The sequence below is a fragment of the Symsagittifera roscoffensis genome, chromosome 9 (genome assembly GCF_963678635.1).
Source record: "Symsagittifera roscoffensis chromosome 9, txSymRosc1.1, whole genome shotgun sequence".
Classification (NCBI taxonomy): domain Eukaryota; kingdom Metazoa; phylum Xenacoelomorpha; order Acoela; family Convolutidae; genus Symsagittifera; species Symsagittifera roscoffensis.
Genome location: NC_087070.1, coordinates 27483202 through 27627380, shown reverse-complemented (window position 1 = coordinate 27627380; position 144179 = coordinate 27483202). Strand labels below are relative to the sequence as shown.

The 144179-nt window shown below is 34.7% G+C and overlaps 1 protein-coding gene across 4 annotated transcripts; it reads left to right on the top strand.

Annotated features, from left to right (window-relative positions):
* The first annotated feature begins 38555 nt into the window (after nucleotides 1-38555).
* On the top strand, nucleotides 38556-105515 carry LOC134854900 (roundabout homolog 2-like). Of its 4 annotated transcripts, none has more exons than XM_063871263.1 (17): nucleotides 38556-39464; nucleotides 45634-45849; nucleotides 70289-70483; nucleotides 77153-77440; nucleotides 78964-79108; nucleotides 80785-80909; nucleotides 87238-87377; nucleotides 88317-88485; nucleotides 90218-90395; nucleotides 96801-96824; nucleotides 97575-97702; nucleotides 98230-98547; nucleotides 99221-99691; nucleotides 99865-100496; nucleotides 101265-101637; nucleotides 102093-102131; nucleotides 104649-105515. In XM_063871263.1, exons 2-17 carry the CDS (start codon nucleotides 45636-45638, stop codon nucleotides 105023-105025), a joined length of 3816 nt encoding a protein of 1271 aa, XP_063727333.1. In that variant the 5' UTR covers nucleotides 38556-39464; nucleotides 45634-45635; the 3' UTR covers nucleotides 105026-105515. The 4 variants fall into 4 exon arrangements, with proteins under 4 accessions (XP_063727333.1, XP_063727335.1, XP_063727336.1 ...); XM_063871264.1 differs by lacking the exon at nucleotides 38556-39464 and adding an exon at nucleotides 42934-43243; XM_063871265.1 differs by lacking the exon at nucleotides 96801-96824.
* Nucleotides 105516-144179: the final 38664 nt, after the last annotated feature.

Here is a 144179-nt window from a genome sequence, read left to right as displayed (position 1 = left end):
TGAATACCGCAGAAGGCGAGGAACAATGATCGAAATGTTCAAAATTGTTTACAACCATTATGAGCTAAACTGATTACAACCATTACGACCATTATGATTACAACCATCATGATCAAAAGCTACAAAAGCTACATTATGATCTAAAAGCTGCAATGGTGACAAAAGACAATCGACAAGAAAGTGATAACGAATAAGGCCAACCTCGAATTGCGGAAAAACTTTTTTACCACTAGATCAGCTACAGATTGGAATATCTTGCAAGGAGAACTAATTGTCTCGAAGCTACAAGGAAAAATCAAACAATTTTTTTACCAATAGACCAGCTACAGATTCGAATATGTTGCCAGGAGAAGTGATTGACTCGAAGCTACAAGGAAGGGTTGAAGAAACTAGACCTACCGTCACTTGAATACCGCAGAAGGCGAGGAACAATGATCGAATTGTTCAAAATAGGTTACAACCATTATGATCCAGAATGATTACAACCTTTACGGCCATTATGATGATAACTATTATGATCCAAAAGCTGCAAAAGCTACATTATGATCCAAAAGCTACAATCGTGACACAAGGACAAACGAAAAGAAAGTGACAACGAAGAAGGCTAACCCCGAACCGCGAAAAAACATTTTTACGATTATATCCGCTACAGATTGGAATATGTTGCCAGGAGAAGTAATTGAATTGAAGCTACAAGGAAAGAATAAAGAAACTAGACCTATCGTCCCTTGAGTACCGCAGAAGGCGAGGAACAGTGATCGAAAACTTCAAAATAGGTTACAACCATTATGATCCAAAATGATTACATCCATTACGACCATTATGATGATAACTATTATGATCCAAAAGCTACAAAAGCTACATTATGATCCAAAAGCTACAATCGTGACACAAGGACAAACGACAAGAAAGTGACAACGAAGAAGGCCAACCCCGAACCGCGAAAAAACATTTTTACTATTATATCCGCTACAGATTGGAATATGTTGCCAGGAGAAGTAATTGAATTGAAGCTACAAGGAAAGAATAAAGAAACTAGACCTACCGTCCCTTGAGTACCGCAGAAGGCGAGGAACAGTGATCGAATTGTTCAAAATAGGTTACAACCATAATGATCCAAAATGATTACATCCATTACGACCATTATGATTAAAACCATTATGACCAAAAGCTACGAAAGCTACATTATGATCCAAAAGCTACATTCGTGACAAAAGGACAAACGACACGAAAATGATAACGAATAAGGCCAACTTCGAATTGTGGAAAAAAATTTTTTACCACAAGATCAAGTACAAAAAAGGTTATGTTGCAAGGAGAAGTAACAGAATCGAAGCTACAAGGAAAGGTTAAGTAGCTTCTTACCACTAAATCAGCTACAGATTGGAATATGTTGCCAAGAGAGGTAATCGACTCGAACCTTCAAAGAAAGGTTGCAGAAACTAGACTTACCGCCACTTGAATACCGCAGAAGCGACGAACAAGGCTCGAAATGTTCATAATAGGCTACAACTATTATGATCTAAAATGATTACAACCATTACGACCTTTTTGAGTACAACCATTCTGATCAAAAGCTACAAAAGCTAAATTTTGATCCAAAAGCTACAATCGTGACACAAGGACAAACGACAAGAAAATGATAGCGAATAAGGCTAATGTCGAATTGAGGAAAAAATATTTCACCACTAAATCAGCTACTGTTTGGAATATGTTGCCAGGAGAAGTAATTGACTCGAAGCTACAAGAAAAGGTTAAAGAAACTAGAGTTACCCTCACTTGAATACCGCAGAAGACGAGAAACAACGATCGAAATGTTCAAAATAGGTTACATTCGTTATGATCCAAAAGCTAGAAAAGCTACATTATGATCCAAAAGCTACATCCTTGACACAAAGACAAATGACAAAAAAGTGATAACGAAGAAGTTCAACCTCGCATTGCGAGAAAAGTTTTACCATTAGATTAGCTAGAGATTGGAATATGTTGCCAGGAAAAGTAATTGACTCGAAGACATTGAACACTTTCAAGAACAACCTGTTTAAAATTGAAAATAAAGCGGAATTAATAAATTTGAGACGAATCAATCGAAAGGGAGTACTTCATGAGCTGATGAGCTGATCGATAGAGGCGACAAAAACGCCTAGAGATCAGAAAATACCTGTACCAAACAACAAAATTGAACAGAGAAAATTGGCTGTTTTAGAAGATCAGTGGTGTTAATCGTACAACTGAACGAAATTGGATAGATTATTTTGGAGTGACCAAATAATTTTTACATATTCAATTGAAAATAAAGGCAGGTCACGACCTCGAAGTTGCAAAATACCGCGAAATTCAGAAGAACAATTATCGATAATCAGAGAAAAACACATAACGTTGAACCAAGCATAAAAAATTAGAAACAAGAGCGTGCAGAACTGAAAGCATTCCGGAAAGTAACGATTGTGCTGACACAATCGTTACCGTGCTGACTCTACCAATCGGGAAGGCCGAGAGCCCAGATTGCAACCCTTCCCAGGGCTGAAGAGAGAGCTTATTTGTTGAAGACCACAAATCGGGAAGGGTTTTGGAAAAAGACTAAATACTGAATTATAACAACATTTAGTTTCCAGGAATGACCTGAACTGAATTTAATAACCAGTGTAAAATTTGCCCGGAAGTACTTGTCTAATGATCTAGTTTTTCAGATAAAATTTAACTCGATTTTCCGATTGTCTTAACCAGTGAAATATATTGATTGCGAAAACTTTTCGTGTTTTTCGGTTGCTAAACTTAAGGTCATCAGTTTTTTCAAATGGTACTTCCTCACCCTCGATGAAATCTTTGCTAGCTGGAACATGTTGAAGAAAAACATTTACAAAAAAACCTAAGAGAAAACTAAAACATTTTGAATCAGCTCTTGTCAAAATTGATCTACAATGCTGACTATTGAGCATTTGCTTCAATATATATAATTCTTGAATTTTAACTTTCAAGAGATATGATGACTGCTTTCGAGGATGGTAAATAGAAAATGATTGGCGAGGGTGGAACTATGTTGACGAACAACCAAGAGTTTCTGAAGTTTTGGGACCCAAGTCTATCAACAAATGACCGAAGTTTTTTTTTCGTTGCCAATTTATACGCATGTTGGAGGAATTTAGCATTCTTCAATTGTCTGCCTGTAAAAACAAGTTGTTGAATGTTTCGAGCTGATTTGAACAAACTCAAGTGAGGTGTATTCAAAATTAATGTACGTGATTGTTTACTTTGCTGAAATATTTTATGCTTGACAAAAATAACATGAAAATTTTTATGTCGGCCTGCTGAGGCTAATTTAACAAAATCTTTTTCATTAAAAAATTCTTTGCAAGTATCATCAAAGACGATTATGAATTCCCGTAAGTTATTAACTATTTCAAAGCTAAACAATTGTATAAACTCAATATCGACTTTGTTGTGAGAAACAAAGGAAGGTTATTTGGGTTGATTTTGAAGTTTTCTTAAATTGTTATACGATGGATTGAAAGTACCACTGAGAACTATTTGAAAAATTAATATAGTTTTTACAGATCTCGAGGGACTGAAACGGAACTAAACAGGCGATGTTTGTTGAATTGATCTTATTCATTATTATAACTTGGGATTTGGTATTTTGTAACCAACTGTACTGGACAGTATCGAAAGGCAAATGGCAGTCTCGTCACAGCATAGTTGTAAAAAGACATTTTTGAAATAGATAAAGATAATAAAATGAAACTAAAACAGTCTTGTCAGAAAAATACAACTTCTGCAGACAGAAGAGAATTACAAAGTTTCCGGGACCTGTTTTCATCAGATAAAGACTGTTCGACACCACCAATATCTACAAAGTCGCAACCATTGTTCTCGACGGTGGTTCAATGTTTTCCATCTTTGCTAGAAAATTTTTTTTTGCTTTTTTGTATCAAGGTTGATAGTTACAACTGTATACCAATTGCCTTTTTTTAAATCTCTGACCGATTGCCATTTGGTTTGTATTTTATTATATATTTAGCTATGGTTTTGTCTCTCTTATATATCCGAACAATTTTTCTAGGTTTTTGGTTCTGATTTTGTGTAACAACTGTTTTAGTAAATTCTTACCAGTTTAATTAACATCTTGTGTTTTCTTTCGTCAAAAACTTTTTTTTTGAAAATTTGTTTTTTAAACACCACAATTTATCAAGTAGTAATCACACAAGATCAAATGAAAATGAAGACAATAGTAGTATATGTTCGGGCTGAAGTGGGGGAGGCGGTGAGTGGTGACTTCCATGTATTAAAATATGGAATAGATTTCCTATGTGTTAAGATGGTCAAGTTTCAGTGTGATGGTAAGTTTCAGAAAAAAAATTTTGGCGACCGAATTTTTTGGAGCTTGAGCTCAATTTTGCCTATAATTGCGTTTCTTAGCTAACTTCTACGATTTGTGATATGTATGGGCTATCTTGTCTTACAAAACTTCGGTATGGTAAGTTTCAGATGGTAAGGTTCAGAAAAATTTTTTGAAAGTTTTTTAGATTTTACTTGAAAATACTTTTTTATCTTGAAAAAACTTTTTATCTTGAAAAAAGGAAAAATAAATTTTTTGAATGGCAAGTTTCAGATGGTAAGTTTGGAGAAAAATTTTGGAAAGTTTTGTAAGTTTCACTTGCAAATATTTTTTGTCTTAAAAAATTTTTTATCCTAAAAAACTGAAAAAAAAGTTTTTGGATGGTAAATTTTAGATGGTAAGTTTCGGATGATTCTTTGCAAACTTTTGAAGTTTTACTTGCACATACATTTTCATTTTTAAAAAAACGCTTTATCTTTACAGAATAAACAGGCAATTTTCTGTTGAAATGATCTTAATCATTTTTATAACTTGGGATTTGGTATTTTGTAACCAACTGTACTGGACAGTATCGAAAGCCAAATGGCAGTCTCGTCACAGCATAGGTTGCAAAAAAAACAATTTTGAAATAGATAAAGATAGAAAATGAAATTAAAACAGAATTGTAAGAAAAATACAATTTCTGCAGACGGAAGAGAAACAGATTTACAAAGTTTCCAGGACCTGTTTTCATCAGATAAAGACTGTTCGACAGCATCAAAATCTACAAATTCGCAATCATTGTTCTCGACGGTGGTTTCATATTTTCCATGTTTGCTAGAAATTCGGTATGGTAAGTTTCAGATGGTAAGTTTCAAAAAAATTTTCGAAAGTTTTTTAGATTTTACTTGCAAAGAAATTTTTTGTCTTGAAAAAACCTATTTATCTTGATAAATCGAGAAAAATTTTTTTTTGGATGGTAACTTTCAGATTCTGAGTGTCAATTTAGAGCATGGGTTCATAAACTATTATATCACAGAGTAATTTCTTTTTTTTTTTTCAAAAAAAACTATTGAACACTTATTTCATCTTATCTATTTTCCCCCAGTTTATCTGGGAAAAATTGACAAGAGAGGGATTATCTCTGACAGGTTAATTATTCCACTCTACGGACATTAAGAGAATCTTGACAGCTCTTCACGAGCCCCATGACTTTTATGTCCCACTCAATCTTTTATTCCCCAGGATATCTGGAGTAAGGATGACAGCAATATATACTTATTAATTTTTTGACTTATTCTATCTTTTTTCACATAACTATCTCACAACTATATAACAGATGCATACTAGAACTTCCCCACAGAGTTAATGAAGAGTGAATTACTTTCTTGAGATGATAAAATTTTAAGTTTTCATAAAAAATTGAAATACAGCAAACCAAAACTGCAAGAAGTTTTCATTGGAATTAAGGTAAGAATATGCAAGAATTTTTACGTTTAGACCACTCAGATGTTTTTATCTAGTTCTCATTTTTACCTCAATATGTTTATTTATTGTGTCATTTTTCTTGCTACGATTAGTTTCAGTTCTCTTTTATCACTTTGTTTTTGTTCTGTTTTAAAAAATTTAAAAAAATTCTGAAAATTTGTCAATTGCTCTGCCCCGTTGAAAGTTTTACACTAAGAAAGATAAAGTATCATAATTTTTTGCGTCTGATCTTTTGTAGGAAAATTTTTTTATCTTTCTCGGAGAAAGTTTTTAAGAAGATTATGCAATTTACTAGAAGTTGGTTAAAGTTTTCGTAAACTTATCTATTCTATCGTTAATTCTTTCAATTGGGGGACTACAGCATCCATATTCCATCAACAAACCTTCGTGTTTTTCAACGAAAGGTTAGTTGCTAAGATGCTTTTTGAAAAAAAAATAAGAAGGATAAAGTGTTAAGTTACATAAATAAAAAAACAGTTCACTACATCGTATAGTAAGTTTACTGCAAAAAATTACACTTACAAATAAAAGATGTACCTTTACATAAAATTACTGATAAAATTCAAAACATGCACATTATATACATTATTCAAGTTCTTCTGGAAGAATTTAAAAAGAAAAAATGCTGAGTAAATTGCATAAAATCCACACAAACTATCAGTTTTATGTACCTTTCGCGGAATCATTCGTCGATACTTTTTTTTATCAAAAAGGGGTAAGTTGATCTGTTTCTACCCAAAGAATCAGCAAAATGGTAACTTTTATCCAGTCGAGCAATCACAATCCAGTGTTCTCCTCTATCTTGGCTTGGGGCTGAGTTATTAGTTGCAAAAGAGTTTTTTGTTGGTTGAGGTTTTGTATCAGAAGGGTAAGATCCCATGTACTTGAACTTGAGCTCAGGATTTTTTCAATAATTTGCAGAAGTGAAGAATTATCCATCTTTGCAATTGTAAGCTAATTTACATCTGAAAACAAAGAAACTGATAGTTTGATGATGAAATTTAGAATAAAAAAAGAAAGATTAATGACTTACACGCATGTAGGAATTGAATCAACAAAGTCACATACACAAGCTTTATATAGTGGGCTAAGGTTATTGAACATTCATTTACAGTCTAGGTTGAAGAAACGTCTCGGCTTTTTAACTAAACAGCATGCATTTTTCTAATTTTTCTAAGGTTCTAGCTCGTAAGAAAAACAAAATAGATAGTTCAGAGACAATAACGATGGAAAGTCCCAAAAAAGTTAAAAGGAACCTGAAAATTCAAAAAAATTAAACAGTTTTAGCAACTGTTTTGAGTTTGTCAAAAGAATATTTGATAGTCTTTCTCCCAAGAGAATCACATCCGTTACTTGCTCCAAGGGAAATTGGAAAAACTTTTCTAATCTCAAGCTTTCTCCACTAATTTCTGGATAATCCAATTGTTCAGCTGCATCCTGTAGTGAAGTCAAGTCGAAAACAATAACATAGATATTTTGAAAATCTTCCATAGGAAGAGCTGGAAAATTTTCGTTAAATTGCATTGCTTTGATTGTTGTAACATAGGGGCAACAAGGAGAAGTTGTATCTAATGAAATAACTGCTCTTCCACCCCCGAACAATTCTAAGCTCTCTCATATGAAATTGTTGATAATTGAAAGGATTTTCATGAAAAAAACCCGCAACAGCTGAATTTGTCTTCATTGCAACAGCTATTCTTCTGATTAAGGCATTATTGAAAGCTTTTTTTTATTAAACTGGTTTTGACGAGATGGAGTGATAAAGGTTGTTGCTATAGTTTCCATGTAATTGTAATGATCAGGTTCCCTCTCCAGATTCCAGTGCAAGTAATGATGATTAGGTTCAGCTACTAAAATTCGTCTAGTAAACAACGAACAATCAACAATTTTCAGACTAACAATTGGATTATCAGACAGCATGTAAAAGTTAGGTCAAGCTCGAATTAGTTTAATTCGAATTTTGGTTTTTGGTAGTAAAAATTTTTCACAAGTAAACAAATCAATGGCAAGTCTGCCTATAATTGAAAAAGTCATCCCTGATCCTGAAAATTTTGCTCTATCAGTGAACAGATTTGTATGAAATACTTCCGTAATTTCTTCAAAACTATATCCGTCACAAGCAAGTATTACTTTATTACTCAATGCCGATGAGTTGTTTTCGTTTGATATTTATGCTGTATGAGGACATAATCCATTGGCGATGTAAACCATTGTATTGTAAAAAAAACTTCACAATTGGAGAATAGAGAATGTTGTAGATTGTTTGCATAAGTTAAGTAGGTTGGTGGTTCCTCATCTGAATCATCCTCTGGTTTTCCTTTTTTGTTCTCCTTTTTCTCTTTTGAAAGCATCAAACAATCTTCCTTCGAATAAATGAAACTTTAAACTCATCGCGCATATCCAAGTAAAGATTAAGGTCCGTCTCAAACTCACACTCAATTTTGCTTTTATCTAGAGAAGTACTGGGAAATAATTTTTGTGTGTAAGATGAAATAATTAATTCCAAAACTGGGACTTTATCAAAAATCTCAAAAGAAGAATTTGTAAATGCTCCCTACCGAATTTGACTACCTTGATTTATACTCATTTTATTTTGCCAAAAACGTCTTTGCGCGAGCAAATGGTTTTCGAATTACTTTTTCGAGAAATGGCTCTTCTAGTTTTACGCTTGGATTTCTTTTTTCCACCTCCCAACTGTTTTCGAACTGTTTTTGTTCCAACATCTTTTGCAAACTTTTTTCTGTCCACTGACAACTTCTCCATTCTCTGGAGCAGCAATTTCAAGCAAATCTGTTCCGATTCCTTTTGCAGCTGGGACTATCTATTTTTTTATAAAGAGATTTGCAGTTCTCCCAAGAGTTTGAGCTAGAACACCAGAATCTCTTCCACGCTGTCTTGCCTGTCCACGCAAAATAGGAAATTAAGCTGAACTTTGAGCAACCACTTCATATGAAGTATAAATCAAAAATCATTATCCGAAATCTCGTGTAACTCCTACGGACACAAAAGGAATTTTTGCATCTGTAGTATCCCTTAGTTCTTTTTTTATGCTGTGGAAAGAGTTTTTTCGAAAATTTCTTAAATTGTAGATTTGTAAAGGATTGATAATTCATGTAATGTCCTGTTGATATGATATCACCAATTTTTGTTTGGAAATGATAGGGATACAACGAGTAAAGGAGTTTTTGTATCACTTACTTTATTATATTCTATAAAATCATTATAAAACATTAGGGAAAGTATTCTTATATTTCCGTAAGAATACTGAGGATAATATGGACCTTTTCCTTTCATCATGCCCAATGTCTGATTTTGTTTTAAATTACGACCAAAAATGTGATTTAAATCGGCACTTTGAACTATAAACACTGATTGATCCTCAGGTAAATTAATGGCATTTTTTTTGTAATTTTATCTACTGATACATAAATTCCGTTATATTCAAATTTTTGTGCACCTTTTTGTTTTTGAACTTCGCCATTCATGATAACAACTATATCAACAATACTTGTATACAATCCAGGTCCAATATGCATTGGTTGGATCGTTCTTTCTTTCTCTGAACTTTCTAGCCCATCTATGAAAGTAAAATTTCCCTCAGTAACGTTTTTGTACAAAAAAGGGTACGATATTTCTGAAATAGCAACCTGTTATTCCCCTTCAGGATGTATTTCTTCCGGTAAAAAATTTGTAAAAAAAACTAGGACTTCTATTCGGATAACAATTAAAAGGAGATTTAGAAACTAGCTCAATAGTAAAAGAATCCATGACAACTGATCGATAGATTTTCAATTTAAAAAATGACTTACCTTTAATCTGAACATTTTCTCAGCTCTTTCTCAAAATATTTTCTACAGATATTGCCGAGATTTCAATAATATATCATCTGTAAACTATGTAAACTAAACCTATCTAAACCTTTATAATTATAATTTTTTTGGTCTTCGCTCTAGCGGTTCAGCCGCAACTGTAACAGGGTTACACACCGACTCCCCATTAATCCTAATTGGGACTAGGAAGTCTACTACCGTTACATCCCACAAGAGTTGCTTACCAACAGTCCAATGGAATTAGCGTCAAACCGTCTGGTCGCTTCTGATCGGTCCTATAGAAATACCGTGGTTTTAATCAGAATAAATGTCAGAAGAACAACCATTCTGCATTATAAGGGCATATAGTCTGTCGGAATCTCAAAATCTAGCGGCTGAACTTTTATCTAAGTCTTTTTTGGTTATCTTTTTTTTCACTCTTCCGCTTGAGCGGCAGCCGTACCAGGGTTACAAGCTAACCCGGTACTAATCCTCCTGGGGGCTAGTGAGTCTACTACTGTTACATCCCCGAGACCTGGTTAGGAACAGCCCATGGAACTAGCGTCAGGCCGTCTGGTCACTTCTAATTGGTCTTGTTGAAGAGCCGTGGTTCTAAAGAGAGAGAATTGTGAGAAGATAAACTCTGCTCATAAGAGCATATAAGGTTTGAATGCCTAGAGAATCTCCCTTAATCTCATAAAAACTAGCGATTGAATACTTATCTAAGTCTTTATACTTATCATATTTTCGCTCTTGCGCTTCATAGGGAGCGGCCGCGAGCTGAATCTCAAAAACCAGCGGTTGAATAATTTTCCAAGTCTTAATGCTGATAATTTTGTCGCTCATCAGCTTCAGCGGGGCCGGCCACGCACTGAATCTAAGCCTTTATACTTTCATTTTTTTTTCCACTCTTCCCTATCAGCGGCAGCCGTAACAGGGTTATAAACCGACCCCGCACTAATCTTACTCGCGGCTATGGTGTCTTCTACTTTTACATCCCACAAGAACTTGTTACCACAGCCCGATAGAACTAACGTCAAACATCTGGCTCCCAATGAGAAACTATTTTAGAGCCTAATCGAAGTCCATTGAAAAATATAGGAGTTTTGGCATGCTAAAGCAATTTTTCAGGAGGTAAAAACAGTATTGGGCGTCTAGTTTGTCAACCATATCCGAGATTTTTTCGAGCACTTTAATTTTTTCGGCAAATATTTCTTTTCGACAAAGTTCGCCGATTCGTGATTCTAGTAAAAGAAGCTCTGTTTTTGTTTTAATTTTCATTTTGGGGCAAATTTTTTGAAATTGAGTTGAAATAGAATTGTGGTTGGTCCCAAAAAAGTTATAAAATTGTATTTTTCAGTGTTTAAGCTCAGGCCGGAAGTTTGTTCTGATTTCAGAATGCTTTTAAGGTCCCGGGTTATTCCTTTGAGTGGTCGGCTATTTTTCCATCAACTAAATGGCCGATGTTAATTTTTGTTTCTAGCTAATTGATTAGTGTCTGAATTGTTTCCGCTTCATGATCGCCTTGTTGGGCTCCATCGTTTGACTCTGTAAAGGGCTTTACGTAAAAAAAACTAGGTTAACTGTACGCGGAATAAGTGTATTTGTACAATTCTGGACGACGATTTGACAAAAACCTGACTCAGCACTGTTTCTTTTTTTAGTGAGTTAAATGCATCCTTAAAATCTAGTTTTAAAAGAAACTTTGATTTTTGCACAAGGTTACCTTAAGCCGTTGGTAGCCATAAAGATTTTGAACCTCTTTGAATCTTTTAACGTCCATTGGTTCGAGTCCTAAAATCAATTCTGTCCACTTTTTCGGGTTTCCGTTTCTGGAACTTTTCCAATTTTTCCAAGTTCAACCACCGTTTAAGCGCATCATTATAAGTTTCGTTCACATGCTCCAAACCGAAAATTTCGCTAAAGGTATTTTTCACTCCTTGAGGGTAAGAAAGTGGGTAAAACTAGTAGACGTGCCGAAGAGACGCACAAAAAAACAGTGCTTTTTGAATTTTCGTCGAGCTCAATTAGAATTCGAAACCAGCGTTCAGCTATTTCTACTCCTCATTTAAGGCCGCACCGGATCTTTGGGCTTCAAAAAAATTTGTGGCCCGGGTAGGGCATTGCTTGTTACGCATTTAGACGGGACACGTCTTAGCGTTTTGCTTATGGCATTTGTTCTTAACCCTCCATCTATCTTTATTAGGGCGATAAGCTTTGCGCGAAAAAAGAATTGTCTTAGTTATTAGTTTTTTGCCAGTTTGGGTGAGGTGTATCAGCGTAGTAAGAGATCTCAGAAAACTGAATTCTGCAGTGCCAATTGACTTATCAAAAAGATCTTTAAGATTTTGAGGAACTTTTTCATCCGGGCCTGCACCTGATTCGTTCGGAAAAGACAATATCACTTTGTATAGATCGAAATCGTTTACAAAAAAAATTATGCAAACTGTCTGGATTTGAAGATGCAAATTGGTTTGCTGAGGGTTCTTAGACAACAATTTTTGATAGTATTCACTTGAAAAAGGAGCGGTTTTGTCATCCGAAGCAGGAAGCCTTATCCCTCGCTTTATATATCCTTCATCAAGCTAACTAGTAATTAGCTTCATTCTCCACACAGGGTCACTCAGAGGCGGGTTGGAATCTGTGGATGGGGTTTTGGAAGTAAAGAAGAATTAGCTCGAGTTTTTTAAATACAGGCATTTCTAAAGTTTGTGTGCTCAAGAGAGTATCTAGGGACTCGCGTGATAGCTGGGCAGAAAGGCTTTTGGATAAAATGACTGATATTTTTAATGGCATTTGTTCTTAACCCTCCATCTATCTTTATTAGGGCGATAAGCTTTGCGCGAAAAAAGAATCGTCTTAGTTATTAGTTTTTTGCCTGTTTGGGTGAGGTGTATCAGCGTAGTAAGAGATCTCAGAAAACTGAATCCTGCACTGCCAATTGACTTATCAAAAAGATCTTTAAGATTTTGAGGATTTTTTTCATCCGGGCCTGCACCTGATTCGTTCGGAAAAGACAATATCACTTTGTATAGATCGAAATCGTTTACAAAAAAAATTATGCAAACTGTCTGGATTTGAAGATGCAAATTGGTTTGCTGAGGGTTCTTAGACAACAATTTTTGATAGTATTCACTTGAAAAAGGAGCGGTTTTGTCATCCGAAGCAGGAAGCCTTATCCCTCGCTTTATATATCCTTCATCAAGCTAACTAGTAATTAGCTTCATTCTCCACACAGGGTCACTCAGAGGCGGGTTGGAATCTGTGGATGGGGTTTTGGAAGTAAAGAAGAATTAGCTCGAGTTTTTTTATACAGGCATTTCTAATGTTTGTGTGCTCAAGAGAGTATCTAGGGACTCGCGTGATAGCTGGGCAGAAAGGCTTTTGGATAAAATGACTGATATTTTTTATGGCATTAGCTTCATTCTCCACACAGGGTCACTCAGAGGCGGGTTGGAATCTGTGGATGGGGTTTTGGAAGTAAAGAAGAATTAGCTCGAGTTTTTTAAATACAGGCATTTCTAAAGTTTGTGTGCTCAAGAGAGTATCTAGGGACTCGCGTGATAGCTGGGCAGAAAGGCTTTTGGATAAAATGACTGATATTTTTAATGGCATTTGTTCTTAACCCTCCATCTATCTTTATTAGGGCGATAAGCTTTGCGCGAAAAAAGAATCGTCTTAGTTATTAGTTTTTTGCCTGTTTGGGTGAGGTGTATCAGCGTAGTAAGAGATCTCAGAAAACTGAATCCTGCACTGCCAATTGACTTATCAAAAAGATCTTTAAGATTTTGAGGATTTTTTTCATCCGGGCCTGCACCTGATTCGTTCGGAAAAGACAATATCACTTTGTATAGATCGAAATCGTTTACAAAAAAAATTATGCAAACTGTCTGGATTTGAAGATGCAAATTGGTTTGCTGAGGGTGCTTAGACAACAATTTTTGATAGTATTCACTTGAAAAAGGAGCGGTTTTGTCATCCAAAGCAGGAAGCCTTATCCCTCGCTTTATATATCCTTCATCAAGCTAACTAGTAATTAGCTTCATTCTCCACACAGGGTCACTCAGAGGCGGGTTGGAATCTGTGGATGGGGTTTTGGAAGTAAAGAAGAATTAGCTCGAGTTTTTTTTAATCAAAGAATTCATGCTTCTGGTTTGTTTGCGCCAATTTTTTTGGCTGCTTTAAAAAAAAACCAGAAAGACGTTAAAAAAGAAATAGCCTCTTTGAGGCCTCTTCTACATCGTAGAGCCTGTAATTCATTTTGTCCATAGTCTTTCCGCCAAGGGAACACGCGAGTCTTTTGGTACTCTCTTGAGTACTCGGACGTTTGAGATGGCAGTATTGTCATAATTATCAGCACTAAATCGTTACCTATTGTTGCTTTATTAACGGATTTTACATCAACGCATAAAAGACATTGAAACCCTTGGAATTTCCTAGAGTCGCTAAGAGATCAATTCAGACAATTGATATGATACCAGCTAGAGCAACAGTCACATCTAATCCAATTTACCAACAATCCTTAAAATCAAAGCAATCTTCGCTGGTACATTTTATCCTCTTTTTCTTCATCTTGACGCAGCGTAAGTGTAAAAAAAGGATTTTGACTGGACTTTAGAGATGACTGAACTTCCAGTGATAAGTGGTCAGTGCAAGTTTTGTAACTCAACAAAGACAGCTAAATTGGTTTGACAGGCCTGTCTCGAAAATCGCTCAAAAAGCGCTTCACAAACGGGCAAAAACATCACATATAACATATCTAAATAATACGTTATCACAACATTGGCTAATTACGTTGAGCTTGTACATTAAATTTGTGCTTTTGCACATTCTTAGTGTATCTACAGGTTTAAAAACCTAACTTTTATATACAGATATACAAATATGAGAAAAAGTGTCGAAGAAAAAATATTGAAAGATGAATTTGAGCGGTTTATGTATGAAATATCTATATTTTAGTTTATTAAAATTGGATAAATTGATTTACAAACCTTGAAACATCATAAAAAACAGTTAAGCCTAATCCTTCTTTGCCCTAATATTGTGATAAACTTAATAAATAGATGTGATTTGTTTGATCTTTCTGCCTGTTTGTCGGGAGCCCTTTGAGGAAATTTAGAGGCAGGTTTATCAAGTAGCTCTTTGGTCTGGGGGAAGGAGCGGCTGACCTGAGGATTCTGGTGGTGCGCCGATGGACCTTCTGAGCTCGAGTGAGTTTGTTCCTTTTCAGCGACTTTATTTTGAATTTTTATATAAATTAAGTTTGTAACCTTTTTTTCAATTAGAAAATTAAAACCCCGTTTTTATGGGTTAGTTCAAACTCTTTTTACCAGTCAGATTTTTTTTATCCTTACGCGCGTCGTCAAGCTGATGAAAAAAAAACAAAGAGTGTGCAAGTAAAAGAATGTTTAAAATCTACAAGACTTTCAAACTGGTTTAGTTGAGAATGTTGTTCTGATTGGTATCATATCAAAGGTGTGATTATAACTCTTAGCGACTCTAAGAAGATCCGATGGTTTCAAGGTCCCATGTGTGTTTATGTGAAATATGTCAAAAATGCTTCATTTGTTGATGACTTAGTGCTAGATGATTATTTAAATACAGGCATTTCTAATGTTTGTGTGCTCAAGAGAGTATCTAGGGACTCGCGTGATAGCTGGGCAGAAAGGCGTTTGGATAAAATGACTGATATTTTTTACACGATGGAAAAATTCACTTTTTGGGTGGTTTTCTGACGCCTTTCTTGTTTTTTCTTGAACAATTCAAAGGATTTTGCCTAGACTTTTGTGGACTCAATTAACCCATGAGAAACGGTTGATGGGAATTTTATAAATTAACAAAGACAGTTAATTTCAATTATAATTTTAATGACGAAAAAAAAAAGAAACACTCTCACCCGAGCTAAGCAGGTCCAGCAGCGCACCGCCAGAGTTCCCAAGTCCGTTCCAGTTTCCCTACTTTACCCCCAGAAAGTCACTTGACAGACCTGTTTTCAAAAACTCTGAAAAAGCGCGTGACACACGTCTCAAACATCAAACATAACATATCTATTTAATAAGTTTATAACAACAATTTGGCTAATTACCTTGATATTTGATGAAAAACTTGTGGCAATTATGTTGAGCTTGTAACTTAGACGAAGTCTTTGTAAATTAAAAATGTAACTCAAACTAATTCGCACATTCTTAGTGTTTCTACAGGTTTGAAAACCTAACTTTTATATACAGAATGATCAAACATGATCAAAAAATGTCGAAGAAAAAACATTGAAAGATGAACTTGAGCGGTTCCTGAAATATCTAAAATTTCAGTTTATTACAATTGGATAAATTGATTTACAAACATTGAAACATCATAAAAGACAGTTAAATCTGATCCTTGTTTTAGCCTAATTATTGGGATAAACTTAATAAATAGATGTGATTGGTTTGATCTTTCTGCCTGTTTGTCGGAAGCCCTTTGAGGAATTCTAGAGACAGGTCTGTCAAGTAGCTCTTTGGTCTGGGGGAAGGAGTTCCTGACCTCAGGATTCTGGTGGTGCGCCACTGGGCCTTCTGAGCTCGAGTCAGTTGGTTTCTTTTCAGCGTGTTTATTTTGAGCTTTTCTTTAAATTAAATTTGTAACTTTTTTTTCTTCATTTAAAAACTTCAAATCCTGTTATTATGGGTTAGTTCAAACTCTTTTTGTTCAGTCAGCTTTTTTTTATCCTTACGCCGCGTCGTCAAGCTGATGAAAAAAGACCAAAGAGTGTGCAAGAAAAGAATGTTTAAAACCTTCAGGACTTTTAATTTGGTTTAATTGAGAATGTTCTTCTGATTGGCATCATATCAAAGATGTCATTATAACTCTTAGCGACTCTAAGAAGATCCCATGGTTTCAATGTCCCATATGTGTTTATGTGAAATATGTGAATAAAGCTTCATTTGTTGATGACTTAGTGCTAGATGATTATTTAAATACAGCCATTTCCAATGATTGTGTGCTCAAGGGGATACCTAGGGACTCGCGTGTTAGCTGGGCAGAAAATCTTTTGGATGAAATGGTTGACATTTTTTACACGATGGAAAATTTTACTTTTTGTCTGGTTTTTCTGACGCCTTTCTTGTTTTTTCTTGATCAACCCAAAGGATTTTGCCTAGACTCTATTGGACTCAACTAACCCATGAGAAAAGGTTGATAGGAATTTTATAAATTATCAAATACGGGTTAAATTAAACTACAATTTCAATGACGAAAAAATAGAAACAACCTCACCCGAGCTCAGCAGGTCCAGAAGCGCACCGCCAGACTTCCCAAATCAATTCCAGTTTCCTTCCTTCACCCCCAGAAAGCCACTTGACAGACCTGTCTCCAAATCTCTGAAAAAGCGCGTGACACACGTCACAAACATCAAACATAATATATCTATTTAATGAGTTTACAACAACAAGTTGGCTAATTACCTTGATATTTGATGAAAAACTTGTGGCAATTACGTTGAGCTTGTAACTTAAACGAAGTCTTTGTAAATTAAAAATGTAACTCAAACTAACGCCTTCGCACAATCTTAGTGTTTCTACAGAATTAAAAAATCTAACTTTTATATACAGAATGATCAAATATGATCAAAAATGTCAAAGAAAAAACATTGAAAGATAAATTTGAGCGGTTCTTGAAATATGCAAACTTTCAGTTTATTAAAATCGGATAAATTGATTTACAAACTTTTAAACACCTTAAAAGACAATTAAATCTGATCCTTGTTTTGGCCTAATTATTGTGATAAACTTAATAAATAGATGTGATTGGTTTGATCTTTCTGCCTGTTTGTCGGGAGCCCTTCGAGAAATTTTAGAGATAGGTCTGTCAAGTAGCTCTTTGGTCTGGGGGAAGGAGCGGCTGACCTGTGGATTCTGGTGGTGCGCCATTGGACCTTCTGAGCTTGAGTGAGTTTGTTCCTTTTCAGCGAGTTTATAATAACTTTTTCATTAAATTAAATTTGTAACATTTTTTAATAATTAGAAAACTCAAACCCTATTATTATGGGTTAGTTCAAACCCTTTTGGTCCAGTCGGATTCCTTTTTTATCCTTACGCCGCGTCGTGAAGCTGATGAAAAATAACAAAGAGTGTGCGAGTGAAGAATGTTTAAAACCTTCAGGACTTTTAAACTGGTCTAGATGAGATTGTTGTTCTGATTGATATCGTATCAAAGGTGTGATTATAACTCTTAGGGACTCTAAGAAGATTCGATGGTTTCAATGTCCCATGTGTGTTAATGTGAATTATGTCAACAATGCTCCATTTTTTGATGACTTAGTACTAGACGATTATGTAAATACAGCCATTTTTAATGTTTGTGTGCTCCAGAGATTACCTAGGGACTCGAATGTTAGCTGGGCAGAAAGTCTTTTGGACAAAATGATTGATATTTGTTACACGATGGGAAATTTTACTTTTTGGCTGTTTTTTTTACGCCTTTCTTGTTTTTTCTTAATCAATCGAAAGTATTTTGCCTAGACTTTATGGGACTCAACTAACACATGAGAAACGATTGATAGGAATTTTATAAATAGACGGGTTAAATTAAACTACAATTTTAATGACGAGAAAAAAAAAGAAACAACCTAACCCGAGCTCAGCAGGTCCAGCAGCGCACCGCCAGACTTCCCAAGTCACTTCCAGTTTCCTTCCTTCACCCCCAGAAAGTCACTTGACAGACTTGTCTCCAAAATCTCTGAAAAAGCGCGTGACGCTCGTCTCAAACATCATACATAAAATATCTATTAAATAAGTTTACAACAACAATTTGGCTAACAACCTTGAATTTTGATAAAAACTTGTGGCAATTTTGTTGAGCTTGTAACTTAAATGAAGTCCTTGTAAATTAAACTTGAAATTCAAACGAAGATTTCAAACTTTTAAAATCTAATTATCAGTTACAAAATTATCAATTGTTACAGAAGTGTCAAGGCAACATTGGGAATTTGAATGTTTTTCCAACTCCGTCATTCATCAGTTTAATAAAGTTGCATAAAATGATTTGCAGACTTCAAAACATCATAAGAGACAATTATGTTCTTCTCTTAGCCTAATTATTGTCATATGTTAAAAAAAAGATGTGATAAATTTGATGTTTGTTTTTTTTTTTCGTCAGGAGCCCTGAGCCCTTTGAGGGACTTATGAGACAGGTCTGTCAAGTAGCTCTTTGGTCTGGGGCAAGGAGTTTTTGACTTAGGGATTTTGGTGGTGCGCCACTGGATTTTCTGAGCCCGAGTGAGATTGTTCCTTTTCAGCGAGTTTATAAAAGCTTTTTCATTACTTTAAATTTGTAACATTTTTTCATTAATTAGAAAACTCAAACCCTATTATTATGGGTTACTTCAAACCCTTTTGGTCCAGTCAGATTCCTTCGTGAAGCTGATGAAAAATAACAAAGAGAGTGCAAGTGAAGAATGTTTAAAAGCTTCAGGACTTTCAGGTTTAGATGAATTTGTTGTTCTGATTGATATCGTATCAAAGGTGTGATTATAATTTTTAGCGACTCTAAGAAGATCCGATGGTTTCAATGTCCCAGGTGTGTTTATGTAAAATATGTCAATAATGCTTCATTTGTTGATTACCTACGGCTAGATGATTATGTAATTACAGCCATTTCAAATGTTTGCGTGCTCAAGAGTGTACCTAGGGACTCGCGTGTTAGCTGGGCAGAAAATCTTTTGGATGAAATGGTTGACATTTTACACGATGGACAATTTTACTTTTTGGCTGGTTTTTCTGACGCCTTTCTTGTTTTTTCTTGAACAACCCGAAAGATTTTGCCTGGACTCTTGTGGATTCAACTAACCCATGAGAAACGGTTGATGGGAATTTTATAAATTGGCAAAGACAGTTAAAATAAATTATCATTTTGATGACAAAAAAAAAACAAGAAACACTCTCACCCGAGCTCAGCAGGTCCAGCAGCGCACCGCCAGACTTCCCAAAACACTTCCAGTTTCGTTCCTTTACCCCCCAGAAAGTCACTTGACAGACCTGTTTTCAAAAACTCTGAAAAAAGCGCGTGACACACGTTATAAACATCAAACATAACATATCTATTTAATAAGTTTACAACAACAATTTGGCTAATTACCTTGATACTTGATAGAAAACTTGTGGCAATTACGTTGAGCTTGTAACTTAGACGAAGTCTTTGTAAATTAAAAAGGTAATTCAAACTAACGCCTTCGCACATTTTAATGTTTCTACAGGTTTAAAAACCTAACTTTTATATACAGAATGAACAATTATGATCGAAAAATGTCGAAGAAAAAATATTGAAAGATGAACTTGAGCGGTTCTTGAAATATCTAAACTTTCAGTTTATTACAATTGGATAAATTGATTTACAAACTTTGAAACATCATAAAAGACAGTTAAATCCTTGTTTTAGCCTAATAATTGTGATAAACTTAAAAAATAGATGTGATTGGTTTGATCTTTCTGCCTGTTTGTCGGGAGCCCTTTGAGGAATTTTAGAGACAGGTCTGTCAAGTAGCTCTTTGGTCTGTCAAGTAGCTCGACTGAGTTGGTTTCTTTTCAGCGTGTTTATTTTGAACTTTTCTTTAAATTAAATTTGTAAAATTTTTTTCTTCAATTGAAAAATTTAAATCTTGTTATTATGGGTTAGTTCAAACTCTTTTTGACCAGTCAGCTTTTTTTTATCCTTACGCCGCGTCGTCAACTTGATGAAAAAAAACAAAGAGTGTGCAAGTAAAGAATGTTTAAAACCTTCAGGACTTTTAATTGAGTTTAATTGAGAATGTTGTTCCGATTGGTATCACATCAAAGGTGTGATTATAACCCTTAGGGACTCTAAGAAGATCCGATGGTTTAAATGTCCCATATGTGTTTATAAGAAATAGGTCAAAAATGCTTCATTTGTTGATGACCTAGTGCTAGATGATTATGTAAAAACAGCCATTTCTAATGTTCGTGTGCTCAAGAAATTACCTAGGGAATCGCATCTTAGCTGGGCAGAAAGTCTTTTGGATAAAATGATTGATATTTTTACACGATGAAACATTTTACTTTTTGGCTGGTTTTTCTGACGCCTTTCTTGTTTTTTCTTGAACAATCCAAAGGATTTTGCCTAGACTCTATTGGACTCAACTAACCCATGAGAAACGGTTGATAAGAATTTTATAAATAGACGGGTTAAATTAAACTACAATTTTAATGACGAGAAAAAAAAGAAACAACCTAACCCGAGCTCAGCAGGTCCAGCAGCGCACCGCCAGACTTCCCAAATCACTTCCAGTTTCCTTCCTTTACCCCCAGAAAGCCACTTGACAGACCTGTCTCCAAAATCTCTGAAAAAGCGCGTGACGCACGTCTCAAACATGAAGCATAAAATATCTAATTCATAAGTTCACAACAACAATTTGGCTAACTACCTTGAACTTTGATAATAAATTTATGGCGATTACGTTGAGCTTGTAACTTAAACGAAGTCCTTGTAAATTAAACTTGAAATTCAAACGAAGATTTCAAACTTTTAAAATCTAATTATCAAACATTTAAGGCAAAAATGGGAATTTGGATGACAGAGTTTGAAAAACATTCAAATTCCCATTTTTGCCTTGACACTTCTGTAACAATTGATAATTTTGTAAATGATAATTAGATTTTAAAAGTTTGAAATCTTTGTTTGAATTTGAGCTCTGCAAATCCTTTTATGCACTTTTTGCAAACTGATGAATGACAGAGTTTGAAAAACATTCATCAGTTTGCAAAAAGTGCATAAAAGTATTTGCAGAATTCAAAACATCACAAGAGACAATTATGTTCTTCTCTTAGCCAAATCATTGTCATATATTATTAAAAAGATGTGATAAATTTGATGTTTGTTTTTTTTTTCGTCAGGAGCCCTTTGAGAGACTTTTGAGACAGGTCTGTCAAGTAGCTCTTTGGTCTGGGGGAAGGATTTTCTGATCTGGGGGTTCTGGTGGTGCGCCACTGGACCTTCTGAGCCCGAGTGAGGTTGTTCCTTTTCAGCGAGTTTATACTAAATTTTTCATTTATTTAAATTTGTAACATTTTTTCATTATTTAGAAAACTCAAACCCTATTATTATAGGTTAGTTCAAACCCTTTTTGTCTAGTCAGATCCCTTTTTTTACCCTTACGCCCCGTCGTGAAGGTGATGAAAAATAACAAAGAGTGTGCAAGTGAAGAATGTTTAAAACCTTCAGGACTTTTAAACCTGTTTAGATGAGATTGTTGTTCTGATTGATATCGTATCAAAGGTGTGATTATAACTTTTAGCGACTCCAAGAAGATCCGATTGTTTCAATGTCGCATGTGTGTTTATGTGAAATAAGTCCATAATGTTTCATTTATTGATTACTTACGGCTAGATGATTATGTAATTACAGCCATTTCTAAAGTTTGTGTGCTCAAGAGTGTACCTAGGGACTCGCGTGTTAGCTGGGCAGAACGTCTTTTGGATAAAATGATTGATAATTTTTACACGATGGAAAACTTTACTTTCTGGCAGGTTTTTTGACGCCCCAATCATATAAAAGATGTCATTATAACTCTTAGCGACTCTAAGAAGATCCCATGGTTTCAATGTCCCATATGTGTTTATGTGAAATATGTGAATAAAGCTTCATTTGTTGATGACTTAGTGCTAGATGATTATTTAAAAACAGCCATTTCCAATGATTGTGTGCTCAAGGGGGTACCTAGGGACTCGCGTGTTAGCTGGGCAGAAAATCTTTTGGATGAAATGGTTGACATTTTTTACACGATGGAAAATTTTACTTTTTGTCTGGTTTTTCTGACGCCTTTCTTGTTTTTTCTTGAACAATTTAAAGAATTTTGCCTGGACTCTTGTGAACTCAACTAACCCATGAGAAACGGTTGATGGGAATTTTACAAAAAAACAAAGACAGTTAAATAAATTAAAATTTTATAAACGAAATAAAAAAAAGAAGAAACAATCTAACCCGAGCTCAGCAGGTCCAGCAGCGCACCGCCAGACTCCCAAGTCACTTCCAGTTTCCTTCCTTCACCCCCAAAAAGTCATCTGACAGGCGTGTTTCCAAAATATCTGAGAAAGCGCGTGACACACGTCACAAACATCAAACAGAACATATCTGTTTAATAAGTTTACAAGAAAAATTTGAATAATTACCTTGAATTTTAATAAAGACGTGCGGCAATTACGTTGAGCTTGTAACATAAACAATTAATGGTAAATTAAACATGTAATTCAAACAAAGACTTCAAACTTTTAAATTCTAAATATAATTTACAAAATGATCAATTAGAACAAAAAATTTCATGGAAAAAATAGGAATTCGATTGTTTTTGAAATTCTGTTAGTCATCGGTTTAATAAAATTTGCAGACTTCGAAACTTCTCTTAGCCTTTTTATTGTGATATTTGTGTCTTTTTGTCAGGAGCCTTTTCAGGGACTTTTGAGACAGGTCTGTCAAGTAGCTCTTTGATCTGGGGGAAGGAGTTTCTGATCTGGAATTCTGGTGGTGCGCCACTGGACCTTCTGAGCTCCAGTGAGTTTGTTCCTTTTCAGCAAGTTCATATTAATTTTTTCATTAATTTAAGTTTGTAACATTTTTTTATTAATTAGAAAACTTAAACCCTATTATTATGGGTTAGTTCAAATCCTTTTGGTCCAGTCAGATTCCTTTTTTTATCCTTGGGCCGCGTCGTGAAGCTGATGAAAAATAACAAAGAGTGTGCAAGTGAAGAATGTTTAAAACCTTCAGGACCTTTCAACTGGTTTAGATGAGATTGTTGTTCTGATTGATATCGTATCAAAGGTGCGATTATGATTTTTAGCGACTCTAAGAAGATCCGATGGTTTCAATGTCTTATGTGTGTTAATGTGAATTATGTCAATAATGCTCCATTTTTTGATGACTTAGTGCTAGACGATTATGTAAATACAGCCATTTATAATGTTTGTGTGCTCCAGAGATTACCTAGGGAATCGCGTGTTAGCTGGGCAGAAAGTCTTTTAGACAAAATGATTGATATTTTTTACACGATGGGAAGTTTTACTTTTTGGCTGGTTTTTCTGACGCCTTTCTTGTTTTTCTCGAACAATCTAAAGGGTTTTGCCTGGAGTCTGATGGACTCAATTAACCCTTTTATAAATTACCAAAGACAGTTAGATTAAATTAAAGTTTTAATATTAAATTTAAAAAGTAAAAACAAGGAACAATCTCACCCGAGCTCAGCAGGTCCAGCGGCGCACCACCAGACTTCCCAAGCTACGTCCAGTTTCCTTCCTTCACCCCCAGAAAGCCACTTGACAGACTTGTCTCCAAAATCTCTGAAAAAGCGCGTGACACTTTACGTTGAGCTTGTAACTTAAACGAAGTTCTTGTAAATTAAATTTATGATTCAAAAAAAGATTTCAAATTTTTAAAATCTAATTATCTTTTACAAAATGAACATTTCTCACAAAAAAAGTCAGGGAAAAAATAGGAATTCGAATGTTTTTTGAAATTCTGTTAGTCGTCGGTTTAATAAAATTGCCTAAAATGATTTGCAGACTTCAAAACATCACAAAAAACGACTACGTTCTTCTCTTAGCCTTTTTATTGTGATATGTTTATTACATTGATGTGGTAAGTTTGATGTTTGTGTCTTTTTGTCAGGAGCCTTTTCAGGGGCTTTTGAGACAGGTCTGTCAAGTAGCTCTTTGATCTGGGGGAAGGAGTTTCTGATCTGGGATTCTGGTGGTGCGCCACTGGACCTTCTGAGCTCCAGTGAGTTTGTTCCTTTTCAGCAAGTTCATATTAAATTTTTCATTAATTTAAGTTTGTAACATTTTTTTATTAATTAGAAAATTTAAACCCTATTATTATGGGTTAGTTCAAACCCTTTTGGTCCAGTCAGATTCCTTTTTTTATCCTTAGGCCGCGTCGTGAAGCTGATGAGAAATAACAAAGAGTGTGCAAGTGAAGAATGTTTAAAACCTTCAGGACCTTTAAACTGGTTTAGATGAGATTGTTGTTCTGATTGATATCGTATCAAAGGTGTGACTATGATTTTTAGCGACTCTAAGAAGATCCGATGGTTTCAATGTCTCATGTCTGTTAATGTGAATTATGTCAATAATGCTCCATTTTTTGATGACTTAGTGCTAGACAATTATGTAAATACAGCCATTTATAATGTTTGTGTGCTCCAGAGATTACCTACGGACTCACGTGTTAGCTGGGCAGAAAGTCTTTTAGACAAAATGATTGATATTTTTTACACGATGGGAAGTTTTACTTTTTGGCTGGTTTTTCTGACGCCTTTCTTGTTTTTCTCGAACAATCTAAAGGGTTTTGCCTGGAGTCTGGTGGACTCAACTAACCCTTTCAAAAATTACCAAAGACAGTTAGAGTAAATTAAAGTTTTAATATTAAATTTAAAAAGTAAAAACAAGGAACAATCTCACCCGAGCTCAGCAGGTCCAGCGGCGCACCACCAGACTTCCCAAGCCACGTCCAGTTTCCTTCCTTCACCCCCAGAAAGCCACTTGACAGACTTGTCTCCAAAATCTCTGAAAAAGCGCGTGACACATTACGTTGAGCTTGTAACTTAAACAAAGTTCTTGTAAATTAACTTTATGATTATCATTAAAATCTAATTATCACTTGCAACATGAACATTTCTCACAAAAATTGTCAGGGAAAAAATAGGAATTCGAATGTTTTTGAAATTCGGTTAGTCAACGGTTTAATAAAATTGCCTAAAATGATTTGCAGACTTCAAAACATCACAAAAAACGACTACGTTCTTCTCTTAGCCTTTTTATTGTGATATGTTTATTACATTGATGTGGTAAGTTTGATGTTTGTGTCTTTTTGTCAGGAGCCTTTTCAGGGACTTTTGAGACAGGTCTGTCAAGTATCTCTTTGGTCTGGGGGAAGGAGTTTCTGATCTGGGGATTCTGGTGGTGCGCCACTGGATCTTCTGAGCTCCAGTGAGTTTGTTCCTTTTCAGCAAGTTTATATTGAATTTTTCTTTTATTCATATTCGTAACATTTTTTCTTGAATTAGAAACTCAAACCCTGTTATGGGTTAGTTCAAACTCATTTTGTCCAGTCAGATTCCTTTTTTTACCCTTACGCCGCGTCGAGAAGCTGATGAAAAATCATAAAAAGTGTGCAAGTAAAGAATGTTTAAAAGTTGCTGTTATAATTGGTATCATAACAAAGGTGTGATTATAACTCTTAGCGACTCTAAGAAGATCCGATGGTTTCAATGTCCCATGTGTGTTAATATGAATTATGTCAATAATGCTCCATTTTTTGATGACTTAGTGCTGGACAATTATGTAAATACAGCCATTTCTAATGTTTTTGTTCTCACGAGAGTACCTAGGGACTCGCGAGTTAGCTAGGCAGAAAGTAATTTGAATAAGTTGATTGATATTTTTTACACGATGGAAAATTATTTTTTTTGGCTTGTTTTTCTGACGCCTTTTTTTTCTGAACAATCCAAATGATTTTGCCTGCATTTTAGTGGAGTCAACTAACCCATGAGAAACGGTTGATGGAAATTTTCTAAATTAACAAAGACAATTAATTTAAAATAAAATTTTATTGACGAAATTAAAGAATAAAATCAAGGAACAAACGCACCCGAGCTCAGCAGGTCCAGCGGCGCACCACAAGACTTCCCAAGCCACTTCCAGTTTCCTTCCTTCACCCCCAGAAACCCACTTGACAGACGTGTCTTCAAAATTTCCGAAAAAGCGCGTGACACACGGTCACAAACATCAAACATAACATGTGTATTCAATAAGTTTAGTACAACTATTTGGCTAATTACGTTGAATTTTAATATTATTTTTGTAAATTAAACCTGTAAATTAAACAAAGGTTTCAAACTTTTAAAATATGTATATTATTCTTAGGATGATCACGTATCACAAAAAGGATCGAGGAAAAATAGATATTCGATTGTTTTAGAACTCTGTCAATTGTCAGCTTAATAAAATTGCATCTAATGAATTGCAGACTTCAAAAACAACATGAAAGACAATTATGAACATCTTTCAGCCTAATTATTGTAATAAGCTTATCAAATAGATGTGATAAAAATGATTTTTGTGTTTTTTTGTCGAGAATCATGTGAGGGATTTTAGAGACATGTCTGTCAAGTAGTTCTTTAGTCTGGAAGCAGGAACTCCTGACTCGGGGAGTCTGATGGTGCGTTGCTTGACCTTCTGAGCTCGGATGTGTTTGTTGCTTTTCAGTGAGTTTATTTTAACCTTTTCTTTTATTTAAAAATGTAACATTTGATCTTCATCTAGCAAATTCCAGCTGTTACTATTGGTTATATCAATCCCTTTTTGTCCAGTCAAAATCCTTTTTTACCCTTAAGCCACGCCATCAAGTTGAGGAAAAATAAATGAGAGAGTACCAGCAAAGAACGTTTAAAAATTTCAGGACCCTTAAGTTGGATTAGATATGATTGTTATTCTAAATTGTATCACATCGATTGTTTAATTAAAATTCTGAGCGACTCTAAGAAGATCTGACGGAACCAATGTCCTATGTGTCTTTATGTGAAATCTGTCAATACTAACTCAAATGCTTTTGACTGATTGCTAGATGATTATGTAAATATACCCATTTCTAACGTTTAAGTGCTCAAGAGAGTACCTAGGGACACGCGTGTTCGCTTAGCAGAAAATTTTTTTTGGATCAAATGATTGATGTTTTGTACAACAAGAAAAAACTTTCAGTTTTGCTTGGTTTTATTGACGCCTTTCTTTTTTTTCTTGAACAATCCAAAGGATTTTGCCTGGACTTTAATTGACTGAACTAACGCTGGTTAATAATTTGTGTTTTTTATATATCAAAGAAGACAGTTAAACTAATTTAAAACTTTTACATCGAACTAAAAAAATCAAAAACAAGGATCAATGTCGCCCGAGATCAACAAGTCGAGTAGCGTGTCACCAGGCTTCCATAGCCAGCTTCAGTTTCCTCCCTCCACCCCAGACACTTGTAAATTAAAGAAAGGCATTGTAAATTAAACTTGTAATTTAAACAAAGATTTCAACTTTTTAAAATCTATTCATTATTTACAGAATAACCAATTATCACAAAAAGTGTCAGGGAGAAAATGGGAATTTGAATGTTGTTGAAATTCTGTTAATTGTGAGTTTAAAAAAATTGTATAAAATGATATGCAGACTTCAAAACATCACAAAAGACGATTATGTTCTTCTTTTAGCCTAATTATTGTTATATGTTTATTAAATAGATGTGATAAATTTGATGTTTGTGTCTTCTTATCAGGAACCCTTTGAAAGACTTTTGAGACAGGTCTGTCAAGTAGCTCTTTGGTCTGGGGGAAGTAGTTTCTGATCTGGGGATTCTGGTGGTGCGCCACTGGACCTTCTGAGCTCGAGTGAGTTTGTTCCTTTTCAGCTAGTTTATAAAAAAAAAATTTTCATTTAAATTTGTAACATTTTTCCTTTAATTAGAAAAATCAAACCCTGTTATTATGGGTTTAGTTAAAATAAATTTTTTTCCAGTCAGATTTTTTGAGCCTTACGCCGCGTCGTCAAGCTGATGAAAAATAACAAAGAGTGTGCAAGAAAAGAATGTTTGAAACCTTCAAGACTTTTAAACAGGTTTAAATGAGATTGTTCTTCTGATTGATATCATATCAAAGGTGTGAATTTACTTCTTAGCGACTCTATGAAGATATTATGGGTTTGTTGGTTTCAATCAGATGGTTTCAAAGTCCCTTGTGTGTTAATGTGAAATATGTCAAAAATGCTTCATTTGTTGATGACTTAGTGCTAGTTGAATTTATAATTACAGCCATTTCTAATGTTTGTGTTCTCAAGAGAGTACCTAGGGACTCGCGTGTTAGCTAGGCAGAAAGTCTTTTGAATAAGTTGATTGATATTTTTACACAATGGAAAATTTTATTTTTTGGATGGTTTTTCTGACGCCTTTCTTGTTTTTTCTTGAACAATCCAAATATTTTTGCCTGCATTTTGGTGGATCAACTAAGCCATGAGAAATGGTTGATGGGAATTTTCCAAATTAACAAAGACAGTCAAATTAAATTAAAACCTTAATAACGAAATTAAAAAATAAAAACAAGGAACAATCTCACCCGAGCTCAGCAGGTCCAGTGGCGCACCACCAGATTTCCCAAGTCACTTCCAGTTTCCTTCCTCCACCCCCAGAAATTCACTTGACAGAACTGTTTTCAAAAGCTCTGAAAAAGCGTGTGACACACGGTCACAAACATCAAACATAACATATCTATTCAATAATTTTAGCACAATGATTTGGCTATTTTCGTTGAATTTTAATATTAATCTTGTAAACTAAACCTGTAGATTAAACAAAGGTGTCAGACTTTTAAAATCTATATATTATTCATACGATGATCAGTTATCACAAAAAGGTGTCGAGGAAAAAATAGATATTTGAATGTTTTAGAACTCTGTCAATCGTCAGCTTAGAAAAATTGCATCAAATGATTTGCAGAATTCAAATTAACATGTGAGACGGTTATGAACATGTTTTAGCCTAATTATTGTGATAAGTTTGTTAAATAGATGTGATAAAAATAATGTTTGTGTATTTATGTCGAGGGTCAAGTGAGGGATTTTAGAGTCTGGTGGTGCGTCGCTTGACCTTCTGACCTCGGATGAGTTTGTTGCTTTTCAGTGAGTTTAATTTAACTTTTTCTTTTATTTAAAACTGTAACATTTGATCTTCATCTAATGAATTCCAGCTGTTACTATTGGTTATTTCAATCCCTTTTTTTCCAGTCAAATTCCGTTTTTTACCCTTTTGCCGCGCCTTCAAAAGGAAAAATAAATGAAAGAGTACAAGCAAAGAAAGTTTAAAATCTTCAGGACCCTTAAGTTGGATAAGATGTGATTGTTATTTTAATTGATATCACATCGAATGTTTAATTAAATTTCTGAGCGACTGTAAGAAGTTCCTACAAATTCAATGTCCTATATGTGTTCACGTGAAATCTTTCAACACTGTTTCAATTGCTTTTGGTTGAGTGCTAGATGATTATGTAAATATACCCATTTCTAACGTTTGAGTGCTCAAGAGAGTACCTAGGGACTCGCGTGTTTGCTAAGCAGAAAGCTTTTTGGATAAAATGATTGATATTTTTTACACTAAGAAAAATTTTGGTTATTGCTTGGTTTTATTGACTCCTTTCTTTTTTTTCTTGAACAATCCAAAGGATTTTGTCTGGACTTTTTTGGGCTGAACTAACGCTGGTTAACAATTTTTGGGTTTTTTATAAGTCAACAAAGATAGTCAAACTAAAACCTTTAAATTGAACTAAAAAAGTCAAAAACAAGGATCAATGTCACCCGAGCGCAGCAGGCCCAGCAGCGTGCCACCAGACTTCCATAGCCAGTTTCAGTTTCCTCCCTCCACCCCAGACACTTGTAAATTAAAGGAAAGCCTTGTAAATTAAACTTGTAACTGAAACAAAGATTTCAACTTTTTAAAATCTATTTATTATTTACAGAATGATCAATTATCACAAAAAGGGTCGAGGAAAAATGGATATTCGAATGTTTTAGAACTCTGTCAATCGTCAGTTTACTAAAATTGTATCACATGATTTGCAGAATTCAATGCAGCATAGAAGACGATTATGTTCTTCTCTTAGCCTAATTATTGTGATATGTTTATTCAATAGATGTGATAAATTTGATGTTTTTTTTGTCAGGAGTTCATTGAGGGACCTTTGAGACAGGCCTGTCAAGTAGCTCTTTGGTCTGGGGGAAAGACTTTATGATCTGGGGATTCTTGTGGTGTGCCACTGGACCTTCTGAGCTCGAGTGAGTTTGTTCCTTTTCAGCTAGTTTATAGTAAATTTTTCTTTAATTTAAATTTGTAACACTTTTTCTTCAATTAGAAATTTCAAAACTTGTTAGTATGGGTTAATTCAAACTCTTTTTGTCCAGTCAGATTCCTTTTTTTTACCTTTAAGCCGCGCCGTCAAGTTGAGGAAAAACAATCGAGAGAGTACAAGCAAAGAAAGTATAAAAATTTTCAGGACCCTCAATTTGGATTAGTTGTGATTGTTGTTCTTATTGGTATCACATCGAATGTGTAATTGTAATTCTGAGTGACTCTAAGAAGATCCGACGAATTCAATGTCCTATGTGTGTTAAAGTGAAATCTGTCAATATTGCTTCGATTGGTTTTGACTGAGTGCTAGATGATTAGGTAAATATACCTATTTCTAATGTTTGAGTGCTCAAGAGAGTACCTAGGGACCCGCGTGTTAGCTTTGCAGAAATTTTTTCGGATAATTTGATTGATATTTTTTAGAATAAGAAAAATTTCATTTATTGCCTGGTTTTATTGACGTTTTTCTTCTTTTTCTTGAACAATCCAAAGGATTTTGCTTGGACTTTTGTAGGCTGAACTAACGCTGGTTAACAGTTTATGGGATTTTTATAAGTCAACAAAGACAGTTAAACTAAACTAAAACCTTTACATTGAACTAAAAAAGTCAAAACAAGGATCAATGTCACCCGAGATCAGCAGGCCCAGCAGCGTGCCACCAGACTTCCATAGCCAGTTTCAGTTTCCTCCCTCCAGCCCAGACACTTGTAAATTAAAGGAAGGCCTTGTAAATTAAACTTGTAATTTAAACAAAGATTTCAACTTTTTAAAATCTATTTATTATTTACAGAATGATCAATTATCACAAAAAGGGTGGAGGAAAAATGGATATTCGAATGTTTTAGAACTCTGTCAATCGTCAGTTTATTAAAATTGTATCACATGATTTGCAGAACTCAAAACAGCATAGAAGACGATTATGTTCTTCTCTTAGCCTAATTTTTGTGATATGTTTATTCATTAGATGTGATTAATTTGATGTTTTTTTTGTCAGGAGCTCATTGAGGGACTTTTGAGACAGGTCTGTCAAGTAGCTCTTTGGTCTGGGGGAAGGAGTTTCTGATCTGGGGATTCTTGTGGTGCGCCACTGGACCTTCTGAGCTCGAGTGAGTTTGTTCCTTTTCAGCTTGTTTATATTAAATTTTTCTTTAATTTAAAATTGTAACACTTTTTCTTCAATTAGAAAATTCAAACCCTGTTAGTATGGGTTAATTCAAACTCTTTTTGTCCAGTCAGATTCCTTTTTTTTACCTTTAAGCCGTGCCGTCAAGTTGAGGAAAAATAATCGAGAGAGTACAAGCAAAGAAAGTTTAAAATCTTCAGGACCCTCAATTTGGATTAGTTGTGATTGTTGTTCTTATTGGTATCACATCGAATGTGTAATTGAAATTCTGAGTGACTCTAAGAAGATCCGACGATATCAATGTCCTATGTGTGTTTATGTGAAATCTGTCAATATTGCTTCAATTGGTTTTGACTGAGTGCTAGATGATTATGTAAATATAGCCATTTCTAATATTTGGGTGCGCGAGAGAGTAGCTACGGACTCGCGTGATTGCTTGGCAAAAAATCTTTGCGACTCGCGTGTTTGCTTAGATCAGAATGTTTTAGAACTCTGTCAATCATCAGTTTAAAAAAATTGCATCAAATGATTTGCAGACTCCAACACAACATGAAAGACGATTATGAACATCTTTTAGCCTAATTATTTTGATAAGCTTATTAAATAGATGTGATAAAGTTGATGTTTGTGTCTTTTTGTCGAGAGTCATGTGAGGGATTTTAGAGGCAAATCTGTCAAGTAGTTCTTTAGTCTGGGAGAAGGAACTCCTGACTCGGGGAGTCTGGTGGTGCGTTGCTTGACCTTCTGAGCTCGGATGTGTTTGTTGTTTTTCAGTGAGTTTATTTTAACTTTTTACAAATTTAAAACTGTAACTTTTGATCTTCATCTATCAAATTCCAGCTGTTACTATTGGTTAGTTCAGTCCCTTTTTGTCCAGTCAAATTCCTTATTTTACTTTTATGTCGCGCCGTCAAGTTGAGAAAAAATAAATGAGAGAGTACAAGCAAAGAAAGTTTTATATCTTCAGGACCCTTAAGTTGGGTTAGATGAGATTGTTATTCTAATTGGTTCACATCGAATGTTTAATTAAAATTCTGAGCGACTCTATGAAGATCTGACGAATTCAATGTCCTGTCTGTGTTTTTGTGAAATCTGTCAAAACTGCTTCAACTAGTTTGGACTGAGTGCTAGATGATTATGTAAATATACCTATTTCTAATGTTTGAGTGCTCAAGAGAGTACCTAGAGACCCGCGTGTTAGCTTGGCAGAAAGTTTTTTGGATAATTTGATTGATATTTTTTTAGAATAAGAAAAATTTCATTTATTGCCTGGTTTTATTGACGCCTTTCTTTTTTTTCTTGAACAACCCAAAGAGTTTTGCCTGCACTTTAGTGGACTGAACTAACGCTGGTTAACAGTTTGTGGGATTTTTATCAATTAACAAAGACAGTTAATTTAAAATAAAACTTTTACAACGAACTAAAAAATCAAAAACAAGGATCAATGTCACCCGCGTACAGTAGGTCTAGCAACGTGCCACCAGACTTCCCTAGTCAGTTTCAGTTTACTCCCTCTACCATAGAAACTTGTAAAATAAACGACCGCCTTGTAAATTAAACAAAGATTTCAATCTTCCAAAATCTATTTTTTATTTACAGAATGATCAATTATCACAAAATTGTCGAGGAAAAAATGAATTTTCGAATGTTTTAGAACTCTGTCAATCGTCAGTTTACTAAAATTGTATCACATGATTTGCAGAATTCAATGCAGCATAGAAGACGATTATGTTCTTCTCTTAGCCTAATTATTGTGATATGTTTATTCAATAGATGTGATAAATTTGATGTTTTTTTGTCAGGAGTTCATTGAGGGACCTTTGAGACAGGCCTGTCAAGTAGCTCTTTGGTCTGGGGGAAAGACTTTATGATCTGGGGATTCTTGTGGTGCGCCACTGGACCTTCTGAGCTCGAGTGAGTTTGTTCCTTTTCAGCTAGTTAATAGGAAATTTTTCTTTAATTTAAATTTGTAACACTTTTTCTTCAATTAGAAATTTCAAAACTTGTTAGTATGGGTTAATTCAAACTCTTTTTGTCCAGTCAGATTCCTTTTTTTTACCTTTAAGCCGCGCCGTCAAGTTAAAATTGTATCAAATGATTTGCAGACTTCAAAACAACATAGAAGACGATTATGTTCTTTTTTAAGACTAATTATTGTGATAAGCTTATTAAGTAGATCTGATAAATTTGATGTTTGTGTTTTTTGTCGAGAGTCATGTGAGGGATGTTTGAGTGCTCAAGAGAGTACCTAGGGACCCGCGTGTTCGCTTGGCAGAAAAATTTTTAGATAAAATGATTGATATTTTCTACACTAAGGAAAGTTTTAGTTATTGCCTGGTTTTATTGACGCCTTTTTTCTTGAACAATCCAAAGGATGTTGCCTGGACTTTAGTGGACTGAACCAACGCTGGTTAACAAATTGTGGGATTTTTATAAATCAACACAGGCAGTTAAACTAAATTTAATCTTTTACATCGAACTAAAAAAAAATCAAAAGCAAAGATCAATGTCACCCGAGCTCAACAGGTCCAGCATCATGCCACAGCCAGTTTCAGTTTCCTCACTCCACCCCAGAAACTTGTTAATTAAAGGAAGGCCTTGTAACTTAAACTTGTAAAATAAACAAAGATTTCAACCTTTTAAAATATTTTAATTATTTACAGAATGGTCAAATATCACAAAAAGTGTCGAGGAAAAAATGGATATTCGAATGTTGTAGAACTCTGTCAATCGTCAGTTTTAAAAAAATTGTATCATGATTTGCAGACTTCAAAACAACATAGAAGACGATTAAGTTCTTCTTTTAGCCGAATTATTGTGATAATCTTTTTAAATAGATGTGATAAATTTGATGCTTGTGTCTTTTTGTCGAGAGTCATATGAGAGGTTTTAAAGACAGATCTGTCAAGTAGTTCTTTAGTCAGGGGGAAGGAACTCCTGACCCGGGGAGTCTGGTGATGCGCCGCTTGAACTTCTGAGTTCAGATGAGTTAGTTGCATTTCAACGAGTTAATTTAACTTTTTCTTTAAATTAAAACTATAACATTTGACTTTCACCTGGAAAACTCCAGCCGTGTTACTATTGGTTATTTCAGTCCCTTTTTGTCCAGTCAAATTCCTTTTTTTACCCTTAAGCCGTGCCGTCAAGTTGAGGGAAAAAAATGAGAGAGTACGAGCAAAAATTTTAAAAAGCTTCAGAGCTCTTAAGTTGAATTATCTATGATTGTTGTTCTAATTGGTATCATATCGAATGTGTAACTATAATTCTGAGCGACTCTTAGTAGAAACGTTGGTTTCAATGTCCTATGTGTGTTTATGTGAAATCTGTCAATAATGCTTCAACTGGTTTTGACTGATTGCTTGATGATTATGTAAAAATAGCCATTTCTAATATTTGAGTGCGCAAGAGAGTAGCTAGGGACTCGCGTGTTTGCTTGGCGGAAAGTCTTTTGGATAAAATTATTGATACTTTTTACACCATAGAAAAGTTAATTATTGGCTGGTTTCATTGACACTTCTCTTTTTTTTCTTGAACAATGCAAAGGATTTCGCCTGCACTTTAGTGAACTGAACCAATCGTAGTTAACGGTTTGTGGGAACTTTATAAATCAACAATGACAGTCAAATTAAAATAAAACTTTTACAACGAACTAAAAAAATCAAAAACAAGGATCAATCTCACCCGAGCTCAACAGGTCCAGAGGCGTGCCATCAGACTCATGCCAGTTTTAGTTTCCTTCCTTCACCCCCAGAAAGCCACTTGACAGACCTGTCTCTAAAATTTCTCAAAAAGCGCTTGACACACGAGCACAAACATCAAAGGTAAGATATCCATTTATCAGTTTATCACAACAGTTAGGCTAATTACGCTGAACTTCTACTTTAAACTTGTGGCTTTTACCTTAAGCTTGTAAATTAAAAGAACGTTTCTGCACGTTTTTAGTGCTTTTACAGGTTTAAAAATCTAATTACTATTTACAGAATGTTCCATTATCATGAAAAGTGACGAGGAAAAAATAGTAAAGAGGAAATTCGAACGTTTTTTGATTTATGTCAATCGTCAGTTTAATTTAATTGCATGAAATTTTTCACTGACTTCAAAACATCATAAAAAACGGTCAAGTTCTTCTTTTAGCCTAATTATTGTGATAAGCTATTAAAGAGATGTGATACGTTTAATGTTTGTGCCAGTTTGTCGAGAGCCTTTTTGAGGGGTTATAGAGACGGGTCTGTCAAGTAGTTCTTTAGGCTTGGGAAAAAGTTCCTGACCTGGGGAGTCTGGTGGTGCGCGGAGTTCCTGATTTGGGGAGTTTCTGACCTGGGAGTTCCTGACCTGAGAAGTCTGGTGGTGACCTTCTGAGCTCGGGTGAGTTTGTTCCTTTTCAGTGAGTTTTGTTTTATATAGTTTTCTTTAAGTTAAATTTGTAACATATTTTACTACATCTAGAAAAATCCACCCATGTTGTTATGGGTTAGTTTAGTCACTTTTTGTCCAGTCAGTTTCCTTTTTCTACCCTTACGCCAGCTCTTCAAGATGAGCAAAAATAACAAGGAGTGTACAAGCGAAGATTGTTTAAAACCTTCAGTGATTTGAAATTGGATTAGATGTGATTGTTGTTCTAATTAGTATCTAATCAAATGACTGAAAAGACCTCTAGGCGACTCTATGAAGATCCGAGATCACTTTTCTTTAAAATGATTGATATTTTCTACAATATGGAAAGATCGACTGATTGGCTGGTTTTCCTGACAACTTTCGTGTTTTTTTTTCACTTGAACAATCCAAAAGAAGTGGCCGTAAACAAACGACAGCTATGAGCTCTATAATAAATAAAAAAGTAAGTGCCAATTTTGTTTCTTATTTTAAACACCTTGCCCAAGGATCACACAGCTGAGAACAAAGCTAATCAGTAGCATGGTTTGGTGAGGGAAATATAAAAGAATTAATAGAATTGGCCGCATCAGATGACAAGATCTGATTTTTTCTACTCCTAGTATATGAAAGCCTCAAACCCGGAAAACGTCGATATTTTTTTTTCATAACTGAGTTGAAGGTGTACAAAACAATTATGTCTTTTCCAAATGGTTCGCGAGCCAGTCCGGACAAGGTTGTTCCCCAAGTTTTTAAAGATTTGATTAGTAACTCAAACAGAATTGCTGGGTTCAATTTTTTGAAATCGCTCGCTTACTAAACCTTATACCCGAACAGAAAGAAAAATTGGTTGCGGAGTCCACTGACAAACAGTGGAATCCATTGACAAAAACGTTAAATTGAACGCGGAATCCACTAACAGATGGTGGAATTCACCAAAACTTAATGGAATCCACTTCACCGTTCAAAACAGACAAGTCTGCGGAATCCACTGACAAAAAAAAACAACTTGTCGGCATTTTGTATAGGAGTCATTTGATTGTGGAATTCACTGAAAAAAGTCAATAAAACATGCGAAAGAAGTGTCCGTAGAATCCAGACGCGTGAAAATACAAATATCTGCTTAGTTCTGAAACCAATCTTGGCATATTTATGTAGAAAGCCCTCTGTTGTCTTCACTGTTCGTTCTATAAAAAAAAGATTTTTAAAAAGAAATGATCCATGATTTCTCGGAAGTTTTTGTAATTTCAACAAAAAAATCTTTCAAGAAGCGGTTATTGTTCTTAAGGTGGTTGAGCATAAATGTCACCAAAACGCCATTCTTGCATAACTTTGCTTTTTGGCCAACTCGTTTATCTTGAATAAAATATTCAGTTTTTTACGGTTGCTAATCCTCCTTGTACTTGGTGTATACTAGATCCAAAGTGTGTAGAAAAATTAAAGGGTCAGTCGGCTAAGCATATGATTTCACACAGGGGTGGATTTAGGATTTTCTCGAGGGGGGGGTTGGATTTTCAAAAAATTTTCAAAAATTTTGTCGACCTTTTATTTAAGTCGACCAAATTGATTTTTCGAGCTCTCCCAAAGCACTGTTTTGTCCCTACTTTGGCCAAATTGTCTGCACCGCAGGCAAAATTTTGAAAAAAAAATAGGTCAAAAAAGGCGTTTTTAGGCACTTTTTGGAAATTTTTGACCGAAAAACTGCGTTTTTTCGGCGCGCGCTCCCCCCTCAAAATTAGTATATATTGGCGCCGAAGGTGCCTTTAGAAAAATTTTAAGGTTGGTCGGCCAAAACTGGGTTGCTTAAAAGTACCAAAGGGGACCCTTTGGGTCGGCTGAGGATCGAAAAGAATAAGATATTTTACCCAAAAAAAATCTCGAATTAAATGAAAATATCGGAAAATATCTAAGCCATGGTTTTTTATTTTCAATCGTAACTCTTTATAAGCTAGAAATATTTTGAATTTTTTACTACAAATAATTCGAAACTTTGTCTCACTATCTATAATACGAGGTCGAAGCGCACCGTTCGGCTTTTAATCGCTTATTTTTTGCTTTTTGCTCCATGCCTTGCTACGGCGACTATTATGAGCACTATCTTGCAAGTTCAGTCAATTATTTGATTCACCCGATATGTCTCGATACGCAACGCAGATCGACACAATTGCAGGAGGAATTTTTAAGAATAAGTAAAAAAATATGGAATATTTGAAATTTTTCTAAATGACATAATCAGCTTTAAAAACGACCTATATTAATAATTCGTCTTGTTAATTGTTACAACAGGTATTATAGACATAATAACATATTTAACTCGGGCTGACCTAAGGCGATTATAGGTTCGGATTTAATAGCCCAATTAAAGATTTCCTTTGCCTGGGAAGGAGGCGGGCATGTAAAGGAATTAAACACGCACTCTTTCAGCGTCTATAATGAAAACAGGAATGGAAATATGGAAAGGAAAAGGACTGATTCCTGATTTTTGATTGGCCCCTTAAATACGGAACTTATAACTGCAAAATATATTTTCTTATGGCAATTTATGCTATTCTGAATCCAATGTTTTGTCAGACAATAAATAGACAACTTGCTTGTTTGTGTTCAATATTTTTTTATCGCATATTGCATTTCCTCGTTTGCAATATTTATCCAAAAATGACCTAATTTTTTTTTGCTATATTTGAATTTTATTCTTTTCTCTGAGCATAGATTGCTTTGTCGCATTTTTCGATTCCCAGATTCAGAGACCTCCAACAACCTTGTCATTATTGCATATAAACTCTCTGGCTTACGCAGAAGAAACTACATGCTTTGATAAGGGCCTTTATAAATCGCATTAATTGATGAACAGATCTAAAGAAGCCTTAGCGTGCTTGAGTTTCAGCTGATCTAGGAAGATTCATGTTCTCGGACTCGGATATAGATAGATAGATCTAGATAACAGAGGCATTCTCAAGTTAAGTCCAAACCCAACACCAAACATTTCTCTTGAGGAGGCCGTTTGTACACAGTCCGTCTCAGTAAACATTTCTTGAGAGCTATTATTATGATTTCATATTTATGATCTCTTCTTGCACCTTTAATTTGAGTTGAGAACAAAACAGTCAAGTAATTCTACGTTCTTTTATTACACACGTCTTAATCATAAAAACAAAAGTTAAACGCCATTTTGATACATTCTGTCAATCAGAACAAACACTGGAACGGCTCATAAAATTCAAAAACGAGATTGACTGGGCGACTGCAAAAAATCCAGATCCAAGTTGATAGACAATTCATTTATCGACTCATAGACTAGCAGCTGATCCAAGGAAGTGCGCTCATCTGTCGCAAGCTGGACGAGAGAAACCAGAAAATCGCCCAATACCTACGAATAAGAGGTGTCGCTGAATTGCATCAGCTCATCCACAACTGCTCAACTTGGACCCTTGACATCCTGAAAGTTAGTATATCGAACTAAGCCGAAGCAAATGACAAATTAATTTAAAAGTTCCATAAAATGATTTTTTACAGCCTTTTAAGGTACAAGTGTGATAGAGGGGTCCCACGAAACTGTCCTACATGTCATTCAGTGTGTCTCAAAGTTTTTCTTTTGGCTGCTTCGGTGATTGTCAGTCTTGCTTTTTACAGGGACCCCTCCATCACACTTATCATCAGAGCTCATAAGAAATTAGAAATAGCAAAAAAATTGTTTCAAAAACCTCATTTTGGGGAAACTCATGTGAGTGACAGGGTCAAGTTTATCAATGGATTTTAATTCTTGAACCGCCGAGATGCTGAAGCTTGAAAATTTTGGAACTTGTCTCTCCCGAAATCTAGTTTCATTTATGGTTATTAAGATGAGACGTGACTAAACATACATTAAAGTTGAGTCCTGAAGAGTGAAATCAAATGATAAGTCTATATTATGCTTCACATTTGTTGACGAAGGCCGAACAATTAACATGATAATAAACGTATATATAGTTTAGTTTTGAGCCCCAGACAGAATATGTTGATCATGTTCATCATCAGTTTCAAGACAAGGCTGAGCAGACGTTGTTTTCCCTTTAGTGTCTTTGTCTAGTCCACTGACATCTTCTGTTTAATGTTCACAGTCTGTTGTGCAAGTATAATCAGTCTTCTGTTAAGTATGAGAGTCAAACTCAGAGTGAAGTTCTGTGAAATTAATTCACACTTCACATCCCGCCTGTGTCATATATATCTAAGTATGACTTATGAAATCAAAATAACCAAGATTTCTTCCTCAAAAAATTACTAATTCAACAGCACAGTCTAAGGCCTCGTTTATGTTCCACGATTAATCTCTTTTAAGTAATTTTACTTATTTTAGACGCGGTACAAGTATGATAGTGGGGTCTTAAAAATAGTGATGGGTCCCTCAAGTAAAATTTATGCGCCTTGAATTGGAAACAGTTTTGCCTTATCAGCCTATTAATGAGCTTTACAAAAAAAAATTGTGAGCCGTCTTTCCAACTTGCATTTTCTAGGGACCAATTTATCATACTTGTGCTCATTTAGCTGGTCTCAAAAACCATAATGTGGAAAGTTTAGTTTTGGTTATTTTTTGCTTACGTTTCCAAGTAATTCCTTACTTTTATGCCGATGCAAACTTTAGCTTCCAATTTTCTTTGATGTGGTTAGTTAATAAAATAATTATCAACAATTGGCATCAACAAATTCTATCGATATCTCCAAAAAGCAAGAGAACAAATGCAGAAACAGTTTTTGAAAAGTTTATGGCGAAGTGATTTTTCTTCAGGGACCCATCAACATTTTGGGTCCACCTATCATACTTGTACCCACATTTCTTTCTACGATCATTTTGTGGAGTTGTTGTTTCTTATACCTTTTGCTTCAGAGCAGAATGCGTGTGGCGAATTTTAATTTGACTTCATTATTCATCTTGAGACTAACTTTTAATAGGTTTTAAGGTCTTGTCGATTCTAAACTATTCTAAGGTTTTATCAAGTTCATTTTCAAAGGAATATTTACAGCTGTCGCAAAACATCAAAGCCATTTTTAAATATTTTTCCTTTTTTTGAGTTTGGTTTATGCTTCATCCATCATAACTCAAAGAGTAACTGCTAATATTATTTGGTTGATTCATTTGGTTGATCGAAAGAAATTTGTAGGATACTATTATTGCTGAAAGTTGGACAGAAGGTGAGATTGACGCAGTTAATCATTGTAATAAAGCGCTCAAGTAGAAAAAAGGTGTCGAGCCTCCAAATAAACTGCCCAAAAGCAGGTAGCATAGGGTGTTAGTCCTCTTACATTGCAAGCTATAATTTTCCACGGATTTTTTTTACATGAATATAAAAGCTAAAAATGTGTTGTTGAGATGATTTTGCATGTAACCATTTAAAAGATCTGTTGGAATCTTGCATCCTTTTTTGTAGAAGTTTTAAGCTTAACGATCTAGCACTATAACAGTGATTTCATCTGAAAATGGCTGTGCCATTTTCTCCAAAATGGTTAATGGTAGAGAGGTTTTTAATATTGTTTCAAAACTTTCATGCCTCCGTAAATTTTGTTAGAAAATTTAACGCAGTCAGAGTTTGTTTTTGATTTGAAATCATGGTATCAATAGCTCTCAAGTAGTTTTAGAACCTTCCGTCAAAAGTTTTTATTTAGAAGGTAGAAAAGTCTGATCTGAAGGCACAAAACCGCGCCGTTTTTCCTTCAAAATTTGAAGCAAAATTGTGTTTGTTTTAGATTTTCTGAAGTCAATTTTTGCAATAATAAGTGTGCATTATAATTAGTATTATGAGCAGAAACACGATTGAAGAAGTCTTTGGAAGATGTGAAAATTAATCCGGGGCGGATCTAAAATTTTCTCGCGGGGGGCAGTTTTTCAAACAATTTTCAAAAATTTTGTCGACCATTTTTTAAGTCGACCATATTGATTTTCCGATATCTCCCAAAGCTCTAAAAGGCTCTGTTTTGGCCAAATGTTCTGCGCCGCAGGCATAATTTTGAAAAAAAACAGGCCAAAAAGGTTTTATTATGATTTATTATTTTTTCTCACTCCACCCTCTACGCCATCTTGTCTGGCACCTGAGTTTGCGTGGAAAAACACGCCACTTTCGTTGCGGTGTTCGGAACAATCAAATTGAATAACAAAATTAAGAAATCAACCGGCGCTAGTTAGGTGATGCAAGCGGCAAAAAATGATAGAAAATTCCCGAAAATTTACTTCCCGAAAAATTTTTCGGGAAAATTACTTCCCGAAAAAAAAACAGTTGTGCAGAAAATTTCGGCTCTTGAGAAGATTTTTTGTTTTCTGCATAACTTGTGAAATCATTACTGTTTGTAAAAATATCACGATTTTTTCAAACATTTCGTCAAAAAACCGCTGCCTGCAATCTTGCTCAAAAAGTCTGTAACAACAGTTTTTCTAAGAGTCTTTTATCAAAAAAAAACATCAAGAATATATTAAAGTTCATAGCTAAATTGTGGAATCATTTTTTTCGCCTCGTAGCATCTTCAAGAGTCTCAAACAATCACCCATAAGAAATGCAATAAAAAAAAATTCGGTTTGCGCTTATCGTCTACGTGTGACTATGTTTTTACCAGCCTAATTGGCTTATAAAATGGTAAGAGAGCTGTTATGCGCATTTATAATTTTGTCAAACTAACTTTTTTATTCGCTCCATTCACAAAAACAAAGACATCAAGCTGCGATATTTTGTAAACATTGTTTTCGCCCAAAGCATAATTTGAAGTGTTTGAGGCGAATGCTTTTCATCTATATAACATAAAATCATAAATCGTCAGATTAGTAAATGTTTTGTTTTTATCATGTTTATCGTTGTAATTTGTGCTAATCGGGACTAATCGCTCTGAGGCTCTGTAATCTGGCTGTTTGAGTTTCGAAGTGTCTTTACATTGTAGGCCAGTTGGTCCAGTACCTGAACACGGCTCAAATTATTGAATTAATTTGTTCAAGTATTTGGAGAGACTCAGTTTTTTGTCTTTTTTTATTAATAGTGCTTCTGGCAATAGTTTTACTTGTGTTACTGTTTCAGCCAGCTGATTTGGTGCATTTTGCATAGTTGGTGTTGATGAAAAATTGAGTACAAAAACATCTGATAATTCCATCTCAGTCTTCAGAAAATCATTTTAAAGCAAGTTTGATAAAAGTTATCCATTTTTGGGCTCATTCAGAATTGTCGCTGGATCAGTTCGCACAGCTGCAGTAGCTGGAACTACTAGACGGTAAATTTTCTCGTTGGAACAAGTTACATTAATTTTTTTCTGAGTGTCAATTACAGCCAGAAAGAGTTCGCCGTATGTTTAATCGATCCTTTTTCTATTGATGTAACATGTTTGGAAATAAGAAAAATCAATTTGCGCTGTTTTTTTTCTCTTTTAATCTTTTGTATCTTTCAGTATGTATTCTCTGTTATAAACTGGACAGTTTAGAAGGCGATCAAATCAATTGGGGGGGATTAGAGGTCCTTTCTCTCCTGATCCCAACTTCGTTGGCTACTTTGGGGGGCTAAGCTGGCTATTTGTTTTTATCCGGGACTCTGCTAGATCTTTTTCCAATCAATTCATTTCTTTGATTTGAAGTTTTACGAGGAAATCAGAGAAAAAATAAGCTCCAAATGGATATAAATGAGATGAAAAGAAAAGGCTCCCGGAGCACCAGTAGAGGAAACATGTGATCGGTTTTTTTCAGCAGACCTGAGGCTGTGCAAAAAGTAGAAAAATTCATTAGCGAAATAAGCTGCAAAATGCAGCTGAACGCTGGTTATAAAATAACTAATTATTTATTGCTTTTCAAGACTTCATTACCGATTGCAGAGTTGGAACCGTATCAATATCTGTAAATAGCACATATATGTAAATAGCACATAAAATAGCACATAATAGGTTTGAGAATGCATCAAACAATGCGAAGTGAATTTGGGCTGAAATTTTTTGACTAAGTCAAAGAAATTTATAAGAGTGCAAGTATGGTATCACATTCAAGCCATCTCAGCCGTGGTTCGGAGTCCAAAAAAATTAAAAAAAATCTAGCAGTTTTGAAAGAAATGATCTGAAAAAACTGGTGTCTATTTCATTTTTGTTATTTTATAATTAATTCAATGCAGGGGCGGATCTAGGATTTTCTCGAGGGAGGGGGCGTTTTTTCAAAAAATTTCGAAAATTTTGTCGACCTTTTTAAAAAGTCCCTGTTTTGGCCTAATTTTCTGCGCCGCAGGCAAAATTTTGAAAAAAATTGGCCAAAAAAGGCGTTTTTAAGCACTTTTTGGAAAATTTTGACCAAAAAATTGCTTTTTTTTCCGGCGCGCGCTCCCCACTCAAATTTAGTATATATTGGCGCCAAAGGCGCCTTAAGAAAAAGTTAAGAGTCCGTTACCAAAAATGGGTATCTTAAAATAGTACAAAGGGGGACCCTTTGATCGGCAGGGTTTCAAATTCCTGAGGGGGGGGGGGGGGGGGGGCGTCTGCCCACCCCCCCCCCCCCCCCCCCTAAATCCGCCCCTAACTCGATGACTTTTCACTAAAAAGAAGAAGCAGTGGGAAATTTAAAGACGAATCCTTTTTTGAAAAATTTGAAGTTGAAAAAATTTATTTCATTTTTAAGTTTTATGGCCAGAACATTATGTGCTACTTGCTCAGCAACCAGCTATCCTTGTTCCATTTTGATACTTCTTCACAATTCTGTTAATTGTCAAACAAACCAATGCAACTGATCGTATAGTGACACAGACACTGTCTTTTGCAATTGGGTCCAAGGGCGGTAGAAATGCCACTGGATTATTTTAGACAAGTTCAAACAAGGCTCCGTCTATGTAAATTTGCTAATCAGTCTCGTGCAAACTCAAAACGCAAACACTAATTAACCTGGTCTTTATTTATAACCCAACGCTAGATCAAAATCTTCTTGCTTTTCGGGACTTCGCTTTCTGGTAATGATCCACAATCTCTTATCCAAATATACCAGTTTGAAACACGATTTCGGCTCTTTTCCAGATTTAGTTTTATTAAATACTTACCGTTGTCTGTTTGGAATTGGTGGTTGGCGCCATTGTTTAATTTTGTTTATGAAAAAATGCTATTTAATGGTTTAAGGTGCCAATGATCTTGAAATAAAAATATGTTACTTCATCAAAACATGCAGGAAAAATGCAGATGTTACGCAGCTTAAACAAAAACCGCAATTGTTTTGCTTACGTAATAAAAAAACAAATTCCCATTTTTATCCCTGTCAATTTAGATTCTTAAAGTACTTCACTCAAATCCCTTGTTTTTCTTAGTCTATATTTACGTTTAAGTATTCAAGTATTTCCGTTCTGCATTTTTTGTTCATTTTTATTGCCATTTTACTTGCTCATTTAGCTTTACCAATTTTCCTGGCGCCTCTTTTCAAACTGAATTTTAATCAATTTTTCTCAAATTGCCACCATCTTTTCTAATAAGTTGAGACACTTTAGTAGCAGTTATTTTTCAATAGGCAAGCGCATATTTTACCCTACCTTATATTATTGTTTAATTTTTGTCAGCTCGATTTTTGTCTTATTGTGATTCAAACTCGGAACAATGTTATAGCCAACTATATGCTGCTTTGCGATTGGAATTTGTGATTATTGTTTCAGCCATGAAGATTAATCTCGCCAGAAGTGTAGTGTCAGCAATGTTAGTATTGTCCCTTTCTGGATTGACATCAGGGGCACCCTATTCCTCCTCTGGCAGTGACCTTCTCCTGTCTTGGCCCAAGAACCAGACTGTGAAGTTGGGGTCAAAAGTCACACTCAAGTGTGCGGCTGATGCGAGGGACACGGAAGTTGACTGGTTTCACAACGGAAACAAAAGTTAGTACTCATATGCGCAACTTATCTGCTAAAAGTAATCGGGAACTGTTTTTGGAAAAGTCAGAGTTTTCATCACTCAAATTATCAAACTATCACATCAAAAAACATGATATCTTTAAGAGAATAGAACACATTAATTATAGTTCATTGAAAAAGAGTATATTTGATTTAAAAAAAGCTCAGATGTTTCGATCTGGAAAACCATCCCGGGTTGACCTCCATAGACCGAAAATGCTTGTCATACAATTCCCTAAACTAAGTTTATGAAAAAATATTAATCATACAAAATTCATACATATTGCTAAAATGATGGAACCTGATCTAAACTACATTTTATGATTGGATAATTTAGATATTTTACCAATGTAAAGTATTTAATATTAACCAATCATGATCCATCTAACTAACAACCCACTTATTTGTAAGTGCTGAAGTTACTTGTAATTTCAGCACCAGAGAGATTTGAATTTAACTTAGAAATTAGTTGGACTCTCCCGAGCACTTCAGCAACCGCAATAAACCAGTATACCCTAGATCTATTGAGCCTAGCAGAGACTAGTTAAACAACCTGAGACTAGATAGTATAAGAGTAAGATTAGGATCGGTATTAGACTAAGAAGTTGCACGAATCTATCCGGCCGAAAATAAGATAGCGTGACGAGCAGACGGTGTACCCTATCCGAAATTACTCTATGAGTTATACACCCCAGTCCTAACTCATCTGGTGCGACCATAAGTCTCGAACAAGACCTTAATAGCTTAGAATTAACCAAAATAGATTAGAAATTAGACAAAAACATTTAAAAAATGTTATACGACAATAATTTAATCGAAATGTCTCTACGACTCAATAGATCAGAGCCAATATTCCGAACCATAACAGAACTACCCGGAATTGGAAGAAGACCTCGAACCAAAGACGACATACGACAAAGTAGAAACTTGCCGTATAGTTATATGATAGTTCGGCAAAAGCCAGAACAAACTTTTATATTTCGAATACTACTTGCAATGAATTTAGATTTCCATTTGCAAACATAAAACCTTGAAGTTACTCTTCAAAATCATTTCAGGCGCTAAACAAAATTATTAATATACAATAACGATTGATAAAAAGATCTAAGATCGTTTTCCTAAAACTCTGCAGTAATATACAATATGTTTGAAAAATATTTATTGAAAAATAAAAATAAAAATTAGTAGCATGACAATAAATGGTTAGTAATCATAAATCATCCTGTTGTTCCAGCTCCATCACCTAAAACATAACAGCAATCATAAACCCACTAATATCATCAAAACACTAAATCTTTCCTTTACACACATTTAAAATTTTATTAAAACTTAAATTCACTTAATTTTAAAACCAGATCATCAAGGCTTATCCTTGGATCTTAAATCATTTTCTACTTAATTAAATTTCAAATTTGATCATCAAGGCTTATCCTTGGATCAAACAGAACAACTTTGTTCTCCCCCACCCACTTAATTAGTGTCTAACGACCTCAAACGTCGATTCACTACCCAACCCTTTCTAAAGACCCAAGACTAATAGAAATTTTTAAACAAAACTAATCATTCAAATTAGGATAAACAGTGAAGAACTTCGGTTATTCATCCTTCACTTGACCCCCCCTCTTACCAGACCCAGGATAAATCTTAGACTTAGTAAGTTTAAAATAGTATCTAACGAACTACTCGCGTTCTAATTATACCTGAACCTTGTGGATCGATTTACTATTCTCCAACCCTTGAACACAATCACTACCCCTAAGTAAGATTAAGTAAGTTAACACCTTAACTTATACTAGCCACGAGAAAGTAAAAAATCATTCTTCGGAATCGATATACTTTTCTCTCCAACCCTGAACAAACAGACCCAGGTTAAGCTAACCAAAAAATCGTAAGAACTAACAGTTTAGGAAAATAGAAATCATTTAACAACCTTTTGCATCCGTCATTCTAAACCTTATGTCATTTAAAAACCTAGGAAATAAACAAACAATCGTTTTACACAATTGTGAAATAGATAACAAAAAATACGACCTTGTAATCACACCTCATACACAAACAGTTGGATACATTCGAACAAAACGACAAACACTAAAGAGAAAAATAATAACTAAACAAAGACAAATAACACGAAAAAGATTTTCAAAAAATCGAAACGCATTTTCAGAATCAGAAACCAACAGTTTAGACGAACTTTACAAACTAAAAGAATCAATAGATAAAAATTGCCCAATTCACGATCAATTATATTTCTCTGACTCAGAAACAACTTCAAATTCATCACAAAGAGGAAAAAGAAGAATAAAAAAGCAGTATAAACACAAACCAGTACATTTATACAATTGGAATCAACCAATTCGACACATTAATAATTACATATTAACAGTCATCGAACGAAAAAATGAGCTCAACGCACACTCCAGGTGAAGAAAGTCCAGATGATGATGAAATCTTTCCTTTTATAGTAGACGCAGATACTGATAGAGGACAACACATATTTTGTCAAAATTTACTCGTAAATTTATTTGAACCCGGAATCAGTCCATGTAAAACAGAGTTCCCCGATGTAAAAATCAAAAGACAAATCATAGATCACTACTTAAAAGATATATGCAACATAACACAACAGTATGGAATCTACTCCATAGAATTCACCTCACCAAACCATAATAATAGAACATATACAATTCAAACAGACGACCTTGATTTAGAATTTTCAAAAGTTTTTTCAGAATATATAAAAAGCATCCAATATCATAACTCACAAAGAGCAAACTCCATATTCACCAATGAAGTTTTCGCAATAATATATAGTTATATTTCGATATTAGAAAACGAAATCCCAATAACAAATGTCTCACCGACAGAAACATCTAAACATTTGAAAGTACGACATGAAATCACACTACTCTCTAGTTATTTAAACATCATTAAAGAAAATTTCACGAAAGACGACGTTTCACAACATACAAAACACGATCTACAAAAAATTTTGGCATGGTTCATAATAGATTATTTCACACACAATATTGATTTAATTGAACAAGCAAGAAAAAATTTTAGACCCCAAAACTCGAACGATGATACCGCTATCACAGAACAATCAGATTATGTTTGGGACCCCGAATGGTCTCATCCCGCATTTATAAGCTTTCCACAATCAATCTCAAGTCAAGCAATAGGTACAATATCTTACATAAGAGATTATGTAAGAGTAATACCATTAACAATTGATGCAACACCATTAAACTATAATACATTTTTACCCGATACACAAAATAATAGTTTAAACTCTACAGTTATACACAATGAAAACCTCAATGGAACTAGGAATCTTACTCAACAAGATATCCAGACACCATCACACTTCATAAATGAAGAAATTGTACACACAACAACTACACAACAAAGTATTTCACCAATACGCCCAAATTTAACAACACCAAGAAATACAAATCCTTCACAAACACAGGTAACCTTACAATCAACCGTTAAACCTTCGGTTGCCCCTAAATATTCACATATGGATTACCAAACATACAGACCCATGACAATACCATCAAAAACACGCAAAACATTCACTAGAAACAACTTTGCAGACCATAATTATAATTATACACATCCATCAAAAACATATAATCAACCACAAAGAAATTTTAACCAATATACAAGATCTCGAAATTGGGATAACCCAATGACCCAACCTAATTCAATAAATTTCCAAACAAATCCTCCACAGGATCACAGTGAAAATTACCCATTTTTTCAACAAAATAAAAATAAAAAACAGACATCTTATCAAATGGATTATTTATCCTCAGATGATGATTTCTTACAACCAGATATATTTGCACCAAATACTCAAGAATATCGTAGACAAGGAATACAGAGAACACGTACAAATCATAGAAATTTTTCTCCACAACCAATAGATGCACAACATCAACAACCAATTCAACAACAAAATCTAATTAATACACAATCTTTTCAACCAATTCAACAACAAAATCCAATGACTGCACACTCGTATCAACCATCACAAATGCAAAATGAAATACCACTCCCATATTATCTCCAACAACATGAAATAACAAGAAACCAACTTTCAAATTTTTCTCAAATGCCAAATGCAGCAGAATCATTACAAATGACAATGAATCCATACCTTATGGGTGGATCATCAATAACATCAAACAAACCTTTAATGGTTTTCACAGGAACAGACCCTGAATACTCTGTAGAAGATTATTTAAATGCAGTAACAGCAAACCTGATTTTAAATATTGGACCTGAACCAATTAATACGCCACTACATCAAAACTGGATACATCGACGCACAGCGTTAATACAAACAACCTTAGATGGCGCAGCCCAAAAATGGTTTTCAGTACTACCTCTAGAAATAAAATCAAACTGGAAAAGATTTACACAAGAATTTTCAAAAATGTTTGACTCCGAAAGAAACAAACAACAACAAAGAGTTTCATGTAATGAAATTCGCAGATTACCAAACGAAACCATCAAGCAAATAGCAGTACGAATCGAAACACTAGTTCGAAAAGCATATTCATTAAATACACATGACTATAAAAACACAAAGATGACAGAAATCTTAATGATGACCTTAACACCACAATTAAGGAAAATAGCAATAAAAAAGAGAGCATCCCATCCTTCTTCAATTCGAGAACCCGATTTAGATTTTCGAAAACTAGTAGACAAATTAGAACAAGCAGAAATCACGATGAAACTAGAAGAAACGGAAAATCTGAAATTACAATACGTTAACAGAATTGAAACGACTCCCACTAATATTAATAATATACAGGAATCAGAGACAGACCTCGTTGAAAAAATCACTGAAATACTCAATATCTACGAAAAGAACCCAAACTTTAAAGGCAAACCATCTTTCAAAAAATGGTGTAATTATTGCCGACGATACGGACATAGTATTTCCGAATGTAGACAAAAACAGCAAGACAATCAAAATAAACCTCAAAAATATAAAGAACCAAATAAATCATTCTATCAATACATGAAAAAAGATCAAAATCTACCGAACAAAACAGTCCACAGCAACAACAGTTCAGGAAAACCACTCCCGAACAATACAAATTATACAAAAAATCAATCACCATATAACTCAAGTTATAGAGGAAGATCGCCAGAACGAAGAAATACACAAAATTCATCACAAAATCACTACAATAGACCAAATAGTAGAAATAACTACTCCAGATCAAATTCAAATACACAACGATTTGTTTCTAGATCTAATTCCCAATCAAGAAATAACTACTATCCAAACAACCAATCACGAAATTCATCATACAATAGGAATAGAAACTACTCCTATAATCGAAATAGAAGTTATTCAAACAACCGAAACCAGAATTACTCGAACAATCAATCAAGGAATAACTCATATAATAGATCGAACTATAACAGACCAAACAATAATTACCAAAACAGATCGCGAAATAATTCACAAAATCGACACTCAAGTTATAATAATCGTTATAGAAATTATTCCCAATCACCACACCGGAATAATAATAACTATAATAATTCTAATAATCGCCACAGAAGTAGTACACCTAAACATCAAAGACAAATCAATCAAGTACAATCTAATCCAGAAACAACATCAGACCCTCCAGGTATTGATGACACAGTAACTGATACGTTACAACTCAATCAAATAAACTGTACATCATCAGATTCAGAAAGTGATACTGAAAACACTCTTTCTATCAATATGATAAAAGTCGAAAATGACTATGAATCTGTCATATATGAACAACCCTTTTCATCACACATATATGAAAATCAATCAGAATTTCTTCAAAATTATTACACTACACCCATAAATTCCACACCAACGACGCAAGAAACAAACGAGATTAACACTACAGATCAAACCAATAAAAATACCAAAACAAAATGCTTGAATACAAACCACATTTATCAAAATATACAAAAAGAACAACCCAAAGAAAAAATTTGGACAATACCATTTCTCTTAGAAAGCCAAAGAAATAAAGAATTTCAACCACCAGACCTTGAAATAGATTTTTTAATTGATTCAGGAGCAGAATCAAACATAATAAACATCCCCACATGGAATGAAATAAAAACTTTACACCCAAAACTAACACCTCTTGAAACCTCCAGTAAACTAGCAACAGCACAAGGATCAACATTGATAAACTACGGAAAAATCCAATTATTTCTCCTCCCCACCAGAACAATGGAACAAAGCAAAATTTTAAATAAGCCATTTAAACAAATATTCCATATCACTGACATTAAATATAATATCATTGGAATACCATTTATTTCGAAGTATATACCAACAATTAACATACTAAATAGTAAAATATTAATCAAAGATAAATATACAAAAACAAAAGAAACATCCTTAACATTTTTTCAAAGATTAAATAAACAACCACCATTCTTTTCAAAATTCTACCCGATATTTAACAAACAAAGAAAACACCTAAAACCACTATCAGGAAATATCTATAATTTTTCAATCAAACAAGTTCACCAATATGATAAAGAACAAAACAAACAAAAATTTTATATGTCAGAATTTGAATTCAAACCTATTCACAAATTTTTCAAAATCACAATCTCATCCATAAAATATTTGAAAAATTCGAATTCCGATATCATTTCCTTACATGTCTATAACAACACACCTTACCAAGTAACATTACCTTTAGGACTTTTAGGATATTGTGAAACCAACGCTACAATATCACCAATACACGAAAAAGCCTATCGCGTAAATAATATACTCCAATTACTAGATATTTGCCAATCTACAATTCTTAATGAAGAATTATCTATAAATAATATAATAAGTAACGAAAACAGAAATACGGATTATTTCACAAAAACTCCATATTTCAAACCTACATTCAACATAAGTAACTACACAGAGGACCAACAGAAATTTTTAACAATGTTTAATTTCCAACATTCACAAATAACACAAGACGAATTCGAAAAATTAGCCAAACAGCTAATTAAATATTCATCAGTCTATGCAACATCAAAATTCGATGTTGGGAAAATCAGTTCATCACTACATCTCCCGTTAAAACCAGACGCAGTTTTCAAAAAACAGAGAGCAAGTAAAGTACCAATTCACTTACATGATAAAGTGAACAGATTACTCGACATTTTAGAACAATACAACATTATATCACCAGTAAACAAAGAAGAACAACCAAAAGGCAACACATTTATCAACCCCGTTATCATTCTAGCTAAAGGAGAATCATTGAAAATCGTTCTCGACGCTAGATACCTCAATTCACTCATAGATGAATCAAAATGTAATTGGCCCATTGAACCAATACAAGTTATTTTAACAAAAATAAACGTCAAATACTTTACAACCGCCGATATGAATAGTGCATATAATCAAATGCCACTAGATGAACAATCACGACGTTTAACACAATTTGTTATCGGAAACCAACAATATGAATTCAACCGCTTATTCTATGGAATATCCATAGGACCAGCAGCATTTTCAGCTTTTATGAGCAAAATTTTTAGACCACTTATACTCAAGAAAAACGCAATCACCTATTTAGACGATGTTTTTATGCAATCACAAACAAAAGACGAGATGTTCAATGTTTTAGAAAAATATCACCAAATACTTCAGAACGAAAATCTGAAGGCCGCCCCCGATAAATCACACTTCTTTTTGACAAGAGTTAAATTCTTAGGACATAATATAGAAAGAAAAACAATCACTCCATTGAAATCACGCATTGACGCTATTCAAAAACTTCAACCACCAACAAATAAAAAGAAAATCCAAGAATTTCTTGGAATGTTAAACTTTTTAAGTAAATATGTTTATAAAATGCAATTATATCTACGACCATTTTATAACATCCTTAGACAACAAAATAATTTTGAATGGAACACAGAACATCAAACACGATTTGAAGAAGTAAAGAAACTTTTAACTGAACAAATTTCAAACACAATTCCAGATTCAAATCAACCATTTTATGCAATGTGCGATGCTTCGAACTTTGGCATCGGTGCAGCACTATTACAATCACATAATGGTACAAATAAAATGAACCTCATATCAGCAAATTCTCGATTATTCACTCAAGCAGAGCTACGACTCTCAACTCTAATGAGAGAATGTACAGCCATAATATATACACTGACAGAATATGAATTTCTGATACTTGGATCAAAACATCCAACAGTTCTATTCACAGACCATAAACCAATCATCTTTCTCTTTACACAAAAATCTAACCCAAACCACCGAGTTTACAGATTTCAACTAATTCTAATGAAATTTCCAAACTTACATATAGTTTGGACTGCAGGAAAAAATCTTGCATTACCAGACACCTTAAGTCGAAATACACCACCTGAATTACTTACACGAAAAACAACAGTTGAAATACCCAAAAACATAAAATTCTACCTTGCAGAAAACGAAACATCACCCCGATTGGAATGCAAATATGCAGTAAAAACTGATATTGAACAATCACAAATAAATAGTTTACAACATTTCCCACTTTATTTAGATTGTCAAAATAATCATTATGAAGTTGATTTACTTGGAACATCAACTTTCAAACCAATCCCATATTCTCAATGGATAAAAAATAACACCCAACAAAAACGAACAAAACAACACCCGCCTAAAAAAGACCATTTTCCACTAATTGAAAAAGAAGATTTAACTGATAAAATAAATTTATCAGGACCACAAACAAATGATTCAAAATACACAATAAATCAAGTTTTTGACCTTCACGACCCACTTGATACAATACCCTTATCTAAATTCGAAATTGAAAACATTTTTCTCCCTCCAACAGAAACGATTACAATTTCAACACTGAAACAATATCAAAATCTTGACCCGATAATTAGACAACTAAAATCATGGCACAAATATAGAACTAAACCTATCAAAGCAGATTCAACCATTCTAGGAAACAAAACACTCCTCCGATACTTTCGCAAATTTAACAACACAACAATTAACGAAAATACAGACCTTTTAGAGTATAACCTGAATGAATCTACAGTTCCATGTCTCCCTTTAAGTATGATTCTTATAGCTTTTAATATTTCACATACACAAAATATTAAAGGACACTCTGGATCAGAAAAAACATATTCAAATTTTATACAAAATTTTTACTTTCCAAATGCACCAATTTGGATAAAAGTACTATGCAATGACTGTATAGTATGTCAACTAAATAAACCTTACCCCAATCAAAAACAAATAGCACAAAAACAAGATTTTAAAGGACAAAGCTTGTACTTTAATCATCGTATCTCATTTGATACTAAAGGACCAATTTCACCCTCATCAGAAGGAAACTCCTACATTATGGTAATTGTTGACGCATTTACACATTATGTAGCACTTAACCCAGTACCACATTGTAACGCTTATTACGCTTACACAACACTCTATGAACACTGGATAGCAAAATTCGGACTACCAGAAATTTTAGTCACAGACAACGGTACAGAATTCATAAATAATGAAATTATCACACTATGTCATTTATATAACATTAAACACAAACCACGTACATCTCATGCACCTTGGACAAACGGCTTAGTCGAAGGTATGAACCGTTCATTACAAGAATATCTTAGATGTATCATCAACGGAAATGATACAAAATATACCGAATGGTCAGCAGATGTAAAATTATTTCCCTTAGCATATAATTCACAAATTACGACAACTCTAGGAATGTCACCATACGAAATGGTTTTTAACCAAAAGCCACGCAAACCAATAATGTTTACAGCAAATTCTCAGAAAAACGCACAAGGTTATTGTCAACCAAATAAAGACTCAATTTGTTATAACCTACCTTTACATACACACGATGAAGATCATTTTCATCACCCACAAATTCTTAAACTAGCCTCCGGTACACACACCGAATGGATTCTAAATAGAGATAAAAAACACAATGAAATTTATCAAAAAATAACAAAAAAGTTATTACAAAGACAAAACATTAATGAACAAATCAATTCACGTTTTACACCAGCCTCCGAATTAAAAATTGGAACATTTGTTTTAATACCTAATTTTAATACACAAAAAGGAATTTCTAAAAAATTACAACCCCTTCGAAAAGGACCATACCAAATAATTGCAAAACCCACTGATGTCACATATAAAATTACCGACTCAAACAAAAAAGAAATCGTTCAACATCGAAACAACCTATTACCTTATTACCCAAAAGAATACGCACTCCGCGAATTAACTCAATTATATTCTTTCACAGGATTAAAAATCATTCAAAATGAACCACATCTGAAAAACACAGAACAAAATGATAACCCCACCGAAAATCAAAACACAAAACCAATCGCCACCAAAAACAATACACAAAACCATAAAGAATCCCCAAAACAAAGAAAAAATAGAAAAATGACCGAACAAATAATACCCCAAGAACAAATCGACAAATCAGAAAATAGAAAAACAACAAGACTCCGAAATCAACCACGTAAAAACTATAAAATATTCATCCCCCAATCTAAAATTTTAAAGAAAGTAGAATTTCAAAAGTAATTTTAACATTTGCTTCACAATCTTGAAACCTCCGAAACATTTTTCATTTACATTTTTCAAAATAACATGCTGACAAGTACGTAATAATTCTAGTTCAAAATAGACCAATTGGATTCATCCAATCCGTCACTTTCTCTAACTCAAACTAAGACCAATTAGACGAATCATATAGAACTCCAGGCACATCTATAACTATAACTTTACGACCTCCAGGTCAAAAATAAGCAAACCACTCCAACTTGACAACTAAAATAAATATCACCATAATACCGTACCCCTCCCTAACCTAATAACCCAAAGATCAACAATATTTCCCCAACTCAGACCACGAATACCCCCAAAGCAAATTTGTTAACTTAGCCTAAAGTAACAAAATGAACATTTTAATTAGCCTAAAGTATAAAAATCTCACCATACCCCGGATCATTTGACAAACAAAAATAAAGAAAAAGACGACCTCCCAGTCACCATAAAAATTGCCCCCAACAATTTTTTACAAAACTCAACCCACTTGTCAAAAAAATAATAAATAATCCGACCACACTAGAAAATCGCCTCAAACAGCAAAAAATATTCGACCAAGAGATCATTTCTTAAATGCTCTTCTCTCAATCAGTTACTCAAATACTCATAAATCTTAAACATTTTTTTACAATACTTGAAACCTTTATAATATTTCTTTTTGATATACTTGAATCTTTTCTAATAATCCTAATCATTTTTTGTAACATTTTTTTAATTTTCTACACTATTCTCGAACTATTCCTCCAACTTTCCAAAACCCTTGATTATATCCACAGGTACGATTTATACAACTTGTCTAAATGATACGAACAATTTTCAGTAGAACCGATATTTTTTTATTGTTTGTAATTTTCATAACATTTTTATCATCCCTCATTTTGACCATCTGTAAATGTATAAAGAAAGCAATCCTCACATTTGCCCTAGCAACAATCCTTCTAATTCTTTTTTTGGAAGAATATTATAATAAACACAAAATTTCTCGCTAAAGTAATAATTCAAAAAACCATCAAAAATTGCTACCCAACAGTCACAGAATCAGTCTTCACCGACATCATCCCAAGATAACCAAACACCACCTTCAACTACTCAAAATCCTCAAACATCTACACGAATTTCTTTTCAAGACAATCCATACACTTTTGAAGAACGACATGCTCGTTTATCAGAACCACTAGAACCAGTTCAACGACAAGCACCTCTAAGCGAACCAACATATAACCTATACCCAACACTACCACAAGAACTAAGTAGAATAAGAAATTCTAGTCAAAACCAAAATACAGTCGAAATAAATAGACAAATTATACATCCTCGACGAAACAGAAATCTTCAAACTCCCCGAGTTCATTTTGATATACCTCAATCCCCATCACAAAACACTCCAGAAAACCCCATTGGTATATTACCAGAAACCCCTACGCTTCTTTCACAACGTAGCACCTCAAGCCTACCATCAGATTACTTAGGTTCAACACCAACATCTGAGCAAATACGTGAAAATCCTTTCAACCCCACAAACCAAACATCACGATTTCCATATTGGACTACACATTCATTTACACAAGGTGAACCAAATTTAGTCAATGACCCCATAGATATTTCTACGGATACAACAACATCCTCATCACTACCAGAAACATTATCACTACCATCAACACCATCAATAAGCCAGTTTTCACCACCACCCTTTAACTTAAATTTTCCAAATAATCTCGACGCCAGATATCGAGAACAATCATCAATAAATATTCCTTTAAGACTAGATTGGAATACATTTACAGCACCTCCACCACTATTTGGACAACATCAAGAAAGTAACCGCCTTCATAACTGGGCACTTAATAGATTACAATATCGCCAAGATATTCACAACGATATCCGTGATCACAATATTCAAATACTCCAACAAAACAGTTTACAATTAAAGTTTGAAATCACAGTTAAGTTAAATAATATTACCCAACATCCCTACCCATTAAATCCACCTAACATAACAGCTCAATCACTACCACCACCGTTTATAACTACTGAAGTAATATACAAATACGACAGATATACCAAAAACACAATTGGCTACATTACATTTTATAATCCATACTCAGGATTATCATACACATGTATATTCTAAAATTATTAATTTTTCTCCAACTCCTTTTTCTAGTAATCTCAAATCAAAACATAAACCCTTCTCCTCGTACAGGACCACAAGATTTATTAGTAACACATTACGATTGTGAAGAAAATGAACAAAAAACACTACATAAATATGCAATAAATCAAGTATCACAATGTGAAACAGAACCACAAGCTATAGAAACCACAGATGTAATAGCAACACTCTATTCAAAAGCCCGAGCAACAACAGTTACAGGTTATAAATTCACAGCAACATTTTCCGAAAAGAAAGTACATTGTTCACAAGTCTCGAACGGAAACAAAAACCGACTTGACCATGAATCATTCTATCAAAGTAATATAGAACGTCTTTTACATCTCAATCCCGACGATTGTAAAAATGAATTACTTAGACTAAACATCACACAAAATAAAAACTCCCAAAGAAAATTAGTTAATTTTCAAGTTTTTTCAGACTCTGTACATCAATCACAACTTGAAAGACACCAAGGACATATAAAACTAGACGAAAAATACCCGTATAACGGCGCACACGGACGATTAACCTATGACCTACACGATAAACATTGGATACCACACATGTATAAATGACCCATCAAACTGCAAAGCAGACACAAAAAATAAAGGATACCAAGAAATAATGTTTTTCGATTGGAAAATACAACTCGAAAAAATACAACTAACACGAGATTTATCAGATAATACAATGATCTATCAAGGAATCCGATTACCTTGTAAAAATGATCAAGGTTATTGCGACCCTACAACGAGAACACAAGCAACCATTGTTTGGTTCCCCGAAGATACATGTACAACATTTCAAGTAGCAAAAATACACGCTCGTATGATAAAATTTCACGAAAGATATTTTATACAATCAATTCCATATGAACAAGTCCATCCATCACGAAAACTAAGTTCAAATTTTAGAAACATAGACAATATAGAAAATAAATTGACACGTTTTCAAATATATCAAGAAACAGAACTTGCATGTAAATACAGGAATCCACTTCACAGAACACAATACTCTGAAATATTAGTTGAATACGAAAAAGGATTCGACATGACCACTGGAAAAATAAAAATCGACCCATATGCCACAGGTCATCCTTTAAACGAAGGAACATCCTATATACCAGTTAATTTTGAAAAAAGCAACGGACAACCTGGTGGACATTTAAAACCCCAGGACACCAGAAGCACACGCTTACAAGAATTATCACTAATGAATACTACATATTTCGGTAATATCCACTATGATATTCATTTAGATATGAAACTAGATTATACAATTAGCCGAATTTTTCAAGAAATGTCACTCTCCGAATTAGAAACACTACACCAACTATGCGAATTAGAACGAACACAAATATTACAATCACTTGCACTAGCAGTATTAAAAATACCCTATGCAGGATACTTATTATCTGGAAATAGATCAAATTTTTTAGACTATGAAGGAAACATCTTATGGTTTTATACTTGTACTAAAAAAGTATCACCACTATACGTTTTTGAAGATAAACGATGTTATAAAAGAATCCCTATCTTTTATAAGAATAAAGTACATTTCGTGGATACACTTTCACGAAGAACCTATTTCTGGGATACCGCAGTCCCATGTGGATCAGAAACAGCCACAATGTAGTACAACTAAACCCTGATGAAAATAAATATTATCTTCTCACTCCATATCCCACATTAATGCAATCACTCAAAAAATTTTCACCAGAAAGCATTCGCGCTATTGCTCGAAACCCAAATATAGACTTACAATCAATAGGAATCTATTCAAAATCAGATATTCAACATCACATTAGAACACAACAATTCCAAGAATTATTAACACAAATGGACACTATACAAAGACAATCAATAGACCAAAATTTACGCAAACTTGCAGAAACCGCAGGATTTGCCGATATCTACACGCAAGACTATAGCGGATATTTTAAAGACATTAAAGATTATATATATCTAAACGGTGAAAAATACCGTCCCCAAGATATATCACCAATTAACATTTTTAGCTTTGTTACACTCAAAAATGAGATCCTCGATTTTCTAGGATGGCCCTACTACATCTTAGAAAAATTGACTATTTTATACGCAATGTTTAACTTTATTGGATTTCTTTTCTCACTTTTAAAAGGAATCTACAACACATGTGCTATACACACACAAGTAAACAGACAAGCAAGCGTAGCACGCATACTCTTTGCAGGATTTTTTGGAATCTTTTCTACATCTATAAACAAAATTCTTTTAGACGCACAAATAAAAGAATATAACACAAAAATAGCAACACGACAAAATACATACGACGAAGAACATAACAATGTAGACATAACGCCAACGGCACCACAATTACCACCCCTACCAAATAACCATCCACTATCCCTAGTCCCACGAAATTTTCGAAATTTAGCCATCACACATAATCCAAATTTTCGACTCACCACATCACAAAGTCCCATTCAACATATAATGACACACCAGTCACAAGATGATAATACTTATGAACAAATTATTGAACAACCCCATACCACCGCTTTTCAGTCTCAAAATAATCATTTTTTTAGCCCACGATGAGCCGCCAACTTGGATCACTACACCGATCAAATTCCCACCCAACCAATCTTACCTCCACAATCCCAATAATACCACTTTTTGCTTTTCCGCCACCCGATTTTCCATCTAGTAATGTAACATCAGGCATGAATTCCGATACTAATTCACACATCTCAGTTTTATATTCCATCTCACAACTCAATAACCCGAATATTGAACCCCCGATGAATTTGCCGACTCAGAACCATCCCCATCCAATAATTTTCATAACTCTTCTAATTTTTCTCAACCCCCTTTTCAACCCATATTATCCAATAACCCTGACCCAATCACTCCCACACCCTCTTATGCTTCCCAAGTTACCCCAACCTACTCCTCATACCATTCTGACCAATCATCTCATTCTCCAGACACCCCCCGAATCTCCCCAGAGCTAGATAATTTTATTACCCTTCAACAACAACCCTACCACCTTAATACCCCAACCATAAACCAAATCTCCTCCACAATAAATTCATCCAACCCCCCTACCCCTACACCCTCTTCAAATTATACTGAATCATTAGCACCATCATCCACATCCACTGAATCTTCACTCAACACTAATAGAGCTTACCGCACTTTTAAAAGAAAGTTCCCCAACCATCCTTTCCCAGCAAAACCAGGAACAGCCCGTGAATACATCAACCACCCCAAGCATACTAACACAAAAGAATTTTTAGCCATCACCTTACCCTCATTCCCACAATACACATTAAACACCCCCCACAACACTAACGAAACACGCAACTTCGTAGATGAATACGTTTTAATGCCCACTCTCTCTTGGACCTCATATTATCATTTCACTAACCCTCTTTGCTTACCTTTATCTAACACTCACATTGATATAGAACGAAATACGGACATGCTATATCGACTCACTACACCACTAACACCTAGACAATTTACTTACGTTGGATATAAAAAATCACTAAAAACACACACTGCACCTAGAGCTAACGAATATACACTCGAATACTATGATCACAACATCATCAGAGCTAACCAAGATCAATTCTTAGACGACGATCGCTTCGCTAATCCACAAATTACCGAGAAATTTTTCATCAAGACACCATATACATTCACACTAAACATCTTCGACCGAAAGTTTGATCACATTATTTCAGAAGCACTAACAGACACACAAGCATACGAAAGTTTTAAAGAACGCTTCCAAATATTTTCACTAACCTTTCATTTCCTTGCACCACACGAAAGAGATTTACACTGCTCACACGATATTATGTTGCGCACTAAACAAACCCACACATATAGTTATTATCGCTTCATCCAAAATCACTTTGATCTACACACACCTTCTAGACAACCACACCATCGTTTTCAATTCATTAATTCCAAATACACTTCACCATTTTTCCTAAATTTCACATACTGTATTAAAGATACTAACCTTCATGGTATTCTTCGTAATTATGACCCCATAACCCAAATGTACATCTTCTGTCCCATCACCAAGACCTTCAACGCCGAAGAATCCCGACCCTTCCTTATCCCGCACGAGTTTGTACAACCCATAGAAATCCCAATTTTAGAATTCATCCACAACACTAAATTCAATCACAAATTATATAATCTAATCCAAAACATACCTTATGAGTTTGCAGTTGGCACTGAAGAACTAACCACTATTAAGGCACTTCAATTGCTTTGGCCACTGCTTCAGACTAAAAATATCATCCGCATCTTAGCTAAACTACTAACAACTTCAGAACTAATTCACGACATCTTCCCCCACGGTTTTTTCCCCGACGACTAACAGGTAAGTATGAATTAAATGAATATTACTAACTAATTAAAATATTAAAAAACTCACCATACTTTATTCATGTTTTCTTTAGATTTTTAGCCTTCATCCGACGATCACCTACAAAAACCACAAAAGACAAATAAAAATCGCAAATTTCATCAAACAGATTTCAAAACTTCTATTAATCTCTTACACTTATAAATTTATAAATTTAATACCAATGCAGTAAATTCATTTCTAAAATTTTCCCCCACAAGCAGTAAATCTAATTATGATGAAAATTTGTATCTTAATATTCCCCCATGACTAGCAGTAAATTTCTAAATTCTATGTAGTAAATTAAATAAATGCAAATGCAGTACTAACCTTTTGATATTTTCATTCATTCGCACAGAAATTCTATCCACACTCGCACAGCTCGCCCACGAAGAATTGTTTAAAATAATGAATTTCAGTTTCAAGTTTTCACACTCAACAACTCTAACATATAATAACATGTTTCAAACTTTCCTTTAACCCGGTTGGAAAGGAATCATATACTAAACAAAACTAACCAACGCAGCTTACTAAATACCACAAATCATAGAATAACAGCATGACTAAGAAAAGGAAACCAACGGTACCCAAACCGGATTAACCCAGTTTAAAACTGGATAATTTATTCTTTTGAAGACTATTATAAAGTCTAAGAAAGAAATAATAAAACACAAAAAAGTCGAAAGACAAACCCATACCACAAACAATTTGATTTTTGAAAAAAGGACACAACCAACAAAACATAAGAAAAACCACAACAAACCCAACATAAAACGTTGTCACATAACAGGACCCCTCACAAAAACCGCATGAAATCATACTCCCACTCCTGGCCTAACCCACCAGGAAGGACGTCCTGAGCATGCTCTATAGCCGGCCTAATCCACCGCGCTACATCCACGCTTTGTGACCACACCACTATTTTTAATAAGAGCTACTCAAGTGTGAGTAACTCTTCAAAATAACCGAACTAAAACAAAAAGCTTTTGTGAAAACAACTAACTAAAATCATAATTAAAAAATATTAAACTAATAAATGTTTTATAAAATGTAAATTACATTATGCAATACATAGATCAGAATACAACACCAAGGACGAACATCTAAAGACAAAACGACCCCACTACACTCGAGAGAGAATGACCAACCACAATCGATATGCCACTCACAATCACAACTCAAAGGATTTAGAGTACGACTTGACTTCGCAGAAAAGGACTTCATTGAACTAGACCAATGACCACCTCGATGTTCAAGTATACGTACAGATCCGAGTAACCAGGCATCCCCTCCACGCACAATCTCCACGCCATTCCCAAACTAGACCAGACACAAAAGAAGTTCTCCACGCAGAACAGAAAAACCTGACATAGCCAACCATTCTGAAATCAGATTTGAGTTTGTTGCGAAGACTTAGCCGTTATCACTAGAAGACACAACGTCTTATGTCTCTAACTCCAGCTTCCTGGAACTTCTTTAACAAAAAGGAAACAGAAGAAATAAGATGTTCGCCAAACACCAACTTCCATCATCCATCCTTCGAATTGCAAAAGAACTATTCTAAAAAACTCTGTAAAACCCGGATGGGTGGAACCTGATCTAAACTACATTTTATGATTGGATAATTTAGATATTTTACCAATGTAAAGTATTTAATATTAACCAATCATGATCCATCTAACTAACAACCCACTTATTTGTAAGTGCTGAAGTTACTTGTAATTTCAGCACCAGAGAGATTTGAATTTAACTTAGAAATTAGTTGGACTCTCCCGAGCACTTCAGCAACCGCAATAAACCAGTATACCCTAGATCTATTGAGCCTAGCAGAGACTAGTTAAACAACCTGAGACTAGATAGTATAAGAGTAAGATTAGGATCGGTATTAGACTAAGAAGTTGCACGAATCTATCCGGCCGAAAATAAGATAGCGTGACGAGCAGACGGTGTACCCTATCCGAAATTACTCTATGAGTTATACACCCCAGTCCTAACTCAATGAAGACCTCGAGTTTTCAAAGAAGTATTTTCTTGTTTTGACAAAAAAGTGTATCGTACTAAATAAAAAAGAAAAAGTTTTTCGTCAAAAATTGCTACTCATACAATTTCTATATAATGTAAATTATATGACTAGCATTTTTTTGATGGTAACAACAAAAATTTTTCCAAGTTATTTGAAATTGCCCCAAACAATTTTTTTTCCAACCACAAATCGAATTTTGTACTGAAACAAACATTTTCCAAAACTTTTTTTTTGCATGCAAAATTTAACGTCTGACATGAAGTTGAGGGCTAATATTCTTGTCCTAGATGTACATGATTGTGAAATGGAGGTCAGTTACAATCTTTCAGGTATTGGTAATCAATACTTATATGGAAACCCAGTAGCTTGCCAAGGGGGGGGGGAGGGGCAACCGCTCCCGCACCTCCTCCTCAATTCTGGTTGCCAATTTTTCCAAAGAATCCCCCTTTGGTATATTTTTACAACCTCCATTTTTAGCTGATCAACCTCAAAAATTTTCTAAAGGCGCCTTCGGCGCCAACATCACTAAATTTGATGGGAAAGCGCACACCAAAAAAAACGCAATTTTTTGGTCATTTTTTGTAAAAAAAAAAGTGCTCAAAAGTCATTTTTAGTCAAACAATTGCCTGCGGCACAGAAGATTTTTTTGACAAAATAGGTCATTTGAGAATTCGGAAAATCAAATTGCTCAACCTAAAATAAGGTAGACAAAATTTTCAAAATTTTCCGAAAAACCGCTTTCAACTAGAAAAGTTTCTGCGCAACCCACTGTAAAAAATGTAGTTTGAATATTCTTGTCGCATTTCAAGTGTGGAAAGTTTTCGAGGCTGTTCGCAAATTTTCAAAATCCTTTCAAATTTCCGATGGTTCAAAATAGACTTTAAGCAAGTTCGAAAAGTAAACATTACCCAGATGCAAATTTTTGTCTTTAGTTTAATTAATCATGCCCATAATCACATTTTTTTTATCAACCGTGTCCTTCTCAGCTTAAACTGCCACCATTTGATCCGCCCTACTTCGAGGTTGCACCTGAAGTCAATTTATCTTCCGTGAAAACTTTGCAAGCTCACGCACTGGAACCATTTCATTCACGCAGCGCACCAGGTTGTTTTTATGTAGAAGGAAGCTAATCGTGTCACATTTGGATAAAATTAGGCGCCTCTGGTCTCCGTTTTGGACAAACTTTAAGGTAACGTCTTCATTTATAGCATTTAAAGCAAGCTCTGGAAACCCTCCCCTTCCCTAATTTGAAGTTTTTTCGTTAAATTTGGAGTAAGCTTCAAAAGTTTCATTAGATGCGCTTTAAATTATAGCTGCAAAAATCCTGTTAACTTGAATAACAAACATGGTATCAATATTTGCTTCAAAAAGATAAATCACAAAAAAGGACTCAATCATTGTCATGATATTTATTCCAAATAAAAGGGGTTAAATTTTGTCTTTACAACTTTGTCGCAAGGAGATTAGATGGCATGTTTATACCTAGAAGGTGACGTTAATGCCATCATCAATCTTGAGGTCAGGTGATACTGATTCAGGCTATTAATTCCACTTCATGAAAACAAAAAACCTCTGTTATCCAAATGTTAGGAAATGATTTACGCATGATTGACTACTAGTGAAAAAAACAACACCTATAAAAGCACAGAAAAGGCCACTTTGAGTAATTTATTCATTTCAAAAATTTGCTGCTCATGCTCATCAAGCATTTCTTGAAATTAATTAAAAACTGATGGTACAATTTGAGCTGCGGCATAGATAACTGTTAAGTGTTGATTTACAGCTGTAATTCTCAAAAAGCAATTTAAATTGCTAAAACGCGTCTAAAGATGCAGAAATTATTCATTTCCCTTTTCCATCCCATCAGCCAAATGAGAAAAATGAGCCGATTTTGCTTTTTTAAAAGCAGTTGCCTTGAAGCAATATCGTGTTAAACAAAGAAAAGCACAAAATTGAGAAAAAGTTCGATTTTAATAAAGTGATATAAATTGTGTATTTATTGCTTCACATTCGCCCCTGATATTAATGCATTTAATTTTTTCAATAAGTTACAAATGTTCTAAACTTGATTTTGTGTGCTGTTCTAAATATCTCAAGTCCTTCAATTTTAGCAGGCAGTACACCATAACCGTTTCCTCAATTCTTAACATATGAGTAGTTTTTGAGTCCTTGAAATAACAGATGACTCATCTTTCTCCCATCCCCTCTGTCTGGTTGTGGCTTTAAAATCAACCAGTGGAAAAACAATTTAAAATTCTATCTGAAACTCTTTTATAATAAAAAACAGCATAAAATTCTCTTTAGGAAGTTCAAGTGCAAAATTTTAATTTTTAATACCTCCAACGGGGATTAAAATCTCAGTTTTATGTACGGTTGCTAATAAATGTCTAGGCATTCTTTATAATATGAGCTTTTTTCCATTCTCATGCAGTAAGAACTATTATTTTTTAGTCCGATTTCAAGTTGAGCCTGATAAATTTTTCCTCGGATGTGTAATATGGTTAATATGTCAATGTTAATGTAATATTTCATGTTAAGCTACTGCAAAAACTATGAAACTATGAGGAACTCAATATGGCAATCAGAATGTCTATTCTCCCTTGCGCGTGTAGTAAAGCTTTTTTCATACCATCGAAAAAATTGTTTTTGCCATGTTTATTTAAAATTGTTTGAAGATCTACGTCAGAATATTTTCCATCAGCTGTGAATTTTTTTTCTCAAAAATTAAGATAGGCAAGATAAAGGACCCACTAACGTTACTTATCAGACACAAATATTATCGCATATTACTTGATTTTAAAAAGGCTGTTTTGTTTTTTGAATATAAAAAAGACTGCTCGTATCAGGGCGAAGCGCTGAATGTTCCGAGTGCCTCATAAAGTCTAGGAAGTAGTAATAACTTGAAAAATTTAAATGTAATAAACAAAAATGTTTTTTTTTTATTTTGAGATTTTTTTTGTGAAAATCATCCCCCCACACCCCATATAAAGTACACAGTGATAAATTTAGCTCCTAGTAACAAATCGATTATGGCAAACAATACTGCTTGTATATCAGGGAAAAGTTCTGTATGTTCCGACTGTCCTTTAATTAAAATCAATTAGTTTTTGGGAAAAGAAAATATTGAAAACCTATACATTTTGTACATGTTGAGCGGGATAATTTGTCACGCAAAAACAATTCGCGTTACGCTCTCAGCATTATGAATAAACTCTTCAAAGCGCGCCTAATTTAGTCCAGAACATGGCCAATTTGGCAATTTTCAAACCCCTAAAATTTTACAAAAGCCAGAGGTAAAATATCTTTTTGAATTTGAACTCAGGAAGTCGATATGTTTACAGGGTTTAAAAAAATTTTTTGTTGAAAACTATTATTTCGATCGGCGAAAATTAACTGTTTAAAAAAAGCCACACCAAGCATAAATATTCCGTTTTCTTCGAAAGTTGGAACAACGAGCTTTCTCCAACCAATTTGGAACGTTTTCTAAGAAGGATTAAATCTACGCTTACGCATTAATAGCGCGAAATATATCGCGCGTTAATTGTCCCAAATTGGCAAAAATGGCAATTTTTAAACCCCCATTATTTTACGAAAAATGATCAAATTTTTCAAATTAAAGCTCAAGACAACAATACCGTTTGAATGATATTTAAAAAATTCCGTCAAAAATGGTTAGTTAAAAAGTCAAAATTTGTCTGAAGAAACCCACTCCGAGCACAAACATTCCGTTACTTTCGTTACGAAAGTCGGGACAATGATTTCTTTTTTGTTCCAATTTTTATCTGAACAACTTCTGAAGCTCTGAAGCTCTGAAAATCTGAAGCTCTGAACAATTTATCGACATATTCAGAGCTTCAACCTGAAACGAATTGATTTGTTGTCTTGTAAAAAAATTAAATTCGTTTCCTGCTTTGGAAAATTGCATTTTTGAGTTCCTCATACACAGTAGCTTTTGCAGTTCTAAGTTTTTTTTATAAATCAAAAAATTTTGTAATTGAAATTCAAATTACCTTGCAAAAACTTTTTCGGAAAAAAATTTGGGAATCTTGCGCGCTAATTGCACAGCAATTTGGTACTCTTTTGATCGTGTGAAGAAAAGCGTTATTTTTTCATTGTTCAATTTTGTCTTTTACTGCCGAACGTTTGCTTTATCTTCGGACATCAAAAAGATCTGTATCAATTAATCTATCATCCGCTTCAATTTCAAAATGGATACCTTCTCTTTGGAATCATCTCCCACGAGACCATAATGCACTCTGTTCTTTAGTTACGAATTGTTCACGCGAGATAACTGAATTCAATTATTTTTCATGTCTCTGAATAGAATTTTTGTTCTCATTTCATGCATCTGTTTGACATTGATGTCTTCAAAGAAAACTCAAGTTCAAAGCATTTTGCTGAATTTATTTTACACAAATTAAAATATATTTGCTTCCGTTTTTTATCAGTCATGTGCACTTGAACTCGCCGTTTAACAACTGAAGATGTCTCTATACACGAATATTAAATTCAAATCAAAATCATTGCGGATCTAGGAATTTCTCGAGGGGCGGATTTTCAAAAAAACTATAAAGACCGTAACTTGACCAAAAAAGGCCAAAAACTTAACCAAAACTTTTAAAAATTTTTTGACCAAAAAATTGCGTTTTTTTCGGCGCGCGCTCCCCTCTCAAAATTAGTATTTGTTGGTGCCAAAGGCGCCATTAGAAAAATTTAGGGGTCCGTCTGCCAAAAATGGATATCTCAAAATAGTTCAAAGGGGGACCCTTTGGGTCGGCATGGAGTCGTATCTCTGAGGGAAGGGCGTCCGCCCCCCCCCCCCCTAAATCGCTACTATATATATATATGATCTGACTTCAAGTCATTTTCAAACTTCATGACAGAAAATCATGCAAGCAAAAGTAAAATTCAGGTAGAGTTACAAATGAAAACTAAGAAACTAAGATTTTTGCAAAAAAAAAGTATATTATAAAAATCGATTAAAGGTTTTCTAATGTTTGCTTGAGATTTTCCAATTCGATCTGAAAAAACAACATTGACTGTAACGATAAAGACTTGTGAAGTTAAATGGTGAAAAAATGAAATGAGCCAAATGAAATGTAATGAGCATGTAGTGTCCTTGTCATCCGGTCTGATCAGCTGTGGATGTGATGAGTATGACTTGAATCATGATTAATTACTTTTGCTGTTCTAGTTGCCCATTGGGAGCAGGAGTGGCAGCAGGAGACTGTGATTGAGGCTGGGAAGAGTGTGAAGGCTGTGAGTGTGCACGTGCTCTCCTTCTCCGCCCAGGTGGAACCCATCAAGACCACTGGCATCTATGGCTGCACCCTCACCAATTCCAAGGGCACTCAGTGGAAGTCAGACAACTCCTCTGTCGACATATCAAGTTAGTATTTGTTCATTTACTACATTTGAGGCCGTCTCTTCCACATATTTCACTGCCAGATCCCCCAAGGTCTCTACCTGCAAAAATGACACAGACGGGCAACAACCAACTTCTCTATTTGATGCCTTTTTTATCTACTGTAACACTCCAAGTCATAAAACTTCGCAGTCAAGTTTTTTAGATGCAAGGATTTTTACTTGCTAAGAACAGGGTGAAACTAAATACCAGGTTCCCACGAGACTTTTTTAATTGTTGGGACAGTACTGAGAAGAAATCAGGTCATGCGAGGCTATGCGATAAGGAACAAATGCTTGTAAGCTCATTTTGGGACTCCTCATAATCAGTGAATAATCTTATCCAGAATCCAATGAATTTTTATACGTAATTTTTTTATTAGGGAGACTCTTTTTCCCGAAAAAAGTAAGAAGTGCCCTATTCATGAAGTGCAGTCTTGCGCATGAGAAATTTTCAACAAGGTTGTGATATTTATGCTAAAACCACTTACCCAAATCGGCAAACCGACTCAAGGTGCTAGGGCAAAACGATGGGTTCTTGTTAACTATTTCCCCCCTTTTGGACTTTGTTAACTGTTTCCATACCTATGCATGTTTTATTTTTGACAACCATTTCCGTATAAAACATGCATTTCAAAAATGTCATCAATTAAGTGGGTTTTCATTTTCGCGCGTTCGTGTTTGTATTACTCACTATTTGTATATTACCCACGTAAAAAATTTTAAATATATATATTTTCTGAAAATTGCTTTAAGCTATTGAAAATGTGGCCGCCCAAGTTGAATTTCTGAAAATCGAAATAGGGGGGGGGGGGATAGTTAACAAGATCCAAGCAATTCTTGTTTTAAGGGGCAATTCTTGTAAGCATAGAAAACTTCATATCTCAATTTAACTTCCTAAGCAGTTGTTTTTGTATATAAAGATATAGTGTTGCATTACATTGAGACTCTAATGCTTGCAACTTGGATTTCAAAAAAAAATTAAAATGTTTTCTCAGAATCAGTAGCGAGAAAACGCGTCTGAATTATCGTTTTCCTTACATTTATTTGCATGCAGGAATGGACTCTAGATTTACAGGATGAACTTCTTTTGTAGTTATATTGCAATTTCTTCGTTATTTTAGCAATATTCTAAATTTTGAAGTTTTTATTTTCTAATTCTATCACTTTCCAATAAAAAGCTACGGAAACTTGAGTTGCTTTTTGGGACCTATGATCGGAACATTCTGTGCTATACTTGCCGTCTTTTCATTTTATATATATGCTTTTAATCCTTCCTTATAATCTTGAGTGTAGATGATCCTTGGTTTTTAGCTAATATTTGTTCGGTTGGAAAGATTTGATATTTTATATAACCTTTATAAAATGTTGCGACCACTTTACTTTTTTGGAGTTTTGTTGACTAATAACTGGTAAAAACTGCACAGTGATATGGCCAAAAATATCCATTTCCCTTTTCGTCATTAATTCGTCTCTGTTGCGTCGTCTCAAATATCCCCAGAATGCATCAAACATAAACTTGCTCTCTTCTCTCTTTCTCTCTCTCTCTCTCCTCAGCAGTCTTGTACCTCAGGTGCACATTAATTGACAATGTGTGTTGCATTCTGACAACAAAGCCAGGCGCCACTAGTCCGTCACACACTCCTCTTCTTTTGTCCCTCAAATATTGTCCACCAGCTATTTATGATATTTGATCACGTCCCACTATTAATAGCAAAACCACCTAACCGAAAACGCACATGTCAGATTAATCTTTGTTATTACATGGCATGATACGTTTTTGAAATGTGTTACGCAAAACAAATCTGACATTTTTTGGACTTCCCCGGTTGCCGTTTCCCAGAAAAAAAAATGTTTGGCATTGATCATTCCTGTATATTATGGTTCTGTTTAATGGCCCTTAGGCTAGTAACCCAGGCGCCGTTTTTGTCATGGGGGACAATTGGAGGCCTCATAATATTAGCTGGAGCTTTGTAAGGAAACCAATAAATTGTATCCATCCTCTCTGCTCCATTTGAGAGACGCCCCAAAAGATTTTTTTTTTCATATGATGCAATGAACAGCTTAAAATTATATTGCGGAAATACTTTCGAATTTCCTTCTTTCCGGGACGAAGTTCCTGGTGTGTTTTTGAAAGCTTTTAATCAGTTTGAACTTAAATTCTTAATCAGGGTTAATAAGATGAATTTTTTTTGCTTGCAGAAGTGGGTATTTCATTGTGAAATTTATTCCGAAAATAGAATCAAAACAAATTCTCAGTTTCAGGACATAAGGATCAGCATAGATGTGGCCAGGGGCGGATCTATGATTTTCTTAAAGGGGCGTATTTTCAGAAATTTTTCGAAAATTTTGTCGACCTTTTTTAGGACGACCAAACTGATTTTCCGAGCGCTCCCAGAACACTATAAAGACCCTATTTTGACAATTTTTTTGCGCCACAGGCAAACTTAAAACAAAACAAGTCAAAAATGCAGTTTTTGGGCACTTTTTGGAAAATTTTGTCCAAAAAATAGTAATTTTTTGGTGCACGTTCCCCTTCAAAATTAGTACATATTGGCGCCAAAGGCGCCATTATAAAGTTTATTGGGTTAATTGGCCGAAAATAGATGTCATAAAATAATACCAAAGGGGGATAAAATAATACCAAAATAATACTTTGCGTGGTGAGGGGTGAGGGTGTCAAATCCCCTAGGAAGGCATCCCCCCTAAATCCGCTCCCTGGATGTGCCATAGAAATTTTGGCAAATTAGAGTTTTTATTGTGTCTTAAGAGAGCTCGGGAGATCAATTTGGTTGACCTAAAAAGGGATATCTGAGTCTCAGAATCTCATCCCAGCTTCTCTCGGCAACTTAGGTAACTTTCTGAATTATCTGTTCGGAAGCGGAATACTCACTAAAAAGGCTTTCCATGTGGTCATCATGTCGTCAAATTCCACTCCCCCCTTTATGTGAGAAATTCACGTAGACATTAAGTTCACCCTTGACTAAATAGGGTCTTTGTAAGGAGGCTCTTTAGTTCCTTCCCTTGGGCGAATATCAGACATTACCGGGGCTGATTACTTTTTGCTTCAATCAACATCAAAAATATCAAACAGGATGAAACAAGCTATAATAATTTCATCTTCCAGCAAAAATATGCAAGAGTAGCTTGAAAAAACTATTATAATTTGATGCTATAATGCGGATCGGAATTTGTGTAGCCATTTTACAGTAACAAATTAATCAGCAATTTTTTGCTCTCAAAATTCTATTTTTGATCATAAAATCAACTAAACACTCCATATATTCAATTGAATAGATATACACTGCTCTTAAAATGTTTTCACCCGAATTACTTGAATGAAATTGTTATTTTTTTATTCCATTTTTAAGCAGTAAGTTTTTCCTTCATTTTTGATTTAAGTGCCTCCTTTTATAGCGGTGTTTGCAACGTTTCTTTGTAGTTTTGTCAACCTGCAATTTCAATTTTTTAAAAACAATCTAATTTAATCAACATCGCGTGAAAATGACTCAGTTTTTAATGCATCGACGCTCTTATGTTGGGCTTTATCGGCATTTGTAAGTTCTTTTAATTTCCATTGTTTTCTTTCCAAAGGTATTTTTTTTGATGGGCGCTCTTCCGAATGGAAAAAAGTTCACTGACATTTTCATCTATTTGCCAAAGTATTGGCTATTAAAAATTTAAGAGAACTTCTTTTGTGGTCCAGTCACTTCACTCAAAATTTGTTCATTCAATTGGCGATGCATCAGTGCTGAACGAGTTTAATATGAAGACAGACTTTCACACACCGCGCAGGTTTCTCTAATGAAATCAAAGCTTCACTGATTAGCAGGGGTCATTGCATTGTACTTGCTGTGGAACAACTTTCCCCAAAATGTCTCACGGAATTATAGCAACTATTTTTTGCCAAATATTTTTTTGTGGTAAGAAATTTCCAATAGCAACCCCTTTAATTGTTCATTTTTTCCTCGAACACAAAATTTAGACATTATATATTAAAAAACCTTAAATTTACTGTTATCGTTAAAACAACGCTGTTTTGAGTAATTCACAACAGAATGTCAACCGCAATCGAATTATTGTCATTTGAGATATCGCCAGATTTCTGATACATTTTTAGAAGGTTTTGGGTATAAGTGGTGGACAGTATCCGCCTTTTAATCTTGAATTGGATAGTCGGACCCACTGACAGTCCGCCAGGATCATTTTTGTCAGAATGTGAGACAGAATGGAATTCTTTAACTATCTTCGCTCATTCTAAAAGGTGGACATGCAGACCAGTTTCAATATTTGCAATGCTTAATGGTTAGATTTGCTCCGTTTTAGTGTTATACACATGTTGTGGTGAGGGGGGAGGCAAGTATGTTAAGCAGATAAAAAAACACCTCTCAGTTTGCTCAATTATTTATTTTTCCCCGTAAATAATTGATGTTGGATACAAACAACAGGTATTTTGTCATCAGATACGGCGTTTCGAGTTCCATAAATTTTGATATATCTTTTATAGCTAGTTTACTTGGGACTTTGGATCGTTTTCATGAGTTCAAACGCTGCAGGTGTTGGGCAATTGTGTGACATTGGTATATCAGAAAGTGAAATCGGGCAGCCAATTTATCCAATCTCGCCAATCTCGGCCACCTGATCTAGAGTACATGCTGGCTAAAACCAGTTGGACGCTGGCTTAATAAATGTCTGGCTACTTTTTATTAAGTCGCCTCATATCAAAGTCGTCTGATATCTTGGCTCTATTTTTATCTCCCTGCTATATCAGGTTTCCATGTTAAACTCATACGGCTGCAATTAGTATATGTGATCAGTCACAATTTATGGCTAATTAAAAGTTGCTCGAAAGCGGAAACCAAAAGATTCCCAATAAAAATCCAATTTGAACTTTGCTAACTTCACTTCATTGTTACCTGCCTGCTTTAATATTGAAATTTTTTCATAGCACTAGCATCACTTTCCTCTATTCATTGGTATTTTTCAGCATGATTTTTTCTAACATTTTAAATGTTTAATCTGTTTATTTTTTATAAAGTAATGCAAATTTTTATCTGCCATTCGTTTTCTGAATTTTACAAAGAACAATGGTCACTTAATTGTAAGGTCTTAACTATCTCAGATTAGAGGCAGTTTTTCTAAATTGATTTTCTGACCCAACAAGCTAAGGGCTCTCTAAATGATTGTTGGCCATTAGCGCTCAGGTGATTAAGACGTTCTGTTCCACCCTGGCAGTCGAATACTTAATGCACGGAGTGCTAATGCATGCAAAATTGGAGGACTTAAACGAAGGATTCTTCAGTTTGACGTGAAATTTCAGCTCAAGTCCCAAATTAATTCTTGATCGAAAAAAAAGCTCGCAACGTTTTAAAAACAGTTTTAGACATTTTTCCCGCAATCAATAGATTATTTCAGAAACATTCAATCATGCGAATAATATTTGATTTCAAGAACTTAAAGTATCATAGCAAGCTTTCAGAACATATAGGTGTATATCTTTTCGGTTTGGTGGTCCGTTTGCCGCCGTTTGTTGGTCGATTAATATACCATGGGAATTGCCCTAGAGCAAGTACCGCCGCGTCTTAAATGCCCGCTGAATTATTTTCCACTTTTGCCCTGTCACATACACACTGATATAGTGACGTTTCTCTCAATACGGTGGGCTGGGTATAGTAGCTTAAGCAGGTAGCTCCTTCGTTAAGGCCGCAGGAAAATTGATTGGATGCTATTTGTGCTCGTGTCATTTGGACGCTCTTTGACGCGGGAGTTGAGATGATGGTTATTTCTTTATTTCACGGGAAAAGTAATATGAACCACCCCCTGGTGTCATTTTCATTGCCCCTCGTAGGGGGGTTAAATTAAGCAAGGGTCTATTACCATATTATGCCATGAATGGACCTGCTCATTTGTACCAGGTCAAGCTGCATATTTAACGTGCCAGTTAGGGGTAATAGGAAACGCCAATTTATTAAGAAATGGTCAATTTTGCCCTCCTAACTCGATATGTGATTCCAATTTTAAATGTTTGTTCTACCATTTTGTTCTATCAAGTTAATTTTTTTGCTAAGTTTTTAAAAAATAGTAACCTTTTGGGAGTTTTTGTAAACATTGAACTGAACTGGGTGACTCATATAAGTTCAAAAGTTTCAAACAAAATTTACTTCTTGATCATGATAGCATAATTTCCAGGAATCTTAATTTACGGCTCAGCCGAAAAGTGGCGAAAGTACTCCAGTTCGTCCCGAAAACAAAGATTGCCCAAATTTGGAAACAAAAATGCCTAGGAAGGACCCTTTCAGTTTCAAATGAAAATTACTAGCTGTAGTGTTGCCTCTATGGTTGCCTTGAAATCTAGGCTAGTTTTATGTTGTTTTTCAGGCGAAGGTTTTTGCCCTACATGACTTCATCTTGTAACTATACTTTGGGCCATCCCCATATTTAAGAGGAGAAAGTTAACCAAACTGATGTTGGAAAAGCATATTTTAGATTTAATCTAGCGCAAAACTGACAATTGCCGAAAAGTTTTCTTTTGTTGCCAAAAACTCAATTTTTCAGCCAATATTGGAGCCGAAAATAAGCTAAAAGATGTCGAAAGTTACTATTCCTGATAATTACTTATAATGTTTTCATTTTCATTTTGATTCCTTTGTTTCAGCCAATGAAAACTTTGTCAAAGTGCCAGAAGACAAAACAGTTCTGTGGGGTGAGATTGCGACTCTGTCCTGTCAGCTGAAAACTTCCTTTCAACGAGGAGGGAGCACTACTAGGTGGTTCCACAACGGAGTACAGATAGATGTGTCGGCAGACTCCAGAATAAGTTCGGATCAGTTCGGACTGCAGATAAGGAATGTGGAGCCGAGAGACGAGGGCTCCTACTTTTGCGTGGCTTCTAAGCCCGGCTCCGACAACTTCAACAGTTCAAATGGGTTCATTAAAGTCGTCTGTAAGTACATCAAACAGAAACTTTAAAGGAGCTTTTCCGGAAAAAAAATGGTTTGCTCAACTTTAGAAATTGGTCCTTACTTAATAAATGGAAACAAACTAAGCATGATTCATGAATATATTTACTCAAAATTCTCAGATTGGGTAATCAAAGAATGCATTCTTCGCATCTGAAGATATTTCAAATATTCATTAGGGTATCTATCAAACAATAACATGGTAATTCCTTGGATCGGACACTCTTAATTCTAATGTATTCATTTATTCAAAGCCTGAGAAATGAAACCCAGACTATTTCAATTGAGGAATGTCGGATCTCTCTTGGGTTTTAGAAGTAGAGCCTAATAATTGATTGCATCAAATTAGGGAGATACTTCAAAGCTTCTGTCGATCGATTCCGGCTTCTATTTTAGACTGAAAATTCGCTTTCATGTCATTAAATTTATAGATCTCAGTTGAAACTCAAGATTCTTTTCCTAGATATTTTCTTCTGAAGTTCAATAAAAAGTTCCAACTTGGAACTGGAACGCAAATTTCCGGCAGCTCATTAAGAACCCTAGAAAAACTATTGAAGTTGAAATAAGCTGAATGCTACGTTTCTTCTGAATTCTCAAATAAAAAAATGCCTGCTGTTGGAAGTTGATATTTTAAGAAGTCTTTTTTCATCAAAAAATACTCACTTCTCAAGAAAAAATGTTCACTTTTATTCATTCAGAAATTGTAAGCAGTTGAACCCGTTCAAGAATTCGTTCTCCGAAAAACAAGTAGCTTATCAAAGAATGTATTTAAAATTCAACTCGTATCTTGACTCTGAATGCATTTTGGACGACGACAACTACAATAAGTCTGCTATTTTTATGCTAATTGGTCTATTGTAATAAGCAAATGGATCGAGAGTGAATATGGCAATCAACTACCTGTACAATTACTCAACAGTCGGACTATAATTAACTCGGCAATACCTGCAATTACGAAGAGATTTTTATTTTATAATTAGAGACTTTTAGAGGATATGCCGCTGTTTTATGTAGAGAAGCTAATAATTATATTTTTATTACTCGGCACTTCAATTTATATCAATGTGCTATATTTTTGCAAGGCATTTGGTTACATGTGCTTGTTTTTACTTGAATGTTTTCGATTTTTTCATTGAAGAGAAAAAAGAACATTTTGACAAAATTGACATGTTGTTCAGGTGTTTTCAAGCACAGCAATGATTTATATAGGAGTCTCAGCAGCCAGCATGTCGAAACTAATTTTTTTTGGTCTAGGTATGATAGTTGGGCACCATAAAAAAGGCATATATGGAAAAATGATTCTGCTGTTTTTATGATTAGTTAACACAGTAAAAGTAGCGCAGGCAAATTTTTGTCCATAATATTTTCTTAAGGTCTGCCCCATCTTTCTGTTAGATTTATTCATTCTTCCATAGATAAGTATCATAAGTGTACCAAATTTTGGCCTATTATATAGAATGAATGAACGCCTGGAGAATGTGTATTGTTGTGTGTTGCGTTTGTTTAGACCCCCCTCGGGTGGACATGAATGGGGTGATGGTGCAGACTGGGTTCGTTTCGCAGAGTGTGGTGTTGAGTTGTCCCATGATTGGACAGCCCAGAGTGTCCTGCTACTGGAGCAGAGTAGGCGGCACTGAAATACCAGCCACCAGGTAACCAACGCATCAAAGCCAACCAGGTTCACTGGGCCCGTTTTAAAACACACCAAAGTCGAAACATCTATGCGCAGCCGAACAAAAAACTTTAGAAAAATGTCGATAATGTCAAAAGATATCGAATTTTGGCCGAGAAAGTCGAAACATATCTGAGCTGGGTGGATCAAAGTCTAACACTTTTTTTGTTAGATCGAGAAAGTCGCAATATGTGGTTGAGACGGTCGAAACATACCGATTTTGTCGAGAAAATCGAAATATAAATCGAGCACCTCGATCCGGGTTATAGGTGTTTGCTGGACCCTTTTCATAGATGTTTTTAAGGATCAACTTAGCAATCTCCACCCCTATAAATAAATATAGTAAATTAGGGGGAGAGATTGCTAAGTAGATCCGTTTCTAAGTTCTGCTATGTTCTCATATTATTTTTTTTCCCACGTGAACGTAAGCAACTCCGTGATTCCACTGTTTGGATTTTTGAAAGAAATTTCATAAATTTGTGGTTTTGCTATGTAATATGAGCCGTCAAAAAAATTTGAAAATGTTTTCACAACAAAATCATTTGGCCTACTAGCATGTGTGTCCATTAGCAGACCCATGTAAAAGACTGTGGTTTGACGATTTGCAATTTCACGTTTTTTTTATTCAAATTTGGCCATCAAGTGGTTTTCGAAATGATTTGAAATTTTAGGCTTATTTGTTTTTCGGCTGAAAGCGCACCCAGTTAAAGCAATTAACGCATGCTAATAGGCACACATGCTAATCGTTACGCCCATGCTGCAAAAGCTTAGCACAAAAAACAGTCCGACCGACCCCACTTTCAAGCCAAAAGCGGTTGTAAGGGCTTTGTTATTATGCCAAATTAAGTTCATATTTTAAGCAACACATGCTCGTAATAGTTTATGGTTCAAATTGGATTGCAAAAATTGCTAAATCATTTTGTAAAATGAAATGATAAAAATCATTCATTGGCCTCTTTGGTCTTGCTATTTTACATCCACAAGTGTTTAAAAGGCATCTTACAATTCTTTTTTTTTGCAAATAAATGGTTTTAGTACGCCATCTTGTCTACAATCGTCATAAATATGTGTACCGAAAATCACCTCTTTCAAAATTGCTCTCAAACAAGATTCTGAATATCATTAAACAATGTGTTTAATGCACCGCTATTTTTCATGCTTTGAAAGATTTATTGTGCCGTTATTATAATGGAAGATAAAAAAGAACCCCCTTGACATCAATTGAATTAGACTCCGTGTCTAGAAAAGTAAGGCGCCTTTTTGGCTTCTGTCGTTCAAATTGCGCAATTCAATTTCAAGTCTATCCTTTTTTGAATTCAATAAAAAATGGGAAGCGGCAACATTGAATGATCTTTGCACCCACACCACCGCGAATGCATCGCACTACCATATTTTCCCTGAGAACTGAACTGTTAAAGATGTTTTTTTTTGTGCTGTAGATTTAAAGCCATAATATTTATAAGGTGAAGTCAATAGCCTGATTTTGTCTTATATCTTAGCAGAGCTTTAATTATTTAATAGTTAAGAAGCTACAGACATGGTGGTACTTTAATGCTAAATTACCCTCTCGTGTCACGATTTCTGCAAAGTGTGTTTTATAATTTGACATAATGGCGACGTTGACTGAGAGAGTATGTATTTTGTATTTTGGCATAGGGCTATGCAGACTGACAACAGACTGGCGATTGGACATGTGCAGAGCAGTGACCAGGGCGAGTACATGTGTCAGTGTCACAATGAGTACGGGGAGAACAGAGTAGTGATCAAACTACAAGTGCCCAGTTAGTCATCTCAATACATATTAACAGTTAGCCATACGTACTCACTTCCCTCATCCTTGTCCTGTTGCTGGTAATAATCTAATCTCACTGACCACCTCTGCACAATCACTAACTATTGCAATGATAGTGTTTTTGTATCAAAATTTGAATGCGTTCCACATCTAATCGCGTCGATCAAGTTTTTTTTTGATGGAGTGCACACGTTTAAATGAGACTGGTTCTGCACACGCGGGACTGGGTCTGTCCTATGCTGTCAGCCCTTTCAGAGTTGAGGAGAAAAACCATGTTTATCGTCGTGAGAATTTTGCTTTCTAGACAAATTTAGAGCAGCGAACAAATTTAGCCGGTTGCTGCTCTAGTATTATAGACGCTTATGACCACATTAAATAAATACATTACAAACATCAATTTTGTAGCTTTTTTAAGCAAGTTACTCTAAAAAGAATTTTTGAGTATTTTTTTAGCGCTTCATTGGCAATGAAAACATATTGAAGTTAACTGTTCCCTATTATGTCTAACAAATAGCGTTCCAAGCTTATTTTTAATTCTCCTGATCCCACCTCTCTTAAAAACAAAAATTCAGAAAAAAAAATGTTTTTTTTTCATGTTTTTTTTATGAATATGGTCGGAACATTCTATGCTATTTGTTCAGCAACCGGTCACTGGTGTTATGCTTTGTGATCTTACTCTATCCTCCAGAATTGATATGTGCCCTAATCCGAAGAGAGTACGACTGACATTTAATTTTAGATGAAGGAGAGAGATAAATTTACTGTTGAAAAATAATGTTACGGGATCAACTATAGCATTAGATTGATCGACACTCATTGATCTGTTTAGTTTGAAGTTGTTCTTGAGTGAAGCAAAGACAACGATTTTGTAAAACTAATCTGAGCTCCGGGGTTGTTGAGGTACCCTTGCCCTTTTTGCCCTCGTGTAATTTCTGAGTACCCGATTTAATGATTAACTTTTCCTGCTTTTGAAATTGAAGATGTTCGAATTCCCTGATATGACCAAAAAGATATCAGATTACGGGTTTTCAAGCTATAAGTAGATGCGAAATTCCTTATTTTTGCTACATATTTTACTATAGTATCTTTAAATTATAGATGGAGTCAGCCTGAATTTTTTATATCTGCAATTTATTTTCCAGTTTTGCACTGAAAGAGCGCAGATGGCCCATGTTGATTTTTGCATTTCATTTCGGATTAAAAAGAAAGGAAAATTATAAATTTTTAATCTTTTCTTTTCTATTCCTCGCAGATGAAAGAGTATTTAAAAATGATTGCTTTGTTATTAAAATGCGCAATTTATATCATACTGACCTAGTGGTTTATAACAAAATTGTTCGTCACAGTCAACTTTAAAAAATGCATGTAATCCATTTTCCCGATGTTTGCTTTTTTAGCTGCAACAAGAAACTGAAACAAATGGCACTTCAAAGTGAGAAGGTACAAGACTGCTCGTATCAGGGTGAAGCTCTGAATGTTCTGACTACCTTTTAAAGTCTATAAAACAGTAATAACATGAAAAAATGAAATGTAATAAATCAAAATAATTTTTTTTTCTATATTTGAGATTTTTTTGTTAAAATCATCCACCACAAGCCATATGAAGTACAAAGTGTAACAAATCCTATTAACAAATCAATTACGAAAATAAACTTCTTTCAACCAATTTGGAACAATTTCTAAGACGGATGAAATCTCCGCTAACGCGTTAATAGCGCGAAATATATCGCGAGTTAATTGTCCCATGTTGGCCAAAATGGCAATCTTTAAACCCGCACAACTTTATGAAAAATGATCACGGGTGAAGTATCTTTTTAAATTTAAGCTCAAGACAACAATACATTTTGAATGATAAAAAAAATCTGTCAAAAAAAAGCTAGTTAAAAAGTCGAAATTTGTCTGAAGAAAAAAAATACCCCGAGCACAAATTTTCCGTTACGTTTGTTAGGAAAGTTGGAATAACAAGACTGCTCGTATATCAGGGCACAGCCCTGAATGTTCCGACTGCACTTGCGGCCAGTTGACAAGTTTTTTTGGTTCAATGATTGACAAAAAAAATTGAGAAAAGAAAGTTATGTAACGTTATGTAAAATACTAAGGATGTTGTTACCGTCTGGTCTTGTGATAATAGGATTAAATTACTGGCCTCAATTCAATTCGGAATGCAATAATTTGCTTCTTGCTCCTGTTATAAATGCGCAATATATCGCACTTAAAAAATCCCGAATTGGCCAAATTAGTAGTTTTCAAAAGCCCGTTTTCAAACTTGTGAAAAATGATCATAGGTGAAATTTGAGCTTAGGAAAAGAATATCTTGCAGATGGTATAAAAAAATTCTGTCAAAAACTTTTAGTTAACAAGTCGAAAATCGACTGAATAAAAAAACCACACCAAGCATGAATATATTGCACTTTCTCCGAAAGTCGGAACAAAAAATTCACCATTGCAAGAAAAATTACAAAAAGTTACGTAACACTGCAGTAAAGGGAAAAATACTTATCAGCTCAGGAGATATTCGAGCAACTAGTCTGTAATAAATTATGAATAAATTATCAAACAAGCTGAATCGAATCTTTTTTAAATCACCTGAGATGCGTTAGTTTATTGTTGCCGACAGCTGATCGGAGCTTACGAGTCGTATAAAAATGATTCAAGTAGGCATTTGAAGCCTTTATCTCTCATTTTATTCTTGTTTAGTGCTTCCGAGACAACTGGTTTAGGGACGGTCTCTTTTGTTTATAGCAACGGGGTATGAACAGCTGAAGCCCACTAGTCTGTAAACTATAATAGCATCTTTAATTTGAAGTTATGAGAGAAAAAATGAAAATATCAAACGAAATTGACGAGCGTGCGATTGTAATACTGGTTATTCAATACACAATGGCGCTCTGGTTTATGAGTTTTATGGCAAAAATTGGCGACATATAGGCATATACAGCTCCGATTTAAAAAACTCGAAGTTAAATTTAAAATATGACATGTTTATGAACCACCGATTCTTTTAACTGCTGTGTCTGATCTTTTCTTTTGGGGTTTAGGGAAACTAAGAAGACCCTGAGTTGTCGTTTGACTAGGTCCCGGATGGAAAAGGACAGCTCAGAGACACTGCTACGAATTTGCCGCAGTCCATACCTGATTGTGGCACTTGACAGTGAAATAATTTATCTAGATCATTGAAGTTGCTTGAGCAGCAACTTCTTAAGCCTTCTTGCTTATTCTGTCAACGGTTTTGTTATGAGAGTTCAATTTGCACTGACCCCAAGTTTGGTTTAGAATGCGCATCATAGACCAAACAACGCATGAAACAAAGTTCAGTCGCCGAGCGATCATAAATTGCGGCTAAATACTTGAGTAATCATAGACTTTTTGTATCTGTCATTTCATAGTAAGGTCGTCTCAGCTGTATTTGGTATTTCTAATCACTGTCTTTTGTTTCGTAATCTCAAAGATTACCGGCTTTTTGGCAATTTATTTGCCGACTGACTCTAAATGAAACCCAGGAGTCAATTTAATTTGAAAGCATATTATGCAAATTCAAGCTATTCATTTTGAGGTTAAAATCTTCTTTTCAAACGCAGTCGAGGATTCAATGCTCGATTTCAAAGCAGCTTTGTTTGAAACCTATTGTGTTTGGAATAAGCATTGTTCTTTTTATTTTTCCCTGATTAAGTCACAAGTCAATTGTTGGTTAATTCATGGAAAGTTTCGGGTTGTGACCTGGACGTACTAACTAAATCTCAATCCAGCTCAAGCATTTTCAGGCAAATGAAGAGTTCTGGGGAGGGGGAGGGGGAGGGGGAAGGGGTGTGTATCGTCGTTAGTAAAGCGCGAATGTCTAATTGAATAAATGGCAGGAAAAACAAGAGAAGACACAATTTAATGCTGTTATTTTTCCTTCTCTGAAGAACTAAGGTTGCTCTATCTCATTTCTCAAGGGAATCGAGTATGAAATAAAAGACACAGACAGAACAATGGACCTCAGAGCAGCTAAATCTCTTCACGTTGCCTTTTCTTTGCTTCAAAGTCAATAAAATTTTCATGATCACTTCATTTGAAATATCTATGAAAGCTTTTATTCCTAATTGCCCTCAATGATTTAATTTGGTTTTTGCGAGAAATAATTTGAGAGCAAACAAAAAGTAGAAAGGGCTGTCCGTATTCAATATATTGGTGTTCAAAGGTTATTTTTTAAAATGTTGATCTTTTTGAGTGAGCCTCGCGGTCAATTATGACACGAAATCAGTCGCCCCATAAAACTGATAACGTGTCCAAACTTTGAACGTTTTTGAAAGTTTTCTCTGTGTTTCTAACTATTCATAAACACCACCGCGGGTTATTTATAATGTTTAGTTGCCATACTTATGAAATCAAGCAGAGATTGTAATAATTATTTACTAAATTTTACGACCCCTGGTTGACAATTTTAGACGCTCATTAGGTATTTTCCATGTTTTAAGGGCTATTTGTTGCCCGTTCCAGCAGAGCTGTTTTTCTTATTAACTTGTCTTCTCTTCTGCCGGTAAACTAAGAAACATGCTTTTACTTGTTTTTATGGACATCTTGGTATACCGTTATTTGAAGAAGTAGCTTGGCAATTTGGATATCATGTAACTGCTAATCTATGTTGTCTTCTCTGGAACAAATCTTGTTCATTCTTTACAAGGTGCTCAAGATCTTCATGGAAATTTTTGGTCGTTTCTTCTAAGAGTGAAAAAAAATTAAAATTTATTATTCCAACTATTGCAAACTTTGTAGTTGGGTTTTTGTTTTTTGATCTGAACATTTGAAAAATGTGGAGTAAACTCGTATACGGGTATGTTTTAGTTTTTGTTCCGACTTTCGATACGAAAGTAACGGAATATTTGTGCTCGGGGTGGGTTTTTTTTTCTTCAGACAAATTTCGACTTTTTAACTAGCCATTTTTGACGGAGTTTTTTTATATCATTCAAATGGTATTGCTGTCCTGAGCTCAAACTTGAAAAGATATTTCACCTGTGATTATTTTTCGTAAAGTTATGGGGGTTTAAACATTGCCATTTTGGCCAATTTGGGACAATTAACGCGCGATATATTTCGCGCTATTAACGCGTAAGCGGAGATTTAATCCGTCTTAGAAATTGTTCCAAATTGGTTGAAAGAAGCTTATTTGCCATAATTGATTTGTTACAATGAGCGAAATCTATTCTTTTGTACTTTATATGGCGTGTGGGGGTGATGATTTCATAAAAAAAATTCAAATCTAAAAAAAAAATTTTTTTTTTCATTTTATTTTATTACATTTAAATTTTTTTATGTTACTACTGCTTCATAAACCTTAAAAAGCAGTCGGAACATTCAGGGCTTCGCATTGATACGAGCAGTCTTGTTCTTTTTGTTTTCCACGCAAAATCAGGTAGCACAAAAAATCATTGGAATGGGTCGAGTGATATATCATATTATAGCCCTTTCAGCCGTGATTTAAAAACATTTAAAAATTTCCAAAACCTTAGTTTTACTTGAGTTACGTTAGTTTTTGAGTTTTTAGCGCCAATTTGGGAATCAAAAACTTAAAAAACAAAACAACTTAAGCAAAAATATTTGAAACATTTTGAAAATTTTTGAGTTTTTTTAACGATTTTTTTTCGTTTTCTAGTCATCATTCCACAAAAACTATTTTCCATTTGGCCTGTTTTACTATGACTGTCGAATATGCCTAACTTCTAATTTTTCGTTCAGATCTTTTCATCGCCCCACGCAGAAAAATTGAAATTAATTTATAAAAACTATTCTCTTGAAAAAACTTTTTATAATTTTTAAGACTATGGTAACCGGCGTTCCTTGTTTTTCTTTTTTTTTGTTTTCCACGCAAAATCCGGTACAACAAAAAATCATCGGACTGGTTCGAGTGATATATCATATTAAAGCTCTTTCAGGCGTGACGTAAACAATTTAAAGTTTCCAACATTTTTTCGTGTCGAGAAAAACCGGTTCGTAATTTTTTATTTTTCTTTCAAAGTTTTGGGCGTGTAAAGCGAGGAGCAAGAAGTCTTTCTATAGAAAGATAGTCGCAAATTTGCAGTGAATAAGCCATGAATTTTAGATTCAAGGCTTGAATATTTTAGTTAAATAAATTTAAAAGCACTTTCGATCAATACAGATCATCATCGGTCTAAAAAGTTTTGTTTATTTGTTTTAATTATCCTTGTTTTAATTATGGAAAAGTAGCGACAAGGCAAAAAATATATTTTCGAGGTAAAATGATTCAAACAAAACTCACATACCAGCCAAAGACTTGATTGATAAAAGAATAATGTGACCTAAAAGATTAATTATTTCAGCAATTCTGGAGTTTGCCACTAAGCCAGTGGACACAGTGGCACTCATTGGGCACTCAGTGCATATACCCTGTTTGGTCAGCAGCACAGTCGGCCACGAGCACGGAGTCACTATTGTGTGGGAGAGGAAGGAACGACCATCTGTTAGTACAATTCATTCACCACTCCAATGTATCAAGTAACCGAACACCTAGTTTAGTATCAGTATCATATTTTGGATAATAAGTCTCAGAAAAACGTGGCTTGGAAAAAGTTGATCGAAAAGTAAAAAATATCTACTTTGCTTTAACCTTAAGCCATTTCTTGCAGTTTGAGTTTGGTGCAGAAAGTTTGCAAAATTCATTTATTTGAAGAAGCAGTATGATCAAAAGAAAGTTCACTTAAAATACTGCGAGCGTTAGAATCTATCAGATAAGGAAGTGCGACGTTAATCAATGGAATTTGCTAGAATGGAGAATGAAGGTGATATAGCTGAGAATGCATCTGTTTTCTGCCTCGGAGATTGCAGCTCATCTTTTGTTGCCAAGTTCAATTGGAAGTCAATACAAATCTCTTTTTGTTTGTCAACCACAGACTGCTGTCGCCCCCACAACAAAAAAAACAGAATTGGATTTTTTCTTGATTTACTCATTGTTTTTTGGAAAAGGGAGGAAAATTAGAAAAAGGAAATATTCTATCAGTCACTAATGCGTTCTTTTCTGCCGCTGCTTTTGTTTTTGTGATGTTTCCCTCACAACAACTTGTCAAGTCTTTCCACTTGTTACCTACGGCCAATGCCAACAGATGAATAAGGGTCATTCATACGAAAATGTGTCCTAAACAGCCTGCAGCAAATGTTTTTTTTTCTTAATGGCCATTTCTGTTTTTGTTTGCATTTGCTGAAATGTCTTTTCAAGTGACTTTTCTTAACTTTGAACAAAGTTCTCTGTTAATTTTTTTGAAGTTTGACTATTGATGGTTTCCTGATGCGTTTCTAATTAGTGTATTTAATGTTTCTACATCAGTTAAACTGTACGTTATTCAAGCAATGAATGTGGCAGTTATGATTAACTTTTGCGAAAGGTTGATTAATTATATTTCAGGACCTCATTTTTCAAGGGGAGACATTGGAAAACAAAGAGGTGTTGCAGAATGGGACTCTGATCTTGAGAAACGTCACTGCAGACGACAGGGGGTACTACATCTGCAAAGCACTGCAGCCAACTGCCAATGCACAACAGATAGACGAAACGATATTCGTCGAAGTCAGAAGTAAGCTCTCCTAAATTATTATCGTACTGTCCACACTCCTTCGGGCAACTATTACATACATGTCTTATTTTTGTTCTCACTCATCATTTTTACCAATTTTTGCTACGATGTTTGGCTGCATATACCCATTTCAAAGAAACTTTGTCTTCACACACAAATCTAGATAACCCATAATTAGTTAAGAAAACTAATACTTTTTCTGAATTCAGGAACTAGATAATCGAGTTTTATTCACCATAAATCTGGATTCAAATCCAACTGCAGCTGTTCGTCAATTTTTCATATCAGAATTTGACTTGTTTTTATCTAATTTCTGAATTTAATATAAGCTTTTAAAAATGAAAAAAGCAGATGTTACTTTTTGCAATTAGATTAAACTGTAAACAAAGATTTCCTTTCCACTAATTTGATCCAGACAATTTTGAGAAAGTCATCGTAGCGTATGAATCACAATTCTATCACATATGTTACTTTTGAGTCGCATTTGGGCGCATAAAGGTTACCTGATTTCACCCTCACGCATCTTAAATTTCCCTCCCAAGGGAAAAAATGGGAAGCAACATTTACTTTCGCTATAATAAAAACCCGTCTAAATTAACCAATGTCTGCATATTAAGTAACAGTTTATGAAACGGAGAATTTCAGAACGTGAATTTCAATTTTGCTTCAATAGTTCATTGAACAAATTAATTATTGATTTCGTTTTCAACCATTTTACGAAGTTTTCATGAGCAAAATTTTTGATTGACTCCTTCCGAATGCTACTTTCGAATGCTCCTTCCGGTATCTATCAAAATTGACTGACGAACTAAAAGCAACTGAAAACCCTTAGACGCGCTTTTCCAAACAAGCTGTCATTTCCGAGACAATGATTTTAATAACTGTCATTTTTTGTATATTTTTTTCAAAGGATTTGAAACAGTTTTATCCAAATTATTCACTTGAGAAAGTGTATACAGTAAAATTGGGCAAATGTTGTTGAGTTATTTTTGGTGCCAATGAGGTCAAGTAGTTAAAGGTCAGCTCATTACACAGTATTATGCAGGAAATGGTCTAAGGAACAAAACCAATTTTATTGCCTGGTTATTACTTGTTCGCACTTTTCTGAACAAAGGTCGGGGCTAAGAGCTCTTTTTCATTACAGATTTTATTAAATTTTCTCCGATTTTCCCGGGAAATGAAATTTATGCAAATCATACTACCATCCATATAAAAAAAAGAAAAAATGCCCAATTTTGTTTATCTTAGTTCATTCATATTTCGTTCGCGTGGTAAACCACTGTCAACTAAAAAACACAGACGTGATTAAAACCCATACTTTGTGATCAAAAATGCCGTCATTTTTGCACGTTAGTCTGAGATTATGGAAGTACTTTTACACCATTCAAACTGACATGTAATCTATAACCATTCCTGGAGGAATTGGAATGCCGTCATATGCACAAGAAGTAGCGCTGGTACTTTCCAATGCTTCCTTTGATACAAATATAAACGGCAGTTTCAGGTGAATTTCCAAGCATGATGTATCGAATATTTCATGGCTTAAAAAGAATACCTTTGAAGTTTTTTATGAATATTTTTCGTGGCAGAAGGCAAATTCATTGAAATTGAACTGCCCTGGTAAGATTTCGTTGCTGTATATTTCATCAGTGAGTAGTGGTATTGGACAACATACGCAAAGCATAATTGATTTGCTCTGTTTACCCGTAATGAAGTTGATTTATTTGTTCAGGCCACTCGAACCTGCGTCCTCCCATTATAACCATAGCACCCTTCAACCACTCTATGCAGGTGGGGGGCAGACTGCGACTGCCGTGTGCTGCTAGTAGTGAGAGTGCAGTCACCATAACCTGGCGATTCGTGAACGAGGCTTGGAATGCTATAGGCAACACCAGAACTAGAGACAACAGGTAAAAATGATAGCCGGTTGATGTGCAAGTAGCACGGAAAGTTCCGACAACAATAAGAAAAAAAACAGTTTCTGTTTTTTTTTTCAGACTGAGGCGTTTTATGTACGTAGCGCGATGAGAGGATCTGATAAAAACGCTTATAACTTTGGCATATTTGATAGTAGTAGTAAACAAGGATAACCCGTTGCTGCGCAAGTAGCTCAGAAAGTTCCGACCACATTCGTACAAATCTACAAAAAAAAAACATTTTTTTAATCTTCAAATTAGCGTCGTATCTTCTGCGTGGTATCATGATAGATCTATACTAACGCGTGGAACGTTAGTCAATTAGGCATGAATACTAAAACTATCGTCAATAATTAAATAAATAATGGAAAAAAAAAAGAAGAAATTTCGAAACTTTTTCCTAATTTTCTGCATTAAAAGTTTTAAATTTGTATGCAAATTTTAATGGCCAAGAAAACGCGTAATGAAGCTTCCAAAACCGGTTTTTTTTTAGTAAAAAAAAGTTTCTAACAGCTTAAAGGGCCAATATTTATATACACCTTATAACGAACGTTACACGATCAAATTACTCGCTCGAAATTGGACTAAGACTGAAAAATTTTAAACCAGTTTTTTCTCAAAACGGGGGAAAAAATTAGAAAAATTTTAATGTCCTTCGAATAACGACTGAACGCGCTTTAATATGATATATCAATCGACCCATTCCGATGATTATTTGTGGTTCCTGATTTTGCCTAGAAAACAAAAAGAATATAAAATAAAAAAACTGAAACAGACCCGAATACAAAGTTCCTCCACATTTTTTCAATTCTCAGAACAATTAAACATATTCGTTAACAGTTTTTATCCACAAATGAATAAAAACAAAAAGCTCAAATGAAGTTTACCAAAATTGTTCCATATTTTTTGCCGACTTTTTTATTTTAAAAAAAGTATTCCCAAGCAGGCTTTAGCAAATTTCCGTACTAAAACAAAGCTTTCACATTTAAATAAAACTATCCTCAGTTTAGAAGCCTGCTCGCTTGCTGCTTTAGTCACTCGAAGTTAGATAAAAGAACAACAATTAAAAGCCGGTTTTTCTTGACACTGAGAAAAATTTTCTGAAGTTTCTTAAACTCATTCGAATCACGACTGAAAGGGATTGCATTTGATCTATCAATCGATCTACTCGATTATAAGTTAAGTATTTGATTTTGCGTCGAAAAAAACTTGAAAGTAGAAAAAGAAGGAAAGACAGTTGCCCTGCAAAAAGCGCAGTAGAACACTTTAAAAGACATTTAGGTAGAGCGCTAAATTTTACTGGGAGCTAAGTTTTCATGGCTTAACTTGAATTATAAGAAAAGGACCTATTAAAAACCGACTACAAAGGGTTTTGCTCAAATTTAGACTAAAATCAAAAACTTTCTTGACCCAGACTTTTAAATATTCGAATCAAAACTGAAAGAACTATACTGGTATATATTATCGATGATACGTGATTTTTGGTAATGCGTTATCAACCTATTCCGATGATACGTGATTTTTGGTAATGCGTTATCAACCTATTCCGATGATACGTGATTTTTGGTAATGCGTTATCAACCTATTCCGATGATACGTGATTTTTGGTAATGCGTTATCAACCTATTCCGATGATACGTGATTTTTGGTAATGCGTTATCAACCTATTCCGATGATACGGGATTTTTGGTAATGCGTTATCAACCTATTCCGATGATACGTGATTTTTGGTAATGCGTTATCAACCTATTCCGATGATACGTGATTTTTGGTAATGCGTTATCAACCTATTCCGATGATACGTGATTTTTGGTAATGCGTTATCAACCTATTCCGATGATACGGGATTTTTGGTAATGCGTTATCAACCTATTCCGATGATACGTGATTTTTGGTAATGCGTTATCAACCTATTCCGATGATACGTGATTTTTGGTAATGCGTTATCAACCTATTCCGATGATACGTGATTTTTGGTAATGCGTTATCAACCTATTCCGATGATACGTGATTTTTGGTAATGCGTTATCAACCTATTCCGATGATACGGGATTTTTGGTAATGCGTTATCAACCTATTCCGATGATACGTGATTTTTGGTAATGCGTTATCAACCTATTCCGATGATACGTGATTTTTGGTAATGCGTTATCAACCTATTCCGATGATACGTGATTTTTGGTAATGCGTTATCAACCTATTCCGATGATACGTGATTTTTGGTAATGCGTTATCAACCTATTCCGATGATACGTGATTTTTGGTAATGCGTTATCAACCTATTCCGATGATACGGGATTTTTGGTAATGCGTTATCAACCTATTCCGATGATACGTGATTTTTGGTAATGCGTTATCAACCTATTCCGATGATACGTGATTTTTGGTAATGCGTTATCAACCTATTCCGATGATACGTGATTTTTGGTAATGCGTTATCAACCTATTCCGATGATACGGGATTTTTGGTAATGCGTTATCAACCTATTCCGATGATACGTGATTTTTGGTAATGCGTTATCAACCTATTCCGATGATACGTGATTTTTGGTAATGCGTTATCAACCTATTCCGATGATACGTGATTTTTGGTAATGCGTTATCAACCTATTCCGATGATACGTGATTTTTGGTAATGCGTTATCAACCTATTCCGATGATACGGGATTTTTGGTAATGCGTTATCAACCTATTCCGATGATACGTGATTTTTGGTAATGCGTTATCAACCTATTCCGATGATACGTGATTTTTGGTAATGCGTTATCAACCTATTCCGATGATACGTGATTTTTGGTAATGCGTTATCAACCTATTCCGATGATACGTGATTTTTGGTAATGCGTTATCAACCTATTCCGATGATACGTGATTTTTGGTAATGCGTTATCAACCTATTCCGATGATACGTGATTTTTGGTAATGCGTTATCAACCTATTCCGATGATACGTGATTTTTGGTAATGCGTTATCAACCTATTCCGATGATACGTGATTTTTGGTAATGCGTTATCAACCTATTCCGATGATACGGGATTTTTGGTAATGCGTTATCAACCTATTCCGATGATACGTGATTTTTGGTAATGCGTTATCAACCTATTCCGATGATACGTGATTTTTGGTAATGCGTTATCAACCTATTCCGATGATACGTGATTTTTGGTAATGCGTTATCAACCTATTCCGATGATACGTGATTTTTGGTAATGCGTTATCAACCTATTCCGATGATACGTGATTTTTGGTAATGCGTTATCAACCTATTCCGATGATACGTGATTTTTGGTAATGTGTTATCAACCTATTCCGATGATACGTGATTTTTGGTAATGCGTTATCAACCTATTCCGATGATACGGGATTTTTGGTAATGCGTTATCAACCTATTCCGATGATACGTGATTTTTGGTAATGCGTTATCAACCTATTCCGATGATACGTGATTTTTGGTAATGCGTTATCAACCTATTCCGATGATACGTGATTTTTGGTAATGCGTTATCAACCTATTCCGATGATACGTGATTTTTGGTAATGCGTTATCAACCTATTCCGATGATACGTGATTTTTGGTAATGCGTTATCAACCTATTCCGATGATACGTGATTTTTGGTAATGCGTTATCAACCTATTCCGATGATACGGGATTTTTGGTAATGCGTTATCAACCTATTCCGATGATACGTGATTTTTGGTAATGCGTTATCAACCTATTCCGATGATACGTGATTTTTGGTAATGCGTTATCAACCTATTCCGATGATACGGGATTTTTGGTAATGCGTTATCAACCTATTCCGATGATACGTGATTTTTGGTAATGCGTTATCAACCTATTCCGATGATACGTGATTTTTGGTAATGCGTTATCAACCTATTCCGATGATACGTGATTTTTGGTAATGCGTTATCAACCTATTCCGATGATACGTGATTTTTGGTAATGCGTTATCAACCTATTCCGATGATACGTGATTTTTGGTAATGCGTTATCAACCTATTCCGATGATACGTGATTTTTGGTAATGCGTTATCAACCTATTCCGATGATACGGGATTTTTGGTAATGCGTTATCAACCTATTCCGATGATACGTGATTTTTGGTAATGCGTTATCAACCTATTCCGATGATACGTGATTTTTGGTAATGCGTTATCAACCTATTCCGATGATACGTGATTTTTGGTAATGCGTTATCAACCTATTCCGATGATACGTGATTTTTGGTAATGCGTTATCAACCTATTCCGATGATACGTGATTTTTGGTAATGCGTTATCAACCTATTCCGATGATACGTGATTTTTGGTAATGCGTTATCAACCTATTCCGATGATACGGGATTTTTGGTAATGCGTTATCAACCTATTCCGATGATACGTGATTTTTGGTAATGCGTTATCAACCTATTCCGATGATACGTGATTTTTGGTAATGCGTTATCAACCTATTCCGATGATACGTGATTTTTGGTAATGCGTTATCAACCTATTCCGATGATACGTGATTTTTGGTAATGCGTTATCAACCTATTCCGATGATACGTGATTTTTGGTAATGCGTTATCAACCTATTCCGATGATACGTGATTTTTGGTAATGCGTTATCAACCTATTCCGATGATACGTGATTTTTGGTAATGCGTTATCAACCTATTCCGATGATACGTGATTTTTGGTAATGCGTTATCAACCTATTCCGATGATACGTGATTTTTGGTAATGCGTTATCAACCTATTCCGATGATACGTGATTTTTGGTAATGCGTTATCAACCTATTCCGATGATACGGGATTTTCGGTATTGCGTGGAGAACAAACAAATAAACTAAAACATCCGAAGACAAAGTTCCTTCCCATTTTCAATGCTTGGATCAAAAAGTTGTAAAAAACTAAAATACACCCAAAAACAGTTCTTCTCTGTTTTCAGTGAACAAAATAACTACGCGCACACTGTCTGTCTCACTACTCTCAATAGCCTAATATTCACAAAAAAGGAAAGAAAATAAGACGTGGTCAAATGCGTTGAAGAAACGACAGTCTTATCTTTAGCTTACTTCTTTGTAAAACTAATTCAGTTTTATTCTTTGCACTTGTATTTTTTCAAGGCAAGGATGTAAATACTAAATTACTTTTTCTAAGATCAGTCATTTTCTGAAAAATTGCATCACTAAAACGCAGTAGACGTTCATAAGCTATACAATTTTAGGTCAACATTTTTTTTGTTCTTAGAGGGAAACATAAATTTTGTAGACTCTCATTTGATTTCCAGTTACATTTTTAAGCTCATTTTTCTGTTTCCTTACCAAGAGGAAGTCAAAATTCACTCTCCAAGTCCAAAGTGGAAATGGTGGAAAGCGTGCTCTTATTTTCACAATTTGGGTTTAAATGCAATTTTTTCGTGTGTTAATTTTTTGTACTACCGGAAATTCAAAATGATTTAAAAACTGTTTTCTAAGCTGGTAGTCTAAGTCAGAGTTTGCTAACAAGAACGATTTTATTAAATATTAATCAAAAGAAAATTGTAAAATGAGCTTCTACAGTTTTTTGGTAAATTTTAAATGAGGAATTTTTTTAGGTAGTTAAAACTTAAAAGCCCGCTTACTAACAGCGTCATTGCACATTTCGTACATAAATTCAGCATTAGAGTCGAGCTTATTTGCATTTTTTGTCAGCAACTTTGCGTTGATGCTGCTCGTTAAAATGCCTGGTGTATTGAAACGGTTTATAATCAAAACCAAGCGAGGAAAAAGTTTGTCGAGTATGAGAAGGGAAGAACAATTTCGACAAGGCGTCACGATTAAGAATCATTTTCCTCGTTTGGCTGATGAAAAAAAAATAGTTTTTTTAGCTGAGAGACCACCTTTTGAACTGATATTTTGAACGTTGTTTGTTTTATGTTACTTTTTATACAGAAAATTAAAAAACTGTTGCAACTTAACTGAACACCTGTTAAAAACAATGGGACAGCCCTAATTTATAGTTTCCAGCTATGAATTTTGACAGAAGTAACCAATCTATGAAAACAATGACTATCTATTCCCTTGATTTAGTTCCGTTGTGACTATTATGCTAAGCTTGGGATAAAACTAACTCAAAGGGTATCCTCTTACAACTGGTGCGCTATCATTTTTTATCAGTGGCTCGCCTCTTGGTCCTTAATACACCCGGAATCTCTCCAAATCCGATTTTTATTTTCATTCAGATTGCGTTTTATTAGTGCATTAGTCGCTAGTTAAAACCCTGTTTTGACATTTGATAAGCACAAATCCCCAAACTCCAAAGATAGTTTTAGAGGGTTGTTTGGGGAACTGATTTTCCCTCTCCAAATGTGGTTTGAATCAATTTTGGCCAGACTGTAAAAATGTGTGAACAGGTTGTGTTTTCATTTTCAGCAGGCATTTTGAAATTAATCAAAGGTAAATTGAACCCACGGAACCAAATGACACATAACCCATAGAGAGTTTTCTAGTACACTTTTAATAACTTATTCTTTCTTACTTAACTTCTAAATTTAAAATCAAATGCTGAATACGACTTTCTTAACATTTCTAAGTGAGCTGAAACTAAGTTTGAAGTTTTTATGCTTACAAATTTGATTTGAATCCCTAGATAGATACTAAGACTACTTCTGCTTTTTTGAAACCATGTTTTTCAAGAATGGGTCACAAAACTGGACTTGTCTTGAAATCACCTTTCAAAATGCCATCAGCCTATATTCATGAGAGAATATGGGTGAAAAAATAAATTGGCTGCTTTTGCTTTGCTTCAGTAAACACGAACTTGGTAAAGCACATACCTGAATCTGTGTTTTGTATGATTCGTAATGAACGTTTGCGAAAAACGCATATCAAAAACGACTACGAGTTGTGCTGTTGATGTCGAACTATATGGTTGAACGAATTCATGCGATTCAGAAAAAATAGTTCTTTTAGAAAATAGTGAGTGATAGTTACTTACTGTGTTAATGTCGAAAGAAGTTTCTAAATGACAGAAGTTTTTGCAATTATTTATACGTAAACTAAAACTATATCTTTGGAAGTTTCAATGGTTTTGTGTAGTCTCACTTAATTGTGAATTTTTCCAATCACGTGTTGTTTAATTTATCTATTATATGTACTTATGTTTACTGTCTACTATGTGAATAATGAGGTTTGGTGTCGTGTTAGGATCAACACGGAGAACAATGGGGCGCTGGTAGTGAGTGATGTGAGACACGAGGACAGTGGCATGTACAAGTGCATAGCATCCACTAGTCAAGGCACCACCGAGAGATACGCCGTCATCACAGTCAAAAGTAAGACAACACCCCCCATCCCCCTCCCCACACACACACAAACAGACACACACACACACACACACACACACACACACACACACACACACAGACCCTGAAACGCACATACCTGCTGTTCCCAGGCCTTCCCCCACAGTTTTGAGCGAGAAAAAATTCAGTTGGTCTACCGCAGCAATCAGACACACTCACTCAACTATATCGTGTAGAAACTAAATCCTCCTCATTTTGGATTAACATAGTTTTCATTCCGACGTTTGTAAGCGGGTATCTTCATTACGAAAGTATAGTTGGTTTAGTGACTCTGTTCCTTTGAAGTTTAACGTTTGAAACTCCAGAGATGCGCGCTGAAATGAAAAAAAAACTAGCCTAAAAAGCTACTCAAAATTAAACAATATCAGAGTTTGGAGGTTTTTTTTCAAAGCTCAAATCCTGAATACTGACCTTATAAAATGCCATTCCACCAAAGTTCTCCAACAGCAAGTTTTGTTGGATCATATGTCTGATGTTTGTTAACTTTCCTCTTTCAGAAGACGGCCTGAAAGAATCTCCCAGTCCCAAAAAACTTCCTATGCCAGTGGGAAAGCCGATCATCACCCATGTCACACAGGATTCCGTCACCTTAGTTTGGTACCCTGGTGAGAACCAGAGTCCGGAGTATGCGGTGGAAATGTACAGCTACGAAACACATGTGTTCGCTTGGCACACTGTTGGTGATAGAGCAGTGTCGCCAAAATTGATGATCGGCCAGCTAGCCGCGCATGAAGACTATGAGTTTCTAGTTAGAGGAGTGAACAATCTGGGGTTCGGACTGCCCAGTCCAGTTTCAAGCCGAATTCGAACAGTTGGTAAGTTGGAAAAAAGTTGCTATGGTTGTTATTTTAAAATTAAGCTACTGAGCATATTGCTTTCATTTTCATTTTGATAGAAAAAAAACAGATCTGAACATTTAATAGAATTATTTAGCATTTATTCTACTTGTAAGTAATTTATGCAAAAATTATTTAAAGTTTCTGAGGGTGACCTAAAATAGTGACAAAGCTTAAAGTTATACGAAAAAAAAGTGTAACAAAATTGCATCAACTCAAGCAAAAACAAATCAAGTGATCAATTGGATTTGGAAAAGTTCAACTAAATTGGAATTGAATGATGATGTTATATATCTAATAAACACCGTAAGAATTGTTACAGAAGCGGAACTAAAATTTCTTCGAGAAGTGATTTTCCGAGGTCTCCCAACAGTTTATAAAGTTCCTATTTTGCCCTAAAATTTTTGCGCTAAGCAAATTTTCGAGAAAAGTAGTCCAAAATGACCTAAAAAATTGCGTGTTTTTTGCTCGTTTTCTCACCTAAAATTTAGTACGTCCTGGCGCCGAAAGTACCTTTAGAACAGATTTGGGGTCAATCGATCGAAAATGGATGTCGTAAAATAGTAGCAAAGGAGGGACACAAAAGAATGGTAAGGGGGTCGAATCCGTGAGGGGTGCCTCTTCTAAATCTACTTCTGCACTCCTTATTTAGAACGCAATACAGACGCTGCTATGACTGGAATCCGACCAGATGACATCAAGCCACAGATAGAATTGGTGGAAGTGGAGGCACTCGAAGGAACTGCAGTGAACTCGACTAGTGCGTGGATCCAGTGGAATGTCCTCCACAACTCATACTTTGTCCAGGGATTCACAATCAAGTACGCCGAGCACGATGGAGGCAACAACTTCCAGCCTCAGAACTACAAGGTCATAGAGGTTAATGACCCCTATGCTAGAGCGATGCTTGTGACTAGCCTTGACCCCTGGTCTTCTTACATGGCATCGATACAACCTTACTACGAGTCGGTGCCTGGACTGGATTCGGCTCCTATTTTCTTCACAACTCCCGAAGGCACGCCACGAGATGTAGTAGATAATATCATTTTGAAACTGATGTCAGGTGGCAGATATTTGGTCACGTGGTCTGAGCCAAAGAGACAGCGCGAAGGGCATGTTGTTGGTGAGTCATCCCACGGATATTCTTTTTTCGCAGTCTGATTTTCATAAAAAAATTTACAGAGCTATCAAAAAACCTACTCAAAGCTTTGAAATCATGGAAAAGCGAAAAGTAGAAAATAAAAAGAGGAAATTTCTTTTTGTAGTTTCTGATATGAAATGCGCTTTTTGCTCTAGGATACAGCGTCGCTCTTTATTTCGGCGACTCCGACACGCCTCTGCAGACTCTGAACACCAGCGAGACTCAGTGCACGTTCACTATAGTCGAACAACAGAACGATTTCCGAGTTTCAATCGCTGCCAGGACAAAAGCGGGTGTTGGAGTTTTCTCGCCTCTTGTAGCCCCGAAAGCCGGCGGCGGTACTACTGATGGTACTTCCTGGATTGTGGCCCATCCATGGGTGCTAGCTATTGCTGGTGCCATAGTGTGGATAGCTTTGGCCATAATTTCGGTACTTATCTGGAGAAGAAATAAAAAAGGTCATTACAAAAGTGTAAATGTGAAGCTAGAACAGTCACTGCAGCCTCCGAGTGAGTACGCGGGTGGTCAGTGGCAAGTCATTTTACCTGCCAGTGCCCAGAGAAATTTGACCCTGATGAATGGCTCATACATGGGCCCGGGACCTTCGGGCACTCTATGTCCACAACCGACCATGGCCACTTCACAAGGAATGGAGATGAATCACTTCATGGGTGGGACTATGGCCATGAATACGATGCCAATGAGTATGAAGAATGGGAATAGTTCCAACTACGCCGCCCAACCAGAATGTTACCAGCCACTTGTTGTGAACATCGCAGGACAAAAGGTAAACGTATCTAAAAATGTTTTTCTCAAGTAGTTAAAGAAATGAAATCATAATATAGACGTTTCAAAATATTTTACAAGGATTTTTAAATTGGAGGGAAACTAGTTTTAGCGATTTCCATTTTTTAAAAGAAATGCTACTTAAAAAACATCATAACCAATAAAATCAAGCAGGGGCGGATCTAGGATTTTCTCGAGGGGGGCGGTTTTTCAAAAAAAAAATTCAAAAATTTTGTCGACCTTTTTTAGGTCGACCAAATTGATTTTTCGAGCTCCCCCAAAGCACTAAAATGTCCCTGCTTTGGCCAAATTTTGAAAAAACAGGCGAAAAAAAAAGCGTTTTCAGGTTCTTTTTGGAAAATTTTAAACAAAAAGATTGCGTTTTTTGGCGCGCGCTCCCCCCTGAAAGTTAGTATATTTTGGCGCCAAAGGCACCTTTAGAAAAATTTTAGGGCCTGACTGCCAAAAATGGATATCTCAAGATAGTAGAAAAGGGGGACCCCTTAGGTCGGCAGGGTGTCGAATCCATGAAGAAAAAAAAATGCGTCCGCCCCACCCCCCCCCCCCCCCCCCTTAAATCCGCCCCTGAAGTCAAGATTCGATAAAAATCAGATGTTAACACTCCAGTTGAAATTTGAAGCTATCCTCTACTTAAGTGAGTATAATTTATGTGTTCTTGCGTTTTACAGATATTAGAAAACAGTTCAGGTTTGTTATTTTGCCACACTAATTAATTAGATAGATTTAACATTCTAACCTGCTGTTTTAGAACCCAAACGAGGGCGTATACCAGTGCGGAGACTGCTATGAGGAGTGCCAGTCCATGCCACAGTGCAATAACAACCCCCACTCGCATCATGGCCCCTCTCACCCTTCCTCACAAAACAATGAACCCCACCCTTCTAACAGTTGCACAGCCACACCATATACATGCAATCAGGGGGACCACCGCGACCCACCAACCCACTTAGGAATAGTTTATCACCCTAACTCATCGCCACCTGATTACCAACCCTACCAATCTCAGAGCAACCCGCCCGGCTGTAAATTTGCGACTAACCCCAACAGATATCAACCCACCCCTCCCCCCAGATCACCCGAACATTTGTACAACGAGCTGGACCAGCCCAAACAAATATCAGGTTGGTAGTGAGATTCATGGCGGCCAGAACAGTGGAGCTGACACATATACACTTTTGGACAACATGAATACTTAAACTTTTTGATAAATATCTACCTACTATTTACTGTAAACACTAAAATACCTGCGAGCAGTAGCGGATTTAGGGGGGATTTAGGGTGGAGCAGTCCCCCTTTTGTACTATTTTGAGATATCCATTTTTGGATGACTGCCCTTAAAATTTTTCCAAAGGCGCCTTTGGCGCCAATATATACTGATTTTGAAGGGGGAGCGCGCGCCGAAAATACGCGATTTTTTGGTCGACCTAAATTTTTTGCCCCCCCCCCCCCCCCTCTAGAAATTCCTAGTTCCGCGCCTGCCTGCGAGAGCTTATTAAACATGCTTAAGCCAATACTACTGTAGCATGTCAATAATTGCGTGAATTTCTTTCTCAACGAATTTTTTCTGTTTGTTTAGGTGCCCAGAGCCTCCATCATTACGAAGTCTACGATGCAGGTAACTAATTGTATTTCATATGATGATATTATAGTAAACAAGCAAAGAGCAAACAATTTTGGGAGTTCAACGCAGCGCTCTGCTGGAAGTTTTGAAATAGTTCACCAGATTTTTTCAAGGTTTTAAATTCCGCTTTTTGTTCCGACCATTGAAAATGTATAGGAACTTTGTATTCGGGTGTATTTTATTTTTTAAATTTGTTTTTAAGAGTAATGAACGTAGTGAAGACTCTTATATAAGTCTTGGTGACTATTTTTTTTTCAGGAAAAAGTCTTAAAATCCTCTTATAACTACAGATGCGCATTCATACATATTGATGCATTTATGAATATACCTAGGTATATATTCACTTCTTGAGTTCTGTTGAAATCCATTGGCTGAAAGTGACGTAAATAGCACTCTCCAAATAAGAACGTGCAAATGGTACGAAAAAACGTGAAAAATTTCTAGGTTTGAAAGTGGAATTTAATTTTTAGATTTCAAGCGGAATAAAAACTTTACCTGTTGATCAAGTTTCCTCAAGTTGCCTTAATGTTATCAAAAAAGCGCAAATCATAAATTGTAGTAGAAAGTAGAAAATCAAAAGGCATCTATTTTTTAAGTAAGTTATAAAACAAAATATTACTTCGTTGTACTCAAGGAAAAAGTTTTCTCGAAATTCTTATTAGTGCCTTCTTGGGAATGAATTTTTGAGAACAAATCAAAAGAAATTTGCAAAAAATTGACATAAATTTCATAAGTTCGTTGATTTTGTTTTGTGTTTTTTAGTTTTTCTATGTGATTTATGTGGAAAACTGTTCTCAAATCTAACTTATTTGTTTTAACTATCAAAGTTTTAGGCTTTCGCTTAGATCTTCTCAGCACACCAAAAACAAAAACTACGCAATTTGACAAAAAAAAATTTTGTGGTTATCAAAGAATATGGTCTCGGTCGGAACATTATGTGCTACTTGCACAGCAACCATTTATCCGTGTTTAAGTTGTGGATAAAGTCAAGTTTAGTTTGATGTATACTTTCAACAAACTGAAAACGACTATTTGTTATCCTGGGCTCACTGGTAAATCAAAATTTTCCGTACCAGGAAACCCTTCGCTACCATAATATAATGCAAGCTGAAAATTAAATTTTATTCCATAAACCACTCTCATACCCTCTAAAATGAAGGCAATGATTTTTCTAGGTTTGAAAGTGGAATTTAATTTTTAGATTTCAAGCGGAATAAAAACTTTACCTGTTGATCAAGTTTCCTCAAGTTGCCTTAATGTTATCAAAAAAGCGCAAATCATAAATTGTAGTAGAAAGTAGAAAATCAAAAGGCATCTATTTTTTAAGTAAGTTATAAAACAAAATATTACTTCGTTGTACTCAAGGAAAAAGTTTTCTCGAAATTCTTATTAGTGCCTTCTTGGGAATGAATTTTTGAGAACAAATCAAAAGAAATTTGCAAAAAATTGACATAAATTTCATAAGTTCGTTGATTTTGTTTTGTGTTTTTTAGTTTTTCTATGTGATTTATGTGGAAAACTGTTCTCAAATCTAACTTATTTGTTTTAACTATCAAAGTTTTAGGCTTTCGCTTAGATCTTCTCAGCACACCAAAAACAAAAACTACGCAATTTGACAAAAAAAAATTTTGTGGTTATCAAAGAATATGGTCTCGGTCGGAACATTATGTGCTACTTGCACAGCAACCATTTATCCGTGTTTAAGTTGTGGATAAAGTCAAGTTTAGTTTGATGTATACTTTCAACAAACTGAAAACGACTATTTGTTATCCTGGGCTCACTGGTAAATCAAAATTTTCCGTACCAGGAAACCCTTCGCTACCATAATATAATGCAAGCTGAAAATTAAATTTTATTCCATAAACCACTCTCATACCCTCTAAAATGAAGGCAATGATTTTCAAAGATACGCGTCTGAGCCCACTGCGCACAAAGTCGATTGCATTTAGGAAAACCGGAACATCACGTATTGAATATAATATAAATAAGGTACCGATTCTGCTTCTTGTTGCTGCTCAGTGTAATTGCCTCGCATCCAATTGGTTACATTGAAAACTCATAAATCTGAATCATACTTAGTGATGGGTTAGGGGGGGGGGGGGGGGGGGTGGTGGCAGAAACGCACACCCACTACTGGAATTTGACCCTAACTCCACCGAAATGTTCTCTCTGGTTGTATTTTACCGCATCCATAATTTCGAAAAATACTAATTATACTAATCTCGACAAATACGGCATTTTTGGCGCATTTAAAAACGCTTTTTTGAAACTTTTGATGCATTTTTCAAAAAGTACCAGAGAGTCTTGTGGGCACAGGAAAAGTTACCTCTTCGCCCTGATACGAGCAGTCTTGTATCAATCAAAAACGGACAATAGTTTTAGACGACTCGACCCAAAAATGAAACTAACATTAATATTCGTGAACATAGTTGGAACAAAGTTGGAAGCAATTGGGGGAGGGGGGATTTCGGCGGTGTTTTAGATCTTACTGAGAACAAGTTTGCTGTTTAGAGTTACTGCAACAGTCACTCGCCAATTCGCCATCGAACATGCAAGGATACCACCACACACAACAGAACCCTAACACGCCAAGTAGAAACAACCCCGCCCACCTGCATAGCATGATGAACATGCCTGCTCACCTTTCGACTAGCCAATTTAATGCAGGTCCGCAACAAGCACATCACCAGAGTTTGACGCAACAATCACCACCAACTCAGAATCGAGTATGTCCTCGAATGGGTTTGTCGGGTGTAAACAACAGGGCAAACAACCTAACCAACAACAACATCTGCAATGACAATTCAAACCAATACGTGAACACTGCTTTAAACCGAGCCTCAGGAGTGCCAATGTTGACTACGACAACAAATGTCAATTTGATTTGAGCAGAAATAAACAAAACTAGCGAAGAGACAAAATTGTGTCACAAAAATTGAAAGGGATTGTGAAATTAAATTTATCAGTCTGCCCATGAAGTCGAAGTTAAAAACTTAATAAACGACCTTTCAAATACGGTGCTGCTATAAAATTAGAATTACAAGTTCATATTAGAATGTGCAGATTAGAAATCATTCATTCAATTTTTAGCAAAAAATCCTTTTTATGATCTATCTGTACTTAACTAAGATAATTTGACGTTGGTAGCTAAAATTTCTAACTTAAAACGATGCCGTTGTTTATACCAACAAATTAACGTTGTTTGATTCTGCCTTAAAGTTTGCTATAGTTTTTATTTTGTTTATCTCATAACTTGCAATGCAGCTTGATTGAGCCTTATCTCGACAAAGTGTTTTTGTATATTGTACATTAAGCTCACCTTAATTAATTATCTAATGGAATTGCAAGTAGTTTGACAAATTCAGCTTGTTATACCAATGTTTTGTGTTCACATGTAATTTCACTTCATCAAATCCTCTCCGTGTAGCCCGGATCGACCAAAAACAGTTGAGATAGGGGGTTTGAGTCGAGCACAATTTCGAAACATACCCCAAGCACTGACGAAAAATAAATCGATCACGGTCGAAACTTTATCTCGACAAAGTGGTGCACTGTCGAACGAAATAACCAATGTAACGGTCAAAACTTGAAGTGAACAGATCGAGAAATGAAATTTTCCTAACTAATTTTTTGACCGCCGCGACTATTTTTTCGACCGTTGCGACTATTTTTTCGACCACCGCGACTATTTTCCTTCGGTCGCCCACACATTGCCTCGATCCGCAAAGTCTGGAAATACCAATCTTTGGTTGCGACGGTCTGGTCATAAAACCACAACATCGACCCGGGCACAGCAAAATTATTCAGTATAAACGTGATTTTTATGCACAGTTAGCTAGACCAGCAAATTTGCTGATCATATACAAAGCTGATTTAAATTATCCGGACAAAATAAACAAAACTTGAGTTTCAAACACGTTTTTCTCAAATTAGGTTAAGATTAGACAAAAAATGAAGGGAACAAAAGTTGCTTAGAATTTCATCAGAATTGGTGCAATTTTTCTCCGACCAAAATTTTTCTCTCAACCAAAATATTACCCCAAAAATTGGTCATTTTGGTTTTTTTTCAATTAATCAAAAAAATACGCTGAAACTACTTTTTTAATTGATAAGAAAATAATATCACAAGAAGCCTCTGACACAGCCTAACAAAGTTTCAGAAGGGTTAAATCTCCAGAAACTAGTATAAGAGAAAAAATTTATTTGATAGTCAATAAATGTGATTTTTACAATATAAAACCCAGAACCTCTGTCTAAAAACCGATTTTTTTAAAACAATTAGCACAAATTTTTGGAGAAGTAACCCTTGTTAAACTTTGTTGGGCTGTGTAAGAGGCTTCTTGTGATATAATTTTCTTATCAATTAAAACAGTGTTTCAGCGTATTTTTTGATTAATTAAAAAAAAAATGACCCATTTTTGGGGTGAAATTTTGGTTGAAAAATTCGGAGGAAAAATTGCACCATATTAATTCTGGTGAAATTCTAAGCAACTTTTGTTCAGTTCCTTTTTTGTCTAATCTTCACCCAATTTGAGAAAAACGCGTTTGAAAATTCAAGTTTTGTTCGTTTTGTCCGGATAATTTAAATCAGCACTGTACAAGACCGCCACCGAAGGCCATACGCATGTGAGTTATGACCTATTTGGTTTACTCATAGAGTAATTTCAGATAAGGTACACCGTCTGCTCGTCACGCTATCTTATTTTCGGGCGGATAGATTCGTGCAACTTCTTAGTCTAATACCGATCTCAACTTACTCTTGTATCTCCTAGTCTCAATAGATCGAGTGTATACTGGTTTATGCGAGTTAATTTCCAGAAGGAGAACAACTGTATTCTAAGTTTAAATCAAATTGCTCTGGTGCTGAAACTACAAGTAGTTTCAGCACTTACAAATAAGTGTAAATGTTAGAGATGGAATTTGATTGGTTAGTTGTGAATATTTTACAGAATAGAGAATTATATTTACAACCAATTATAAACTCTAGTTTAGATATGGTTCCACCCATCCGAGGCTTAGAGAGTTTTTAGTTTTTAAATTTTTAATGTAGTAAAGGACGGGTGATGTAGTTTCTTTTTTAAGTTGCGAGCATTGACTTCTTGGAGAAAGAAGAAGTGTGGCTGTTTGAGTTTGACTGAGGAAGATTGATATGTTCGTGTTTCTAGATGGGTCTCGTTGATCGTGGTGGTCTTGGGTGATTGTGTCACAAGACTTCTGATTGATGCAATGATGTATCGATTTCGTTAAATTTAGAGCGAGACTACGTGCAGGGTGAAGTTTGACGTTTCCATGTGAAGTGCCAAGTGACTAGGATTTGTACGTGTTGTCAACATCGAGATGGCCATTGGTCTGGTTCAATGGTTTTTCTTTGCTGCGATGTTGATTCCATACTTTAAATCCTTTGAGGGTAGTGACTTTAGACAGCATATCGAATAGATTAGCCATTCCGAAGTTGGATTGTCGTCTCCTTTCCTGCTCGTGTTTTAAGCTTTATGAAATCTATGCATACTGCATTTATCGTTCACATATGCCTCTCTTTTCATATGCCTCACTTTTCATATGCCTCACTCGTTTACATATGCCTCACTCTGGAGCCACTCTTTTCAAAAATAGGGTATCGGGGTGCAGTAGTGCATGGTGTGGGCATGTTTTTCGAGCGACGTCGTTCTGGTGGGTTAAGCCAGAAGTGGGTTAATTTTTTATGGTATCTTTGTGCAGAGTCTCTTTTTGTGTTCAACCTTTGGTTTCGTTTTTATTACTTGTTTTTCCCTATTTGTTTTGGTTGTGTCCTTTTCTCAAAAACCGAACGTATTGGTTTGGTTTTGTCTTTTGACTTTCAGTGTTTTATTCGGTTGTGGTATGACTTGAAAGTGGTCGTCAAAAGAATATTTTATCCAGTTTTAATCTGGTTTGGGTACCGTGGTTTTTTTCTTAGTCATGCTAATATTTTTGTGGTTTTGTGACGTCAGTAAGCTGCGTTGGTTATATAGTTCCTTCCAACCGGGTTAAAGGAAAATTTGAAACGTGTGAAAACTGGTTAGAGTTGTTATCAGTGAGAGTTAAAACTTAAAATTCATTATTTAAACAATTCTTCGTGGGCAAGCTGTGCAATTGTGGAAAGAGTTTTATGGGCGAGTGAATGATTCAAATCTATAAAAGAAGCGTCCTGTAAAAAAGCTAGTACTTTTTTTAATTTATCTGCAATTTTTTGTGAATTTACTGCCTTGAAATAATAATTTTACTGCTTTTTGGGAATTTAATTTATGAATATACTGCTTGGTAAAAAATTTTTATTGCAACGAGGGTTATTTTTTAATCTACTGCAAGTTGGGGAAATTTTTACTGCTTTTTAATTATACTACGATTTGCTTATACGAGTTTAGAATTTCAAGAAAGGCGTTTTCAGTTTTTTATTTGTTTTTTGTTTGTCTTAGACGATTGTGTGATGAGTTCTAAAAAAAAGTGAAACCTTTACAAAGAATGGTTAGTTGTGTTTTGAATTTGTTAGTGTAAGATACATAATTATACTTACTTAATCGTCAGCAAAAATCCATTTGGAAAAATATCGTGATTGACGATCGATGATGTTGAAAGTTTAGCAAGCAAGCGGGTGATATATTTGGTTTGCAGTAGAGGCCAAAGCAGTTCAAGTGCTTTGATGATATTGTGCTCTTCACTACTTGGTGAGAATTTAGGCGGTGTGTTTAGGATTAGACTATAAAGCTTACGATTATATTTAGTGTTGGGATTGTATTCTAGGACTGGGATTTCAACGGGCTGTAGATATTCGTGAGGGACAATTAGTGGAAGGGATTCATTAACGTTAAAAACTCTGGTTAGTGGGCGGAATATAAACTATTGTCGCATAGGGTCGTAGTTTCTAAGGATTCCTTGCATGTTAGTGTCTTTAATACAATATGTGAAGTTTAAAAAGAATGGTGAAGTGTATTTGGAGTTAATAAACTGAAATCGATGTTGTGGGTTTCGTGGTGGTGTATTAGTTGTGTAATGGTGTTGTATAAATTTATAATAAGTGTATGTGTGAGTTTGTTTTGTGCGTAACGATATTTGATGTGAGCAGTGTAAGTTACGTTCTTTTGTTGTTAGGAAACTAAAGGTTGATGAAAAATGGTTAAATTTATTTAAATAGTAGTCGTAGGCGTTTGTGTCGCGAAGTGCTGTGGATATAATATGATCATATTTTTTATTCATGCAGTTTTATAGTAAATGCTTATTTTGGTTTGATGAAAACTTTTTCAGTTAGTTGGGAGTTAGCGTTAGTTTCGTCACCTAAAAAGGTATCTTCATTGGATCGTGCAATGGCGTGATCATAATGGTTAATGGAAAATCAGTTAGTTTTTTGTGCAGTGAATCTATTTCATGTTTGGTTTAATCCGATAATTGTGAATTGTTTTTCATGAAGTGCTGTGGTTAGGTGAAAAAGTCTAGTTTGACAAAAATCATCGTCGTCTAAATTATTAAAAGTGGAAGTGATAATGGGTTACTGAAATGATATTGTGAGGTCCATGAAAGTGTAAGAAATAAAACATTTTCGTCAACGTAATTTGGTTGATCGTCGTTGGGATTTGAGCGATAGTAAGTATATTGTAGAAAGAATGGCAAGCACACTTGGAGAAATTCTTTTGTGTTAGTATGAAGTGGATGATTCCAAAATGTTTGGGCTGGTCGAGGGTTAGAAGGGAATGGGCTGTTGGGGAGATTTCGTTTAGATACTCGGTGGGCTCGGGTTTCTCCAGTAGTGAATGGGGGGTTGGAGGATTCTGAAGATGAAACGGTTTGTAAGAGGTGATGAATGGTTAGTGTGCTAGGGGGTTGTAGCTGTTGTTGAAGGGTTATGAAGTTGTCTAAATCGTTCCCGAGTTCTGCATCAACGGGACTAGAGTGGCCAGGTGGGTCGCTAGTCATTGGGGAGTAAATTGAATTTGCATCAGTGTAGGAAGAAGGGGCTGAGGAAGGTTCATCGGGAATTTGGGTATGGAGTGGTTGAAAGGGGGTTGGGAAAAAGTGGATGGGTTTAATATCAGAGGTGTTAATTTGTGAAATTGTGTGAAAAACTGTGTTTGTTGAAGTGTCATCGGAGTCCATGCTTGATGAATTATTAGTATATGATGGTTCAGGGTAGGGAGTGAAATCAAAAAGAGGTAAGATCTGAGAGTGACTTTGGAAGTTGGATGGGTAAGAAAGGGAACGGTTGAGGGATCCAATCTGGCGGCTCATCGTGGGCTAAAAAGATGGGTGTTCTGAGAACGGAAATTAGTGGTATGTTGCTATTCTATTGTTTGTTTGTACGTTTCTTCTTGTACGGTTGCTGTGCTATAATGTGGGTAACTGGACTCTGCGGATATCTATGAATTGTAAAGATGAGCTCTGTTAGAGCTATATTCCTGTAATTTCGTGGTACTAAAGATAATGGATGGTTATTATGTAAAGTGTGTAAATGTGGTGCAGTAGGTGTTGTATTTCTATTGTCTTGTGAATTATCATACGCATTAGGCGTGGTTGACATGTTTTTGTTATATTCATTTTTTTGAGCGTCTAAAAAAATTTTGTTAATTGAGGTTGAAAATTTTCCGAAAAATCCTGCGAAAATTATGCGCGCTACGATTGCTTGTTTGTTTACTTGTGTGCTCATTGCGCATGTATTATAGATTCCTTTCAAAAAAAGAAAAAGGAAAACCAAAAAAATTAAACATCGCATGTAATATCGTCAATCTTTCTAAGATGTAGTAGGGCCATCCTAGAAAGGCGAGTAGTTTACTTTTCAAATTTACAAAACTAAAGATATTGATGATTGATATATCTTGTGGACGGTTTTTTTCACCGTCCAAATAAATTTTATCTTTTATATCTTTAAAGTAACCACTGTAATTTTGTGTTTAGATGTCTGAAAACTCTGCGGTTTCTGCAAGTTTTCTTAAATTTTGGTCAAGGGATTTTCTTTGTATTGTATCCATTTTTGTAAGGAGTTCTTGAAAGTGTTGTATGCGGATGTTATGTTGTATATCTGATCTTGAGTATATACCTATTGATTGTAAACCTTCATTTGCGTTTCTAGCAATAGCTTTAATACTTCCTGGTGAAAATTTCTTTAATGGTGGCATAAGTGTAAGATATGGTGTGGGAAGATAATATTTATCTTCGTCGGGTTTTAACTGTACAACACTGTGGCTATTTGTAGATCCACATGGGGCAGCTGTATCCCAAAAATTTGTTCTTCTAGAAAGTGTATCAACAAATAACTTTCTTTTTGTACAATACGGGGATTCTTTTGTAACATCTTTTTTCTTCAAGTAGATATTATGGTGATACGTTTTCCGTACTTGTGTAATAATATAAAATATTTCCTTCGTAGTCGAAAACATTTGACCTATTTATTGACAACAAATATCCTGCATAAGATATGTTTAATAAGGCAAGTGCGAGTGATTTTAAAATTTGTGTTCGTATAAGTTCACATAAGTGATGAAGCGTTTCTAGTTCTGATAGTGACATTTATTGAATAATTCTACTTATTGCATAGTCTAATTTCGTGTCTAAGTGGATGTCATAGTGAATTGCATCAAAATAGGTATTGTTCTTATGTGATAGTTCTTGTAAGCGTGTACTGCTTTTGTCTTGTGGTCGAAGTTTTCCACCAGTTCTTCCTGTGTTTTTTAGAAATTTTACTGGGATGTATGAGTTTTCGTCACTATTTGAAATGTGATGTGTTGGATTTGGGTTATCTATTTGTTTTCCTGTGTTCATGTTGAAACTTTTTTTCGTATTCGACAAGAATTTCTGAGTATTGTGTGTTATAAAGTGGCAAGTTATATATGCAAGCGAGTTCTGTTTCTGGGTAGATTTGAAAATGTGTCAATTTGGCTTCTATTTTATTGATATTGTTGAAACGTTGATTGATTTGTCTGATTTTTTCAGGGTTCACTTTATCATAAGGAATAGATTCAAAAAAGTACTTTTTGATGAAATTTGATCTTTCTTGCGTGTATTCTTTCAACTTGAAATGTGGTACATGTGTCTTCGGGGAACCAAACCATTGTTGTTTGTTATCTTGTTGTTGGATTGCGATATCCTTGATCAATTTTACAAGGTAATCGTATTCCCTGATAAACTATAGTGTCGTCTTTTAAATCTCGTGCTAATTGTACTTTTTCTAATTGGATTTTGCAATCAAAAAAAATAATTTTTTGATATTCTTTGTTTTTGTGTCAGCTTTGCAATTAGAAGGGTTGCTTATTGCATTGCGTGGTATCCAATTTGTATCATGGAGATCATAAACTATTTGTCCATGTGCGCCGTGGAATGGGTATTTGTCATCTAATTTTATATAACCTTAGTATCTTTCAAGTTCCGCTTGATGTGCAGAGTCTGGGAAAATTTGAATTTTTACCAATTTTTGGTTTGTGCCTTTATTTTTGGTTAATTTCAACCGATTAAGTTCGTTTTTACAATCTTCAGGGCTAAGATGTTGAAGTTTTTCTATATTACTTTGATAGAAAGATTCGTGATCAAGTCTATTTTTGTTTCCGTTTGAGACTTGGGAACAATGTACTTGTTTCTCTGAGTATTGTGTTTTATAAAGTGGTAAGTTATATATGCAAGCGAGTTCTGTTTCTGGGTAGATTTAAAAATGTGTCAATTTTTCTTCTATACTATTGATATTGTTGAAACGTTGATTGTTTTGTCTGATTTTTTCAGGGTTTACTTTATCATTAGGAATAGATTCAAAAAAGTACTTTTGATGAAATTTGATCTTTCTTGCGTGTATTCTTGCAACTTGAAATGTGGTACATGTGTCTTCGGGGAACCAAACAATTGTTGCTTGTGTTCTTGTTGTTGGATTTCAATGGCCTTGATCAATTTTACAAGGTAATCGTATTCCCTGATAAACTATAGTGTCGTCTTTTAAATCTCGTGCTAATTGTATCTTTTCTAATTGGATTTCCAATCAAAAAACACAATTTCTTGATAACCTTTGATCTTTGTGTCAGCTTTGCAATAAGAAGGGTTGTTTATTCCATTGCGTGGTATCCAATTTGTATCATGGAGATCATGAATTATTCGTCCATGTGCGCCGTGGAATGGGTATTTGTCATCTAATTTTATAAAACCATAGTATCTTTCAAGTTCCGCTTGATGTGCAGAGTCTGGGAAAATTTGAATGTTTACCAATTTTTGGTTTGTGCCTTTATTTGTGGTTAATTTCAACCGATTAAGTTCGTATTTACAATCTTCAGGGCTAAGACGTTGAAGTGTTTTAATATTACTTTGATAGAAAGATTCGTGATCAAGTCTATTTTTGTTTCCGTTTGAGACTTGGAAACAATGTACTTTTTTCTCTGAGTATTGTGTTTTATAAAGTGGTGTGTTATATTTGCAAGCGAGTTCTGTTTCTGGGTAGATTTGAAAATATGTCAATTTTTCTTCTATATTATTGATATTGTTGAAACGTTGATTGTTTTGTCTGATTTTTTCAGGGTTTACTTTATCATTAGGAATAGATTCAAAAAAGTACTTTTTGATGAAATTTGATCTTTCTTGCGTGTATTCTTGCAACTTGAAATGTGGTACATGTGTCTTCGGGGAACAAAACAATTGTTGCTTGTGTTCTTCTTGTTGGATTGCAATATCCTTGATCAATTTTACAAGGTAATCGTATTCCCTGATAAACTATAGTGTCGTCTTTTAAGTCTCGTGCTAATTGTATCTTTTCTAATTGGATTTTCCAATCAAAAAACACAATTTCTTGATAACCTTTGTTTTTTGTGTCAGCTTTGCAATTAGAAGGGTTGTTTATTCCATTGCGTGGTATCCAGTTTGTATCATGGAGATCATAAATTATTCGTCCATGTGCGCCGTGGAATGGGTATTTGTCATCTAATTTTATATAACCTTAGTATCTTTCAAGTTCCGCTTGATGTGCAGAGTCTGGGAAAATTTGAATGTTTACCAATTTTTGGTTAGTGCCTTTATTTGTGGTTAATTTCAACCGATTAAGTTCGTTTTTACAATCTTCAGGGCTAAGATGTTGAAGTTTTTCTATATTACTTTGATAGAAAGATTCGTGATCAAGTCTATTTTTGTTTCCGTTTGAGACTTGGGAACAATGTACTTTTTTCTCTGAGTATTGTGTTTTATAAGGTGGTGTGTTATATTTGCAAGCAAGTTCTGTTTCTGGGTAGATTTGAAAATGTGTCAATTTTTCTTCTATATTATTGATATTGTTGAAACGTTGATTGTTTTGTCTGATTTTTTCAGGGTTTACTTTATCATTAGGAATAGATTCAAAAAAGTACTTTTTGATGAAATTTGATCTTTCTTGCGTGTATTCTTGCAATTTGAAATGTGGTACATGTGTCTTCGGGGAACCAAACAATTGTTGCTTGTGTTCTTGTTGTTGGATTGCAATATCCTTGATCAATTTTACAAGGTAATCGTATTCCCTGATAAACTATAGTGTCGTCTTTTAAATCTCGTGCTAATTGTATCTTTTCTAATTGGATTTTCCAATCAAAAAACACAATTTCTTGATAAACTTTGTTTTTTGTGACAGCTTTGCAATTAGAAGGGTTGTTTATTCCATTGCATGGTATCCAATTTGCATCATGGAGATCATAAATTATTCGTCCATGTGCGCCGTGGAATGGGTATTTGTCATCTATTTTTATATAACCTTAGTATCTTTCAAGTTCCGCTTGATGTGCAGAGTCTGGGAAAATTTGAATGTTTACCAATTTTTGGTTTGTGCCTTTATTTGTGGTTAATTTCAACCGATTAAGTTCGTTTTTACAATCTTCAGGGCTAAGATGTTGAAGTTTTTCTATATTACTTTGATAGAAAGATTCGTGATCAAGTCTATTTTTGGTTCCGTTTGAGACTTGGGAACAGTGTACTTTTTTTTCTGAGTATTTTGTTTTATAAAGTGGTAAGTTATATATGCAAGCGAGTTCTGTTTCCGGGTAGATTTAAAAATGTGTCAATTTTTCTTCTTTACCATTGATATTGTTGAAACGTTGATTGTTTTGTCTGATTTTTTCAGGGTTTACTTTATCATTAGGAATAGATTCAAAAAAGTACTTTTGATGAAATTTGATCTTTCTTGCGTGTATTCTTGCAACTTGAAATGTGGTACATGTGTCTTCGGGGAACCAAACAATTGTTGCTTGTGTTCTTGTTGTTGGATTTCAATGGCCTTGATCAATTTTACAAGGTAATCGTATTCCCTGATAAACTATAGTGTCGTCTTTTAAATCTCGTGCTAATTGTATCTTTTCTAATTGGATTTCCAATCAAAAAATACAATTTCTTGATAACCTTTGATTTTTGTGTCAGCTTTGCAATAAGAAGGGTTGTTTATTCCATTGCGTGGTATCCAATTTGTATCATGGAGATCATGAATTATTCGTCCATGTGCGCCGTGGAATGGGTATTTGTCATCTAATTTTATAAAACCATAGTATCTTTCAAGTTCCGCTTGATGTGCAGAGTCTGGGAAAATTTGAATGTTTACCAATTTTTGGTTTGTGCCTTTATTTGTGGTTAATTTCAACCGATTAAGTTCGTATTTACAATCTTCAGGGCTAAGACGTTGAAGTGTTTTAATATTACTTTGATAGAAAGATTCGTGATCAAGTCTATTTTTTTTTCCGTTTGAGACTTGGAAACAATGTACTTTTTTCTCTGAGTATTGTGTTTTATAAAGTGGTGTGTTATATTTGCAAGCGAGTTCTGTTTCTGGGTAGATTTGAAAATGTGTCAATTTTTCTTCTATATTATTGATATTGTTGAAACGTTGATTGTTTTGTCTGATTTTTTCAGGGTTTACTTTATCATTAGGAATAGATTCAAAAAAGTACTTTTTGATGAAATTTGATCTTTCTTGCGTGTATTCTTGCAACTTGAAATGTGGTACATGTGTCTTCGGGGAACAAAACAATTGTAGCTTGTGTTCTTCTTGTTGGATTGCAATATCCTTGATCAATTTTACAAGGTAATCGTATTCCCTGATAAACTATAGTGTCGTCTTTTAAGTCTCGTGCTAATTGTATCTTTTCTAATTGGATTTTCCAATCAAAAAACACAATTTCTTGATAACCTTTGTTTTTTGTGTCAGCTTTGCAATTAGAAGGGTTCTTTATTCCATAGCGTGGTATCCAGTTTGTATCATGGAGATCATAAATTATTCGTCCAGGTGCGCCGTGGAATGGGTATTTGTCATCTAATTTTATATAACCTTAGTATCTTTCAAGATCCGCTTGATGTGCAGAGTCTGGGAAAATTTGAATGTTTACCAATTTTTAGTTAGTGCCTTTATTTGTGGTTAACTTCAACCGATTAAGTTCGTTTTTACAATCTTCAGGGCTAAGATGTTGAAGTTTTTCTATATTACTTTGATAGAAAGATTCGTGATCAAGTCTATTTTTGTTTCCGTTTGAGACTTGGGAACAATGTACTTTTTTCTCTGAGTATTGTGTTTTATAAGGTGGTGTGTTATATTTGCAAGCAAGTTCTGTTTCTGGGTAGATTTGAAAATGTGTCAATTTTTCTTCTATATTATTGATATTGTTGAAACGTTGATTGTTTTGTCTGATTTTTTCAGGGTTTACTTTATCATTAGGAATAGATTCAAAAAAGTACTTTTTGATGAAATTTGATCTTTCTTGCGTGTATTCTTGCAACTTGAAATGTGGTACATGTGTCTTCGGGGAACCAAACAATTGTTGCTTGTGTTCTTCTTGTTGGATTGCAATATCCTTGATCAATTTTACAAGGTAATCGTATTCCCTGATAAACTATAGTGTCGTCTTTTAAGTCTCGTGCTAATTGTATCTTTTCTAATTGGATTTTCCAATCAAAAAACACAATTTCTTGATAACCTTTGTTTTTTGTGTCAGCTTTGCAATTAGAAGGGTTGTTTATTCCATTGCGTGGTATCCAGTTTGTATCATGGAGATCATAAATTATTCGTCCATGTGCGCCGTGGAATGGGTATTTGTCATCTAATTTTGTATAACCTTAGTATCTTTCAAGTTCCGCTTGATGTGCAGAGTCTGGGAAAATTTGAATGTTTACCAATTTTTGGTTAGTGCCTTTATTTGTGGTTAACTTCAACCGATTAATTTCGTTTTTACAATCTTCAGGGCTAAGATGTTGAAGTTTTTCTATATTACTTTGATAGAAAGATTCGTGATCAAGTCTATTTTTGTTTCCGTTTGAGACTTGGGAACAATGTACTTTTTTCTCTGAGTATTGTGTTTTATAAGGTGGTGTGTTATATTTGCAAGCAAGTTCTGTTTCTGGGTAGATTTGAAAATGTGTCAATTTTTCTTCTATATTATTGATATTGTTGAAACGTTGATTGTTTTGTCTGATTTTTTCAGGGTTTACTTTATCATTAGGAATAGATTCAAAAAAGTACTTTTTGATGAAATTTGATCTTTCTTGCGTGTATTCTTGCAACTTGAAATGTGGTACATGTGTCTTCGGGGAACCAAACAATTGTTGCTTGTGTTCTTGTTGTTGGATTGCAATATCCTTGATCAATTTTACAAGGTAATCGTATTCCCTGATCAACTATAGTGTCGTCTTTTAAATCTCGTGCTAATTATATCTTTTCTAATTGGATTTTCCAATCAAAAAACACAATTTCTTGATAAATTTGTTTTTTGTGTCAGCTTTGCAATTAGAAGGGTTGTTTATTCCATTGCGTGGTATCCAATTTGTATCATGGAGATCATAAATTATTCGTCCATGTGCGCCGTGGAATGGGTATTTGTCATCTAATTTTATATAACCTTAGTATCTTTCAAGTTCCGCTTGATGTGCAGAGTCTGGGAAAATTTGAATGTTTACCAATTTTTGGTTTGTGCCTTTATTTGTGGTTAATTTCAACCGATTAAGTTCGTATTTACAATCTTCAGGGCTGAGACGTTGAAGTTTTTTTATATTACTTTGATAGAAAGATTCGTGATCAAGTCTATTTTTATTTCCGTTTGAGACTTGGAAACAATGTACTTTTTTCTCTGAGTATTGTGTTTTATAAAGTGGTGTGTTATATTTGCAAGCGAGTTCTGTTTCTGGGTAGATTTGAAAATGTGTCAATTTTTCTTCTATATTATTGATATTGTTGAAACGTTGATTGTTTTGTCTGATTTTTTCAGGGTTTACTTTATCATTAGGAATAGATTCAAAAAAGTACTTATTGGTGAAATTTGATCTTTCTTGCGTGTATTCTTGCAACTTGAAATGTGGTACATGTGTCTTCGGGGAACGAAACAATTGTTGCTTGTGTTCTTGTTGTTGGATTGCAATATCCTTGATCAATTTTTCAAGGTAGTCGTATTTCCTGATAAACTATAGTGTCGTCTTTGAAATCTCGTGCTAATTGTATCTTTTCTAAATGGATTTTCCAATCAAAAAACACAATTTCTTGATAACCTTTGTTTTTTGTGTCAGCTTTGCAATTAGACGGGTTGTTTATTCCATTGCGTGGTATCCAGTTTGTATCATGGAGATCATAAATTATTCGTCTATGTGCGCCGTGGAATGGGTATTTGTCATCTAATTTTATATAACCTAAGTATCTTTCAAGTTCCGCTTGATGTGCAGAGTCTGAGAAAACTTAAAAATTTACCAATTTTTGCTTTGTGCCTTTATTTGTGGTTAATTTCAACCGATTAAGTTCGTTTTTACAATCTTCAGGGCTAAGATGTTGAAGTTTTTCTATATTAATTTGATAGAAAGATTCGTGATCAAGTCTATTTTTGGTTCCGTTTGAGACTTGGGAACAATGTACTTTTTTCTCTGAGTATTGTGTTTTATAAAATGGTGTGTTATATTTGCAAGCAAGTTCTGTTTCTGGGTAGATTTGAAAACGTGTCAATTTGTCTTCTATTTTATTGATATTGTTGAAACGTCGATTTTTTTGTTTGATTTTTTCAGGGTTTACTTTATCATAAGGAATAGATTCAAAAAAGTACTTTTTGATGAAAATTGATCTTTCTTGCGTGTATTCTTGCAACTTGAAATGTGGTACATGTGTCTTCGGGGAACCAAACAATTGTTGCTTGTGTTCTTGTTGTTGGATTGCATTATCCTTGATCACTTTTACAAGGTAATCGTATTCCTTGATAAACTATATTGTCGTCTTTTAAATCTTGTGCTAATTGTACTTTTTCTAATTGAATTTTCCGATCAAAAAACATAATTTCTTGATATTCTTTGTTTTTTGTGTCAGCTTTGCAACTAGAAGGGTTGCTTATTGCATTGCGTGGTATCCAATTTGTATCATGGAGATAATAAAATAATCGTCCATGTGCGCCGTGGAATGGGTATTTGTCATCTAATTTTATCTAACTTTACTATCTTTCAAGTTCTGCTTGATGTGCAGAATCTGGGAAAACTTAAAAATTTACCAATTTTTGCTTTGTGCCTTTATTTGTGGTTAATTTCAACCGATTAAGTTCGTTTTTACAATCTTCAGGGCTAAGATTTAAAAGTTTTTCTATATTACCTTGATAGAAAGATTCGTGATCAAGTCTCTTTTTGTTTCCGTTTGAGACTTGGGAACAATGTACTTGTTTCTCTGAGTATTGTGTTTTATAAAATGGTGTGTTAAATTTGCAAGCGAGTTCTGTTTCTGGGTAGATTTGAAAACGTGTCAATTTGTCTTCTATTTTTTTGATATTGTTGAAAGGTCGATTTTTTTGTTTGATTTTTTCAGGGTTTACTTTATCATAAGGAATAGATTCAAAAAAGTACTTTTTGATGAAAATTGATCTTTCTTGCGTGTATTCTTGCAACTTGAAATGTGGTACATGTGTCTTCGGGGAACCAAACAATTGTTGCTTGTGTTCTTGTTGTTGGATTGCATTATCCTTGATCAATTTTACAAGGTAATCGTATTCCCTGATAAACTATATTGTCGTCTTTTAAATCTCGTGCTAATTGTACTTTTTCTAATTGAATTTGCAATCAAAAAACATAATTTCTTGATATTCTTTGTTTTTGTGTCAGCTTTGCAACTAGAAGGGTTGCTTATTGCATTGTGTGGTATCCAAATTGTATCATGGAGATCATAAATTAATCGTCCATGTGCGCCGTGGAATGGGTATTTGTCATCTAATTTTATCTAACTTTAGTATCTTTCAAGTTCTGCTTGATGTGCAGAACCTGGGAAAACTTAAAAATTTACCAATTTTCGCTTTGTGCCTTTATTTGTGGTTAATTTCAACCGATTAAGTTCGTTTTTAAAATCTTCAGGGCTAAGATGTAGAAGTTTTTCTATATTACTTTGAGAGAAAGATTCGTGATCAAGTCTATTTTTGTTTCCGTTTGAGACTTGGGAACAATGTACTTTTTTCTCTGAGTATTGTGTTTTATAAAGTGGTGTGTTATATTTGCAAGCAAGTTTTGTTTCTGGGTAGATTTGAAAACGTGTCAATTTGTCTTCTATTTTATTGATAATGTTGAAACGTCGACTTTTTTGTTTGATTTTTTCAGGGTTTACTTTATCATAAGGAATAGATTCAAAAAAGTACTTTTTGATGAAGTTTGATCTTTCTTGCGTGTATTCTTGCAACTTGAAATGTGGTACATGTGTCTTCGGGGAACCAAACCATTGTTGCTTGTTTTCGTGTTGTTGGTTTGCAAAATCCTTGACCATTTTTACAAGATAATCGTATTTATTGATAAATTATAGTGTCGTCTTTTAAATCTCGTGCTAATTGTACTTTATCTAATTGGATTTTCCATTCAAAAAACACAATTTCTTGATATCCTTTGTTTTTTTGTCAGCTTTGCAATTGGAAGGGTTGTTTATTCCAATGCGTGGTATCCAATTTGTATCATGGAAATCACAAATTATTCGTCCATGTGCGCTGTGGAATGAGTATTTGTCATATAATTTTATATAACCTTAGTATCTTTCAAGTTCTGCTTGATGTGCAGACTCTGAGAAAATTTGAAAGTTTACCAATTTTTGGTTTGTGCCTTTATTTGTGGTTAATTTCAATCGATTAAGTTCTTTTTTACAATCTTCAGGGCAAAGATGTAAATGTCTTTCTATATTACTTTGATAGAAAGATTCGCTATCAAGTCGATTTTTGTTTCCATTTGAGACTTGGGAACAATAAACTTTTTTCTCTGAGAATGCTGCTGTATACTTGTATCCTGTTAATGTTGTAGCTCGAGCTTTTGAGTAAAGTGTGGCTATTTTATTTGTTGTTTCTTTTTCTTGTGGCTTGGATTCGCATTGAGTTACTTGGTTTATGGCTATTTATGTAGTGTTTTTTGTTCATTTTCTTCAGAATCACAGTGTGTCACTAGTAAATCTTGGGGTCCTGTTCGAGGGAAAGGGTTTTTATGATTTAATGGTTCTGAAAAAGTAAAAGGGAGTAGGGTTTGAAGGAGAAGTATTATTAAAAAATACGTGTGTAGGATAGTCCTGAATAGGGATTATAGAATGTGATGTATCCAAGTGTCTTTTTTGTATATCTATCGTATTTATAGATAATTTCTGTTGTGCTAAATGGAGGAAGTAATGATTGAGCTGTTATATTTGGGGGAGCTAAGGGGAGAGGATGATGTACTAAATTGTTTAATTTTACTGTTATTTCAAATTTAAGTGTCAGATTGTCTTGTGTAAGGATTTGCATGTTGTGTTCCTGTATGTCTTTGTGAATATCGTGTCGATATTGTAATCTGTTGAGTGCCCAATTACGTAGTCTGTTACTGTCGAGATGTTGACCAAATAATGGAGGGGGTGCTACGATTGTAATCCAATCTAACCGTAGTGGTATATTATTGGTTAAATGTTCCTTATATCTATCGCCTAAGTTTGTAGGAAAATTTGGAGTATGATGTTCAACAACAGTATGATGTTGTTGAAGTCTGACTTATTGAAGGGGTTGAAGGAAGTGAGAGGGCTTCTGGTAGTGACAAGGATGTATCTGTAGAGATATCTATTGGGTCGTTTACCAAGTTTGGTTCACCTTGAGTGAAAGCTTGTGTCCTCCAATGTGAGAGACGTTGTGTTGATTTTGGAGGGTTAAAGGGATTTTCACGAATTTGTTCGGATGTGAGGGTTAATTCTAAGTAATCCGAGGGTATTTTCGGAGTATTTTGCGAGGTAAATTGTAATGGTGGGGGGGGGGGGGGCTACTTTGAATTGTACTACTGGAAAGATCTAAAGGATTTGGGGTTGGTGATGAGGTTATGTTAAAATGAACCCTGGTAGTTGTAAAATTTCTATTTCGTCTTGGATGTATAATTTCTCCGTCTATTGCGGTTGTATTTTGGTTTTGACGTGGATGTCTTGTTCTATTAACGTCTTGATGAAGAGAAGGGTATATATTATATGTTGGTTCGTATTTTGGTTCGCTTAGGGGTGCGTGGTGAACTACAGGTTCTAAAGGTTCTGATAATAGTGAATGTCTTTCCTGAAGTGTATATGGGTTTTCTTGAAATGAAATACGTGTTGATGATTGAGGGTGATTTGTCTGACTGGATGTTGGTATTATTGGAGATTCCTGGGATGTCGTAGTCGATGGCGACTGTTGTGTGGGTTGTTGATTAGCAATTTTGAAAAGTTCTATAAAATGTTTACCTATGAAGAAAATTTATGTTGATTATAATATTCTTATATGAAAATGATTACAACTATCGTTGCTAAGGCGAAAATTATGTTTGCCATTTTTATACATTTGCATAATGTCAGAATTAGGGATATTAGAGATGTGAAAAATATTACTAAAAGAAGAAAAATGTCTTTGTTATTGAATAGTTGTCTTAACATGTAGATAGTTGTTCAAATATCGTACCTGAGGAGGTGGTCAAGAGTTTTTGCAAAGTTGAGGTAGGTTTTGTCTAGAGAACAGAAAATTATGAAAAAACGGCAAAAAATTATGAAGAGAAAGAGAAATAGTTCGGGAGTATCTATATTAAAAAACATGATGACTTGAAAAAAGATTGATAGGATTGAAAAACGTTTTGAAGTTATGATTTTGAGAAATTTGAATGAATTGGAAAGGAGCATCTAAAAATGATTCATTCTTGCCGAATTATTTTTTTCTTTTTGAGGCTAAATTTGAGTGTGGTCGGATTGTTTATTAATTTTTGACAAGTGGGTTGGATATAGGCAATTTTTGGTGAAGAGAAGTCTGAAGGTCTAAGAATGAGCTTCCTGATTTTGTTTTTTTTTATTATTGGATGATCGGGGATATTCAGGAGTTATCGTACTTTAGGCTAAATGATCAAGTCCTATTTTTTCTTTAGTCTAATTTAATATTTTTCCTTAAGGGAAACTTGGAGTGTAAGTTGGAACAATATTGTTCATTTTTGTACAATTTGATAGGGGAGGGTTGTAATATTTAGATTTTGTTTATTCCGGTTGTCAAATATGAGCTTGTTAGTTATAGTAGGTCTTTTAGTTATAGTAACATATTTGTTTGAAGTTTGTAAAGTGTCGGCTAAAGAAGTGGTGTCAGAATGAGGTGATGATTAGATAGTTTCTGATTGGCTAAAGTTGAACTGGTTGTTCAAGAGTGTAAGCATGAATATCAGAAAAAAGAAGAGAGTTTTATTATATTTCTGAAAGCTTAAAATGATAGTTAATTAGAAAGAGGTTTTTGGAGTTCAATTTTCTTAAATATTTTAGATTGTGGAATGAAGGTTTCGTAATTTTTTAGTGGTTGATTTCGAAGTGGCGATAATTGTCGTTGGTGAGATTTTTCATTCATTTCTTGTGGTAAAATTTTTTCTTCTAATTTTTGGTTTTTTCTTTGTTTTTGAGGTATTTGTTTACTGCTTATTTCTTGGGATTTTTGTCGGGTATTTTCTTTATTTTTTTTTCGAAAAACTGTGGCCAACATTTTATATCGTTATTTCGTTTTTGATTATCGTTTGAGTTGTCGTGGACAACTTTGAGTCCTGTAAAGGAGTATAATTGTGTTAGCTCGCGAAGAGCGTATTCTTTTGGGTAATATGGTAAAAGATTGTTTCTATGTTGAAAAGTTTTTTTTTATTTGAATCAATAAGTTTATATGTTACATCAGTGGGCTTGTCAATAACTTGAAATGGTCCTTTTTTGGTTGGTTGTAAATTTTTAAATATGCCTTTTGTATTACAAAATTTGGAATTAAGACAAAAGTTCCAATTTTCAAATTTGTAGCTGGTGTGAATCGTGAATTTTAGGGGAATGAACATTCTGTATTTGTAATAATTTTTAGGCTATTTTTCGATAAACTTCATTGCGTTTCTCATCTCTGTTTAAAATCTTTTCAGTATGTGTGCCGGAGGCTAATTTTAAAATTTGTGGGTGATGAAAACGATCTTCAACGATGTAATAGTAGATTATAACACATTGAGTCTTTTGTAGGTTGGCAATAACCGTGTGTGTTTTTTGAGGAGTTTGCTGTTAACATTATTGGTTTCCATTGCGTTTCTCATCTCTGTTTAAAATCTTTTCAGTATGTGTGCCGGAGGCTAATTTTAAAATTTGTGGGTGATGAAAACGATCTTCAACGATGTAATAGTAGATTATAACACATTGAGTCTTTTGTAGGTTGGCAATAACCGTGTGTGTTTTTTGAGGAGTTTGCTGTTAACATTATTGGTTTCCGTGGTTTTTGATTAAAAAACATTTCATAAGGTGATAGTCCTAAGGTTGTTGCTATTTGTGAATTGTAAGCCAAGGGGAAAAATTTTACATCTGTTGACCATTCAGTATATTTTGTATCGTTTCCATTTATGATACATCTGAGGTATTCTTGTAGTGAAAAGTTCATTCCTTCGACTAAACCATTAGTCCAAGGGGCATGAGATGTTCGTGTTTTGTGTTTAATGTTACATAGATGGCATAATGTATTATTTCATTATTATTTGTGACAAGGATTTCTGTTAAACCAAATTTCGCTATCCAGTCTTCATAAAGTGTTGGGTACTCATAATAGACATTACAATGAGGTACTGGGTTGAGTGCTACGTAGTGTGTTAATGTGTCAAATATGGCCATTATATATGAATTTCCTTCTGAAGAGGGTAATATTGGTCCTTTTGTATCAAATGAGATTCTCTGGTTAAAATATAAACCTTGTCCTTTAAAATCTTGTTTTACTGCTATTTGTTTTTGATTTGGGTATGATTTGATTAATTGGCATGTTCTGATCCTGCATGTCCACTAGTGTTTAAGGAATGTGAAGTGTGAAATGCTATGAGTATCATACTTAGTGGTGAACAGGGTACTTTTAAATCAGATGTTTGGTTCTTTAAAATCTTTGTGTTCTCATTTATGGATGTATTATTGAATTTTTAAAAGTATCTCAGAAGTGTTTTGTTTCCTAGAATTGTGATATCTGCTTTCATGGGTTTTGTTTTGTAAGTGTACCAAGACTTTAATTGTCTAATGACTGGGTCAAGGTTTTGATCTTTTTGTAGCAGTTCAAGTGTTAATTTCTCTGTATTTGGCAGGAAGATATTTTCAATTTCTTATTTTGAGAGAGGTATGTTATCTAGGGAGTCATGGAGGTTAAAATTTTGATTTATTGTGTTTTTTGAATCGGTATCTGGGGGTCCTGATAATTTTATCTTATCAGTTAGATTTTCTTTTTCTATTAAAGGGAAAAAGTCTGTCCTGTACATTTTTGATTGAGTGGTTTTTGTTCTATTTCTTGATCTATTTCTTGACAACAAATATCCTGCATAAGGTAAGTTTAATAAGGCAAGTGCAAGTGGTTGTAAAATTTGTGTTCGTATAAGTTCACATAAGTGATGAAGCGTTTCTAGTTCTGATAGTGACATTTCCTGAATAATTCTACTTATTGCATAGTCTAATTTCATGTCTAAGTGGATGTCACGTTGAATTGCATCAAAATAGGTATTGTTCATAAGTGATAGTTCTTGTAAGCGTGTACTGCTTTTGTCTTGTGGTCGAAGTTTTCCACCAGTTCTTCCTGTGTTTTTTAGAAACTTTACTGGAATGTATGAGTTTTCGTCACTATTTGAATAGTGATGTGTTGGATTTGGGTTATCGATTTGTTTTCCTGTGTTCTTGTTTTTTCGTATTCGACAAGAAATTCTGAGTATTGTGTTTTATAATGTGGTTTGTTATATATGCAAGCGAGTTCTGTTTCTGGGTAGATTTGAAAATGTGTCAATTTGTCTTCTATATTATTGATATTGTTGAAACGTTGATTGTTTTGTCTGGTTTTTTCAGGGTTTACTTTATCATAAGGTATAGATTCAAAAAAGTACTTTTTGATGAAATTTGATCTTTCTTGCGTGTATTTTTGCAACTTGAAATGTGGTACATGTGTCTTCGGGGAACCAAACAATTGTTGCTTGTGTTTTTGTTGTTGGATTGCAATATCCTTGATCAATTTTACAAGGTAATCGTTTTCCCTGATAAACTATATTGTCGTCTTTTAAATCTCGTGCTAATTGTACTTTTTGTAATTGGATTTTCTATTCAAAAAACATAATTTCTTGATATTTTTTGTTTTTTGTGTCAGCTTTGCAATTAGAAGGGTTGCTTATTGCATTGCGTGGTATCCAATTTGTATCATGGAGATCATAAAATAATCGTCCATGTGCGCCGTAGAATGGGTATTTGTCATCTAATTTTTAATAACTTTAGTGTCTTTCAAGTTCCGCTTGATGTGCAGAATCTGGGAAAACTTCAAAATTAACCAATTTTCGCTTTGTGCCTTTATTTGTGGTTAATTTCAACCGATTAAGTTCGTTTTTACAATCTTCAGGGCAAGGATGTAAAAGTCTTTCTATATTACTTTGATAGAAAGATTCGTGATCAAGTCTATTTTTGTTTCCATTCGAGACTTGGGAACAATGCTTTTTTTTCTCTGAGAATGTTGCTGTATACTTGTATCCTGTTAATGTTGTAGCTTGAACATTTGAATAAGTGTGGCTATTTTATTTGTTGTTTCTTTTTCTTGTGGCTCGGTTTCGCATTGAGTTACTTGGTTTATGGCGTATTTATGTTTTGTTTTTTGTTCATTTTCTTCAGAATCACAGTGTGTCACTAGTAAATCTTGGGGTCCTGTTCGAGGGAAAGGGTTTTTATGATTTGTTGGTTCTGAAAAAGTAAAAGGGAGTAGGGTTTGAAGGAGAAGTATTATTAAAAAATACATGTGTAGGATAGTCCTGAATAGGGATTATAGAATGTGATGTATCCAAGTGTCTTTTTTGTATATCTATCGTATTTATAGATAATTTCTGTTGTGCTAAATGGAGGAAGTATTGATTGAGCTGTTATATTTGGGGGAGCTAAGGGGAGAGGATGATGTACTAAATTGTTTAATTTTACTGTTATTTCAAATTTAAGTGTCAGATTGTCTTGTGTAAGGATTTGTATGTTGTGTTCCTGTATGTTTTTGTGAATATCGTGTCGATATTGTAATCTGTTGAGTGCCCAATTACGTAGTCTGTTACTGTCGAGATGTTGACCAAATAATGGAGGGGGTGCTACGATTGTAATCCAATCTAACCGTAGTGGTATATTATTGGTTAAATGTTCCTTATATCTATCGTCTAAGTTTGTAGAAAAATTTGGAGTATGATGTTCAACAACAGTATGATGTTGTTGAAGTCTGACTTATTGAAGGGGTTGAAGGAAGTGAGAAGGCTTCTGGTAGTGACAAGGATGTATCTGTAGAGATATCTATTGGGTCGTTTACCAAGTTTGGTTCACCTTGAGTGAAAGCTTGTGTCATCCAATGTGGGAGACGTTGTGTTGATTTTGGGGGGTTAAAGTGATTTTCACGAATTTGTTCGGATGTGAGGGTTGATCCTAAGTAATCCGAGGGTAGGTTCGGAGTATTTTGCGAGGTAGGTTGTAATGGTGGGGGGGGGGGGGCTACTTTGAATTGTACTACTGGAAAGATCTAAAGGATTTGGGGTTGGTGATGAGGTTATGTTAAAATGAACTCTGGTAGTTGTAAAATTTCTATTTCGTCTTGGATGTATAATTTCTCTGTTAATTGCGGTTGTATTTTGGTTTTGACGTGGATGTCTTGTTCTATTAACGTCCTGATGAAGAGAAGGGTATATATTATATGTTGGTTCGTATTTCGGTTCGCTTAGGGGTGCGTGGTGAACTACAGGTTCTAAAGGTTCTGATAATAGTGAATGTCTCTCCTGAAATGTATATGAGTTTTCTTGAAATGAAATACGTGTTGATGATTGAGGGTGATTTGTGTGACTGGATGCTGGTGCTATTGGAGATTCCTGTGATGTCGTAGTCGATGGCGACTGTTGTGTGGGTTGTTGATTAGCAACTTTGAAAAGTTCTATAAAAATTTTACAGATGAAGAAATTTTATGTTGATTATAATATTCTTCTAAGAAAATGATTACAACTATCGTTGCTAATGCGAAAATTATTTTTGCCATTCTTATACATTTGCATAATGTCAGAATTAGGGATATTAGAAATGTGAAAAATATTACTAAAAGAAGAAAAATGTCTTTCTTGTTGAATAGTTGTCTTAACATGTAGATAGTTGTTGAAATATCGTACCTGAGGAGGTGGTCAAGAATTTTTGCAAAGTTGAGGTAGGTTTTGTCTAGTGAACAGAAAATTATGAAAAAACGGCAAAAAATTATGAAGAGAAAGAGAAATAGTTCGAAAGTTTCTTTATTAAAAAATATGATGACTTGAAAAAAGATTGATAGGATCGAAAAACGTTTTGAAGTTATGATTTTGAGAAATTTGAATGAGTTGGAAAGGAGCATCTAAAAATGATTCATTCTTGCCGAATTATTTTTTCTTTTTGAGGCTAAATTTGAGTGTGGTCGGATTGCTTATTAAATTTTGACAAGTGGGTTGGATATAGGCAATTTTTGGCGAAGAGAAGTCTGAAGGTCTAAGAATGAGCTTCCTGATTTTGTTTTTTTTTATTATTGGATGATCGGGGATATTCAGGAAATATTCGTACTTTAGGCTAAATGATCATGTCCTATTTTTTCTCTAGGCTAATTTAATATTTTTCCTTGTTGGAACAATATTGTTGATTTTTGTACAATTTGACAGGGGAGGGTTGTAATATTTAGATTTTGTTTATTCCGGTTGTCAAATTGGAGCTTGTTGCTTTTTTTTGACCTGGAGGTCTTTTAGTTATAGTTACATATTTGTTTGAAGTTTGTAAAATGTCGGCTAAAGAAGTGGTGTCAGAATGAGGTGATGAGTAGATAGTTTCTGATTGGCTAAAGTTGAACTGGTTGTTCAAGAGTGCCAGCATGAATATCAGAAAAGAGAACCGAGTTTTATTATATTTCTGAAAGCTTAAAATGATAATTAATTAGAAAGAGGTTTCGTAATCTTTTAGTGGTTGATTTTGAAGTGGCGATAATTGTCGTTGGTGAATTTTTCCATTTATTTCTTGTGGTAAATTTTTTTCTTCTAATTTTTGGTTTTTTCTTTGTTTTTGAGGTGTTTGCTTACTGCTTATTTCTTGGGATTTTTGTCGGGTATTTTCTTTATTTTTTTTCGAAAAACTGTGGCCAACAATTTATATCGTTATTTCGTTTTTGATTATCGTTTGAGTTGTCGTGGACAACTTTGAGTCCTGTAAAGGAGTATAATTGTGTTAGCTCGCGAAGAGCGTATTCTTTTGGGTAATATGGTAAAAGATTGTTTCTATGTTGAAAAGTTTTTTTTTATTTGAATCAATAAGTTTATATGTTACATCAGTGGGCTTGTCAATAACTTGAAATGGTCCTTTTTTGGTTGGTTGTAAATTTTTAAATATGCCTTTTGTATTACAAAATTTGGAATTAAGACAAAAGTTCCAATTTTCAAATTTGTAGCTGGTGTGAATCGTGAATTTTACGGGAATGAACTTTCTGTATTTGTAATAATTTTTAGGCTATTTTTCGATAAACTTCATTGCGTTTCTCATCTCTGCTTAAAATCTTTTCAGTATGTGTGCCGGAGGCTAATTTTAAAATTTGTGGGTGATGAAAACGATCTTCAACGATGTAATAGTAGATTATAACACATTGAGTCTTTTGTAGGTTGGCAATAACCTTGTGTGTTTTTTGAGGAGTTTGCTGTTAACATTATTGGTTTCCGTGGTTTTTGATTAAAAACCATTTCATAGGGTGATAGTCCTAAGGTTGTTGCTATTTGTGAATTGTAAGCCAAGGGGAAAAATTTTACATCTGTTGACCATTCAGTATATTTTGTATCGTTTCCATTTATGATACATCTGAGGTATTCTTGTAGTGAAAAGTTCATTCCTTCGACTAAACCATTAGTCCAAGGGGCATGAGATGTTCGTGGTTTGTGTTTAATGTTACATAGATGGCATAATGTATCATTTCATTATTATCTGTGAGAAGGATTTCTGTTAATCCAAATTTCGCTATCCAGTCTTCATAAAGTGTTGTGTACTCATAATAGACATTAGAATGAGGTACTGGGTTGAGTGCTTCGTAGTGTATTAATGCGTCAACTATGGCCATCATATATGAGTTTCCTTCTGAAGAGGGTAATATTGGTCCTTTTGTATCGAATGAGATTCTCTGGTTAAAATATAAACCTTGTCCTTTAAAATCTTGTTTTACTGCTATTTGTTTTTGATTTGGGTATGATTTATTTAATTGGCTTGTTATGCAATCGTTGCATAATACTTTGATCCAAATCGGTGCATTTGTAAAGTAAAAATTTTGGATAAAGTTTGAGTATGTTTTTTCTGATCCTGCATGTCCACTAGTGTTTAAGGAATGTGAAGTGTGAAATGCTATGAGTATCATACTTAGTGGTGAACAGGGTACTTTTAAATCAGATGTTTGGTATTCTAAAATCTTTTTGTTCTCCTTTATGGATGTATTATTGAATTTTTTAAAGTATCTCAGAAGTGTTTTGTTTCCTAGAATTGTGATATCTGCTTTCATGGGTTTTGTTTTGTAAGTGTGCCAAGACTTTAATTGTCTAATGACTGGGTCAAGGTTTTGATCTTTTTGTAGCAGTTCAAGTGTTATTTTCTCTGTATTTGGCAGGAAGATTTTTTCAATTTCTACGTTTGAGAGAGGTATGTTATCTAGGGGGTCATGGAGGTTAAAATTTTGATTTGTTGTGTTTTTTGAATCGGTATCTGGGAGTCCTGATAAGTTTATATTATCAGTTAGATTTTCTTTTTTCTATTAAAGGGAAAAGTCTGTCCTGTACACTTTTGATTGAGTGGTTTTTTGTTGTGTATTGTTTTTATTCCATGATGAATATGGTATCGGTTTAAATGTAGAGTTTCCTAATAGGTGTACTTCGTAGTGATTATTTTGGCAATCTAAATATAATGGAAAGTGTTGTAAGTGTTATTTATTTGTGCGTGATCAACGTCAGTTTTTACTGCATGTTTGCATTCTAATATTGGTGATGTTTCGTCTTTTGCAAGAAAAAACCTAATATTTGGTGGTATTTCTACTGTTGTTTTTCTTGTTAATAATTCACGTGGAGTGTGTCTACTGAGTGTGTCTGGCAATAAAAGATTTTTTCCCGCTGTCCAAACTATATGTAGGTTTGGAAATTTCTTTAATATTAATTGAAATCTATAAGCACTATGGTTTGGATTTGATTTCTTTGTAAAGAGAAAAACTAGAGGTTTATGGTCTGTAAATAAAACTGTTGAATGTTTTGATCCAAAAATTCATATTCGGTGAGTGTGTATATTATAGCTGTGAATTCTCTTATAAGTGTAGGGTGTCTAAGTCAAGCTTGTGTAAATAGTCTTGAGTTTGTTGAAATTTCATTCATTTTATTTGTTCTTCAAATCGTTTTTGATGTTCTGTTGTCCATTCAAGATTATTTTGCTGTCTGGGAATGTTTTAAAATGATCTTAAAAAAAATGCATTTAAAAGACGTATTTAATTAAGAAATTTAGCATTCCAAGAAATTCCTGGATTTTTTTTTATTTGATGGAGGTTGAAGTTTGGTGATTGCGTCTATGCGGGATTTTAAGGGAGTTATCCTATTTCCTTCTATATTATGTCCAAGGATTTTTACACGGTTGAGATAAAAATGTGATTTATTCGGGCTGCTGCCATGTTTTCTTTAAGTAGTGTTTGATGATATTTATCTAAGACATTAAACATTTCGGTTTTTGTCTGTGATTGCAAGAAAACATCGTCTAAATATGTTTTGACATTTTTACTGAGAATGAGTGGTTAGAAATTTTTACTCATAAATGCTGAGAATGCTGCTGGTTTTATAGAGATTCCATAGAAATCTTTATTAAATTCGTTTAGTTGGTTTCCAATAACGAATTGCGTTAAACGTCGTGATTGTTCATCTAGTGGCATTTGATTGCATGCACTGTTCATGTCAGCTGATGTGAAGTATTTTTTCTTTTTTTTGTGAGAATTACTTGAATTGGTTCTTTGGGCCAATTACATTTAGATTCATCAATGAGTGAATTGAGGTAGCTTGCCTCTAAAACGATTTTCAATGATTCTCTTTAGCTAAAAAATAGCGGGATTTATGAATGTGTTTCCTTTTGGTTGCTCTTATTTGTTTACTGGGGAAATAATTTCATATTGTTCTAGTATGTCCAGTAATCTATTGACCTTATCTTGCCAGAGAAATGGGAATTTACTTGCTCGTTGCTTTTTGAAAATTTGCGTCAGGTTTCAGACGTAGGTGTAGTGGTGAATTTACTTTTCCAACATCAAATTTAGATGTGGCGTAAGCCATTGGGTATTTTAGTAGCAGTTCGGCTAGTTGTTCAAATTCTTTTTGTGTAATTTGAGAGCGTTGAAAATTGAACATTGTAAGGAATTTTTGTTGTTCGGTTGTATATTTTGATATCTGAAAAGTTGGTTCAAAACAAGGTGTTTTTGTAAAATAGTCTGTGTTTCGTTTTTATCACTTATTATATTATTAAATGATAACTGTTCATAAAGCAATGTTGATTGCTATATATATCTAATAAATTTAAAATAATATTTACTCCATATGCTACTTCTTTTGAGGGAGAAATTGTTGCATTTGTTTCACAATAACCTAGATGTCCTAGAGCTAATGTTATTTTATATGGAGAATTATTGTATACATGCAATGAAATTATATCTGAATTTGTATTTTTCGTGTATTTGATGGATGAGATTTGTTATTCGGAAAAGTTTATGAATTTGCTTGAATTCAAGGTCTGACATATATAGTCGTTGTTTGTTCTGTTTCATGTTATATTGATGGACTCTACTTACTGAAAAGTTATATACGTATCCTGCTAGTGGTTTCAGGTGTTTTCGTTCTTGATTATATATAGGGTAGAATTTGCAGAAAAATGGTGGTTATTTATTTAGTTTTTGGAACAATGTAATTGATGAGTTTTTCATTCTTGTATATTTGTCTTTTATATGGATTTTGCTGTTTAAAAAATTAATAGTGGGAATATATTTAGTAGTGATGGTATTCCAACGATTATGTGTTTTATATCTCTGATGTGGAATGTTTGTTTGAATGGTTTGGTTAAAAGTTTATTCTGTTCCATTGGTCGAGTGGGAATAAGGAATAACTGGATTTTTCTAAAATTATTTAAACTTGAGCCTTGTACTGTAGCTAATTTGCTTGAGGTTTTAGAGGGTATTACTTTTGGATGTAAAGTTTGTATTTGATTCCATGTGGGAATCTTTATTATATTTGATTCTGCTCCTGAGTCTATTAAAAAATCAATTTCGAGGTCTGATGGTTGAAAATCCTTATTTTTTGGACTTTCTAAGAGAAGTGGGATGGTCCAAATTTTTTCTTTGTGTATTTGTATTTTATTTGAGGTATTCTGATATATATTGTTTGTGCTTGAACTGCCATTAAGTTCTTGTTCAGTGTAGTCTGTTATTTCTTGAATTTTATCAGGGTTTTGGAAATGGTCATTATTGTTTCGGTAAGAATTTGATTCTATTGGTGTTTCGTATTCATTTTCAATCTGAAGCATTTTTATTGAAAGCGTATTTTTTGTTTCGCTCTCATCGTCTGTGGATTCGCAAATTACATGATTGAGGTTTCATTCTGTGGTTTCTGTGTTATCAAAACTAGGAGGGTTTGATTGAGATTCTTCAGTTGATTGTACTTGTTTAATTTGTCTTTGATGTTTGGGTGTAGTACTATAAATTTGTTGTGAACTTTGGATTTTGTGTATTATTTCTGTGTGCTGATTGAGAAAAATTTCTTTGTCGATTTTGGTAATTTGAATTTCTATTCTGAGAATTGTCACGTGATCTATTGTGATAATTATTATAGTTTGATCTATTGTTTGAATAGTTTCGTGATCTGTTAGTTTGATATTGTCTGTTCCTATTATTTGAATAGTTTCTGTTTCTTTTGTATGAGGCATTTTTAGAACAGTCGTTTGATTGATATCTGTTTCGGGGGTTTTGAGTTTGAACGATTTCTGTTATATTTTGAGTAATTGCTTCTATTTGAGTTTGATCTTGAATAGTTATTTCGATACTGATTGTTTTGACTGTTTGATCGACTGTATCTATTTTGTGAGAAATTACGTGAACGTTTTTGATCTGGAGATTTTCCACGACAGTTATATCTGTAGGGTGATTGTTGTCTAGAGGTATTATAGTTATCAGGAAGTGGTTTCCCTGAACTTTTGTTACTGTGAAAGTTTTTGTTTGGTAAATTTTGGTCTTTTTTCATGTATTAGTAAAATGATTTATTTGGTTCTTTATGTTTTGTGGTTTGTTCTGATTATCTTGTTGTTTTTGCCTCCATTCAGCAATGCTGTGTCCGTATCTAAGGCAAAGGTAACACCATTTTTTGAATGACGGTTTGCCTTTACAATTTGGGTTTTCTCGTAGATATTTAATACTTGAGTGATCTTTTCAGCTAATTCAGTGTCAGAGTCATGGATTTCTTTTATTTTCTTGCAGTCAGTTTCATAGTGATTTTGCCTTGTTCTAGTTTATCTACTAGTTTTCTGAAATCTATATCGGGTTCTATATCGAATTGAAGATGGATGTGATGCTCTCTTTTTTATTGCTATTTTCCGTAATTGAGGTGTTAGAGTCATCATTAAAATTTCGGTCATTTTTGTGTTCTTATAACCAAGCATTTATGGGAATATGTTTTTCTTTCTAATGTTTCAATTCGTACTGCAAGTTGTGTAATTGTTTCGTTTGGGATTCTACGAATTTCATTGCATGAGACTCTTTGGTGTTGTTTAATTCTTTCAGAGTCGAACAATTTTGAAAAATTTTATGTGAATCTTTTCCAATCTGATTTAATATCTATAGGTAAAACTGAACACCAATTTTGGGCTGCGCCATCAAGTGTGGTTTGGATTAGCGTTGTGCGTCTTTGTATCCAATTTTGATGAAGTGGTTTATTTACTGGCTCAAGTCCTATATTTAAAATCAAATTGGCTGTGACTGCATTTAAATAAACTTTTACTGAGTATTCGGGATCTGTTCCTGTGAATACTCTTAGTGGTTTATTTGAAGTTATAGAGGATCCACCCATAAAGTATAGATTCATAGTCATTTGTATTGATTCTGCGGCATTTGGTTTTTGAGAAAAAATGGTAAGTTGAGTTTTTATTATTTGGTGTTGTTGTAGATAATATGGTAGTGGGATTTCATTGTGCATTTGAGTTGGTTGGTAGTTTTGTGTTTTTACTGAAATTTGTAATTGAAAATTATTGTTGTATGACATTGGGTGATGTCTGGTTTGTCTCTGTTCGTTTCGTGCATATGGTTCAAAAAGATCTGGTTGATAGAAAGGATCTGATTGATCAATGTTCCATTTATAGCTTTGCTGATTTGTATTGAATGGTTGTTGATTATTTTGATAATATTCTTCATCTTGAGTAATGTGGTTGATTCCTAATATAGTGTTTGTGTGTTATGTTTTTATTTTGTTGAAAAAATGGATAGTTTTAGCTACGGTCTAGTGTAGCTCGTGGTTGATCGTTAAAAAATTCTGATTGAGAAGCTTGTTGTGGTACATTTTGATTCTGTGATTCTGATTGATTGTGACTATTCATATGCGGGGGTTTTGTTGTTTTGGATTTTGCAAAAAATATATAAATACGATCAGAGAAGTTTTTTCCATTTGACGTCTTTTGCTTATTTGTTTGTCTTGCTGTCGTTACTGGTCTAAATGTTTGATAATCCATTTGTGAATATTTTGGAACAACAGAAGGCTTTACTGTGGTTTGTGTAGTTGTTTGTGGAAATGCTGCATTTTTGTTTCTTGGAGTTGTAAGTGTAGGGTGAATAGGGGAATTGCTTTGTTGCATTTGTGTTGGCACTGTTTCAACTATTTCTTCATTTACGAAATGTGATGGAGTTTGAGTATCTTGTTGTGTAAGAGTTCTTGTTCCGTTCAATTTTTCTTGATTAATAAATGTAGAATTTGAACAACTATTTCCTGCTCTGTCGGTGAATAGTGAATTGTAGTTTATAGGTGTTGCTTCAATAGTAAGTGGAGTTATTCTAACATAATCTCTATTGATGGAAGCTGTGGTAATTGCTTGACTTGATATATCAATTGATATATTCGTAAATAATGGATGAGACCATTCAGGTTCCCAAACATAATATATTTCATCTGCCAGTATAGTTTCATTGTCTAAACTTTGTGGTTGGAATTTTTTTCTTGCTAGAGATGTAAGATCAATGTTATGGACAAAATAATCAATTATAAACCATGATAGTATCTTTTGTACATCGTGTTTAACATTTTGAGATATATCATTATTAGTGAGGTTTTCACGGAGTGTATTTAAAATTTTGAGAAAATACTTATTTCTTGTCTTACAGCTGTATGTCGGGATGTTTGAGTTGGTGAGTCACCTTGTGTTTTTTTAAATTCTAGTATAGATAGATAGCCATAAATGATTGAAAATACATCGTTTGTGAATATTGAATGTGCTCTTTGTGATTTTTGGTGTTGTACTTTTTTTATATAATCTGTACAAACTTTTGAGAATTCTATATCTATATCGTCTGTTTGTAGTTGGTGTTCTATAAGATTTGGTTTTGTTGATACAATTTCGATTGTAAATATACCATAAAATGACGTGATATTACATATAACTTTGAGATAGTGGTCAAGGGTTTGTCGTTTTATTTTTACTTCAGGAAATTCTTGTTTACATGTGCTTATTCCCTTTTCGAATAGGTTTGCAATTAAGTTGTGACGAAATTGTACTTGTCCTCGAGAGGGATCATTTTGTGGTTTCAGGAAAAAAGGGAGTATTGAGTTATCGGCGAAATTTTTGTTGTACTCGATCATGTTTTATTTTGTAAAACTGTTAGTGTGTAACATTCAATATGTCTTATTGGTTGATTCCAATTATATAGACGTATTGGTTTGTTAATATATGACTTTTTTCATTTTGCGTTTTCCTTTTTTTGATGTTGGTGTTATGGCTTCTGAGTCGGAAAAACATATTTGGTCGTCGATCGGATTTTATTTTGTTCATTTAATGTTTAAATTCTTGAAGTCCCTGTATTGTATTTGTGTCTGATTCTGAGACTGCATTTCTTCGTTTTGAAAATCGCTTTCTTATAATCTGTTTTTGTTTTGTTATTATTGTCTTTTTTCGTGTTTGTCTTTTTGATCTAATATATCCTATTGTTTGTCTGTATAGTGAGATTACAAGGTCGTATCTTTCGTTTTAATTAAGCAATTATGTTATACGAATGTTTGTTTGCTACCTACAGTACCTCTTGACAAAAGGTTTAGGATGATGGAAGCAATATTTTTGGATTAGAGGCTTTTAATTTCTTAAATTGTTAGTCCTTACGCATTTTGTGTGTTTATCTTAACTTGGGGCATAGATTGTCCTGGTTTCACAAGTTGGAGAGAGAGTAGTATATCAATTCGTGAGAAAAATGGTTTACTTTCTTGTCACTAAGTTCTAAATTAAAATAAACTTTCCTATTATTCTTACTTAGAGGTTGTGATTTGTGATCAAGGGTTGGAGAATAAGAAAAACCAATCCACAAGGTTCAGGTATGATTAGAACGCGAGTAGATCGTTAGATACTATTTTATGACTGTTTAAGTTTGAGTGTTTTAGCCTGGGTCATCTAAGGGGAAGCGCTCAAGTGAAGGATGAGTAACCGAAGTTCTTCACTATTTAGCTTAAATTAAATGGTTGTTTCTTTCAAAATTTTCTTTTAGTTCTGGGTCGTTGATAAAGGTTGAGTAGTGAATCGACGTTTGAGGTCTTTAGACAGTTTAAAAATGTGGAAAGGGGAGAACAATTTTGTTCTGTTTGATCCAAGGGAAAGCTTGATGATCAGAAAGTAAAGAAGTTTAACTTGAGTGATTCTAAAGATACAAGGAAAGGCATGCTGATCTGTTATTAAAAGTAAGATAATTTAAGAGAAAACAAGGATAAGCCTTGATAAGATTTAATGTGAAAGTTTAAGTTGAAAAGGGTTTAAAATTAGAGTTTAGATGATGGTAGTTTTTTGAAACTTGCTGTTATTTTTTGGGCGATGAAGCTAGGATGAAGAAAGGATTTGTATAGATTAATAAAATTAGCAATTACTTTTTATATAACAGTTTTGTGTATTTTTTATTCGATAAATCATTTCATTCAAAGTGTTTTAATTTACTGCAGATTTTTTGGTGAGAACGACTTGTGTTATTTTTATCAGTCAGTATTGTATAAATAGTAAGTTTGGCACCATTAAGGTTACTGAACGATTTCTTCAATTTTCATGTCAGCAAATGAGAATAATTTAAATTTACTGCGGAAACGATTCTAAATACATAGGTTTGTTCCGGTTTCCGTCGTACTATCATGAAGTCAATCGGTAGGTTTCTTCTTAATCGTAGATCGTGCCATGTCCTTGGTCTTCTCGCAATACCTGTTATTTATCGTATTGTTTGGAAAATTGGCGGCGATCTATTGAGTCGTAGAGAAGTTTCTAATAAATTCTCTATTCCGTCTAAAATTTTTGCAATTTTGCAATTGTCTAATTCTAAACTCTATTTTTTCTAAATATAAGTTAGTAAAGGTTTTCTTCGAGACTTTTGGTCGCACCAGATGAGTTATGACCTATTTGTCGCGCTATCTTCTTTTCGGCCGGATAGGTTCGTGCAACTTCTTAGTCTAATACCGATCTTAATCTTACTCTTATATCTCCTAGTCTCAATAGATCTAGTGTATACTGGTTTATGCGGGTTAGTTTCCAGAAGGAGAACAACTGTATTCTAAGTTTAATTCAAACTGCTCTTGTGCTAAAACTACAAGTAGTTTCAGCACTAACAAATAAGTGTAAATGTTAGAGATGGAAAATGATTTGTTAGTTAGGATTATTTTACAGAAATAGAGATTTATATTTACAACCAATTATAAATTCTAGTTTAGAACTGGTTCCACATGCTTCCAAAGTCAGCGTTTGGCAAACTTTTGGTTCCAAAAAATGTCATGAAAAAAACAGAAGGCTGTAAAAAAGGAAATGACACATTCAGTGGTCATTAAAAACAGCAGCTGTCAGTTCTTCACAATAATTTGTTTTTTTGAAAAAGAGTTTCGCAATTAGAAACTTTTCTTTTCTTAATTTTGGTAAATTTTAGGTCAAAAACCTGAAAACCTGTCTGTTAGTAGCTGAATAGGGCAAAATAGAGGATGAGAACCGTTTGATTTTTTAAAATAATTAATATGATTGATTGAAATTGTTTAACTAGAGAATTGAAGCTCATCAACATTTTTTTAATTAACTTGAGTCCAGCGCCTGTTGCTATCTGACACAACTATCACCGGAACACCTTACTGATAAAATTAAAACATGATATGTTTAAACTAGTTTTGAAATTGATAAAATTAGGGACGATGGTGGAAAATAAAAAAAACCTAGTAAATTTAATTACCTAAAAATCAGCTGAGCACTAGTACGAGCTATCAGACCCATCTTTCGAGCTGCGCTACCCGGGGTCGAGTTCCCGCTCAAAAACCGCGCAAGATTTGAGCGGTTTGAGCGATTTTTTTTATACAATTACGCTCAAATTCTTGCTTCAAAAAATGAGCGGTTTCAGCGGTTTTTGAACGGTTTATCTAGAAAAACCGCTCAAAAACCGCGCAAGATTTGAACGGTTTTGAGCGGTTTATCTAAAAAAACCGCTCAAAAACCGCGCAAGATTTGAGCGGTTTTTGAGCGGTTTTTTTAGATAAACCGTTCAAAAACCGCTCAAACCGTTCATTTTGAAGCAAGATTTTGAGCGTAATTGTCTACAAAAACCGCTCAAACCGCTCAAATCTTGCTTCAAATTAGGTGAAAAATCTCGACTCGGGAGAAAAAAAATTCATTCCAACGAAGAAATGGGCAGACCAGAAGTTTCAGTGAAATTGGTGTGCTCCACAAACCAAACGGGCTTGAGCAGCAGCGGGACGGAAAGAACGGGATCAGAGCGATCAGAAGAGCAAAAACGGAAAAAGCAGGGTCACCGAGCTCTTATTTTTCATCTGACACAGTCTGGATTAACCCCCTGAAAAGTGATTCGAAATCACGGACTAGAACTTCAGAGGGACACATCAATTGTACTTGGAGCACTGGTTCAACATCCAGAAATCCTGAGAAGCCTCGCCATTCTGACTCCAGAAGATGCAGTTGACCAGGCATCACAGTCTACACCAGTGGTGCACAGGAAGGGTCTGCAACGCAGCGCTAAGAGGATAAGGGCTTTGTTTTGAACAAGTATTCCTCTCGCCGATCGAACTCACAGGAACCACAGTAGAAGTAGATGTCTTAAATTATCTTCGTTAATTTGTCAGAAGTCAATTGTTATATCATGAAAATTCTGATTGCACACTCCAATAATAAACTTTGAAACTTTGAATTATTCATGCTTACACTATTGAGATACTGATTGCAATTAAAATGGAATGACATTGGATAGAGGGGGCATAGAAGGCATGGAACAGTTAGTAGTTTACAGTCATTCTCTGATTTTCTGGACTTAGAAGCTTTGAATGTGATGGAATAAATTGCTTTCTCCGGATTTCTGTCCTCGCAAACACCATTCTCGTTTTCTGGCGAAGTCGTGATAGTCGTTGATACTCTTCCAGCATCCCTGAAGTCTCCATTCTCTACCAAGTCTTTCCAGCAATCTGTTGCATGAGAGAGTCTAAAGAAGGCTTGGCTCGCAGACTTGGAAGTAGCAGCTGGATAGCTTTCTTCTGATGGGAATTGAGAGTTTGTTTTTGAGATGGTGTCGAAAAGTTATAGAAAAGACTTAAACAATACATCAGATTCGGCAAAATAAAAGAGTGGCAGTGTAAATTCTGCAGCTTTCCTATATTTACGCTTTTCTTAAGGACCTTCATATGGTACAGGCATGAGTTCAACTTTGATCTCATCTTCTGAATATGTTTATCCCAATTGAGTGTTTTTAATATTTGACTTGATATCCAAGCAATTTCACTTCATCAACTTCTTTAATGTTAACACCATTGATTATCAGACCATAGCTCTTCGATTTTTTCCTCCTACTGAAGTTCAGCAACTTTGTTTTTCCAGTGTTAGTGACTAAACAATTTTCTTCAATCTGTTGAATCACCTCCTTTGCTGCGTCGTCAAGACATTTTTGGTTTTCTGCCTCTATCGTAAAGTCATCTGCAAACTTCACTAGTAGGTCTTTCGTGCACGAGATATTTTGAATATACAAATCAAATAAAATGGGCCCCAGAGCACTTCCTTGAGTTACTCCAGCTATCATTGTTTATACCTGTTCGCTATTAAGAATCACAAACTCACGATCTGCTAACAGCTGAATAGTAATTCCAATAACACTAGTATCACCCAAACTCAATAGAAACTCTATTAATTTTGGGTGCAGTATTATTTATTAATTATGAATAGAATTTACCGCTTTTTCCAGTAATTCACGTGAAATATGATTCACATTACAAATAACCTCGAAGGAGCTTGAGTTACGGACACCAGAGGGGTTAAGGCTTGGTATTACAATTGCTAGTGAGGTCTAAAAATACGTTTTCGCTTCAACTAAAGCTAGTTTCACTGCGTGTCTAGTAAGTGTTTCTAATGCTGTTTTGATTACGCATGAGCTCGCAATACCATCAGGACCGGTAAAATTTTCAACAACTTTACCCAGGTGCCATATGCCTCGTGGAGTAAAGTCTTCGAGGAACCACACGAGGTCATGCTTTTCTACGGTTTACTCTTTTTGGTTCCACTTGGTTCGTTTGATCAGGGTTGGAGCGTATTCTTTCAGTCGTTGCTTCCAGAAAATGTCTAGTCGGTCCTTGGTTAGCTTCCAGGATTTGTTGCTTAGTTTGTTGGTATTTGTTTGGTCATAGAATCAAGCTGCAGAAGCGTAACTGAATGTGTCCCAAGTAGGAAATGGTAGAGTGTAAAAGGTAAGATGTCATTAATGTCGCAACTTACATGGGTCAGCGGTCTTGAGTTGATGAGGCCTTCGCATTCTACTACAAAAGTTGAAAAAAGGTCCCTGGAAAGTCTGTCCGATCTTAGATTCAACAGAAACACTCGTTTGTTGATCGAAACGAGACGTTACCACACCACATTAAAATGAGGAGCAGATGGTGGGTTGAGACGCCATTAGATTGAGTTCTGATGAAGCTTGGTGGCTATTTCGTTTTTGTTGATGTCTAAGGGTTGCTTGATGATTTTTTTATGTGATGCGACAAAGTATGCTGCGTTATACGAAAGAAATAGTTTTGGAGAACCACGTGTGCCACGAATCTACGAATTGCTGTCAAATTATTTTCAGTTGTCAGATTGTCAGTAGTTTCCAGATGGATTGCGTGCGTTGCTACACAAGTAAAGAGACAAATGTAGTTTTTTTTCGGTGGTATCTTTTTCAGCAATGTAGAACGGACCGATGTAGTCTAGTCCAACGTTCTTGATTGAATATGGATTAGTTTCCGGGTTATCGAAGCGCTGTGGAGGTAGATCAGCCATGAAAGGGTTTAAACCTTTCCCGTGAAAGCGGTGGCACAAGAAACAGTGGTGGCGAATGTGTCTCAAGGCTTTTCTAAGACCCAAAATTATAAAGCTTTATTGCAGGTAGTGTTGTACAAAATCGGTGCAGAGTTGCATGAACTTATGATGAGCGTTTTTGATCATAAAATGAATCAAAGTTTCCTTTGCATGTAAAATATTAGGGTACTTAGTTGCATCTGGCATTGGTGAATATCTCAGTCGTCCTCGCGCACGATTAAAATTACCAGCCATAAATGTTGAGTATGGCACTAAAGCATCTTTGTTGTCCAATGCTTTTTTAAAAGTTAAACGTTTAATAGTGTCAGGGAAAGTAGCGTGTTGTGATTGCTCACAAGAAGAGTTTTAGCCATCTCCCGGTCTTCTATTGTTAAATCGCGTTTTCGTTTTTGTTGAAGAATGTCCTTGAACTGTGAAACATGAGCAGTTGCGCAGATTAGACGAAGCCAATCGGAAAATCTCGAAACATCAATGATTGGTTCCCTTTTTCCGTAGTAGAAATGTTTTCACGTTTCACCAAAGCGTTCATATGCACTGTCGATTTTTAGTATAAGAGTTCTCCCCTTGTCTGTAGTTGTGAAAACCAGTTGAGTAACTGCGTAGTTCTGTACTTTTGGTTGAGGCCAATCAGATTCTGGTAAAAGTAGAAATTCTGGTGGCTGCAACCAAAGTTGTTCCACGTCCTGAGGCGAAGTTTATCTGACCGGGTTCCGGCCGGGTTCTGTTTACCTGGTATATGATGCCACTGTTGATCTTCAGAAACGGACAGATTTTCGTTAATTCTGTTCGAACAGTAAGATTTCTGCGTTTCCGGACTGTTGATCCATGCAAGTACAGTCGTAGTAACCGTCCAGAAATCAATAGCGTTAAAATTTAGTCGAGATTCTTCGGTTGTAAACTTGCAAAGATGTGCACCAAATACTGCAGCTTGCAGTTCGAGGTTGGGTATACTTTCTTGGTTAAGTGGTGCGACGTTGGTTCTTCCAATCATAAATGATGATTGTTTATGGGCTTGGTTGGAAATACAGATGTATATTCAAGCTGTCATGGCGCCTTGAGAAGCATCGGTG

Bases quoted from the DNA above. Each gene is read 5' to 3' on its own strand.
- LOC134854900 (XM_063871263.1), top strand. From the start codon at position 45,636: ATGAAGATTAATCTCGCCAGAAGTGTAGTGTCAGCAATGTTAGTATTG. The intron at 96,825-97,574 runs GTAAATTGAACC...GTGTCGTGTTAG, and splicing joins CATTTTGAAATTAATCAAAG to GATCAACACGGAGAACAATG. The intron at 101,638-102,092 runs GTTGGTAGTGAG...CTGTTTGTTTAG, and splicing joins CCAGCCCAAACAAATATCAG to GTGCCCAGAGCCTCCATCAT.